Below are 144,179 nucleotides of genomic sequence, written 5' to 3'. Positions count from 1 at the left end.
AAATAAAAAATTAAAAATAAAATTAAAAAAAAGGAAGTGCTGACTCCAATCTTCTTAATCATGACATGTTTTCACTAGATTCCTATTTTTATTCAATACTTTTACTTCCAATGACAAGCTAGAGTCTTCTTCCCCATTCAGAGTATCAGTGACTATGTATCTCTAGCTGATTGGCAATATTGGGATGATGGTTCTACGTTACCAATAATTTTGCTATGATTTTCATAGAAAAACTAAAATAGAGATTTGGGTAGAAAAGGGAGGCTGGAATAGGGATGCTAATATCCTGTTAGCTGTCTATTTAATAGGAAGAGTACCAAATTCTTAATAGTAAGTTAATAGGGTTACTTTCTGCTTCTTCTGAAAGGAGTTGTGGGCAGTAATGATGGAAGAAGTTGGGGACTTTTCTACCTCTGCTCCAAGATGTTCAGAAAACTAAAACAGAGCCTACTGAATTGTTTTGTTTTTGTTTTCGTTTTGTTATTATTTTACAAACACTTTAAGCCTTTCGGTTGAACACAGTGATATTTATTAGCTAGACATGGCCCGTCATATTGGTAATGTCAATTTAAGTTGTGCAGACAGAGCTGATTAATACCTGTCTTCAGAGTGTGCTTGTTGCTCCTCCGTTTATTTTCTCAGTGACTCATGACAGCGAAGAGAGACACATAGCTCAGAGACAGTACCAGAAGTCGGATGAAAGGCACAGACCTAGATCATGTATTTCTATTATGAACATGAAATAGCAGAAATTTGCACTAAGAAACTAAGTATGTCAGAGCAACCCCTCCCTTTACTCTTCCTGCTTCTCTCTGATCTTATAACTTACAAAGTTGGTATTTTAGAATGTCTTCTTCTTCTTTTTTTTTTTTTTTTTAGGATACATTCTTTGGTAACCAGACAAGGTTGTCTTCTGAGACAAAATTAAAGCTTTCTTGGTAAAAGGATGAGTCCTTTTCAGTAAGCAGAGAATCTAAAGGAAGTGTTCTGGTCATTGTTCTGGTCATGGTGAAGATACGCCGTGACCTCAGCAACTCTTATAAAAGAAAGCATTTAATTGAGCCTTGCTTACAGTTTCAGAGGTTTAGCCCATTATCTTCATGGTGGGATGCAGGTGGCATGCTGGCAGACATGGTGCTGAAGAAGTAGTTGAGAGTTCTACACTTGGATCCCCAGGCAGTAGGAAAAGTAAGATATTATGCCTGGCTTGAGTTCACAAACCCTCAAAGGCCATTCCCAATGACACACTTCCTCTAAACAATGCCACACCTACTTTAACAAGGCCATAATAATGCTATTCCTTGAGGAGGAAGCACTCAAATATTTAAGGCTGTAGGGGGCCATTTTTTATTTTATTTTTTTAAATTTATTGATATATTTATTTACAATTCAAATGATTTCCCCTTTTCTGGACCCCCCACTCCCCAAAAGTTCCATCAGCCCCCTTCCCTCCCCCTGTTTTCCCACCCAACCCTTCCCACTTCCCTGTTCTGATTTTGCTCCATACTGCTTCACTGAATCTTTCCAGAACAAGGGTCCACTCCTCCCGTTCTTCATGTACCTCATTTGATGTGTGGATTATGTTTTGGGTATTCCAGGTTTCTAGGTTAATATCCACTTATTAGTGAGTGCATACCATGATTCAAACTATCACAAGAAGGAAATAATTTTACAAAGTAAAAATTATTGATGGAAAAATATCAAGATTAAGAATTTCTGAGTCCCCATTAGGCAAAACCCTAATGTTGCAAAACAACAGCAACAACAACAGAAAATTAACTTAGTGGTTTTGGTACTTGGAATCTGAATGGAAATAAAATGTTTTTCATTTAGTGTGAAATTCTTCTCAAATGCATCAAGTTCTTTTGTTATAGCAGCCCTTTGGAGAAGTCTGATGCATCATTTAGCACTAGGTGCCACAAGGGTAGAATATGAAGGGACTGTAAATTCACCTGATCTGTGAGTATTCTATTCTTACCCGTTACTGCAGCTTTGGCAGACTGAGCAGCATCCCACTAGAGTAATTCTGCCTCTTTGTCTAGCCATCAGTGACAAAGTTATTGGCACAGGAAGGAATAAGAACTGCAGGTAGTCGAAAGCAGGACTCCCGGAGCAACCTACTGCTTTATACAAAACATAAGGCAAGGTGACCTCTGGAAGAAGGAACACCAATGCTTGGAATTCCCTGGGCTATTGATTCTATTGGTTTTAGTTACAGCATGGATTCCAGGTTGGGAAAATCAAATCGACATTGTTTCCAATGTCATGGGAACGGATGGAATGGATGGGTTAATTAGGGAGTATGGATGGCAGATCTTCCTTTTCCCAAACACTCACAACAGAAACCAGCCTCTGTAAGAACACTTCCGAGGAGGCAATAGTGTCACCTAGTGGCAATTTAGGATGATTTCACATTTAAAAAAAATTAGGAAGGCTAGAATTGCCCTAGATAAGACATTTAAATTTTTGTTCAGATGATATCTGAACTATTGTTTTAAGCTACATACTTTGACCAAACAAAGAGTAACCATTTTTTTTACTATTAAGAATTTAATTCTTTTCCCACTAGAGAGACAGAATTATCACATACCATTCCCTATTTCTAGCTCCTTTCTCCACCAAAAAGTATCTGCTAGAAACCACTTTAATATCGACAATAGAAATTTTGAAATAACAATAGGTGATATAAAGACCCAAATCCTCTTTTAATACATTGGTAACTGTTACATGATTCTACTTTATAATCATGGCCATATTTTATTTTGTACCCAGCGTCAAGCTATTTCAAGCTTTTCATCTGTTAGGAATGTTTGTCCTTGAAGGAACCTACATTTCTTGTTGCTGTCAGGACTTGACTGTGAACTATGCCTACACAGATCTGTTTTTTAAAATGTTGCTCTCTGACTGGTGGCTTTGTTTTGGAAGATGGTGATAAGTATGGAAGGTGGGACCTTTCTGGAGGAAGTGTGTCACTGTGGCATGGGTCTTGAGAGTTTAGAATGTAGCCCTGCTTCTGGTCTGATCCTGTGAAATGTGAGTGAGGTGTCACCACATCCCCAGCTTGATTCTTTCACACTGTGAGCCCGAAGAGAACCTTCCTCTTCACATTCCTTTCCCAGAACTTTAAATTGGTTTCTAGTTTCTTTAAACAACAACAACAAAAAAGCTAGCATTGTATTGGAATCAAATAGTTAATCAAACAGAATAGAGATTCCATATATAAACCCTTGCAGCCACATGCAACGGATTTTTAACAGGTTGTAGGCTATTCACCAGAGAAGACTGCTTGAACATGGGTTTAAACCAACAGAAAATCTTGTTAGTATTGCCTCTAGGTTCTGCCTAACAGTTACCTAGCAACCTCCCAGTACTGCCTGGCTCAAGTACAAAATAACTGTTCTGCTCTCTCTCTCTCTCTCTCTCTCTCTCTCTCTCTCTCTCTCTCTCTCTCTCTCTCTCTCTCTCTCTCTCTCTCTCTCCCTCCCTCCCTCCCTCCCTCCCTCTTCTTCCTCTCTCCCCTGTTCCCTGTATTCCTGACTGGACTCTTCCTTTCTTTCTCTCTTCTCCTCCTTTCTGTTCTCTGTCCCCTTTCTTTCTCTGCCTCTACCTCCTTCCCCAGAGCCCCTCTCCAGGTCACAAATAATTTTCCTTTTATACTAGGCCCATGCTGTGGATAATATCCCAGGGATGTTGCTTCAGCGTGGGCCCATGGAGGCACCCACTCCCTCCCCATCAACAAGTCTGCCTGCTACTCTGGCTCAAAACATTGGTGAATTGGTAAGTGTTCCCACCCACCCCACCCCCACCTCTGCTTCAGGCATAAATGGCCCCTAGTCCCAAGGGAACGACTGTAGAGTTTGAAGCATCCCTTCAGGACAGAGGAAACCTAGCCATGTTCTAAAGGTTGCCCTTCTCAATGACATCTCTCCTTTCCTTTAGGAGCTCTTCCCTTGAGTGAGATTTCTCTCTTCTCAAGACAAGGCTCCTTCCCTTTTCTCTTTAAAATCCCAGAATTGAGTATTCCATGTTGCTCAGGCATCTGCCACAATTGGTACCTGGTTACCACATGATGGGCTGGTAAGCCAGCCTGAATCACACGCGTTCTGTTATTCTTTTTCTATTCTCAGGATGCTGCAAGCAATAGAAAGCAATAAACTTTTTCCTCACTTTTGTGTCTTCGTCCATACATTCCTCAGCCTCCCCACTGTAATGCCTCCTGGAAAACCTCAAACATCTAAAACTAGTTTCCAAATCCATACATTATTACAGCCAAACTTGGCCCCAGTATCCACTAGATAATGACTCTAAATGGCTGTCTAATGGCACCTTTGATCCCATTATTTTAAGGGACCTTTACAACTATTACAATCAATTCAGAAAATTAAAAGTAGGTTTCCTACATGCAGACTTCACTCAGAACCTTCTCTTTGTTCCTTCTGTTCCCCAATTCAGCTTCTCCTAGCTATAAAATCTCATCCAGGCGAAACTTCCACTATCCTTGATCCAGCTAATGAACTTCCTCCTTATTGTTCTCAACTGGCCTCTACAAGCTCTTCTGTTCTACTTGCTTCCTCAGTTTTCCTTTCTGCCTCAGCCTCCTCAGCTTCCTCTCCCTCTCCCCCCTGGCATCTCCAGACTCTTCCCCTCCTTTTACAGCTTCAGGTCACTGTAGCCATCCTATGCTAGCACCTCCTTTCAGCCCTGCAGCCTTCCAACTACTCATTCTCACTCCCTACCTCCTGCTCACTTATAATAAAAGGATTGTTCAAGCTTCTTCTTCTTCTTCTTCTTCTTCTTCTTCTTCTTCTTCTTCTTCTTCTTCTTCTTCTTCTTCTTCTTCTTCTTCTTCTTCTTCTTCTTCTTCTTCTTCTCTTCCTCCTCCTTCTTCTCCTCCTTCTCCTTCTCCTCCTCCTTTTCCTTCTCCTTCTCCTCTTCCTCCTCCATTTTGTTCCCTCCTCTCTCCCTCTCTTCCTCCTTCTCTTCCTCTTTCCCTCTTTTCCCACTGACCTCTTCCCTTTTCTCTCTTCTCCCTTTCGGTCCTTCTCTGCCCCCTTTCTTTCTCTGCCTCTCCTCCCTTCCTCAGACCCCCTTCTCAGGTCCCAAATAGACTTCCTTTCATACCTGGCCTCCTTGTGGGTGGAGGTGCTTCTCAGCATGGGCCTGCTAAGGCAACCCCTCCCGCCTCATCATACCTCACTGTAAACATCAACACTGAATGCTTGGGATCCACAGGTCACCCTGAGCTGTTTTCATGGTGAGCTTTTAAGCACAAAAGACATGTTCTGAGTTGGCATACTTCAGGTAGCAAGAAAAGTTAGCCAGAAGTAGAACAAGGTTAGTACATTTAGAGACTATCCCATAACTGTGGACTCTGATGAATTCGGTCTTTGTTTCCATTTTTGTCAGGTGGTACTGTCTACATTCAGAGTGTTACAGCCTGAATGGAGTCGTTACATCATGGAATCAGTTGTGCTAAGGTCTCGGGGTCTACTAAGGTTTGGGGCCCTGTTACATTCCCCACTGGTCTTGGTGAATGAGGCAAATTCACTCAAGTGAATTTGACTTGGTGAATGAGACTGATTCTATTTTAAGATGCAGGACCTGCAGAGTAATTAGCCAGGGAGACCAAGAGAAAGACTAATATCAATTATCTGCTCTCTCTCTCTCTCTCTCTCTCTCTCTCTCTCTCTCTCTCTTGTGTATGCTTGTTTGTTATTTTTAATTACTTTTGATTAATTACCTTGGAAACATTAGGGCTTTCCCCCCCCCAAAAAGCTAGCCACTATTTTCTTTATCTTGTGTGAAGTAAGCCTAAGCCTTTCCAAATTTGTCAGATTATTTGTGCAAGAGAATTTAATTGTTGTTTTGTTACCTTTGGGTCCTGATGAACCTGTTCCTTAGTTTGGAAAGCTTCAGAAGAGGCATATTTAGTCAGAATATTGGTACATGCCCACCAAGAAGTCTCAGGAGCTTGGAATTATTGTTATCCAAATGAATTAACCATAAGGCAGAGTATCTGGCATCAGAATACAGGTAAGTGTCTCAGTTAAAGGCTTTGGATTTTAGATAACCTCAGTTTAGGCTGTCTCCATTTACAGATAGTCTGTCAGTTAATGGCTGACAGTCAGGTGAGTTCTTATCCCTGTGTAGTACTGGGCTAAGCATCTAAGCATAACCAGAAATCCTGGCTGATTTTTGGCTGGGAATGATTAATTCTATCCCCAGGGTCTGTTCCTGGGGCATAGAGTATGGTTCCCGGGTTGAGACCATTTCTCAAAGGCTAAAATCTTTTTAAGAGAATTTTCTTTTAGCAAGTCTCTCTTTCACAACCTCTGTTTTTGTAAAGGAAATTCCCTTGTTTTGGGCAACTAGCAGGCCTAGCCCTAAAGCATCCATAAAATTGTAAACTTTGTATTTTCATTTCAAGAGATAAATTTTCAAACCTTTTTATGTAAATATACAAGCAGACATTTAAGTGGGCATCAGTAAGATATTGATGGGATATGGGTTTGTAGTCATATTAGACAATACTTTTCCTGTATCTGTCTTCCTCAGCTTCCAGTCCAGGTCTGAGGGCAGAGGACGTTAGATTATGATTCTATATACCCACAGTGCAAAACACAAGACTCAAAAGGAAGTAGAGGGGCAGTGTGTGGAAGGGCCCAATGAACCTGTAATTTCAGTGGCTCCAGAGTCCAGAGTCAGCTGTTTGGCAGCAGGTCTATACCTTCTGTTTTCTTAACCTGGGAATGGTGGATCCATGGTATAATACCAGCTATTTTCATAGTGTAGCTGTGGAGAGAATCACATTGCAGGGTCTTTTCCAGGTTAGTCTTACCTCCGTTTGGCTATTCAGTTGACACAAATGGTGTCACTGGATATAACAGGAGGAAACTCATGGTGGACTTAGGTTGGCCTAGTCTCTGATAGTTTAATGAAGAACTGGAAGACCTGTATTCACGTGAGAAACAAGAGAGTTCTGTCAACTGCTTGTTTCTGAGCCCAAAAAGCAGTGGGGGAGGTTTTTTTTTTTTAAAAAAAAAAAAAAACACAGTCTCATGGGAAAGGGTTTAAAAGCCTCTCTAGATGGGGTGCAGCAGGACAAAACAAAGCCAAGGAAGGAGGCCTAGTCATCTTTGCTAGACTCTAAGACAAGTTTTATTAGAGGATTGTTTCTTTGGTTTTTGTCCTGTTGCTTTTGTTTGTTTGTTTTGGTCTATTTGTTTGTTTTTATCTGCCAAGAACTCTGCGTTCTATCTGCAGAATGAATTTTTCAATCTATGTCTAAAGCATTAGCTATTAATTGAGATGTTTTGGCTATGAAAGCCTGGCCATTGTTGGACCCCATTGCTAGGAATAGGCTAAATCTGGGGACCAGTTCCTGGAGGAGCTTTTGAATCTACTATGTGAGCAGTATCAGACTGGTGGGGACACTTTTACCCACCCAGAAAAGCTATGTATAAAAACTAACAAGTGATTTTGTCGTTCCCAGTAGGACAGATCTTGGTAAAATCAATTTTCCCAGAATTCATAAGGTATTTGTCTCTCATATAGACCCCTTCCTGGGTGTCTTAGTTAGGATTTCCCTTGCTATGAACACACACCATGACCAAGGCAACACTTATAAGGGCAACATTTAATTGGGCCTGGCTTTCAGGTTCAAGTTCATTATCATCAGGGCAGGAGCATGACAGCATCCAGGCAGGCATGGTGCAGTAGGATCTGAAAGTTCTACATCTTGTTCCAAAGGTAACTAGAAGAAGATTGGCTTTTAGGCAGCTAGGACAAGAGTATTAAAGTCAATGCCCACAGTGACACACGTACTCCAAAAAGGCCACACCTATTCCAACATGATGCCACCTTTTCCAACAAGTCTACACCTCCAAATAGTACTACTCTCTGGGCCAAACATACCCAAACTACCACAGTCCTCTCCCTCAACCCCACAATATTGTTCCAACATATGGGTCATACCTAGCCATAGCATAATAAAAGGTACATTTTAGTCCGACTTCCAAAGTCCCTGTAGTATATAGCAGTCTCAACAATGTTAAAAGTCCAAAGTTCATTATCTTCTCTGAGATTCATCCAATAACTTGACTGTAATCCCTAAAGTAAGACAGGAAACCAGCTGGGCAATCTCCAAATTCTGCATCTCTATGTCTGATGTCAAAGCAGTCTTCTGATCTCCAACTCCTTTTTCATCTTTGTTGACTACAACAAATTTCTTTCTCTTGGGCTGGTTCCACTCCCAGTTAGCAGCTTTCCTCAGCAGATATCCCATGGCTCTGGCATCTGGAACATCTCGGGGTCCCCAAGGGAACTTCAACATTACAGCTTCTTGTTCTATTGTCTAGGATGAACACATGATCTTCTGTTGTTCTCCAAAGGGCATGGGACACTTCTCCAGCTCTGCCCCCTGTAGTATCCAAAGCTCAGGTTGATTCAGTCCACTGCTGCTGCTGATCTTGGTGATAATCTTATTGTACTGGCATCTACAACACACTGGGGTTTTCAACTGCAACAAGGCTTCACCAATAACTTCTCAAAGGCTCTCTCCATGGTGCCAAGCCTCACATCCTTTGCCTGACCCCTTCAGTCCCAGGCCATCAATTGCAACTGAGGCTGCACTTTCACCTGTGGTCTTCCCTAACCTCTCACAATGCTAAGCTTTAGCTGCTTTTCAGGACCCCTTCATACCTTCAAAACCAGTACCACTTGGGTGACTCTTACCCAATACCAAGTCCAGCTATAGCATGAGGTACAACCTTGGCTATCTCTAGAACACAGCTTCTTTTCGCTTTCATAAAACACTTCCCAGATCTCATCTCAGTGATGCTGGTCTCTTCCTAATCAACACTAATTTCTTATCTCCAGTTAACCAGCATCAATTGTCCTAGTAGTCCCTTCTATTTTTGACCCTAAAGCCACATGGCCTAAGTTGCTGATCTCTGTTTGCTGGAGGTGGAACATGTTCCCTTATTCTATTACATTATCACCAGCTTTGTGTTTTCTAACTCTTTTGCTGCCTATGCTTGGCAGTCCTAGAGCTTGCTCTGTAGATTGACCTTAAACTGCATGACTCTGTTTCCTGAATACTGGGATCAAAGGCATGTGGACCTGGACTTATGCTTTTCTCTACTTGGGATTTGCTTTATTTCAGGCTGGTCTTGAACTCAGGGATCTGCTTGCCTCTATCTCCTGGGATTAAATGTGTGGACTACCATGATTGGATTTGGTACTTGCTTTGTCCCTTATTACTTTAACCATACATTTTAAATTTTTCCTTTCTCAGCTTGACCCTTTTCATTTAAATGATCTTCGTAAAACTAAACCAGGGAACAAAGTTTCTCTTTTGGGCTCTTTTGAGACTTCCTTTGTCAATGCAATTAATATAAATGTCTTTACCTTAGCCTCAGGTAGACTCTTCAGACAAAGGCAAAAAGCAGCCACATTCTTCACCAAAATACCACAAACAAGTCTCTAGGCCACTTTCTGAAATACCTCTCCATTGAAACCTCTTGGACTCGTTCTGCACAGTTCAAATTGCTCTCAGCAACAAAGTCTTCCATATTGCTAGTAGGACGGCTTATTAAGCCCCATTTAAAGCATTCTACTGCTTTCCAAATCCAAAGTCCCTAAATCCACATCCCTCCAAATAAAAAACATGGTCAGGCCTATCACAGCAATACCCCAGTCCTTGGTACCAACTTGTGTCTTAGGGTTTTACTGCTGTGAACAGACACCATGACTAAGGCAATACTTATAAGGACATTTATGGAGCTGGCTTATAGGTTTAGAAGTTCATTCCATTATCATCAAAGCAGTAGCAAAGCAGGAGCAAGGCAGGCATGGTACAGGAAGAACTGAGAGTTCAATATTTTTTTCTGAAGGCAAACAGGAGACTGGTTTCCAAGTCCACCCTCACAGTGACACACTTCCTCCAGCATCGCTACATGTATTCCAACAAGGCCAAACCTTCAAATAGTGCCATTACCTGGGCCAAGCATAGTCAAACCACCATGCTAAGTAAACGCTCTCTGGTTTGCATTCACTTGAGCACAAATCTGGCATTTGGTTGAGACAAGTTTTATGGACCCCAGATGAGCAGCCTGGTGAAGATTTGTTACCAGAGTCCTGCCAGTTTCTAAGAAAAATCTTTCTTTCTGGTATCCTCCATCACCATGTGGATTTGAGCTGTCCATTTCTTCTTTACTATGAAGTATCAGGCAACACCCGTGTGTGGTACGTCATCAGAATAGCAACAGGCCCCACTGATCTTAGGCCCAAACAGCCAGATCAGTATCCCAGAAGTAGAAGAATGCAATTTGGAGGCAAAGTTAAACAGCCTCTAAGAGCAACACGATTGTTTTTAAATGTCCTCTCTCTTTTTTTCAATATTTATATTATTTTTTATTTTTTATTAGCTGTGAGAAGCCCTCTTTCTCTATTGGTCATACTGTGGACATTCCAGGTAATAAAAAGCATACCAACTGATGACCTGTGTAGATGGTGGTGGATTTTCCTTTTCTCCATCTGAGAGATGGGTCAGATCAATCAATTCCGCTGTCTACATGGAGGTATATAGCTTAGGCCCAAATTGTTTTGGTTAAAGGAACTACTGCAGCTCTCATATACCTGGTTTTCTGTCGTCTCATGACAGTCATGGCTGAGTACCTGAGTCACTATGCAAAAGGGTGACTGAGGCTGTGCGTTTCTTTTTTTTTTATTTTTTTTATTCGATATAATTTTTTATTTACATTTCACATGATTTCCCCTTTTCTAGCCCCCACTACCCGAAAGTCCCGTAAGCCCCCTTCTCTTCCCCTGTCCTCCCACCCACCCCTTCCCGCTTCCCCATTCTGGTTTTGCCGAATACTGCTTCACTGAGTCTTTCCAGAACCAGGGTCCTTTCTTCTTGTACCTCATTTGATGTACGGATTATGTTTTGGATATTCCAATTTTCTAGGTTAATATTCACTTATTAGTGAGTGCATATCATGATTCACCTTTTGAGTCTGGGTTACCTCACTTAGTATGATGTTCTCTAGCTCCATCCATTTGCCTAAGAATTTCATGAATTCATTGTTTCTAATGGCTGAATAGTACTCCATTGTGTAGATATACCACATTTTTTGCATCCACTCTACTGTTGAGGGATACCTGGGTTCTTTCCAGCATCTGGCAATTATAAATAGGGCCGCTATGAACATAGTAGAGCATGTGTCCTTATTACATGGTGGGGAATCCTCTGGGTATATGCCCAGGAGTGGTATAGCAGGATCTTCTGGAAGTAAGGTGCCAGTTTTTGGAGGAACCGCCAGACTGATTTCCAGAGTGGTTGTACCAATTTGCAACTCCACCAGCAGTGGAGGAGTGTTCCTCTTTCTCCACACCCTCTCCAACACCTGCTGTCTCCTGAATTTTTAATCTTAGCCATTCTGACTGGTGTAAGATGAAATCTCAGGGTTGTTTTGATTTGCATTTCCCTAATTACTAATGCAGTTGAGCATTTTTTAAGATGCTTCTCCGCCATCCGAAGTTCTTCAAGTGAGAATTCTTGGTTTAACTCTGTACCCCATTTTTTAATAGGGTTGTTTGGTTTTCGGGAGTCTAACTTCTTGAGTTCTTTATATATATTGGATATTAGTCCTCTAAACCACACTTGAGGCTTGCCCAGGAGTAGGGCCAGATACTGGCTCATACAATCATTAGACAGCCAGCTTTCTACTGTTTCTTGGAGGAGGGCCTCAACAATGTCCTGGAATGCTCCGAGTATAAGATCTTGATCCAGAGTTAATTTTTTTGCTTTTTTTTTTTAGATTAAACTATCCTATGACTAGAGGGTCCAGTTGTTTGGACAAGTATGGCTCATATCCCCAAAATTTGGGTTAAAACGCCTTTTGTAATGTCTTTTGTTTAGTCTCAGCCCTGATTAGAGCCTCAGTGCCCCACTTTGTGTTGGTCTCTAGAGACCAGGCTATTACTGTAAACTCTGGTATCCAGAAGCAACAATTACTAGCTGCACCTAGGAAATCCCAAACCTATCTCATAGTCTTTGGAGCTGGAATCTGAAGACTGGCAAGAATATTACCTTGAGTCAGGGTCCTTCTGCATGCCCTCAGCAGAGAGCTGAGATAGTAGCCTCCGATATAAAAATTTGGGCTTTCTTAGCCAACATTTTGTAGCCCAGGGTCCACAACTCTTGCATAAATTCATCAGTGGCCCCTTTATAATCTATGTTCCCAGCAACCCTCTGATTGATGGGCAGAAGTTATTACTTAAGATTTCATCAACAGGTTTGACAAACGGTTAAAGCTTTGGTCCAACACAATCCTTGTAATTTGCCTGCTGTAACCTCCCACTAATGAGTTGACTTACCTTTCTCAATGGGTGTTGTGGGAAATATTTAAAAAATACAATATACCTTGATATAATTATTTGGACCTAGAAACTAAATAGTTGAAAAATAATATGTGAATAAAATACGGAAGCAACTTTTGTAAGAGTTATATAAATCAGTATAACAAAAGAAAAATAGGAGATCGGCGGCGGCGGCAGCAGCAGCAGCAGCAGTGGCTGCTCCAGCTGAAGGGCCATCAGCAGTGGAACCAAGGCGTCACAGGGACCAGTTAGGCCCTGCGCCACGACCTTCGCTGACCAGCCGGGCAGCAAGCAGCTGCAGTTGTGCGGTGCCTTTCCTGCACGGAGGCCACTTCAGAACTCGGCCTCCCACCAGTCAGGAGAGGCGCATCCATCTTGGTTCCGTACTCCACGGATCGGACTGAGGTACACAAACATAATCCGAGGCCAACACCGCGGTGGTCTGAGCCCGACGGGCATTGGCCTGCACCCAGGCCCTGGGCAGGTCGGGGGGCCATCGGAGTGCCAACCCAACCAGGAGGTTTTTTGCCCAGGCCTGCGAGCACGCCGCCGCCATTTTGCCTGCAGGACGACAGAGAGCTCAGGCGGGCAGACCTGTAACAGGCATAGCCTAAGGCTAACAAAGCGGGGGTCCAGGCCCCAAAAGGCACAGGACTGACCCCAAGAACTGGGCGGCTTGGTGGGCCATCTGTGAGTCAACCCGCCCAGGTGATTGTTAGCAAAGCAGACTCTCCCAGCGCTTTCAGGGAGCGCGGGCGCGCACGCCCGCCATCCTAGTCACCTGGCAGACCCAATTAACAGTCATAGCCCTAGGGGAACTTTGCTCGGACCTTGGCCTCCCAGGCTTTTGCCTGGACTCAGGGACTGGGCGGCCAGGCTAACCTTGTGTGCGACAGCCCGGTTGGCAGATCGGCTGCCCAGCTGAGTGAGCGGAACACAGGGGAGGTCACAGTAGCTTACACCGTCGGCACTCCCTGGGAGTGCACACGGGCTCCATCTGCTCCACAGACACAATCTGGGGCAAGGCCTCAGGCAGAAGCCCTTAGCTCTACTCTCTCCGCTTCCGGATCCAGATCAGTCTGGGCGGCAGCATTACATCTCCAAGTCCTGCAAGTGGCTAGCTGGGCTTCCGGGCGGCCAGCTGGGAGAAGTCAGTGTGCTCCAGTGAATCCAGCGGGCCCCAGCGGGAGCCTTCGGGTGCCTGCTTTGGGATCAGAACAGCCTGGGCAGCAGCACACTGTCTACAAGCAGTGCAGGAGGTAAGCTGTGCACCAGAGGCCAACTGGGAAGGGGCAGCTTGCACTGGTGAGTCCAGCACTGACAAGATAAACTAACACCAGTGAGATCTAGATGGCAAAAGGCAAACGCAGGAACGTCACTAACAGAAATCAAGGCAATATGGCAACATCTGAACCCAATTCTCCTCTACCAACATGTCCTGGATACCCCATCACACCAGTAAAACAAGATTTGGATTTAAAATCACTGGTCATGATGCTGGTACAGGAACACATGAAGGTCATACATAAAGAAATTCAGGAGAAAATGGATCAAAAGTTAGAAGCCCTTGCAAGGGAAACACAAAAATCATTGAAAGAAATCCAGGAGAATACAAAAGCCAACAAGGAGGAAATGCAAAAAACACTTAAAGAAATACAGGAGAACTTTGGTCAACAGGCTGAGGTCATGAAAGACGAAACACAAAAATCTCTTAAAGAAATACAGGAGAACGTTGGTCAACAGGCTGAGGTCATGAAAGACGAAACACAAAAATCTCTTAAAGAATTACAGGAAAACACAAACATGCAAGTGAAGGAGCTAAGCAAAACCATCCAGGATCTAAAATCAGAAGTAGAAACAACTAAGAAAACTCAAAGGGAGACAACTTTGGAGATAGAAAGCCTTGGGAAGAAATCAGGGGTCAGAGATGCAAATATCAACAACAGAATACAAGAGATAGAAGAAAGAATCTCAGATGCTGAAGATTCCATAGAAACCATGGACTCAACAGTTAAAGAAAATGCAAAATGCAAAAAGCTTGTAACCCAAAATATCCAGGAAATCCAGGACACAATGAGAAGACCAAACCTAAGGATTATAGGCATAGATGAGAGTGAAGATTTACAACTTAAAGGGCCAGCAAACATCTTCAATAAAATTATGGAAGAAAACTTCCCTAACCTAAAGAGAGAGATGCCCATGAATATACAAGAAGCCTACAGAACTCCAAACAGACTGGACCAGAACAGAAATACTTCCCGTCACATAATAATCAAAACACCAAATGTTCTAAACAAAGAAAGAATTCTAAAGGCAGTAAGAGAAAAAGGCCAAGTAACATATAAAGGAAGACCTATCAGAATCACAGCAGACTTTTCACCTGAGACTATGAAGGCTAGAAGGTCCTGGGCAGATCTCATGCAGACTCTAAGAGAACACAAATGCCAACCAAAACTACTATATCCAGCAAAACTCTCAATCACCATAGATGGAGAAACTAAGATATTTCATGACAAAACCAAGTTTACCCAATATCTATCCACAAACCCGGCCCTAAAAAGGATAATAGGAGGACAACACCAATACAAGGAGGGAAACTTCACCCTGGAAAAAGCAAGATAGTAACCTTTCATCAAACCCAAAAGAAGTTAAGCATTCAAATTTAAAAAATAACGTCAAAAATGATAGGAAGTAACAATCACTATTCCTTAATATCTCTTAACATCAATGGACTTAATGCCCCAATAAAAAGACACAGACTAACTGAATGGATACGTAAACAGGACCCTACATTTTGCTGCTTACAGGAAACACACCTCAGGGTCAAAGACAAACACTACCTTAGAGTAAAAGGCTGGAAGACAATTTTACAAGCAAATGATCTCAGGAAACAAGCTGGGGTAGCCATTTTAATATCAGATAAAATTGACTTTCAACCCAAAGTCATCAAAAGAGACCCTGAGGGACACTTCTTGCTGGTCAAAGGAAAAATACAAAAAGAAGAACTGTCAATCCTGAACATCTATGCCCCAAATGCAAGGGCACCCTCTTTCGTAAAAGAAACTTTATTAAAACTAAAAGCACACATTGCACCTAACACAATAATTGTGGGTGACTTCAACACTGCACTTTCCTCAATGGACCGATCAGGAAAACAGAAACTAAACAGGGACACAATGAAACTAATTGAAGCTTTGGACCAATTAGATTTAACAGATATATATAGAACATTCTATCCTAAAACAAAAGAATATACCTTTTTCTCAGCACCTCATGGTACCTTCTCCAAAATCAACCATATAATTGGTCACAAGACAGACCTCAACAAATATAAGAAGATCGAACTAATCCCATGCCTCCTATCAGATCACTATGGAGTAAAAGTGGTCTTCAATAGCAACTGGAGAATCTGGAGGAAATGGACAACAAGGGTATTCCTTGACAGATACCAAATACCAAAATTAAATCAGGACCAACTAGACCATCTAAACAGTCCCATAATACCTAAAGAAATAGAAGGAGTCATAGAAAGTCTTCCAACCAAAAAAAGCATAGGACCAGATGGCTTCAGTGCAGAATTCTACCAGACCTTCAAAGAAGAGTTAACACCAATACTCTTCAAACTATTCCACAAAATAGAAACAGAAGGAACACTACCCAATTCCTTCTACGAAGCCACAATTACGCTGATACCAAAGCCACACAAAGATCCAACAAAGAAAGAGAACTTCAGACCAATTTCCCTTATGAACATCGATGCAAAAATACTCAATAAAATTCTTGCCAACCGAATCCAAGAACACATCAAAACGATCATCCACCATGATCAAGTAGGCTTTATCCCGGGAATGCAGGGTTGGTTCAATATACGGAAATCCATCAATACAATCCACTACATAAACAAACTCAAAGAACAAAACCACATGGTCATTTCATTGGATGCTGAAAAAGCATTTGACAAAATTCAGCATCCCTTCATGCTTAAAGTCTTGGAGAGAACAGGAATTCAAGGTCCATACCTAAACATAGTAAAAGCAATATACAGCAAACCGGTAGCCAGCATCAAACTAAATGGAGAGAAACTTGAAGCAATCCCACTGAAATCAGGGACCAGACAAGGCTGCCCCCTTTCTCCTTATCTTTTCAATATTGTACTTGAGGTACTAGCTCGGGCAATTCGACAACATAAGGAGGTCAAAGGGATACAAATTGGAAAGGAAGAAGTCAAACTATCATTATTTGCAGACGACATGATCGTCTACCTAAGTGACCCAAAGAACTCCACTAGAGAGCTCCTACAGCTGATAAACAACTTCAGCAAAGTGGCAGGTTATAAAGTCAACTAAAGCAAATCAGTGGCCTTCCTATACTCAAAGGATAAGCAGGCTGAGAAAGAAATTAGGGAAATGACCCCCTTCACAATAGCCACAAACAGTATAAAGTATCTTGGGGTGACTCTTACCAAACATGTGAAAGATCTGTATGACAAGAACTTCAAGACTCTGAAGAAGGAAATGGAAGAAGACCTCAAAAAATGGGAAAACCTCCCATGCTCATGGATCGGTAGAATCAATATAGTTAAAATGGCCATTTTGCCTAAAGCACTATACAGATTCAATGCAATACCCATCAAAATCCCAACTCAATTCTTCACAGAGTTAGAAAGAGCAATTATCAAATTCATCTGGAACAACAAAAAACCCAGAATAGCTAAAACTATTCTCAGCAACAAAAGGAAATCTGGGGGAATCAGTATCCCTGACCTCAAGCAATACTACAGAGCAATAGTGTTAAAAACTGCATGGTATTGGTACAGTGACAGGCAGGAGGATCAATGGAACAGGATTGAAGATCCAGAAATGAACCCACACACCTATGGCCACTTGATCCTCGACAAAGAGGCTGAAAACATCCAATGGAAAAAAGATAGCCTTTTCAACAAATGGTGCTGGTTCAACTGGAGGTCAGCATGCAGAAGAATGCGAATTGATCCATCCCTGTCTCCTTGTACTAAGCTCAAATCCAAATGGATCAAGGACCTCCACATAAAGCCAGACACTCTGAAGCTAATAGAAAAGAAACTGGGGAAGACCCTTGAGGACATCGGTACAGGGAGAAAGTTTCTGAACAGAACACCAGTAGCGTATGCTCTAAGAGCAAGAATTGACAAATGGGACCTCATAAAATTACAAAGTTTCTGTAAGGCAAAGGACACCATCAAGAGGACAAATCGGCAACCAACAAATTGGGAAAAGATCTTCACCAATCCTACATCAGATAGAGGGCTAATATCCAATATATATAAAGAACTCAAGAAGTTAGACTCCAGAAAACCAAACAACCCTATTAAAAAATGGGGTACAGAGTTAAACAAAGAATTCTCACCTGAAGAACTTCGGATGGCGGAGAAGCATCTTAAAAAATGCTCAACTTCATTAGTCATTAGGGAAATGCAAATCAAAACAACCCTGAGATTTCATCTTACACCAGTCAGAATGGCTAAGATTAAAAATTCAGGAGACAGCAGGTGTTGGAGAGGGTGTGGAGAAAGAGGAACACTCCTCCACTGCTGGTGGGGTTGCAAATTGGTACAACCACTCTGGAAATCAGTCTGGCGGTTCCTCCGAAAACTGGGCACCTTACTTCCAGAAGATCCTGCTATACCACCCCTGGGCATATACCCAGAAGACTCCCCACCATGTAATAAGGATACATGTTCTACTATGTTCATAGCAGCCCTATTTGTAATTGCCAGATGCTGGAAAGAACCCAGGTATCCCTCAACAGAAGAGTGGATGCAAAAAATGTGGTATATCTACACAATGGAGTACTATTCAGCCATTAGAAACAATGAATTCATGAAATTCTTAGGCAAATGGATGGAGCTAGAGAATATCATACTAAGTGAGGTAACCCAGACTCAAAAGGTGAATCATGGTATGCACTCACTAATAAGTGGATATTAACCTAGAAAACTGGAATACCCAAAACATAATCCACACATCAAATGAGGTACAAGAAGAAAGGAGGAGTGGCCTCTGGTTCTGGAAAGACTCAGTGAAACAGTATTCAGCAAAACCAGAACGGGGAAGTGGGAAGGGGTGGGTGGGAGGACAGGGGAAGAGAAGGGGGCTTGCGGGACTTTCGGGGAGTGGGGGGGCTAGAAAAGGGGAAATCATTTGAAATGTAAATAAATTATATCGAATAAAAAAAAATATTTTCAAGTCAGTTAAAGAAGTGGGTCTTTACATAGAAAATATAGATCCAGAAACAAAATAAATAACAATAACTTTTAAAAAGCAAAATAAATAATAAATAAATAAATAACTAAATAAATAAATAAATAAATACAATTCCTGGTGTCCCCGTCCAAAAGCCCATCTCTCTCTTCTGTCTCTTCTCTTCCTCCCTCCAACCCAGAAGTCCTACCTGCTACTCCAGAGATTGGTTTCTTTCTTCATTAGAAGGGTCACATGAAATCCTGACTATGTGTTTCTCTCCTTGTGCAGACAGCCCCCCTTAGAGAAGTTGAATTAACATCAAAATACAAGCAGCACTAGGGCTATCCACAACAGATGAGAGATTGAACAACGCATGTTTTAGTTCCAAGAGAGTATACACTATTTCTCTGAAGAATCAGACTCATGAGTATCAGAGATGCCAGTTTTTAAAGTATTGAAGTAAGTGGATTTGCAGTGTTTACCAGAACCAAATAAAAATATTGATCAACTGAAAACCTTTGAAGATGCTCTATGTTCTGCAGTGTCAAATACTTGCAAATGATTTAGTTATTTATGTAAAATTTAAACAAGCACATCTCTCTCATTGGTGTGGATATTTAACTTCATTTTTAATAAACACTAAAATATGTATTCCCAAAGAACTCTTTTAGATTAACATCCTTTATGAATTATTATCAAAATATGTGTCCATATTATATGAATTTATGTGATTTTGAATTTTCCTTTTAGCTGTTTATGATACCATCCTGATCTATAAATTGCTTATAAATGTGGAAAGGCCATATTGATGGGATAAAAAAATCTCTCAAAAAATAATTTTTTGGTATCCACAGGTGTCTTAGAGTCTACTATGTAGTCCATGCTAGACTCTGACATGAACCATCTGCGATGTTCTTCCAAGAATTGGGATCACAGGTGTAAGGTATCACCATGGCTACAAACCTCAAAAAAATTTTTTTATTCGATATATTTTTTATTTACATTTCAAGTGATTTTCCCTTTCCTGGATGCCCCCTCCCCAAAAGTCCCATAAGCCCGCTTCCCTACCGTGTTCCCCAATCCACTCCTTCCCACTTCCCTGTCCTGGTATTCCCCTACATTGCTGCACTGAGCCCTTCCAGGAACAGGGGCCACTCCTTTCTTCTTTTTGGGCATCATTTGATATGTGAATCGAGTCTTGGGTATTCCAAGCTTCTAGGCTGATATCCCTTTATCAGTGAGTGCATACCATGAGTGTTCTTTTGAGACTGGGTTACCTCACTTAGGATGATATTCTCCAGTTCCATCCATTTGTCTAAGAATTTCATGAATTCATTGTTTCTAGTGGCTGAATAGTACTCCATTCTGTATATATTTTCTGTATCCATTTCTCCGTTGAGGGACATCTGGGTTCTTTCCAGCTTCTGGCTATTATAAATAGGGCTGCTATGAACATAGTGGAGCATGTATCTTTATTACATGCTGGGGAATCCTCTGGGTATATGCCCAGGAGTGGTATAGCAGGGTTCTCCGGAAGTATCATTCCCAGTTATCTGAGGAACCGCCAGACTGATTTCCAGAGTAGCAGTATCAGCTTGCAACCACACCAGCAGTGGAGGAGTGTTCCTCTTTCTCCACATCCTCGCTAGCACCTGTTTTCTCTTGAGTTTTTGATCTTAGCCATTCTGACTGGTGTGAGGTAAAATCTTAGGGTTGTTTTGATTTTCATTTCCCTGATGACTAAGGATGTTGAACATTTCTTTAGGTGCTTCTCAGCCATTCAATATTCCTCAGGTGAAAATTCTTTGTTTAGCTCTGTACACCATTTTTAAGGGGGATATTTGGCTCTCTGGAGTCTAACTTTTTGAGTTCTTTGTATATCTTGGATATAAGCCCTCTGTCAGATGTAATGTTGGTAAAGATCTTTTCCCAATTTGTTGGTTGCCATTTTGTCCTTTTGACAATGTCCTTTGCCTTACAGAAACTTTGTAGTTTTATGAGGTCCCAATTGTCAATTCTTGATCTTAGAGCATAAGCTATTGGTGTTCTGTTCAGGAAATTTCCCCCTGTGCCCATGTCCTCAAGAGTGTTCCCCAGTTTCTTTTCTATTAGTTTCAGTGTGTCTGGTTTTATGTGGAGATTCTTGATCCACTTGGACTTGGGCTTAGTACAAAAAGATAAGAATGGATCAATTTGCATTCTTTTGAATGCTGACCTCCAGTTGAACCAGCACCATTTGTTGAAAAAGCTATCTTTTATTTCCACTGGATGTTTGTAGCTGTTTTATCAAAGATCAAGTGACCATAATTCTGTGGGTTCATTTCTGGGTCTTCAATTCTATTCCATTGATCTACTTGCCTGTCACTGTACCAATACCATGCAGTTTTTAACACAATTGCTCTGTAGTCTGCTTGAGGTCAGTGATATTGATTACCCCAGAAATTCTTTTACTGTTGAGAATAGTTTTAGCTATCCTGGGTTTTTTGTTATTCCAGATGAACTTGAGAATTTCTCTTTCTATGTCTATGAAGAGTTGAGCTGTATTTCTTTAAGGGAGTTATTTATGTCCTTCCTGAAGCCCTCCATGATGCCCTCCATCATGACCTGTGATTTTAAATCCAAATCTTGCTTTCCTGGTGTGTTGAGGTATCCAGAACTTGCTGTTGTTGGAGAACTGGGTTCGGATTGTGCCATATTGCCTTGATTTCTGTTAGCAATGTTCCCACATTTGCCTTTTGCCACCTGTTTATCTCTGGTGTTAGTTGGGCCTGCTGTCACTGGCTGGAGCTTGTCCCTCCTGTGTGTGAGTGACTGTGGGCCTATCTCAGCAACCCTGGGTAAGCTGTTTTCTCCTGGCACAAACTGCCATGGTGCTGCAGAGTTCTTGGGTGAAGGTGGAGTCCTGGTGTGGTGTGTCCCAAGTGATCCTCTAGTCTGGTGAAACCTGCCTACCAATTTGTTGCACAGTCACAGAAGCAAAGATGGCAGTGAGACCCCACTCTCTTGTAGTTGTATTTGAGTATGTACCTCTGTGGCCCTGATCAGCTCTGGATGCTGGCTGTATTGGCTGTCTCCTCCTCACTGGCTGCTGGGTATATAGCTGGCTTCCTGCACTGCTTGGAGATGGCATGCTGTGGTTGAAGGTATTCCCGATTCAGAAGTGGAAACCGGAAGGCTCTTGCCAGAGGCCTCTGGACTGGATCCTCAGCTCTGCAGGACTGGACTCACCTGTGCAGGCTGCCTCTTCCTCACTCAAACCTCAAAATTTAAACCATGTTTTCTAAGAACTAGTTGGGAATTTTTTTGCGTAATAATAAAATAATATTAGCAATGATAATAACAACTACAACAAAACTAATACATAATAATAATAATAATACTCTAGCAATTAAAGATTTAGACAATACTTAGAAATGGGTTAATGTTCTGTTTTGCTTTCCTATTCTGATAAAGCAGTGACCAAAGTCAAACAGAGCAATAAAGGTTTTATTTTGTCATATACTCCCAACTGACAGTCTATCATTCAGTGAAACCAAGGCAGGAAATGAATCAGAGACCATGGAGGAACAATCCATATTGGTTTGCTCAGCTTACTTTCTTACATTACAGGGACCACTATTCCAGGAATGCCACTCCCTGCAGTGGACTGGCCTCTCCCACTGCATCGGTCAAACAAATGCTGGATGAAGGTGAAGGTAGAAGCAGTTGAGTCTCTGAGTTGAAGGCCAGCCTGTCCTACAGAGTAGGACTGCACAGAGAAACCCTGCCTCAAGGAGCCACAAAGCAGCAAAACAAAGCAAATCAAAGCAAACAAACAAACAAAAAAACACCACCACCACTACCATCACCACCACCACCAACAGCAACAACAACAAAACAGAAAGAAAATCTACATTATAAAATCCATTACCTTTTTATTTTGCTATCATGAAAAATATAGTGCTACTTTCACATTTTATAACAGATATTTTGAGAGACTTTCTTTCTTGCATGCATTCTCTGAACTGAAAAAACTGTGCTGTGTCACCAGAGGCAACACCCTGGGGTTTACTTTTGTGCAAAGCACACCAAACTCCAAAGGGAGTTAGCCATGCTAAGAACAAATTTTTTATGAAGACCATATTTTTGCTTATTGCTATGATTTTAGAATTAAGAAATTAGATGAAAAATAGCTTCCCTTCAATCTGGTGACATTAACAGACTTAAACCTTGAATTTAAAATAAGTGCGGGCAGTCTGTTTTAGGAAAAAAAATATATATAAGGCCGTATCTAGGGACTCAAAGTCTTCTGAAATATTTTCCGCAAATTGCTCCATCTGGGATTCCCAGACACAGCAACATCTTGCTTTGTTTTCATAGCAAAACGGCTCCAGGTATACTTTCTAGAAGCAGATGTCTGAACTTGGCTTTTACCTCTTGTACCGTGTTAGCATATTTTATGTACTTCTTAGTGATGATGAGCTCCATGTACTTAAAATGGCAAGAACTAATAATGACTCAGAAAATGTCACCCTGAGTGACTGACACATTTTTTCCCCTGCTGAGATGAGAATATCACATCAAGTATCGTCTGAATAAAAGACTGAAACGCAGAGTGAAGCCATTCTTCCTTGAGAGATGAGATCATATTGCTTCTTTGCATCTAACTATGGTTGTAGTTGTTTAAATCTTCTATGGAAAAACTATGGAACCAAACTGCTAGACAGACACCCCAGCTGGTAATGCTGCCTGCTACCAAACCAGGCCACCAGATTCCAGTGCTGGGACCTCACATGGTGAAAGGAGAAACCAGCTCCCAGAACTTGTCCCCTGGCATCCGCACACGTGCTGTGTAAGCGGTGTCTATAGACATGGGAGTGTATATGGACATATATCAATAATCTTTTTATGCATCAATATTTTCTTTGTCTTTAACAGCTGAGTGCACAGCTATGGACTGCTGGGTGTGGATGTCTGATTCAGTTATTTTCTCACACAGAGAGATTTTTTTCTCTTTAGATCCATTATCAAGCATGTGTTTCTCTACTTTGAAGATAATCCAATTCCAAAAACTGCAATATATGTTCACATGAATATTCCCTTGACATTCTTATTTTCTTCATTATAGCCCAGGCAACAGACGTGGTTTATTTTTCTCCTAATGAAGCATTCCCTTTATCTCTTTGCATCCTTATATACAACTTCCTAGATGCCATTCCTTAAGAAAAAGCTCAATTTTTGCTAGTTTCATTGGATTCTCTTGGCCAGGAGAGGTTAATGTTTGACCTAAGTACTGAGTTCTGTATTCCCCACATCTGGTTTTCCTATTTTTTCTAGTTTTATTTTTGCTTTCACAGTCTCTAGATCTTTTGATATCTATGGATAGCCACACTCACCTCCAACACCAACACCAACGAAAGCAAGCAGGTCATGATCAACTCAATTCACCATATGCTTTCCCAGTACTGTTCATGTTGCATAGATTGTCTATCTTCTTTTCTATCTTATGAAGTTCTATTTGTTTCTATTTCCTGAATAATCTGAAAGAAAAAAAATCTCCAAAAATCCCTGTTCTGGAATCAACCCATAGTATCTTTATAAAACTATGTTTAGAGTTCAATACATAAAACTACATGCATGAACTCTTATGGATTTCCAAGATATTACATGCTATTTAATTTTCATTCATTCATTCAAAAATTTATTGGAGACCTGCTATTATTAGTCATTTCATTATGGGGTAGGGCAAACAGTTGTAAGAAATAGTCTTAACTTTTAACAAATTTATTTCCTACAAGGAGAGTTAACTTTTAAGTAAATTTTGATTTACAAATATAGCATGAGTTTCAAGGGAACAGAATCTCTAGAGAATATGTTGGAAGAAAATAGTGTGAAGGTGAGTAGGAAATATTTCCAGAGATGTTTCTCTTGTAAGGGTAGATGATTATTCAGAACTTGGCATATGATTGAAACTCCAAATGTCATAAATGAACTACATTTGTGGGTTGAATTTCTCTGCGAAAAATTCACAGTTATGTAAAAAAGTTGGCCAAAAGTCCATTACCAAAATTATTTGGGACCACTTTACTCTCTTTAATAGTTGTTAATTGTTCCATACTTGATATAACAGGCCTTTCAGTGCTATGTAAAAGCCTTTCAAATGTATTAACTTGGCAGACTGTTCTAATAACCAAAGGTTAAGGATTGTCCTAAGACATCATCTAGTAGATTTCCCAGGTTTGTGTAACTTGCTTACCTGTTGTTCTGTGACTATCGTTTATTAACTACGTGCACGGTGGAACACTGTTTGGGGCAACTTGAATCCATGTTCCTTGGATAATCCCATAGTCTCTCATATTGATTCTGAACATCTTACTCCCTTTGGAGTGCATACTGTGCTTTTAATGGCCAGTTTCAAGTACACGAAGGACAGTTGCCTCTAATGTGCTAACTAAAGGATCAAATTAAGGAAGCTACTTCAGAAATAAAAACCCTAATTACATGAGTAACAGCAGTAAGCTTTTGTTTTCCATCAGCTCACGGTATGGACATTTATATTAATTGCTTGCAGCTGGACTAATCAAAACAATCTCATTCACAGATGTGGTCCATGCTGCTACTTGAATCAATACAATAGTAAGATATGCGGGACAGAGCACTCTACACTCACATCCCAAACAATGCTTCAAGACTAATGTAGAAACCAGGTGATTTGTTTCTTGTTATTCCGGTTCATTTTTATATAAGGTACAGCTTCAATGTGAATATTAGGCAGTGACAACGCTGCCTGTTGGGCTATACTCCTTCTGCCCCACCTTTTAAAGTCTCAATGTATGCGCCCGCCCGGCTTGAAGCTTTGACCCAAAGCTTAGAAATCACATCTGCACAGCAGGAGCGTTGCTAGGTAACCAATTCGCTCCCCGTGGTGTTTCCAGGGGTCACCAGGGCCCCTTGTGCTCCAATCAGACACGGATGTTCTTGTCACGTGCAATTCTGGGGCGGGATCCAGAGTGCAGGCCTCTCCACCCTGCACTGTGGAGGGTGGGCGGAACCCGCCTCTGGCTCTGGGATGTTCTGGGCCGCCCCGCCCCTGAGAGCCGAGTGGGCGGCGAGGAGGGCGTGGCTGATGCGCAGACCTGGGCGGTCCCTTTGGCCGGTCCTGCTTCAGCACCTGCTGTCGTCCCGAGCTGCAACTGCCATCTCCTCCAGGTAAGGCTCAGGTGGGATTGCAATGTAGCAGACTCTGGTGACCAGTCCAAGAGGATGATGTTTGAGTGAGCTGGCTTCACGTCGGTGAGCAGCACTCCGAGGTCGCCGGCTATGGCTCTGAGCCTCCGACAGTGCTGTGCAAGGCGTGATGCCTGAGGAGCTAATCCCAGGAGTTTTGCAGCCACACACCTGAGTATTAACAAGGCATAGTTAGAACTCACCATGTATGAGCATTCCCCCTGCGTGGAAGCTGGAGCTGTTTCTAGACACATTTTCGTGTTTATTTCTAAGGTTATTAAGTATATGAGTGTCTAGAGCCTAGAATGCTATACCATCAGTGTGCAAGACGTATTTGCATAGATTACTTTCTCCCTTTGAAATAGTTGTACCAAGAAAGCTTTAAAAAAGAAATGTTATGAGGGCAATACTAACCCTGAGAAAAGATATTAAGATATTAATAAAAATATTAAGGAAATAATAAAAATACTTTCTTGTTCTCTTACCGATGTATCCACATTTGTATGCAAATATTCTTAGGAGCAAAAGCTATGTTGTTAAAAATGAATTAGAATACACAAAACACACTAAAAAGTTAGCTTATGTACAATTACATGTCATATTTATTTCATATAAATGTCTTTAACATAGATTTGAAGATATGTTATATTTCTAACTTACTCAAAACAAACTATCCTCCAAAGAATACTAAGAAATACCCATCCATTGTTTAAGAGATATGAAGTATTTGATTTAATAATATGATACTGTAATTGCCAATTTTAGCACATATCATTTCATTTCTAGCTTACAGCAATCACAAAACTGGTTAAATGCAAGATTTGTGAGGATTTAAAACCTCGAACTAAAACATGATGGAAATAGTCTATATATTTGTTGGTTCATGTATTCTCTTATCATTACTTAAAATGAGGAGAACTTAATACTCTAACACTAGTGGCTCAAACCTGTAAGTATTCCTTTACCCTACAAGGTGACGCAGCAACCTGAATGTTCAGAGGCATGTTTGTAGTTCTGTGTTGGAAGACAGAAAGGTTTGCTGTCTGACAACCTTAAGTGACTCTGAAAACTTGTCGTCTTAAGAAAATTTGGGAAACTTGCTTTAGTGGATTGTTTATGGATTAATGTAACAAATGGTAGTTTTAGCACATTCAAAGTTCTTGGAAATTTTTCTACATTGGAATCAACTAATGATCTATTTCAAAAGACATCCATAAAAGGAATTTTTTTTTGAATGAGGTCTATAAATGTATATGTAAAGGCTAGGTAGGTTTTTAAAATGTATGTTGATCTAACATCTTGTGTTGATTTTAATAGATTGCTAAAGAAGCATAAACACTTCTGGGAAGTATTTTTAGTTGCCTTTTAAAAACTTCATTCTCTTTAATTTTATAATTAAAAATGTTGTATCAGAATTCTAAAATCACACTTTTATGACAATATATAATAGCATCACATATAGAAATCTACAAACAAATTTAACTTAGAAAAATCATTTTAAAAACTCATCTGCTCTAAGTAAAGACTTCTATAGTTAGGTTATTTTTGTTATTGTTTTCTAGAAATGACTCTAAAGTCATTAGCCGTCCTTAGCCGGAGTAGAGATGGGTCAAGAAAGCTTTTATAATAATTCAGAGAAGAACATGACATTTTTAAGTTGTTTTGCTTTGTTGTTTATTTTAATTTGCTGGGCCATAGAAGGCCAACAGTGGTTACTGTGTCATTATTAATGAAATTGTAAAATTTCTAACTTGGGCTGGAGATATGGCTCAGCTGTTAAGAGCACTGACTGCTCTTCCAAAGGTCATGAGTTCAAATCCCAGCAACCACATGGTGGCTTACAACTATCTGTAATGAGATCTGATGCCCTCTTCTGGGGTGTCTGAAGATAGGTACAGTGTACTCACATAAATAAAATAAATAAATCTTTAAAAAATATGTGTAACACTATACCTTGTGTTTTTTAAAAAAAATCCTAATTTATCTAATTTTATGTTCTGAAACATTGTAATGAAGACCACACTGAAAGCTCCATTAATCTGAAGGGTTAACATTTTCTTCCCATAACCTAGGTTTACTTGAGATTTGATATGTACAAGAAGAATAGCAGTAGTTAATATTATTTGAGTGACCGGCTTAGTTCGCCATTCATGGTGGTGCCAGGTCGGTGCATGGAAGCCTGAAACATCAACCGTGTGGTTTCCAATGTATTTTCAAGGATGAATATCCTATGAAGAATATTTTGTTTGGAAATAAACCTTTTTAGGAGACAGGGAAGAGTATCTTATTAACTTATTAATCATGTGCCTTCATTTGTGTTAGAAGCACGTCCAACTACAAGTAGCACTTCCAGTGCCTGTGACTACACATAGCCCTCTGATAATATCATGCCTGCTATTCTTCCATTATTAATGACACTGTGCCTTTGAGATTTGAGAACAAGCAACTACATGTGAACGCCTAAAGAGAATTTTATAAATTGTCCCTAGAGAATCTGCTATAGAAACAAAACCTAGAGGAAAACTAATTTCTCATCTGACTTTATTTAAAAGTTCCAAGAAAGCTGGACAGTGGTGGCACACGCCTTTAATCCCAGCACTTGGGAGGTAGAGGCAGGTGGATTTCTGAGTCTGAGGTCAGCCTGGTCTACAGAGTGAGTTCCAGTACAGCCCTACGCAGCCCTACACAGTGAGTTCCTATACAGAGAAACCCTGTCTCAGGAAAAATAAATAAATAAATAAATAAATAAATAAATAAATAAATAAATAAATAAAATAAAAATAGAAGTTCCAAGAAGTATTCACCTCTCCTTGGGCACCGTGAAGATGTTAAATCTCTGTTAAAAGCATTGTTAGTGCTGCGTGCCCGGCATGAAGCAGGGACTCTCTGACACTGAATTTGAGATCCCCAGAGACAGGTTACCTAGCACAATGTGTGAGCAGTCACTGCTTTAGTGCTAAAGGAACCTTGGAGTGGAGCCCTCAGGGACCCACCCATGAATCCTGCTGCAGGTGGGGAGGGGAACCCCGTGCCTGACGGAGTCCAATCACACGTGACACTCCAGTTTTTGAACAACCCTCTGGGTTCTCTGTATTTTGAGACAGAGGCAGACAGATATCCTCAGCTCTGGCAATGACAAGTGAAAATTGAAAGGGCAGTGGGAAGTTTTAGAGTGGTCAGGGCGGAGGAAAAAAACCTGCAGAGGCTGAGCTCTAGAAAAGTTTCAGAGTGCTTCATCTTCAGGGTCTAAAGTCTCAGCCAGAGAATGGTAACACTCGCACGGGTAGTAACCTCCATGCCCCAGGCCAGCTTCCACTTACTACAGACTCTTCCCAACTGCCTGCTGTCACAACCCCGGGTACCAGCGCTGACAGAACCAAAAACTCCTAGAGGCCAGTATTTGAGAAGCTTACTCACTGGAGGCTTCCATCCAAGTGGAGCAGAGAACTGCAAACAGCCAGCTGGGAATTTTGCCAATATATGTACAAAGAAAATTTCATGATCAGTTTTAGAAAGACTGAAGGGAAATTCAGTCATTTAAGATTTTTCTAGATTTTTGCCAAAAAGCAAGGGGAAGGCGCATTCTGAATGTGGAATCACAGCTGATTCTTCCCATGCAGTCACACGCATGGCTATGTGAAATAGTTTCCCATGGCAATGATAAAAGATACTGCTTTTATTACCTAACAAATACTTAAGGGACATGGTTAGGCTATCTCCAAATTCCTGGAATTCTGCATTCCAATTTATAAAACCCAACAACACAGAAATGCACTAATATGTCTTCAACAGTAAGACATAGTTCAAGTTCATCAACATCAACATCATTTGCTTTTTTTTTTTTTTTTTTTTTCCGAGACAGGTTTTCCCTGTGTAGCCTTGGCTGTCCTGGAACTCACTGTGTAGACCAGGCTGGCCTCAAACTCAGAAATCCACTTTCCTCTGCCTCCCAAGTACTAGGATTAAAGGCGTGTGCCACCACCGCCCGGTCATTTGCTTTCTTACGATTGCCTGATAAATACCATGTTCAAGTCAACCCTGGCATAAGAGTCATGAAATAAACCTTCATGTCCATGAGGGTGTTAGAACATTTACTGCTTATCCTATATCAAATGCTCAGAGAGGGAGGACTCAGAACAGAGTTCCTTAAGCAGTTCTCCATGTACCTCAGCTTACCATTAACCTCTTTCACATTCTTGACAACTTAAATTATGAACACTGTTAGTTTTACAGGAATGTCATGTATAATAAGGGACATGTCATACGATACATGCATAAAAGTTGTAATTGGAAAGTAAAAAAAAAAACTTGATTACACAGAACACTTAAGTTTAATGTGGTATAAAATAGCTTTTATTTTCTTATACAAATATCTTCACTGAAGCCTTAAAATTTGTGTCGTTCCTTAATAGCAGTTTACATTTAATCCTCTGCATCTCAAATACATATATATATATTTGATCACTATAATTTGATCACTGTAATTTGATCACTGTAATTAATATACAGTGTTTTGTTTTGAGATAGAACCTTACACTGTCAGTGAGCATGGTCTGAAGCTCACTCTAGAGCCCAGGCTTATCTGAAATTCAGAGCACTCTTCTTGCCTCTGGTGTGTTGGTTGGGTTTACAGGCATAAATCACCCACCCTTCTAGCTAGTATTTTTTTCTTAAAGATGGAAATAGAACAAAGGATTTCAAAGAATCATTTCAGAATCTAAGATGCAAGGATCGGTAGAGCCCAGGTGGTCTGTGGATGAGGAGCAAAGACATTCAGATTGGCTCTAAAAATTAGATACGGAAACTTGTCCTAGAATTGACTCCGGAACTCTGGCACCCTTCAGTCCCTCTCAAGACTTGCCGAGTACTCTCAACATTGTTTTCTCCTTCACTGTAATGATTCCAGGACTAATTTGAGTATTTTGAATAGTTAAGCTTTAAATTACTTATTACACTGCTAAAATAATAGTATCTAACAAACAATATTTTATGTATCTGATCTTATCTTTTAAGACTTTTTTTTACCTAAAATACTAGTCAAAAACTTCCTTTCCACAATTATAGTCATTTTTTGAATGAATCAAAGTTTTGCCTCAAAGTCTTCTGTGATTGCAATTTGGTTCTTCAACTCAATCTGTCCTTGGTTAATTTTAAAGTGGGATGTGTTTAAAGTTTAGGCTTGTCTCTTACTTTGGTCCTAAACAGCCTTTATAACCCTCTTACTAAACCAGCAGCATTAGATTTCCTGAGAATGTAATAGACAATATATCAGCATATTTTTAAATCAGAATTTCTTAGCAAGTTTCCCAGACATCTTGTGGTGTTTATTTATTTGTCTGATTGATTTAAAAAAAAATCGTCTCAAGTAACTGGTGAGCTACAGACAGGAGGACCTCTGTGACTCACTACCCTTCTGAACTCTGGCCTAATTGGGGAACTTTTGCCAATGAGAGACTTTATCTCAGAGGAGATGGACCACAGTCCTGAGGATGACCACCAAGGCTGCCATCTGGTATCCACATTCATGCACATATGTGCAGCTCCACACAAATAAACACATTTGTATAGTCACATTAAAAATATTTAGGTGTTTGGTAAAAATAACTTATTCACATCTCTACCTCTTTGAATTGGTTTCTTGCTTTTCTGGTTGAATCCAAGTATTAGACCTCACACAAAACTCCTGGGTTTTGCTGATCCCATAGAGATTTACACAGGTTACTATAAGTGGTTACTTTGTGAGCCCAAACCAAAACCATTTAATAACCTTACTCTTTTCTACTCTCCACCTAATCCAGGATTTCAAAGTAGGCTAATGCTACACTTATTGCAACCTATTTTTATCATCTAAGCTTTTAAGAACATCACGAATTGGCACACACTGAGAATGCTCACACAAAATGTTGCTTCAAAGCATCTAAAACATAAGCTCAAGAGTGACAGGGACGTAAGAGATCATTCCTTGTTCTTAAAAGATACCAGATGAACCTTTTCTGATAAATTGCCTGGACTGTCGGCCTTCGTTAATAAATCTCTAGCTTAGTTACACAAATAAATCATGTGAGGGAATGCTGACATATGCCAGTCACAGAGCTGACTCACTAGAATTAAGCATGTGAGGCAGATAACTTCATTTGTCGCCAGTCTCTAACAACTGTGCTGCCAGCCGCCTGAGAAATGCATCTGGTGATTAACTGATTTAGAGAATTATAAAATCCTCTTTCTGTTTAATACAATATCACCAACATGGAATTATAAATACTACAAACAAGAAGATTTTATATTTGTGAGCCAAAGGATGATTAAAATGAATACCTCCAATTTTCTATAATTTTCAAATGTTTCGCCAAACAGTAGCAAAACATTAATTATTTGCATGGATCTATTTGCATTCATATTTTAAACATAAATTTTTTAAACAATTCATCACTTCATAATTTTTTTAGTTACAAAATAACTTTGTCAAAATTTTCTTAATAGTCTGCACCAATTTTTACCTAAAATAAAAATGTTTCTCTAATGATTATATGTTAAATGATAAATTATTATAAATTATTATCTTATCTTCTTTTCCTGAATCCCACTATCTGAGGAAACAAAACCTAAGATCTGATCTTTTATAGCTAACTGTGTGTGCCATCTGTCTTCTTTTAAACTTTGCTGTCTTTATTTTTATCTTCACAATCATGTTCAGGGTTTTCTGCTTAATGTATTTAAAAATTATAATACCTTCATATTCCAGATTTTCATTTTATTTTTTAATATCCAAAAGTCTAGCATTTTTGTTCAAATACTTTTAGTAAGAAAATACTGGGTATTTTTTCCAAATTGTTGTATTTATAATATTAATTTCTGATCTTTTCCTTTATAGCTGAATAATATTTACTCTATTAAACAGTGACATCACAATAGTTCTTCAGTTACATGTATCGTTACTTAGCACAGATTTTATATCTGATTTCTTTTTTTCCCACTTGTTTTGATTTGTTCCAGCCTTAGTCATTGAACCTGTGGTTTCACACATTACAGACAGACAGACATACTACCCCTGTAATACACTAGCTCTAGCTCTTTTTGACTTTTTTTTTTTTTTTTTTTTTTTTTTTTTTTTTTTTTTTTGTGATAGGATCTCACTAATCACCTAAGCTGGCTTGGAACTTTTTGGTAACCTAAGACAATCCTCAAACTTGAGATTCCTATGCCTAAACTACCCAAGTAGCTGGGATAACAATCCTCCACCACCAGGGCCAGCTATATAGCTAGGGATATTTTTTTATTCGATATATTTTTTATTTCCATTTCAAATGATTTCCCCTTTTCTGACCCCCCCACTCCCCGAAAGTCACATAAGCCCCCTTCCCTCCCCCTGTCCTCCCACCCACCCCTTCCCACTTCTCTGTTCTGGTTTTGCCTTATACTGCTACACTGAGTCTTTCCAGAACCAGGGGCCACTCCTCCATTCTTCTTGTACCTCATTTGATATGTGGATTATGTTTTGGGTATTCCAGTTTTCTAGGTTAATATCCACTTATCATAGAGTGCATACCATGATTGATCTTTTGAGACTGGGTTACCTCACTTAGTATGATGTTCTCCAGCTCCATCCATTTGCCTAAGAATTTCATGAATTCATTGTTTCTAAAGGCTGAATAGTACTCCATTGTGTATATATACCACATTTTTTGCATCCATTCATCTGTTGAAGGATACCTGGGTTCTTTCCAGCTTCTGGCTATTATAAATAGGGCTGCTATGAACAAAGTGGAACATGTATCCTTATTACATGCTGGGGAAGCCTCTGGGTATATGCCCAGGAGTGGTATATAGCTAGGGATTTTAAATTCAGTGTAAGTGAGTAATGATTCCAACATGAATTTCCTCCAATTGTATGCAACACTTGAAATATACTTATAAGCTCAGTAGTAAGCAGTCTATATTTTCATAGTCTTCTGAGCTTATAAGTATATACATTAAAGTTTGAGTCTGTGTGTGTATACCTTTGTATTTGTGTGTGTGTATACTTTTGTATCTGTGTGTGTGTGTATATCTTTGTATCTGTGTGTGGTGTGTGTGTATACCTTTGTATCTGTGTGTGTGTGTGTGTGTGTGTGTGTGTGTGTATACTAATACTCATGTGAGGGAGGACCCATGCCCTGAAGCACATGTGGAGGTCAGGTCAGAAGCAGGACCTCCATTGCTTTTAAGGGCTGCCTACAGCAGACTGCTTGGTGTATAAGCTTCTGGGATTCTCCAGTCTCTTCCTCCCATCTCCTGTAGAAGCACTGAGATTATAGGACATGCTGCTGCACCCAGCTTCACATGGGATCTGGGGATTTGAACTCAAGTCTTCACACTTGTCTGGTGAGTGTTTTACTCACTGAGTCATCCTCCAGCCTCATTGTTGTTGTTGTTATTGTAATAATAATAATAACTATTATTATTGTTGTTGTTATTTTGCCTATTCTTTCATAGTTGAGAACATATGATGAGTTAGTAACAATTAAATTTATACATTCTTTCTGGTATTAAGGCTTTGAATTTTTATCAGCATTCTCTTTCAGTGGTTCATTTCAGATATCTTACCTTTCAAAAAGTAGCCATTCCATCAATTTTATTACTTGTCTTTAGTGAGAATTCTTCTTAGATTATAGTATAGTCCTGAGATATTATTTTGACTGATGTGAGACTATTTTTGTGTGGTTTTACTCATAATAAGTACGTGAAGTTTCTTTTAATTGTTGGCAACAAAAAATTCAATCCATGTTGACATATCATGTAACTAAATTTGCAGTGATAGAGTTTAGCTAGCCTTAAACTCATCATAGAACCTGGAAATGACAGAAGTCCTCATGCTTGAATGTCCCTAGGCCAGGGACTACAGGCCACAGCAGTCATACACACGCTTGCCTCTTAATCTCTGGAATTAGGCAATTGTGTTACATTATACTCTTACTTCATCTCTTGGGAATATGAGGCCTCTCAAAATGTTAACTTGTGAAGCATATTCATTTTTCAGTGTCTTAACTTCTTTCATCAGTTCTTTCATTCAGCTTTCCATTCTTTTTATAGTTTCTTCTACTTATTGTTCAGCCATCAGGGTCATTAAAAATTATACACAAAATGTTTACCTCGAATGGTTCTCCATGCTTTGGGTCTAAGCCTCCATTTCTGAATTAGTTCTAGCCATTGCTGTCTAATATCCTGTCTTCCATCTGCACTCAATGTATCTGCTCTAGGGTGGGGCTTGGCTGCCCACCCAAAGGTCTGTATGGTGGAGACTTGGTCAGCAGTAGGGCACTGCTGAGACACTGGGACATCTTCAGATTGTTAGGGTCATGATTGGAGGGAACAATGGGACCTCATCCCCCTCTTCCTGTCTATCTTATCCCATGTTCACGGGGTACACTGTTCTGCACCCCGCCTTCCTGTGCTGCTCTGAGAGAGTGACAGGGCCAGCCATTCACTGGCAGATAGCACCAAAACGGGAAATGCAACAAACCTCACTTATGAACTGATTCTCTGGGGAACACTCTGTAGAAGCTGACACACCGTCTTTTTTTATTATTATTATTATTCGATATATTTTTTATTTACATTTCAAATGATTTCCCCTTTTCTGGTCCCCCACTCCCTGAAAGTCACATAATCCCCCTTCCCTCCCCCTGTTCTCCCACCCACCCCTTCCCACTTCCCTGTTGTGGTTTTGCCCTATACTGCTACACTGAGTCTTTCCAGAACCAGGGGCCACTCCTCCATTCTTCTTGTACCTCATTTGATGTGTGGATTATGTTTTGGGTATTCCAGTTTTCTAGGTTACTATCCACTTATTGTAGAGTGCATACCATGATTGATCTTTTGAGACTGGGTTACCTCACTTAGTGTGATGTTCTCCAGCTCCATCCATTTGCTAAGAATTTTGTGAATTCATTGTTTCTAATGGCTGAATAGTACTCCATTGTGTATATATACCACATTTTTTGTATCCATTCCTCCATTGAAGGACACCTAGGTTCTTTCCAGCTTCTGGCAATTATAAATAGGGCTGCTATGAACATAGTGGAGCATATATCCTTATTACATGCTGGGGAATCCTCTGAGTATATGCCCAGGAGTGACACGCTGTCTTAATGAAGCTCTGCCTTATATATGATATCCCTACATATTTATAGAATACTCCTTGAGTCTTCCCTACCCCTCATCTTCCCTTAGCTTATTAGTTTTGGACCTTGTCATTTTCTACCTAGCTCATGTTTTGCTGCTCTGTCCCCCATCTGCATAGTATTAGGATGATGTTTATCAACTACCAAATCTGATACCATTGTCACTATGTTTAAAATGCTTCACAGACTCCCATCACATATGGAATACAGTCCAAATTCTATGTCACGAGCTATAGAATTTGACATCATCTTAGCCTCACCTGTTTGTCCATTCTCACAGGGCACTCTTTTCTATTTGTGTCATCACATCACACCTATAGGAAAAGAATGTTTATCTGAAAATGTAAGCCTCTCTTTCACATAGCCTTCTTGACTACCTAAAGAAGATTAAGTTACCTTTCCCCCTTTCTGTTTTGAGTATCTGGTCCATTCTCCTGAGGTAGCTGCTCTCACATACTGTACACACGTGTGGTTTTTGTCATTAGAAATAAATCCAAATGCACATACATAACAGAAATATTGACTAAAACATCACTCATACAGCTAGAAAGAAGAAAATAGTATGTCTCAAGAGTATTAGAATTGCAGCAAGCCTGTAGTTTTCTTGGCCTATCTATCTAGATACAGTAGCTTGTTTCGAGTCATCAGTGTCTAAGGAGAAAGGGGGAGAACAGCCCCACAGGCTTCCACTTACAATTCATCACCAGAAGCAGGATTCGGTGTATATATTTCATCTGCAAATTGCCTATTGAAGATAGAATTACAACTGGTTTCATTCATCAGCATTGTTCTTTGGAAAATGGTTGAAAAGTCTGTCTTCCTAAGATTGATTTTATTCCACTTATAACCAAAGGCATCTGGGACTCTGTTGGAAAGGGAATGCATAACTGTCTATGGTTATTGGTTATTGATTAGGGAAAGCATAGTGTCTGCTGTGTAGTTAGTTTTTGTGCTGTAAATTTCCCAAAGTAGGACTTTGTTTCTTCTCTGCTTAGTTTCTTCAGGAATTCTCTTAGGATCTTAGCCATGCTTTCTGTTTACTGAAGGGAATGAAGTGAGACAAGATGGCAGAGGGGAGACCCAGAGACTCACATATTGTTTTACTATAAACATGCTTTGTTATGACAGAGATAGCACATGGATAAATACAGTATGTGGTGGCAGAAACTTCATTGTGTTGTGAATGAAAGCAATGCCTGGATTTTTGTAATAGTGTATACCTAGAGCAATGAAGACAGACGTTAAAGACAGTGTAGTGTGGCAGGCTGTATCTAACTGACATCACTGATGACTATTTCCACATCATAATCTATTGGTTTAATTATGTTCTATCAGAGCCTAAATGAGGTTTCTTAAATCACTGCTCATGTCCTGGACCCAGTGTTTCCAGGTTCTTAGTTTCTTATACAAATAATGGAATTAAAGATTTACACAGATTTCTCAATGTAACAGGGAAATTATTCAAAGAAAAGCAATAGAAAATTCAAATACACTGCAAGAGAGCTGTGGGCCACATGAATGAAGATACCCAAAGGCTGAAGGAATTGTTTGAGGTTTTCCTTTATGGGGTTCAAGAAGAGGAGTTTGGTTACTAGTAGTCCAATGGTCTAGATGATTAGACTAAATCATGTAATTATTTTTCTACTACACCTGTCCCTTCCCAAAATTCATCTAATCCTAATCACATGCACCATCAATTATGCATGAGCATATTTTAATAAATAAAGGGTTCTCTCAAAAAAATCACTTGAAGTTTACTTTACTGTGAGTGCCCCCCCCCCAAAAAAAACAGTTCAAGCCAGATCAACCGTTCTAGTCTCCTACTCAGACATTAAGAGACTGTTTTGGGATAGAATTTGTCAAAGTTTTATTGTTTTCAAAGGGAAAAGAAACATACCATTGTTCAGGTAGAGGTGCATGTATAACCTGGGACAAGTCTGTTTGCTAGGTGTGTTCTTTACAGCAAGGTGAACAGACAGACACCCAGGAGAAAGAGCTAGCTGTCAAGAAGAGGGAATCTCAAGAAGAGATTCTCCTTGGTTTAACCCCAACCAAGGAGAATCCTAAATTGCTACCCATGTAACAGTGAAAATGCAAAATAATAACAAATTGAACAAAAGGCAAACTAATTTCTCCACCATATTAAAAAAAATTATGGTGGAGATAGGAAGTCTAGGTGTTCATAGGTTCAGAATTCTTCCAGTTGTTGTTCTATCCTGCTTTGGCTATAACCTTCAACTTGATGAGCTGAGAAATATGCTGGCGCCTCCTAAGATAGGGACAGAGAAAGGGTGAGGTGACATGGAATTATCGTGGGAATGATAAACACTGTGGTATTTATTATAGAAATGTATATAGATTTAGTATATAACAATACATTTTTTATCTTTAAAATTATTTACTCTAATATTAGACTCATCTTCAGAGGTGTCCAAACTTTTGACATAGTAGCATGGTGCTGCCATCTACAAATGTGTTAGGCCACATTTGTGGCTATGCTGGGACAAACATGGGCCCCAAGCTACATGTGGGCATTCTTAAAGAATTCTACAAAATGCTTTACTGAGAACATTTTCAGTTTATTCACCCTGAATTTTATAAACAGGGAAGGCAAGGGTGTATTTTAGATTGGGAAGTACACCCTTAATAAAAAGTAAAACAGCTTCTTATACCTTCCTGCCGAATCAAACTGACTTTCATAAAAAGTAAAATGCTTTTCTCTGAATTTTATATAAGGGTATAGAATGTACTCATATTTCTTATAAGTATTGTGTAGTTTGCAGGAATTCAAGATAGATTAACTTGGAAAAATAAAATCATATGTAATAGCTCTTGGAACGTCATAGTATAGTATAATAGCCAAAAATATCAAGTTTATGGCATAACAGAATATATGCTGGATATTTTAGTGTTCTGTTAACATTAGTAAGTTATTACCAAGATGCAAGTACCATGTTATTTTTATTTGTTTTCAATAGTTTTAGATTAGAATAACTTAAATATTCTAACAGAGTTTTGCTGAAATTTTGAGAGATGATCATTCAGTTAAAATTACAATTAAACTTCTGAGAAATAGGTAACTAAACATTCCATAAATATTTTTAAATGAAGACAAAATTCAAGTTATTTGTGCAAATGATGTCACAGCATCAAGGTAACTCATTAACAACACGTCAATTTAATTAGTGTGTTATCTCAATGGGAGATTGCAATACAATGTTCAACTCCAAGTCTGAGCATTTAGGAGAAATTGGTGTGGCTCTTCCCCTGTACCCAGGCCCACACTCCCTTCTATGTCAGCCTGATATTTAGAAGGAGGGGTTTCTTTTATACAGTTTGTCCAGCAGTGACAAATGTATGTTTTATTTTGGTAGAGGATAAGGCTCAATGTTTTCCTGAAGAAAATAAACAAACCAGGAGATGGAGTTTAGGAATGTGGGTATTTGTTTCTCCTCTCTCTAGCAAGCTGAAGGACTGTTTTGTAATCAAATGTGAGAATTTGGGAAAGTGTACAGTGTTACAGGGCTATTAACATTGAAAGCGAGTTGGACACCACACTTCAGTACCGCTGAAGGATTCTCCCAGATTCTCCCCAAGCCTTTCTCCAAGGCTCGCGTAGTTGAAGCTTGTTGGAAAAGTTGTGAACACAAACGCAAACTCAACCTGGTACTTCAAGGTATTCCAATCTAATGCTGTACTTCATACTTTTCATTTAGGAATTATTTATTCTTTTATTACAGCCTGGGAGGAAAGAAGGTTAGTGACATAAAAAGATAGGCAGGAAATAGCAGCATTTCAGAATCATAGTCAATATCTGGGTCTGAGATAACAAGTAAAATGGGACTAATCAATCCAAATGTACATTCAGAGCAGCAATGATGTAGGGCAAACACTGGAGAATGATCAGAATGTTGCTTTCCGCAATCATCCTTCTTAGAGCAGGGGAATAGCCATCAAACAGTGGTTCTCAACCAGTAGGTCATCATGACCCTTTCACAGGGACTGCATATCAAGTATTCTGTACATCAGACATTACGATTCATAACAGTGGCAAAATCGCAGTTATGAAGTAACAACAAAAGTAATTTCGTGGTTTGGGGGGTCACCATAATATGAGGAACCGTATTAAAGGGTTACAACATTAGAAAGATTGAAAACCACTACTATAGAATTCTTATCATGCTGACTTGAGAAACACAAAGATGTAAAGGAAACAGCCCTTCAGTCATGGACTGCTATGGAAACAAGGGTGTGACTTTTTCCTATCCATCACTGGGCAAAGCAAGTGAGGTTGCCTAGCAACATGAAGGCAACAGCAAGGGATGCGGAGTCTGTCCATGATAAAGTTATAAACAGAGTAAGATGCAGATAGGAATATATGAAAATCAGGATTAATGTTAAGACTTTAATTTAGTTTACTATTAAGATTTGAAATTTTTATGCCCACACTAAATATTTAGCCTTAAAAAATATTTTACTTCATTTTATAGATTTTAAGTGCTAATGTTTATTTTAAATGCTAACATTTAGCATTTGATATTTATCATTTTCTTTCATTTGAAATATGCACAATGTTCTTCCATTGTGAATTGATGACATGTGTGGTCAATAAATATATGATATTTGTATAGATGAACATAGATTCTAAGGTGTAAATACATGAAAAATATTTCATTGTGACTTGTTCCTTCCTGGCTCAGTTCCCACTGATTGACCTTGACATGCATTTTCTTGGAGGTCAACCAAGGGTTTCAACTCTGCCCCTCAGAAAAGGTGTAAGAGAGAAATTAAGCTTTAAATCTGACATTAAATGAGGTAAAATGAAAATACATGGAATATGACCAAGAAATACATGTTAAAATGTATTCTGGTAAGACATGACAGTAAATATTTTGCCTTTAATATTGGAAATAAAGTTAAATTAGAGGGCTGTAGTTAAAAGGACTTGTTTCTGCAGACGACCCAGGTTCAGTTCTCAGTACTCATATTGTGAAACTCCCAACCACATCCAACTCTAGTTCTGGGGTACCTGATGCCCTCTTCTGCCTCTGAGGGTACCCTCACTCACGCCCACATAGTCACAGATGTACACACACTCATACGCATAATTAAAACAAAAATAAATCCATATAAAACATTAAATGGTGGTACTAGTGACTTCTGTTGCTGTGATAAAACACCTTAACTAAGGCAACTTACAGAGGGAAGAGTTGCTTTAGGTTCACATTTCCGGAGGGTTAAAGGCCGTATCATAGGCACAGTATGCCAGCAGGTGCAGGTAGAACTACAGTAGAGACAGAAAACCAAGAGATCATATCCTCAATGGCAAACAAAAATCAGAAAGATAACTGGAGATGGCACCAGTTTTTAAAGTCTGAAATGCACCTCCAGTGACACAGTTCCTCCAACAAAGCCACACCCCCTAAACTTCCCCCAAACAGCACCAACTGTAGCGCTAAGTACATGAGGTGAACCTTCACTGAACATTCTCATCCAAAGAACTAACGTAGTGCTTTTGAACATGTATCAGTATCTGCATCTGCACCCTTATAGAGTCAAAGAGGGGGAGGATGGGATGGGGGTTTGTGGAGGGCAAACTGGGAAGGGGGATATCATTTTAAATGTAAATGAACAAAATGATTCACAAAAAGAAAATGTAGCAGTAAATAAGACATAGCTATCATATCCTCATAAACAATGTATAAGAAGTAACTACACTGGGCTTATTTGAACATAATGCACAGTTGGTGTTTGACATGATTACAATCCATATTTACCAAATCTAGGTTTTTGTTTTAATCTCTAAAACTTTTTAGTAAGTGAGTTGGTTGACCACTCCAGTACAAAACAATGGACTGTAACTCCTATATGATTGCAATCTCATTACATTCTGAATGCATTCTTTTGAATCCTTCACATGAATCAGTACCATGTGCCATTTATTCATAGGTACCACCAGTAGATGGCGGAGTTCCCAAACACCAAGTTTGCCAATTCATCTAGCAAACATTTCCCATCTATACAGTGAAGAACAGACATGATTTTCTGTTTGGGAGAATTCACACTTTATAACTACACACGCAATCAACATATTTGTCTTAGTATTAGATATCAATACACCTAGAAGAGGAACTTTGACACTATGAGAAAAAAACTTAAAAACCTTTATAAACTGTGTCTTGAACAGTGAAAGACCCCATTATTCACAGAAAGGGATGAGAGGAAAATACAACCCATACAAGAGCTTTGGGATAAATATCAGTACAAATTTAATGCCCTAGTTAGCGTTTGTGAACTTGACACAACCTAGAGTCACCTGGGAAGTAGGAACCCCAGTTGAGGACTGCCTCCATTAGCTTGGCCTGTGGGAATGTTTATGGGACATTTTCTTAATTTCTAATAGATGTAGGATGGCCCATACTACTGTAGACAGTGCACACCCTAGACATATGGACCAGGGCTATATAAACAAAGTAGTCGAGTGGAGTGGTAGAGTTAATCCACGCTAAACCCCCCCTGTGCGTGCATGCGCCATGCTCACATGTCTAGCTAATGCCCCATATTGTGTATTCTCAAATGAAAGATGTACACATGCAGACTTATTTTTAGTATGCCCTAAGCAGCTCACTGGTTGGGGAACTCCCAGACTTTCATGTTCTGATGCCTCCCCCTCAGATATCCCTGAATCATTACTTACTAAAATCTAAATCCCATCTCTGCTACCCCAGACCCAATTGGTAAAGAGACTGCTTTTCCCTGACTCTTACATGATTCTTACTCTGTCTTCTGTAGGTCTCCTGCCTGGTCCTCCTGCTTCGCCAGCATGGCGGTACTAATCCCCTTCTTCCCATGGTTCCCTTGCCCGGGACATCTAAAGTCCCACCTCTATCTCTCTACCCAGCCATTGGCCACTGACAACTTCATTCACCAATAAAAGCCAACTGGAGCAGGGACCCTCAGCCTTCTACGCAGACATGAGGCTTCCCATGTAATTTTGGGAGCCAAGTTAACACAACTGGCATTAGAACCAATCCATCTCAGCTGAGAAAGCATGGGAGAACGGCCACTAAGCAACAATCCTCTGTGTCCTGCCCCCAGGTCTCTGATTGGAGTTCCTGGCTAGACTTTCCTCAGTGATATACTATAACCTGTAAGCGAAATGAGTCTTTACTTCTGTCTTGCTTTTTGGTCATGGTGATTATTCACAGCAACATAGAAGCACACCAATACATTTGAGAATTGCAACAAAATCAGGGCACTAGTAATTAGCATATCTCGGTGGTATGTGTCAGATATCATGAGAAGTTTTATTGAAAAGCAATGGCATTAAAATGGTGAAAGGGGCTTGGTATATGTTTGATAAAATTTACTGAACAAATATAATGGGAAAGGTAGGTAGATACAGTAATGAAATGACCAAAAAATGCGTAATTTTGCTTCTGGACACTTCCTAGACTATAATGATAGTGGTCCAAATGAGTGATAACAGGAGAAAAAAAAAAGTTTGTTGGCGTTAAAAAAGAAAACATCCATTGAGAGGCACTGGCTAGGTTTGACTGTATTGATATTGAAATAACCAGGTGAAAATCTGAAGTTTCTCCATTAAATAGTGAGCTAAAGTTGGTGAGATTTTCATGGTTTGAATAGGGTTCCAGCATCGGAGAGGAAACATTGACTCTAAGATGTCACTAGAACGGGTGGTGGTAGCTAAGATTCAGTATCAACTATGACATATGGCAGAACTCAGGTCAGAAATCTCAAATCAAAATAGCATAAGGAAGAGAGGAGAATGGGAAGACAAGAAAAGGTCTGAGACGCCAGCTCTGAGGGTATCAAAAGCCAAATTCTCCATGTGAACTAGAGAACCAAGGTCCAGATTCAGGGTCGATGCGTAGCACCTGAGACTACTGTAGAAGTAATCTATGACCATGTTTTTTTTATCTGAATTTACAAGCAGATATTAATGAAAATATTCCTAAAGAATAAAGATCACTAGGGATGAGACTTTTCTCAACTAAGTAGTGATCTTGAACTCGCATGTGTATCTTTCCACAGGAGAAAAACCTGCCTTTATCGTTTTATGTGAAGAAGGCACCCAAATAGAAACACAACACACACACATACATTCTCTACATATACATGTATGTGTATATATGTATGTATGTATATATGTATATGTATAATATTATAGCTACTAATTATTTTCCAGAAGCAAACAAAACTACAGATATCAAATTATGATTTTTGTCACTCGCTAAATCAGAACACTGTATTAAGTGATGCACACACAGTCTTTAAATTATTGATGCAGCCACCTCATTGGTAGTTCACCAACTGCAAATCAATCTGTCTCTCAAGTACTGCAAAATGAACAAACAGAAATACAAGACTGCTGTATTCTGCTCCCTGTTTGCCATGTTTTCTGGAATTTATAAACCTCTTAACCTTTATGAATCACTTACTTCCTTATTAAAACAATCAAATCTAAGGCGTTTCTAGAATGTGAGATTAAGGCCTAATATTCAGTGGTCCTTTCTGGAATTACACAGCATAAATTATTTTTGTTTTCATTTTTTAATATATGCTTGTGTTTTCTGACTCAGCTTTCTCTCAACAGGCATTTGTAAGTTATTAAGACTTTACAGTTGAAATGTTTGTCTAGTATTAGCTTCTTGTGCTGAAAATGATTTCACAGGGACGTCGTGGTGAAACTTGTTTGCTTGAAACACATTATTATTACTTTAGGCGCTGACTGTTCTCCAGCTGACTTGATTAAAGTGCAAACAGTCTATGGCTTGGATGACTTACGTTTCACATTGGTTTGAGCAAGATGATTGGTATGAAGGACTCCAAAGAGTAAGATATTTTTATCTTGCAATTATAATTTTCTGTCAGGTTTGCTTTTTTCTTTGCCTGCTTCTCTTCTTGTAAAGCTCTGTTCCATCCCTTATATTGCTGACATTTCTGTAATACAAAATTCTGAGGATATGAGAGCAATTTTAAAAGTGAGAATATAATTTATAGGCACAGCTATAATTTTACATTGACCAAGGGCTCCCCTCCCATTCCAATTGTAGATAATTTTCTTCTTCAGTTGTGAGTGAAACAGAAGGCCCTACGTGCTAGAAGAGTTCTACCCTTCATCTGTATGATCAGTCCTCTTTACATTTTGTACTTTGAAACAGGATCTCATTAAACTGCCTAAGCTGGTCTCAACCCTGTGGCACTCCTGCCACAGTATTCTGAGTATCTGAGATCATAGGCCTGAGCCACATACCTCTCTAGATCAACTCACAGTAATATTTTAAGACTGTCTTTAAGATTGAACTTTAAATGCTATTTTATATGTGACTCATGTATAAAAATAGCAATGATTACAAACCTTTTCCCATAAATAAAAATATTTAATTAAATAGAAGGCAGTTGTATGTTAATATTTAGTATTATGATACTATTATTAGGCTCTTGAGTATACTATTGAATCTGATAAATTTAAGAAACTTAAAATGCTTATAATTACATTTCAAAGAGAGCCAAACTGTTACCATGGCAACTTGGCCTTTTATTTTGAAAAAGTATAAGTTGGCATTGTAATACTGAAAAATAAAATCTTATTTTTAAAATGGTACCATGTCAAAGTGGACTTATCTTAAAAGGAATTAGTTTTACTTTTACTTTTCAATGGAGAATTTATTGATATTTAGAAGACAACTGTCGATTTTCTTTCTCCTTTTCTTCATTTCTTGATGTTCTGCTCTAATCAAACCAATCACAAATACTTTCTTATTTTACTTCAGTTTTTTATAAATGCTCAGCAGTGCATAGCCTCTGGGGACTTTTCTTTTCCAGGTAGTCTTTTTTTTTTTCTCCTTTGTTGTTGACAAGATGATACACATCTCTGGATGCAGTAGCCATCTGTCCCCGAGGAAAATCACTCCTGAAGTAAATGGCAAAGCATTTTTCAGAAACAAAAAGTTGTTGTGACTTAGTAAAAAGCTCGCCATCACGAATTCTGAACTTCCAAACTCCATCCACTGTGCAAGCACCGCACAACAGTGCCAATGCCCCCTCGCATGAGTGAGTACACCATAGATGCATTAAATAACACGTTCATTTTCATGTTTCAGAAAAGATTCTCTTTGAAGTCCAGCCCAGAAGATGATAGTATGATCTGGGGTCAAGATAGGACTAATTTTGATAAAAATGTTTTTTACTAAAATGTGTTATTTAAAGTGCCTAAGGGGCATCCCATAGAGATTGTGAGGGTTCAAATGCTTCCCCTTTCAGTCACTACTATTACTATAGGCCTTTGTAACTAACCATTAAAGGAAGACATTAAAGGAAGAAGTATTTTGAATCACAAAAATAGCTTTTCCCTTACATTGTCCCTGTCATCTTTGTGAATATGGCTCCTTCTTGCTCAGGTCTCATTCATTTGTGCACAGACACAGATGAGATGAAAACTCACGGCCAATGAGGAAAACCAGCACATGAATATAGGCTTGTATCACTTCTAAGCATCCAGCTTATTTTCCAAGTTGTGTATATGTATCTGTATCCTATATGACCCCCATTTTAAATGTTAATAACAAGTGAATTTTTGATTCAGAAATTACAAACTCAAAATGTAGACTTTGAAAATGGACATACAAGTGTGAATTTAATATTGAGAGCAATAATTTGACACTTGTACTATTTATGGCATAAATAGTTAAATACACATATACAAACTTTACTATTATAATTTATTTTTGATGTTATTGTAATCCCATTACTTTATACTTAAATTTTAACTATACTCATTTCATAATAACTCTACACATTCAAAAGTAAGCATGATGACCTCTAAAATTCTAATATGTAAAATGCTTATATGGCTTGTTTTCTGTTACATGTCATCCACTAACTAAAGAGTAAATTTTCCTTAATCTCTGTGGTTCTGTGTGCGCATGTGCATGCTTTGTATATGGGGTTGAGAACAAACTTAGAACGAAAGTTAACAAAATGAAAACAACATCCCCATTGTCAGCCACCGTAACTGCCAGTTGCATATAGCTTTAACCATACAAAGGCTTCCTTCCCAACCCCACCACAAGTCAGCATTACTTAGCGAGCGCTGGTGCTTAGCATTGGACCAGTGTTATTGCATATGTGTTATTTCTAGACCAAAAGGGTTGTCTCTCTGAAGCAACCCATGCTCTGACTGCACATGCAGCAGGCAGAAGTAAGGTTAATGAGTATTTCTTCTTCCATCTGAAAAAAATGCTACTTGTCTCAGTGAAAAGCTTGTCTTCCAGGGTGATGTTTTACAGTTTACACTTAAAATCATAAAAAATAGCATTAAAGTGTTCCTTAGGTTGGATATTTTTTCTTTTTAGTGATATAGAATCATTATTCATGCCAATAACAAAAGAATAAAGGCTTCTGGGAATTTCATTTTGTCTCCTTAGTAAGATTTGCCCTAATAAAACCTATATAGTCTTACATCCATTTTATGATCCTGTTTAAAAAAAGTCTTAAAGTTCCAAATGCTGAGATTTATTTGAATACCCAATATGAATTTTTAATGCAAAGGTATTGATTTGTTTATTGATACATGACTTTTAAAAAAATCACTCAAAATTATGAATTTTAAAAAGTAAATGTTATTTTTATTTTCTCCTATTCATTATTTTAATAACTGGTGTATATAGATTACTCAGTCCCAATTTTTTTGTTTGTTTTTTTGAGACAGGGTTTCTCTGTATAGTCCTGGTTGTCCTGGAACTCACTCTGTAAACCAGGCTGGCCTCAAACTCAGAAATCTTCCTGCCTCTTCCTCCCAAGTTCTGGGATTAAAGGCATGTGCCACCACCGCCTGACTCAGTCCCAAATTTTAAAGGGAGTTAAGATTAGGAATGATGTACACACTGATCATCTCAGTATTCTTGAGACAGAGGCAGGAGAATTGCTGCAATTTGAGACTAGCCAGTACAGTTTGGGGGCCTGAACCCAAGACCTCATGCATACTAGGCAAGTACTCTACCACTAAGCTACATCTGCCCCCAGCCCTTCTAATGTTTTGTTTTTAGACAAGGTCTTGCTAAGTTGACCAGAGTGGCCCTTAACTGGAACATGTGAGCCATCTGCCACAGCATCCCAAGTCGGTGGGATTACGTGCTTATTACCTGACTTTGTTAGGACTTGATACTTTTGGTTAAAACCTTGACATTTGAATTAGAGGATGTCACAGTTATATAAATTAGGTTCCCTCTTGCCCAGTGTTTTCTATTTTGTTATTACTTTCATTTATTGTTTTATTTGCTTATCTACCAAGGATCAGATTTGGATGTAAACTCATGTACTTCAGAGGTGTTTAAGTGTTTTGTGTATATATATATATATATATATATATATATATATATATATCCACTTCCTAGTTCTCTTTGCATATGTGATTGCCTTTAAATCTTGAGACTTTAAAGAATGACTCCAAACAGTGTTAAAACAAAACTATGGGAAGCCTATAACTCAAGTGAATCAACTCTTCAATTATTCTTCAACTTCCAAACACACGGGGCAGGTGTAACTAGTTGGTTTCCTCCCTGCCTATCCCTCTGACCATAAGCAGCAGTTACTGCTCAAAACCAGTCCATGATGTCAAAGGGACACCCTGTCTCAGCAAATCTGATTTTGGAAGATATGCACAGCTCCCTACCCTGAAATTTGAAGAAGCAGGCAGGAAATTGCTTCTGTGCTACGCATTCAACCTCACTGGAATTAATTTATATTTAACATCCAATCATTCTTCATGGACGTTGAAAGCCTTTAGTTTGCCAAAAGTTCAGTTTTCCAAAGTTCAGTTTTCCAAAATAGTTATACCATAACAGATTATGCTAGTGCAACTGGTGATGTAAAGGGACAGATTCCTAATGCTTTTCATAACTTGCTGTTACCTTTAGATGTGTTTAGCACAAAATCATATTCCTTTATTTGAATGTGGCATAGTTTATTTACCACTCATCTATGGAAGGAACCATTTGTTGTTATATCCTCATTTTTTTATTTTCAAAAATTAAATAATATAAGAATTTCTTATATATAAAATTCAGTATGCCTTCTGTCTTAAATTATTTTTGCAAGTCTAAGAAACAGTATAATACATTCTTTTATCTGTTAATATTTATTTATTTATTTATTTATTTATTTATTTATTTATATTTTGGGTTGCTGAGACAGGGTCTTGTTACATTACTCAGAAGGCCCTATAACTTCACTATATTCCCTCAGCATTAAACAGGCATAGTGTGTCAATCAAAACAAAGCCAAAGAAATGAAGTACTGTGGCTATCAATGTAATTAGGTCAATAGACAGGCATATAGAATAGCTCATTCAGCAACTGCATATACATTCTTCTAATAAAGAAATTTCTCAGGATTGGTATATTATACAACATGGATTGTATACATTCTCACATTCTCTAATCATACTGAGAGGCAATTAGAATTTGTGACAGAAAGGAAACCATGAAATTGTCCAATCAGGATAAATTAGCCAAAACCCCTTGCAATACATGAAAATCAGAAATATCCAAATAATATAAAGACTTAAATATGAAGATAAGGACACAACATCCGGAACCATGGAATTCAATGCATGCAGAACAAAAAACGGAATACTTAGTACTGGATAGTAACCAACAAGGAAGATCTTTAATGCCAAAACGGAATACTTAGTACTAGGAAGTACTTTAGAACCAACAAGGAAGATCTTTAATCACAATCAAATTTTATATCTAATGTAATGAGAAAAATGAATAAATTGTATTCAATCAAATGATAGGATAAATAGCACAGTAATGTTATATAAAACAGAGACTTGAAAGGCATTAGAGATAACTCAATGAAACTAAAAAGTATTCCTTGAAAAGAGGATCACAACTGACCAGTGCAACCAGATGGAACACAAGAGAGTGGGTACTCGTTATTAACATCATAAGATGTTAGCATCAAGATACTGCAATAGAAACTAAAATTACTCTGATAGTACTAAAGATAGGAATACCCAAACAAATTAACTAGATGAACTGAAAATTTCAAAGAAATAGAAAATCAGTCAGCATCACACCATGAAGGAACACAGACTAAATAGCCCCACAATTAGTAAGTAGGTAATCTGAGTAGGTAGTCTATAATCTTCCCACTAACAGGGATACTGATTTGCTCTGACAACTCCGCACCCACCACCTCAGACCCTGAGGCATGAACAATGCTGCAAGTTCCAATCAGGGCAACTTTTCCAATTATCATGGCTTCAAAATTATAAAAATATCAGATATATAGCTTAACCACAGACGTACAATACTTTTTCTAGTAAGATAACAAACCAATGCTTAAAGAAATCAAAGACATAAATAGAAACATCTCGTGTGGTTAAAATGACAGAGTAGAGTTTAAATTCAGTGTATTCACTACCAAAATCTAAACGATGCATCACATCGTAACTTTTTAATTTTTGCAGAAATTAAAAAAAAAATCCCAACATTCATGTAGAATTACAGGGGAGTCCTACATCGAAAAATTAAGTCTTAGAATGAAATCATAGGAGAAAATTCACAATGACGAATAAGGCACTGCCTTGTGAGTTACACAAGAAACAGTCATCCAGAGAAAAAGGTGAACATATAAGAGTTCACTTTTAAAAAAGTAAGTTTTGTGCATCAGAGGAAATTATTAACGTATCAAATGTAGCTGCAAGAAACAGCCGCCCAAGGGTCATGCTGGATTCTACTTCGTAGTCATACCTGGAACGGAGCTGGTCTTTGTTCCACATTCTTGGTTGCTGTCCTGGGTACCCTTTGCTGTACTGCAGTTCTCCATGGCAGAGGGTTGTTGACATGGTTACGGTTAATTGTCCACCTGACAGACTCCAGAATCAACTAGCAGACTGGCCTTGGTGCATGCCTATGGGAGATTTCCTTGATTAATTGATGTGGGAAGATGCAGCTTAATTATGGGTGGGGCTTGGGCTGTGTAACTAGAGAGACTGGAGGTGAACAGTAGAAGCATGGTTATGTTCGCTGCTCTCTGTCCGTCATTATGGATGAGGTGTGGCAAGTTCTGTCAGGCTCCTGCCTCTGCAGCTCCCTAGCCACAGTGGACTCTACACTGTGAACCCGCCTGCGGATTCTCGAACAGGTTCCTGAGGGGTGGAGTGAGGACCTAGGGGGCAAGAGGAGTGAGAAATGGAGACAAGACAGGATTCTGATCAAGTCTCATTTAATGCAGGTTCACATTAGCCGTTATATGGTAAAACATTTGGCAGCAAAAAGTAAAACAGGATGTGGTAAGCAACCAGTAAAGAAAAACAGCCTGACCTTCACAGAGAATCTAAGGTATACGTCAGCACACTGTGTCTCATCAAGAGCTCAGGGTACAGTCAGCAGCAACAGTTCCAGACTGACCAGAACACTTCCCATGACTAATGCCCCCTCCTTGACACCACTCAGGCCTGAGAAAGACATGTCTGACTCCAGTGGTCTCCTGCAACCCAGGAGCTGTAAGCTAAAATAACATCTTCCTGACTTAAGTTGCTTTTCTTGGGTTACTGTATCACAGCAATGGAAAAACAAAAACCAAATAGTTTAAGGTTAACTTAAACACGTATTCTCCTGTTACATTACTAGTGATATCCCAATACAGTTTCTAGGGATTTTTTTTTCTCCTTCACAACTGTGGGCGTTGCTATCCCAGCTTGTTTATGTCTTATCTGACATTCATGCTTCAAATGCACACACAACCCCCACGATAAAGATCAATGTCAAAACAGGCTCAGTGAAATAGCTCACAGTTGTCCCAACATTGGCACACTGTATTTCAAATTTGAATTTGCTACCTCCATTGAATTGTCAATATTTGAAAATTGGTATAGGTCACAGAAAAATCTGGGTGCTTCTGTTTTTCTGGGATGCTCTGCCTGCCTGGCCACATGCATGACCTTCTTCAGTGTTTCTAAAACCACGTGTGGATCGATACGTATTTACTTGACCTCTCCTCCCATCAGCCATGAAAGGTTCCCGTGTAGGTCCATGTCTTATACCGTTCATCACTGTACGAACTTCTCTTCTATCTCAAATCGCCTGCTTTTAGCCGACTTAGTATTTTAAACTACATCCATCTGAAAAATATTAAGTTGAGATTAATATTGCCAGAAATATATTTTCAGTGCATAAAGATGTATATTAAGGAAGATAAAATGATAAAGTTTATCAAATAATGAAAATGATTGACACTTCTTCACATTTGCTTTTAAGGCAACCATGTCCCGGGTCAGGCAAGTGGGACTTCTGGCTGCTGGATGCCAGCCGTGGAACAAAGACGTGTGTGCTGCCAGCGGAGACCGGTTTGCATACTGCGCAACTCTGGCCATCTACATATACCAGGTCTAATAGCACGGATTATTTCAGTTTACGATTACAGTGCATATGTACTACTATTTCGCATTAACTTATTTAATCAATAGTTGCATTTTCCCTTTGAATGTGCACATTAGCTGTGTAAATTAGAAACAATGACAATCTTAAACTTGTAGTTTTAAATTCTATCTAAACTGCTTTTAAAATTATGGTATATGAATAGAAAGTGTTTAAAATTATTACTAGGGAGTGAAGATGTGCATCGGTGGTTAAAACCACTTAACTGCTCTTCCATAGACTCTGAGTCTGTTTTCCAGAGCCCACAACAAAACTGACAATGGGCTGTAATTCCAGCTACAGGGGATCTGATGCACTTCTCTGGCCTCCGTGAGCACTGTATTCATATGAGCACACACAGACTCACATACATGTACATACATGTACAAAAACTGAAAATTCCTTTAAAAAAAATAAAGTTCCTTTCAAATGTTGTTTCTTGAATAGTTCCTTATGCCAGTGCACACTGACCTTGTAGCTAAAGCAAAATAATCTGTCATATTCTAGATATATCAATACTCTATTATATATATAATATATATAATAATATAATATATATATATATATATATATTACAGTGATGCTTTTTTCTACCTGGCATTAGAATTTAATACAGCTGTTCAATGACAGTGAAGAAAAATATTAGGCTAAGTCTTTAAAATAGCAATTTATGATCTCTATTAGTACAATGTCAAAATACTGTTATATTAGGAATGTTTATACTTTGTGTTCTACACTGTTCAGTAGAGTCAGTAAAGATCACTGCTGTATGACATTATTTCTTCATAAGTGTTTGTATGTATAGATGTTTATACTGAATTTTTATCATAGTCAGCACATTTGTTGTTAGATCCATTGGATATATTTACAGTCTGTACTGCAGACCATTTATAATGCTAGTGGGTTTTAAATTTAAAATGTATTAACTACACAAAATAGACAATTATGCAACTTAAAATGATTATCACTTGTAGTGCTAGCCAGATGTAAATGCTCATATTATCAAAAATTATCCAAGAAAAGCTATAATTATACAAAGAGACAAAATACAGATGAGAAATATTAGAAAATGGCTATGTCATTACTCAAAATACGCCAAGATATTCATAATGTGTGGCCTTATTAGTAAAGCAGAAAGGAGAAGATATTGAAATGCTGAACAATAATACAAGGCCTTTTTTTTTTGGCATTTGACGCTTTATTCTTGAGTCATTTTAACAACATTGTAGCCCACTGAGGACATTTATATTTAGAATTTCCTGATTTAGTTCCAAACTCTTTTTAAAAGCATGAAAAATGAGGAACACAGAGACTTTCTGTGTGAGGTCCAAAGTCTTGTTCCTCGTCCCACTTGGCTGTCACATTTTTTTCCTTCTTAATATTTTCCCATGAAGAAGTAAGGAGAGGGCCCTGATCCTGGAAAGGCTTAATCCAGCATTGTAGGGGATTACCAGGACAGAGAAAAAGGAGGGAGGTGATTGGAGAATGGGTGGAGAGAAGAAGGCTTATGGGACATATGGGGAAGGGGGAACTGGGAAAGGGGAAAGCATTTGGAATGTAAACAAAGAATATAGAAAATAAAAGAAAAAAGAAACCAAGGGCTTGTTCTTGAGTGTCTTCTGAATTGTGACAATAGAAATGCAACCAGGAGCAAAAGAGGCTGTTCCCCCTTACAGACTTTGGGCTCTGCAAAAGAGCAAGAGCCCAAAAGGGATTTACATAATAAAATACATAAGAAAACATTCAGGAAGTGTTACACGCTCTATGAGATACACACGAGGGCAGATTGTATGATACAGGCTAAGTTTGGGGGGAACTGTGAATTGGAGAAGCTTGGGCTGAAACATGTTTTGAATGAGTGGCTTTCGGAGTCATATACTGGGACTGTGAATAAACAAAAATGAGAACATCAGTGGGGAGAGCAAGCACTAGGCCAAGCTAGAGCAATGACAGGACAGAAGAGGTCCGATCACGTAGGAAACCATAGGCTAATGTTGTCAAGTAGGATTTTACTTTAAGTGTGTGGTGAAAGAAAGATATAATCTCTAATGATTTTTTTTTTTTACACTCAAAACTTACTGTGAAGGTTCAATGGTATACGTTAAAATAAAAAGATCAGCCTTAATGAAGGTACAAAATATAATGAATTCATGTGACAAATTAACAAAAATCTAAATCGTGAAGTAATTAATGGAGGAATTCATAAATGAAATAGGAAAAGCAGTGTGTTCAGGCCATCCACTTACCCATGCAAATACAATAAAACCACCCAGAGTATGTAATGGGTCTACTATACTGTTAATAGTTTAAAAACTAATAGATGAACTGTTTCAGAGAGTGTGTGTGAGAGAGACAGGGAGAGACTAGAGGCCAATAGAGCTCCTAGTTGAAATGGCTGATTTATATAGGGAAGAGATGCTGAGGAAAGGGAAGGGAGGCTCCTGGGACAGACAGGTTTAGGGTGGAGGGCAAGCCAGGAAGCTGTAATAGATACTTGCTGAGAGAGCTCTAATACCTATCTCAAAGTTAGCCATACTTTGGTATGCTAATAGGTACTACCGGAGTTGAGTTACCCCTTTGTCCTGAGATTCTCTCAGACCTGACAGATACATTTGGAGAAAGGGGCAGTCATCCGATTCCTTTGTGGAGCCATTGGTGACGCCTCCCAGGTTCCAGGAGATTATTCTAATCCAGCACTCACACAGATGGTTCTGGTTAAAATAAATAAATCACACACACACACACACACACACACACGCACACGCACACGCACACACACACACACATACACACGCGCGCGCACGCGCACATGCACATGCACACGCATGCATGTGCATCCACACACACACATGCACACACACAAGCATACACACACACACATGCATGCACACATGCACACACACATGCACACGCACAAGCATACACACACGCACATGCATGCATGCACATGCACACACACATGCACACATACAAGCATACACACACACACATGCACACACACACATGCACGCACTCACACACACATGCATACACACAGTCATACATCTAGAAAAAGACAGGTAGGAAATAAGAGAGTCCAGTGGAAGATGATAATCATATACATTCTATTTATACCTGAGGTAGTAAAAAACAATGAACACTTTTAGTAGTTTTGGAGAATTGTTTTCAAACATCATTTAATCAAAAAACATTTTAAAAGTTGTTACAATCAAGTGTTTTTTTAAATAAACTGATTTAAAAATAAACTTAAAAACCCATTCATATTTTTTCTGTAAAAAATACATTTGTTTACTTAAACTAATTTTTGTTCAAATATGTAAAAGAGAAACCTTTTGTTTTATTGGTGTTTGCTTGTTTTCAATGTGGGGTTTCTCCCTGTACCCCTGGCTGTCCTGGAACGTGCTTTGCAGAACAGACTGGCCTCAAACTCAGAGAGATCTGCCTGTCTTTGCCTCCCAAGTTCAAAAAGGTTTTTATATTTCATAAAATACATTGATAAAATGCAATAAAATATAAAATATGCATGTTTAAAATGTAAATAATTTTCCTACAGGTAATATGAAATCTTTGTTTCCTCAGTTTGTTTTCAGATGGTCTCTCTCAGCCGAATTCGGTTGAATGAAAACCAAGCATGACATAAATTCATGTTTATTACTCTGTAAACCAGCATTTTTGTGCATAGCTGCTGTTTTATAGAATGATTATTAATAGAGGGCATCTTATGTAAAAAGAAGAACTCAGCTGTTTGACCTGCTTTGTTTTAGTTGGATCACCGTTATAATGAATTCAAACTTCATGCAATTATGTCGGAACATAAAAAAACAATCACAGCAATTTCATGGTGTCCACATAACCCTGACTTGTTTGCAAGCAGCAGTACCGATAACTTAGTGATCCTTTGGAACGTGGCAGAGCAAAAGGTCATTGCTAAACTCGACAGCATCAAAGGTACATTTGTCGCTAAAATTTATTTTATCAAGTAAAATTTGTATAGTTCAACAGTCATAATTTGTTTAATTGATTTAATATTTTAAAACAATATTTAAAATTTCTAGTAGTAACATGTGTAACAAATACATTTTACAAGATGACAAGTGCAGAGCTACAGTACTGAAACAAAATCAAAATTCCATAGAAGGTATGATCAACTAAAGATGCAGTCAATTATAAACAATTAAATTAACATTAAAATCTAATATGAAATTTTCCAGAATAAATAAATACATAAATAAAACTAGAAAATAACAGTCTTGCATGTTCATTAGGGTATTCTAATCTTTAACTAATATGGACAATAATATGCAGATAATACCCATCTACAGCAGGTTTTGTGACTTTATGTGTGATTAGGTAGAGATGCAAACTTGTTTCAAGAAACAAGGTATCTAAGAACTTAGTAATATCACTAGCTTTTTGTTTGTTTGTTTGAGGTTTCTTTGTGAAGCCCTGGATGTCCTAGATCTAGCTTTGTAGAGCAGGCTGGCCCTGAACTCAAAGATCCACCTACCTCTGCTTCCCAAGTGCTGGTATTACAGACATGCCATTACTACTGGCCATGATCCTTTCTTTAACTCAACTTTGAGAATTCTTTAATTTTAACTGTAATATACTTAATTAAATATATCATGAATTATAATTAAATAATGATTTTATGCTAAGTATCATAATTATCTTTATTTTTCAGTACTAATGATAGTTTAGTCATTATTTATAATTATGTAAGATATTTCTAGATATAATGTCCATATTCAGTTTCTTTTAAAAGTCATATAAATAATTTTGAGAGAGAAAACTGAGATACACCTATTGCACTAGCTTAAGTTCGTTCAAAATGTCTTTACTATATTCTAACATCTAATTGCAATATTGGTAACTCAAACACATCATCCCTCTTTTATCTGTAACAATAATGACCTTGTTAATGTTTAACCATATGTAGCACATTTAATATACTACCTTTTCAATTTAGATCATTAAAAATGTTTAAGAGGTTATTGAAAGGAACCAATTTTGTTTCTCAATGGTGTTTTGAAGGTTATTCCTAAATTAGAGTAGTTTGCAACTATAAAAAGTACATTTTATTAATTTATGTATCTATTTGGAATTGCTTAGTAAACCAGTTATCAACTGAGTAAAATTTGTACTACCCCTCGAGAAAGATATTTATAAAGTGAGTCATTTAATGAACTTCTATTAATACAGTTGATTGGTTTTCTTTGGGTTTTTAGCATATCACTGAGAAAACAAAATCCACCTTACTTCTGGCAGTGAGCATTGTGATATAAAAATGGCTATTTGTAGCTTTCATTAGGAGATTTTGTATAACTCCATATTTTCTAATAATTTGTTAGTCAAAAGTCCTATAAGTACTGTTTACATAAATTACAGTGCATATACCTTATACTTTACATTTTTGTAGATAACCTTTCATAACATAAAAAAACTCTATTTGAAGTTAGTTTTATATTGTATGATAAAGAAATTGAAGATGTGCAGTTCACTGGTCTCTTAAAGTCATAGCACAGAAACTGTTGCTTATGTTTGAAAATAAAATTTGGGCTGGGCATGGTGGTGCATGACTTTAATCCTAGTGCATGGGAGGCAGGGGCAGGTATGTCCCTGTGAATCTGAGGCCAGCCTGGTCTACATAATGAGTTCAGGACAGCCAAAGCTTCACAGAGAGACCCTATTGGAAAAAAAAAAAGCAAAAAAAAAAAAACAAACCAAACCAAAACAACCTTTAGCCAGAAAACGTGGCATGTGCCTTTTGAGGCCAGCCTGGTCTGCAGAGTGAGTTCCAGGGCAGCCATGACTACACAGAGAAACCCTGCCTCAAAAGACTAAAAATAAATAAATTAAACATATTTCAGAATTACAGATAATTATTTTCAGCCTTGTCAAGTATTACTTATCAAACTTTGTGTCTGATGTATTTCTGGGTAAGACTTTAGTTTATCAACCATAGTTTCCCATGTCCTTGGATGTGCAATTTAAAAGGACTTCTTCACTATAGGCCTTTGTAGAAAAAATTGAATGACTGTGATAACAGTTTGGGTAAATTCTATTTAAATTTTACTTAAAATTTCAAAGGCTGTTGCCAACTCCTCCAGGTTTTCTCAACATCTTCCTAATTTGAAAATTAAAAATGTAATAACTGTATTTATACATTTTTAAATACTGTTAATTTTAGAATAAATATTAATTCTTGAGGTGTCTTAGACTTCATATGCTTGGAAATTGAGCTTCAACAAAGGAAACATTGCTCTCCAGTGAAATTTTTGATCTTCCACCTACAGTATTGGACCTGTGTGGTTTTCATTTCAATTTTCTTGTTTTCCCTAGTAAACAAATCTATGTAGCGGAAAATGAGTATTAGATTTCCTTCATTGTTAAATGTTAAAATTGTCACCAGCTCTACATAGTAGCATAATGAGCAACCTTACATACTTCAAACATCAAAAATAGTAGATAAAAGGAGTTGATATTCTTTACATATATAACCTATAGTTCTTAAAATTATCTTATAAGTATAAGCCCCAATCAAGAAGTTGATTATAATGAGATAAGTCTTATATTTCAGTTTTTGTGAATGTGGAATGCCAACCATGGTTATGCAAATCTTACGTCCATCTTTCTGTTGTGTGTGTTCTTGTTTAATCTTTTCCAGAGACACCTGCCTGTCTCGGCTGGTGCTGGAATATAGATGATGCTGTGGCATTTGTTTCCCAGAAGGGTCCTCTGCACATTTGGACCATCTCGGGACCAGATAGCGGAGTATCTGTACACAAGGAAGCCCATAGTTTTGTGTCTGATATTTGCATATTTAGGTGGCACACTCAAAAGAAAGGAAAAGTTGCATTTGGTCATATTGATGGAAGCATATCGATTTTTCAGCCTGGTAAGTATTGGTCATGATCGTGTCTATTTTCTTAGCAAATATACTTTCTTATTTACGTTCATGTATTAGTCTGAGAATTAACAACTTGAACAGAAGAAGTTGAATCACACTTTGACTAACAAGGTGGGAGGTTTCGGTCTCTGATGTGTTACCCTCACTGCTTTGAACCTATGTAAGCATATTGCACCTTAGACAGAACTTATGTCAGGACAAATCTTATTCCTCATGTGGCTGTGTGTGGAAAAGAGAAGAAGGAAAATTAATCCCAGTCTCCACTTCAAAGACGTGGCAAGCACGTTACTGGATGAGGCTATTTCTCCAACGCTGAACCTTTTTTTAAAAATTTCAATATGTAAATTAGATAAAACGAAATGAATAAAATTTTATATCCAGTTTCTGTGAGTGTATAAGCAAAATTATAAATAAAATACTACTTATTTAAGATAAGCAGTATATTTTTAAAAATAACAGTATTTTGTAAACTTAATCCAAGCTGAAATAATAACATATTAACTTTACTTTATAAATAAATGCCCTGTGTAGCTAAAGAGTACTGCTTTGTTACTAGTCTTATGTTCTGATTTTTTTGAAAAGAACATGTAATTGTGGGACTGAAACAAGAGTGGTTGTATAGTTTTGTTTGATTCGTTTGGGTTTTGATGTGTGTGTTCCTGTGAGGAAGGCATGTGTGTGTTTGTGTGTGTGAATTTGATTGTGTGTGTGTGTGTGTGTGTGTGTGTGTGTGTAGATGCATGTTAGTGTGCAGGGCATATACATAACTGTTTGTGTCCACACCAGAGAAGAGCTTCAGGAATTATTATTCAGTGTGGCCATTGCCTTAACGTCTTTTAAAGATTTATTTGCTATTTATATGATTACATTGTAACTCTCCTCAGACCCCCAGAAGAGGGCATCAGATCCCATTGCAGATGGTTGTGAGCCACCATGTGGTTGCTGGGATTCGAACTCAGGACCTCTGGAAGAGCAGTCAGTGCTCTTAACCGCTGAGCCATCTCTCTAGCCCACCTTAATTTTTGAGACAGGTTGTCACAGGAGGGAGCTTGCCCATAGAGCTAGAATGACTGACCAGCAAGCTCCAGGCCTCTATGTGTCTCAACCTCCCAAATGCTGGCATTATAATAACCATGTGCCACCATGCCCGGGATTATTATTTGGATTCTGGGGATTGATTTCAGATCCTTATACTTTTAAGGCAAGCACTGAGCTGTAACTTTGCTTTTAAACAAGCATGCCCTTTTTAACTTTATAATTCTTCCAACCAATAGACACTTTCTTTGATATTTGTCATGACTTCATTTAATTGCTCCTTTTGCTCTCTTATCTTGTAAGAGTAAGGGGACTGGCTCAGAGAAGTTCCCATGCGGTTCTTCAGCAAAACATCTTTTTTACCACATCACTAGTTATAGACTTAATTTTCAAAAGCAGAGAGGATTTCTGATCATTTCTTTGTATATTTAATTTTGCCTATTTATGCTTGTAATTCTCGCTATAATGCTCTGGTATGAACTATAACAACTAATGATGACTGAGAAAGGAATTTCAGTAAATACTGTTAATATTATTTATGACACACGTTAATGGACCACTCATTAATGAAGCACTAATGTAGTGACTCATGTAGTGACTTCAAAATCACTGAAAAAAATACTGAATCCTCCTCCACTATCCTAGATGAGCTTAGACACCGATGATTGTGTCTTGTCCGGGAAAGCAAAGCTAGTCAGTGCTAAAATCAGAATGTGGACCTAGGCCATAACCTCCAAAGTTAATGCCTTTACTCCTTCCTGATACTCCCTTTCTCATAACTACTTCCTTGTCCCTGTCCTGTCACGAGAAAGTGAAAGTTCTTGCTGGTGAGATCAGCCGGTCTTTTCCTTCCATATTTTCAGTGATAAGTATGAGGAATGCCGAAAGCACAAGACAATATCAAAGCAAGGCTGATAACCCTGACTCGTATCATCGCGACAAACTAATTCCCCTGTTCACATGCCAGCCGTCCACATAAAACGCCAGATCAGAAGTCCCAGAGGCAGGCCACGTATGGTAGAAAACAGGAGGGAAACACGATCCTATGATGTTCTGTGAAAACAATTTTCTTTTGTATGAAATAGGCTGCAAAAATCAGAAACACGTTCTGAGACCTGAATCTCTTGAAGGAACGGATGAGGAGGACCCAGTTACAGCCCTGGAGTGGGACCCGCTGTCCACGGACTATCTTCTGGTGGCTAATTTGCATTATGGAATCCGTCTACTGGATTCTGAATCCCTTTACTGCATCACAACGTTTAATCTTCCCAGCGCCGCAGTGTCTGTGCAATGTTTGGCCTGGGTCCCCAGTGCTCCAGGCATGTTTATAACAGGAGGTAAATGTGCCCATATTCCTGTAAGCTTAAAATATCAGAATGCTCACTAAATGAGCTAGATACATTGTATTCTGTTAGTCGATTTTTATAGAATGTTTTAATTAATATCACAAGTATTATTTAATATAGTGAGGGCCTAATTTATAAAGTGTGTCATTGACATGATTAAAATGGAATTAAGAAACCACATTTCCTGTATATGGAAATACATTGCAATATATTACATTATACATTTATATTTTATATTTATATATAATAGAAACACATGCTCCTGTTTTGACAGATTGTGACAGGTCATCACCAAATGTGCTATGGTAGTTAAATATTTTCAGTCAAACTTAGAAATGAAAGAAGTATAAAATTCCATGGTTGAAAGGATGTTTTTTCCTGTCTGAATTTACCAAGGCAGATGATGAAATCCGAGAAGATGGGAACATTTACGAATAGCGATGAGAAATTAAGTGACAACCAGCTTTTACCATTTACTAAAGCTCAGATAGAGAGAGACAGAGTAGAGATAGAGACAGACAGACACAGAGACAGAGAGGAGAGATAGAGAGACAGAGACACAAACAGAGAGGCAGAGACAGACAGAGATGCAGAGAGGGGAGAGGGGGAAAGGGAATGGAGGTCAGAAGAGAGGGGAGGAGTAGGGAGCAGAGGAGAGGGGAGGGGAGGGGAGGGGAGGGGAGGAGAAAGGAGGGGAGAGGAAAGCCTTATAGAGAAAGAAGAAAATCAACCGTTCCATTAGAGTAATATTTACTTAACATAAAATTGTATTATTTGTCCTTGTAACATTTAGTAGGATTCTGTACTAGCTTGTTTTTCTTTTACCTTGTTTTAATTTAAGGAAGAAAGAACTGGATTCCTAACTTATATATCTTAGTAACCTTTAAGTTTCATGAGTGATAACAATGTAAATGTATTTATTAACTAAGATAAACTTTATCTGTTTCACACCACAGTTTAGTGGTTCCTAGCCTATTCTCAAGGTTATACAGTCATTATCTCAATCCAGAGTATTTTATTTCCCCCCCCCCAACAAACCCTGTACCCACTCTAACCCAGTCCCACCATTCCTCTCCACACCTTGAAGGCCACACGTGCACACACCTAAACCGATAGTGTGCTTTCTGTCCCTGAGCCTGCCTGTGTGGGCCATCTCAGGCAGTCATTCCAAATGTGGTCTTCAGTGTTTGCTCCTGTAACTTAACACAGAATTCTCAAGATATAGCTGTGCTGCGGCATAGATCAGTTTATCGCTCCTTTCTGTCATAAACAAGAGTCCATCATGGCATCTGACAGATGTCACTGGTAGTTATTTATACAATTCGCACTTTAGGCGATTAGGAATATTGTTATTATGAGCATTGATGTAGAACTGCTACGGTAGACTTACAGTTCTGTTAACTTATAAACTCTAGTAAAATGTGTGGGTGCTGAGGTAACACTGATTGTTTGAGGCACCGACTGACCATTCTCCAAAGCACCTATTGAAGGATTTGGAGGGAGAGGGGAATTTTGTTTCCCCCCCACCCCGCTTTTTTTTTTAAAGATTTATTTATTATATATGTAAGTACACCGTAGCTGTCTTCAGACACCCCAGAAGACGGCATCGTATCTCATTACAGATGGTTGTGAGCCACCATGTGGTTGCTGGGATTTGAACTCAGGACCTTCGGAAGAGCAGTCAGGGCTCTTAATGGTTGTGTCATCTCTCCAGCCCCGAGAGGAGAATTTTCTGATTGGTTTTCAAGCATGCCTGATTCATTTGGCTGGAAGCAGATAGTGAGCTGGTGGTATAGAAGGATGGCTTACTGTTAGAAGTTAGTACTGTTAGTACAGTTAGGACAACTTTCTTTACCTGACCACTTCCTAGAATGAATGCTGCCAAAGGAGATCGTTTGTAATCATCCGGTTATTATGACCTTCACAGTGGAAGGCTTCTAGGGAAGACAGTTTCTAACCCATGATAGACTGCAATGGAATAAAAAATAAACGTGCCCCAAATTTAAAACTGGAGCAAGATAGCAGCCATTCCTTTGACTGTGTCATTAACACTTAGGTGATATCACTGCCTGCCTCTGGAAGACTTGCTGTTACTTTTATGACTGGGTATTATTTTGTGTCAAACAAAATGTGTTGACATTTTCATTTCTGATGATTTGACTAGATTCTCAAGTGGGTATTTTACGCATTTGGAATGTTTCAAGAACAACACCTCTCGAAAATTTTAAATTAAAGAAAACGGGATTTCACTGCTTACATGTAGTTAATTCTCCCCCAAAGAAAAAATGTAAGTAAAAAGATAAAAATTTTAATACTTCCCAGTATCATGTTTTCTGTAAATAAAGTGATACTACAATATAAATATATTTAATGTTTTATACCACTGATAGTCTTAAAAATATATATATATATACTGAAAGAACCATAAAACCACAGAGTAACTAGTATTCCTAATATAAAACTATTTAGACCAAAATGGCATTGAATAATAGACAGGTAATCTTAAATTATTGATGTGAAGAAGATGAAACAATGATATTAATGAGAATTTGTAAGAGTAATGGGATTAAATAAAATTGGCTTGACAGGTATAATTTATGTCTTAAGAATGCTTCATTTACAACATACATAGTATATAGCAAAGAAAGTTCAAATAATCTGAATGTTCAAATAATAAGACTTATAACTCCAGATTTTCTTTTTGACTATTGATTGCTATTGAATTTATAGAATTTTGAGGCATCTCTACTGCCTTCATTTTATTCACATTGTTTTCTGATTTTTTTTTCATTGATTTTCTGATGTAGGATAAATAGTAAAACACATGTTCTAAATAAAAATCTGAAATTTTGGGGAAAGTTTTTAATTAGATTTTTTATTAAAAATAAGAAAGAATAAATTGACTTTCTGTTAGATCTTTCATGAACACTTTGCATAGCTGGTAGTGTGCTCATATTGTGACTGCAAAAACCGTAAGCCGAGGAACATTTTTCTCCAATTAAAATAGAATTATTTTCTTCTATTCCTGGGATGAAAATTATTTTCTTCTATTCCTACCCCTGCAAATTCATAGACCCCCTCCTTTTAAAAATTGTTATTATAGATATACATAGAAGAACAAACATAAATACAATCTGCTAAGCTCATTAAGTGTTGGATGCATGTATATGTTTCTAGGGATCAATAATCTAGGATCAGGGCTTAGTGGATAGGAGTTTACTGTTCTTCCAGAGGACTTTTCAGTTCTGAAAAGTCCCATATCATTGAGCACACACTAGATTTAATGCCAGCTTCAGGACATCTGACACCTTCTGGCCTTCACGGGCTCCTGCACTGGTATATATACAGACACACATGTGCACATACACACCAACATACATGTATACACATGCAGGTATACTTGCACATACATGTTGATCTAGGATAATCATTTCCTTCTTACTCAACCCTATGTTTCCTCATACAAAGATTAAAAAATTAACAATGACTCTTCAAATTAATGTTTTATTCCTAATCCAGAGGGTTAGGTTGATAAATGTTAGAAGTAACTATATTAGAACCCCAAGTATTTTTGTAAATGTAAGCCTTTCTATAGAGACACATTTCAGGGATTTAAAAATGGTTTAGAAAAATAAGCAGTGGTGGATGATAAATGAGAAGTCAGAATATTGCTCATTGCTTCTAAGTGTTTTTCTATTTGTATTAATTTCTTTTTTATTGTTATAGATTTTCATATTTTGGAAAGATTTAGACATCATAAGTCCTGTTCTTTCATATTTTTCAGAAAGTGTCCATGTATATTAGCAAAAACCTGAAGATATAATGAAGCACCAACTAATATTGTCACTTTTAAACAGTATCTTTCAGATACTCTGTTGTTGATAGACTTTCAGACTTATTTTTCTAGTTTGCATTAAATATAATACCATAAACTAAGAATCATTATGAAGTGAAGTTAAAAAATAAAGACATTGTATTATAAACAAGAATTCCAAGCAGACTGATGCGTAAAGTTTTTCAGGACCACTTATGATGTCAAGTATTAAAAGTACCAGGAAACATTGTGGATCATATTAACTTTTACCCAGAGTACATGCCATTGAACTAAATCGATTACTCCCAAATGCCTACTTTATTACTATTCATCCTGGCTTGGGCTTCCTGTCACTCTCAGGTTCAAAGAAAGGAGCAGCATCTACAATAATGCATCAGGGACTTTCTTATATTTTTACCGGAAAATAAAATACCATTAAATTCCATGGTATGGAAAATAAATACCATGCATATGGTATTTGTGCATATTTCAGCATATAAGTAATAATAGGTTATAAAATAATTTACAATGGCATCAAGTAATAGAAGCAGTTTTTCTCACTCACCTGAAATTAATTCATAAAGTTATTTGCATTGACAGAAAACCATTACATATATGTGTAGTTGGGCATGGCACTTTGTACTGCTAATCTTATTTTGTGTGTGTGCCTCTTTGTACCTCTCTCTGTGTTTGTGGAGTATATGTGCACATGCATATGCACACACCCTTGTGTATAGAGGCAGATGAGAGCATGGGCTTCACTGAAGATGGAGCCTCAGATATTAGTGGGAATCCAGATTGTCGCATAGGTACAATCATGATTGTTCGGCAGATTCTCTTAACTGCACAGCCATCTCTTCAAGCTCCTATGACAGCATTTTAAAAGGAGATTGTTTTTTAAAAATAATCACATAGCATTTTAACGTATGTAGCAATAACAAACTACATATTCATAAAAGGCTATAATGTAGACTAAATTATTATTTAAATTTTTATATATTAATGACTGCTGAAAATTAATATGGTGGCCATTATTCTTCAAGAGCTTTTTCCCAAATAACCACAGACACCTTTCAATATTTCAAAGCCTTTGTCCTTAGATGGGCGGACACTCGACTAGCTCATCTAAGTTAACCCAGCCATCTAGCCCCATCTAGCCACGTGTTCTAGGCCTGTGATCACATCCATCTCCTACCACATCTCCTGGTGACAACCTCTTCTCCTCCTACTATACCTCCTCCCCCTCTTCTTCATCCTCCTCTTCATCATCATCCTTATCCTCTTCCTTCCCATTATTTTCTCTCTCTCAGGTAGTCCCACCGTCTACTTCCTGCCCAGCTAATTGCCCATCAGATTTTTTTTTTTATTAAAGCCAATCAAAGAATACCTTAGGTAGGTGAGGAAGGACAGAGACACAATTTCACAGAGCACACCCCAATACTATATTTCCTGCCTAATTTTCAGCCACTTGAGTTTATACTAGTATATACTTCTTTAACTCTGAGTTTTATGCTCATTTTTCCACATTTTTTGGTGATTCTGTCAAAGTAGAAATTGTGCTCATTAATGCAGATTATGAATGTAGAACAAACCAGAAAGTTGAAGTATATATTAAATCCTGTGATTTTATTCTAAAGAAAAGTGATTGCTACTTTTCCATCATATTTTAGTTTCAGTCCAGTCTCCAAACAAAAATCATTATACATCTTCAACAAGTGAAGCAGTTCCACCCCCAAATTTGACAAAGAATCAAGCCTTTTCTCTTCCTCCTGGTCATGTCGTGTGCTGTTTCCTGGATGGTGGAGTTGGACTTTATGACATGGGAGCCAAGAAGTGGGATTTTCTTAGAGAACTGGTAGGTCCTCTTGTTATTCCTCTGTAATGCATGATGCTTATTTTATGTAAACTTGTGATATTGACTTACACCTATAAAATAATATTACTAAACATTAATTTTAGATAATAATATACTGACCTTTTATATATGTGTGTATATATGTATGTATGTATATATATATATATATACATATATATATATAATTTATTTTATGTATATGAATACACTGTAGCATTCTTCAGTCACACCAGAAGAGGGCATTGGATCCCATTACAGATGGTTGTGAGCCACAATATGGTTGCTGGGATTTGAACTCAGGACCTCTGTAAGAGCAGTCAGTACTCTTAACCCCTGAGCCATCTCTCCAGCCCTATACTGACCTTTTTATTGTTGAAACATTTTAGAAAAATAACAGAGTAATAACCACAATAACAGAGGCTGCAAATATGCCTCATTGGTAGGGTCGGTCTTATATTTGAGTCCCAGTTTAATCCATAGGTCAATCCCACAGAAGAGAAAGAAGAAGAAAAAAGTCAGCAGTGTGTTATTGGAAGAAAAAATAATCAGAGTGTTTTTGGATTTTTCCAGAAGGCTTAACAAAACCTCTTTCAGTCATTTCATATCTAGGGTTTCATTTCATTGGCAGTTTAAGACAAGTTAAGCTAAGATTTTTTTATAGTTGTTTATGTTGCAACACTGTTCTGGTTCTACAATTCTAGGGATTGACTCTGATAATTATTTAACTCCCACTTATTATATAAGTGTTGGGATTCATTAGTGGTCAACAAACCATACAAACACCAATCTCAGTCAGACAGGGATGGCTTATTGAACGCAGGCCCTAATACTAATTGATCAGGAGCATAGTTCAGAATTCTCTGAGGCTATGACCTGAACATCTTTCTCTCTCTGTCAGCTTATAAAGGATTAAAAAAAAAAAAAAAAAACAAAAACAAAAAACAGAAAACCCACAGTGAGCTCATACACAGGTACTGGAAGTGCTGCTCGGTGGTCTACTCTGACTCAACATTTTAGACAAAGGAGTTCATATTGACCTTTAATTTGATGGGTCCTACATAAAGCTTTGTGGAATTTCTTAAGATTAACAAACCTAATACAGAACATGCAGAACATAACAGGATATGTGATCAGCATGGCCCTGTTCCCAGCCAAGTTATTTTTCTGTATCAGTAACTGGCAGGCATATTACAGCAACAATAGCTGACCGGTATGGGACAAAATGGCTACCGCTGGGTTGGGGGCAGACCTCAACATAAGCAACCCCTTTATGCTCCCACATCTTGGCCTCATTCAGTTCTGTACTGTGTCCTGACTGTGAAATACAGTCCTTGATCAAGGCTTGCCCCCTTGAATAAATGAAGGCATGCTTCCATTGTAATTATTACTTGTTGAGTTCACCTCTTTATTCTTCCTTAGAGCTTATGAACGTCCTAAATTTCCCACAACTTGAATTATGTTAAGGCATACATTTAACAAACGTAAGTGGCCATTGCTTCCCTGTGATCTCACCTAAAACAAACAAACAAACAAAACAACAACAACAACAACAAAAACAACACCAAAACTCTGTTTTCTGTTTCTGTGACAAAGCACCTGAGAGGACTCAACTGAGAAAGATTTGTTTGGGATCAAGGTATTAGAGATTTCAGCTCAGGGTAACCTGCTCCATTGTCTCTGGGTCTGTGGTGTGGTAGAAGGTCACAGCAGGAACTTGTGGTAGTTTCAAGTTGTTGACCTTAGGGATGCTCACAGCAGGGCCTGAGGGGAGGAGAGGGAAGAAAGGAAAGGGAGAGGCAATCAGGGAAGAGAAAGGAGGCAGGCTTGGGTGTGGTTAAGATATAGCCCAAAAGATCAAACCTTAAAAGATCCATTTCTTCCCCTCCATTAGTCCCCGCCCACTTTAGTGTCCACCAAGTCCCTATAGCTGTGTGAATACCTGTGAATGCATAATTGGATTACTTCACTGCTAAGGATTGAGCTCGTGTGGTTTAGTGACCTTCCTAAAGCACCTCCTCTCAATACTGCTTTATTGGGAACAGGAGTCCTTCAGGGGATGTTTTATTTACAATGCTCATATCCATCATTTTGCATTTGATAATGCAAAAAAATACGTTTAGTTCTTCTCTAGGGACCTCCAGTGTCTCAAAATTTCAGATCTAAGGTCGTTCTGAGACTCAAGGCAGCCCTTCTTTTCATTTCCTATAACATCAGTAAATAAGTTGCACACTTCCAACATATAATGGTGAGGAGCAGTGGAACCAAAGCAAGACTGAAACAGTGTGTTAGCCAGTTGCAGCTTTGGGTGATGGAATATAAACCCTGAAGGCCTTAGCTGCTTCTTTTCCATTGCACTGCTGGCGGAGCCCGAGAACACTCTCTTGGGCTGGCGTTTTCCTGCCTGCAGCTTATCTAGCAGTAAAGTCATTTTCCTGTCATCTCCCCTTTGCCAGGATCAGCACTGCAGCTTAGGATTGATTCATTCTCCTAGTCTCAAGAGTCATCCTCTCAGGGGCTACCCAGAGGAACCACAGCCTTGCCGCATACTGTAACTCTCAGCCCTTCCTTTGAAAGGAGTCAATGGCTCCATGATGTGGCCTTTTAGAACAGTGTCCCCAAGACCTTCTTCTGTTCATGGTCACATTCACAAGACTTTTACCTCCTAAAATTTCTACCACTTCTACCCAGGGGTTGATCTACAGATGAGGCATCGCTCAGGCAGCACTTAGCATTTGGAAGGCTGGCTTCTGAAGACTGGCTCACTGGGCATCAAAATTTTTGAAACAAGGCTTTACAATTAAGGAAAATTCTACAATTTTTTTTCTCTCATGAATCCTTTCCTTTGTGCACAAAGAAAACACAAGGAATATTTGATTTTGCTATGGGAGTTTTCAGATGTCCAAAGCTGAAATTTGAAAACACATAGCAGAAACAAAAATTTAAAGTATAAATTACAGAAATTGTCACCTTATTATAGTCTCCTCACTGTAAATGACTACCTTGAATGATTACAGCCAGGTGACCCAGAAATTGTTAATCTCTTCTTCCCACACCTCAAAGTCTTGAGACTTTTCCACCTTAACCTAAAGAAGAGATTTTATTGTTTTTAAAGGGTTGTGAAAAATTAAAAAAAAAAACCACAAACAAATTAAATGTTATTACATATTTCACAATCAAATACAGTTAAGTGACAATTAGCAAGTACATGTTACATTTCTCTGTAATCCTTTACAGTCTTATGGGTAGATTACAAATGGCCCTATATTGCAGGATATTTGATCACATTGAGATTATATTATTTTCCAAATAATAATAATAATCTGTTTCTAGTTGTGATGTGGCTCAGCGTTAGCATACACCTGTAATCCCTCTGGCTGAAAAACAGATATATCCTTAGTAGACATCTTTAATCCCAAACAAATAAGGTAAAGTTAATTTGAAGAAGGGGGCACTAATGTTTGAAAGTGATGTCTGATGAATGGCAGACAAAGTGATGAATCAGAGAAAGATTTAACACAATACAGTATGCCCAACTCTCAGGACGAGAGGGAGGCGGAGTAGGCAACTTAAGAGAGAGCAACACAGAGAGAGAACAAAAAGAAGCAGTTTTACTGGGGCAGTTGTACAGAGACTGGTTGCAGAGAGCAAAAAAGCTAGACACTGTTGAAAACAGAGGAACTGGAAGACCAGAACAGATTGCCAGAGTTAGTCTGAGGCCAAGCAGAGCAGTTCAGCAGAATCCGAAGGAAGCCAAACTGAATCAGTCAGTCAGCCTGGAGAGAAGTTTTGAGCCAGAGCAGCGAAATTCAATCAACCAGCAGGACATCAGAAAGAACTAGAAAGGGTGAGTTTATTCAGGAGTAAGACTCAGAGGCTGAAAGCATTCTAGTCTAGATTAATAGTAAGGAAGTTAGAAGCTTCCAGAACTAGGCCTAGGTTACCAGACAGAGGCAGTAAACCCTCAGAGAAGACAATTAGAAGTGGAGAGTAAAAGTTACATTTACAGCCCTGTGTTAGAACAGGTATTTCATGGTTTACAGCACAGGCTGTTAGGAAGACATTCATGAACGGGTGGGACTACACCTGACTTGGCCTATTTCTGCTGTCATATTATACCTCTATATAAAATGAAATATTGGATTCATTGACTTTTAGTTTCAATTAAATTTTACCCCAATCTTCACTTATACTGCTAGAATAAAATATAGTAATTATTTAGAGTTAATTTTTTTATAAATTTTACCCCAATCTTCACTTATACTGCTAGAATAAAATATAGTACTTATTTAGAGTTAATTTTTTATAAATTTATATCCTACTGTCCTGTACTTAAAACAAACAAGCAAACAGAACAAAACAAATAGCAGACAAGAGCTAGGTAGATCGCTTAGCGGATAAGTGTGGGTCTCAGCACCAGTATCAGGCAACTCCCAACCATGATTCATATAGAAACATTTTAATGTCTAAAAGAAATATGAAATTCGAAACACTTAGCCCTAAGAACTTTTAATGCAGGATCCATGAGCAATGCTACAATAACAATCCAACGCTCATTCAGAGCACTGTGTACAAATTTCTGTAGCTTTTCAACTGTGTATTTCTGCACTAATAGTTGGGAAACGAGTACACATATACATTTTATTATGTATTATGCTTTATTAATAAGCGTTTCTTCCATAATGTGATTTTTTAAAAAAAATCATGAATCCTAGGGACACGTGGAAACTATATTTGACTGCAAATTCAAACCTGATGACCCAAATCTTTTAGCAACAGCTTCATTTGATGGCACCATAAAGGTGTGGGATATAAACACATTAACAGCAGTGTATACTTCTCCGGGTAACGAAGGGGTCATTTTTGCTCTTTCGTGGGCTCCAGGTAAGATTTTCTTTTATTAAAGCCAACAAAGAAATCAATGACTTTCCTAAATTTTACTTAAGTTTATCTTCTTTCCCCAGAGTTAATCTTCTTCCAAATGATAGTAGATACAAATGAATGGCAATATTTGGTCAGCTCAACTGCTGTGAGGTGTAAGGTTTTAGCATAGCTCATCAGCAGAAGAACTATGATTCCTGGGCAAGTGACAGCCACAAAGAAAACCTACAGTAAATCTAGATGGTTTGAATGTAATTGAATTTTGGCTATATTTGTATAATTATGCTGCCAAAGCTTAGTAGATTTTGCATGATAAAAATCTTTCATGACATTTTTTATGTGATTCAGATTTGGGAAAATATAAACAACCTAGCAATAGCTTCTTCCTTCAGTTTTTTTTTAATTTCCAAAACAGACATGTTTTCAACTGATTTTCTTTTATTTAACTAGCTTACAAAACTATTTTTCTAGCCATTAAATATCACTAGATGGTAACGAAATATGAATAGTAACATGCTAGATATTCATGTTATACTCCGGAGTTAGTGATAATTTGGGGGATTTTAACTATAGTAGTTGACTTGATAATATAGATGTATCTGCCTTTTTAACTTCTATATTAAATTATTTATTGATCTGAAAATGTTATTAAAGATTTGCTCCAAAAAGTTCAGTAGGAGTTATAGACTAGATAAACTGACCACAAAACATTAAAGCCATATAGAAAATCTGTTCATTGCATTGTTCTCCCTTACACTGACACAATCATAATTATGCTTTTAAAAATTTCATTTATAAATATTATCAGTATGGGGTGATAATGGAGTGAAATGCTTTGTGGGTAACAGTGCATATTGCCACGCCCAGTGACCCGAGTGTAATCGCCTGATACCTGCATGGCAGACTGGAAGAACCAATTCCTGCAGGTCTCCTCTAAGTTCCAAAGGCATGCACATACCCTTACCCACACAAGTAAAAAGAAAATATTAAAGGATCAGCTACTATTACTAAATAAATTTCAAGTCTTAACTTTACAAAAATTATATTCTTTAAAAAGAATCATATTTATAGAAAATATTACATATGTAGCATGTATATGTAAATGAAAATATGTATAATCTTCAACAAATTGTGTTTTAAGGTGATTTAAATTGCATTGCTGGTGCAACTTCCCGAAATGGTGCATTTATTTGGGATATTCAAAAGGGCAAAATAATACAGCGATTTAATGAGGTAAGATTAATTTACTGATGTTGAGTATCATTATATCTTACTGCAAGTCATGTAAATGTTTCATCTCAACAATACACATTGTTGAGATACACGGCATGTATATTTTCTCATTTAGAAGGAACTGCAAGGAACAATTGGCAATCTAAAATGAATCTGAGAATTACAACTGAATTTAGAAAAAATATCTTCTGAAATTACATCATAAATTCAAAAGAATCTTAAGTTATATTTTTCACAAAATCTAAGCAATATTAATTAATAGATAGACGACTACAGTCAGAAATTTACAAAGTATTACCTGGTGGTAGGGCTGCTCCTATGGAACCACAAAGAAATTTCTGCTCATAAATCAAAAACCAAATTCAATCCAAGTCCGGCTTTGAGAAACTAGAGGTTTATTGTGGTTACATAAAGAGCAACTATTACTCAAAAAACTGTTACACTACAAGGAAACTCTGTATTCTAATATGTCTCACCTGCCAGCAATGTCACCAGTGACCCCTTCCCTAGTTCACCTTCCCCTTCTGCATAGTCTAGGAACCTCCAAGACACTGGCATCTAAGGCAGGGGTGACTAGTGACTTAGCCCTTTCCTTTGGGAGGGAGGATTTACAGCCTCGTTAACTAGCCATCACTGAATGGTACTTATTTTGTTGCAGACATATGAGCCAAGGTATGTCAATATAGCAATGGCTCATGAAGAGCGAGCTCCACTACAAGACTTTGTTAACAATATGTCTTGGTATAGACTCATATTATTGTCTTGAACCCAGTTTTTCCACTTATGAAAAGATGAAGTTGGATTCCACAATCACTTTCATGTTCTTTTAAGTTCTATTATTGCATGATAAGACCCTACAGCTAGCCTGTTAGCAGGATCAAGAGAGAGAGAGAGAGAGAGAGAGAGAGAGAGAGAGAGAGAGAGAGAGAGAGAGAGAGAGAGAGAGAGGGGGGGGGAGAGAGAGAGAGGAGAGAGAGTATATGTGTTCAATATAGATCTAAGTGTAGTCATTAAGAGAAAAGTTATATTTAGGCAAAGTATAGTATGCTGAGGGTTTTTCAAGGAAGGATGTCACATCTATGTGTCTTAGTAATAACCATATGGATGATTTCGGTGGTTTTTGAAGTGCCATTGTTTAAGTGATTCTCAGGGTATGTTTAATGAAACTGTAGAAAGTTTCCTGAGGTTCATTGGAAAGGCATATAGACCAATAAGACAAACCTATAGGTCACAATGTAAGTAAGAACCTCACCATGGCTGTCCCTAAGCTTCCTTGAGATCTTTGTAACTGCTGTTGAAATAGTTCAGAGAAACCATAAAGAGCATGTTGACACATGTAGGGTCGTTACAGAGTTGTATAAGCAAGAACCCTGATGAGGCAGTCACCCAGGTCACCATTGTAGAGAAAAATGCTCTTGTGGCCTGACAGTTGACCATGACCAGAGAGACTTCTGGGTTAAGTTACCTATTTAAGTAGACTTTCTTACAGTCACTAGAACAGATAGCATTGCTGAAGAGCATTTTCCTGTATAGATGATCAACAGGTCCACTGACAATTGACCATGACCAGAGAGACTTCTGGGTTTAGTTACCTATTTAAGTAGACTTTCTTACAGTCACTAGAACAGATAGCATTGCTGAAGAGCGTTTTCCTGTATAGATGATCAATAGGTCCATTTACATTACTTCCAAAGGAAGAAAGTAATGGTATGTCTTTGTTTTTCCCCAGAAAGCCTCTGAGCAGTTAATAATCTTAGGATCTGTTATTCCTAAGATTAACAGCTTAAATAGAATGTCACATATCCACCCAGGGTCAGACATATTCACATCCCACTATTCTGATCAGAAATCAAAGCCTGACAGCCTTGGAGATTTGAGTATTACATAGTGGGATACAGTTGGAAAAATAAAATCAAATCTTGTTTTTTAAAAAAATGTAGAGGCCAAGAACTGGTCATTAAGGTTGTCCTGTGACCTCCACATGTATGCCAGGGCAGGTATAATCTGTACTCACATGCACATACAGGACCATACATACATCCCATCACACACGCAAATAAAAATTAGGGATGCTGGTGTATCACCATTTCATATATGAATGTAACATGTTCCCTGTGGGCTGAGAATGATGACAATCACTCAAGTCAAATAGCTTTGATCATAGTAGGAAATGTGTATCCAAATAATTGTGCCTACAATTTATTCCTTGGCACAGCAGAACTGTCAACTCTTAGCTTAGCTACTATAGAAGTAAAATTCTTTGGTGATGTGAGGGACATTGAAGTACAGTCTAATTACAATGAACTCCAATGTCTAAAAATTGTTTGTACCACAGTAAGAGCCAAGATTTTTAAGCTCTACTAAAAAGAAAATGAACAAGCAAAAAGAATTTATCTTTTGATGTTCATTTAATAGCATGTCCATTATTTTATAATTGGTATAAAAATATATATAGTGTTAAATTTAATAAAAAATTAAAATTAAAAAAGAGGAAGTAATCTATGCTGTCCTCTCTGAGAGCTTTCGAGAAAAAAGGGAACATGATTAAGTATCACTCTGCTGTGCATATTCAAACTGAATAAAATTTAAGAGTGAAAATTTCTTTGATGACTTCTAAAAAAGATGTTTATGAATGTGCATGTACATTTATTCAGATTTTTGCCATTGACATAGCTATGCTAATATCATCTAGAATAAGTGACTAATAAAATAATTCTTAGAAATAAGTAACATTTAAAAAGTGGATAATTAATTTTTATTGATAACTGTTTTATATCTTTTAAGCATGGAAAAAATGGAATATTCCATATTGCCTGGAGTCATAAAGACTCTAAACGAATAGCAACTTGCAGTGGCGATGGTTTTTGGTAAGTTCTGTATCTGATAGTACAAAGTTAACCTTTCCAGAAAGGACGTACTTGATCTTCCCAGTTGTATGTTTTGTTTGTACTACGGTACCATTAAAAGTATTATTTAAATCCCCCCGTAGGCACATGCTATATTAGTGTGACTTATCATTGTTACAGAACAATGTAATGTGAAAGCATTTCAAAATACAAAATGAACCAAATATAGTTGGCGGTTTTTTTTTTTGTTTTTTTTTTTTTTTAGTTTTGTTTGGGACAGAGTCTCTTAAAGCTTAGGCTGCCCTTCACTTCCGTAAGTGGTTGAGGATGACCTTGAACCCCTGATCTTCCTGCTTTCACCTGTGAAGTTCGGGATTACAAGTGTATGCTGCCATGCCTCACATGGACATTGCCTTCAAAGTGAAGACACTAATGTGAAAGAAAGAACTGCTTTATGGGAAATTCAATTTCTCAGAAAATTTAAAGAGACTAAGCAATATAAAAAGATACCCTCAGATTTTCATATTCCTATTTTCAACAGCTTTTACCACTATGTATAAAAGGATAAAAGCTGTTAAAAATAGGAATATGACAACGGGGCCAAAGGTCCTCCTAGGGAGTTAATTTCACTGTGCTCCAAATATGAGTGCTTTCTTAATTCTGACAAGTCCCAGGCAAAAGTGAATTTCCAAGTAAGACCCCATACAGAAATAATTACTTTATTTTAAGCCACTGCAAGCCTATATTAGGAATGAAGTTGTTGAGAATTTCTCATTAAGAATGAGGAAACTTGTCTATTTCATTAGATCTCGCTGTCCAAAGTTCAATTTTTCTCATCTCCACTCTAAAAATGACAGGAAGAAACAGATCAAAGGTAAACAGAAACACCTTTCACAAGTTAACACCACTAGAGACTTTCCTCCTTAAAGAGTCATTTGGTACTTGGTATATGCTAGACTCTATGCTTAAGACTTTTTTAAATCAAGTAATCCATAATTAACTTCACCACACACTTGGAGCTTTTGTTCAGCTTCGCGCAGCAGCATCTGTCATCACCACTGTGTAAGCACCTAGCAAGCTGTGGCAAGCTTCGTGTGGTTTAAAAGCATCTCTTCCAAAGGTTCCTGGGACATGCACTGTGCTGGTTCATACACAGCTTCTTGTATTCCTAAGGAACCAGTAGCTCTTGCATTGTGGCAATAATAAGATAGGTCGTCAGAGATTGCATCATTTCTTATGATCTGGTTATAAGGGATACCTTCCTGTGTCAAGGATCTCCAAATTTAAGTTGCATTACTGATTATACACTAGGAAAGTAAGTTTTGATCCTGGTGTATTAACATTGAATGAAGTTTGTGAATGAGGAAGAAAAATAAATTTTAAGCACTTAAATGTCAAGCAGAAAATCTAAAAAAAAAAAATGTGTGTGTGTTAAATCACATCTTAAAGTACATGAAACTATACTTTCCTATAATTAAAAGTTCTTTCCAACAAAATAGCTTATGAATCAGTTATCACATTTAATTAGATCTTAATGCATTGGGTTATCTAATTCATATTATGTGAAGACTTGTAATTGATAGAATTGTTTATGTATAGCTCTCTCTGTCTCTGTCTCTTTCTGTGTGTATGACTGTCTGTCTATCTCTCTCTCTCTCTCTCTCTCTCTCTCTCTCTCTGTGTGTGTGTGTGTATGTGTGTGTGTGTGTGTGTTTAACAGGGTTTCTCTGTGCAACCTTGGCTGTCCTAGAACTTTTTCTGTAGACCAGGCTGCCTTGAACTTGGAGATACGTATATTCCTATGTCCTGAGTGGTAGGATTAAAGCACCTTTTCTTTCTTTAAGTGTTCTGTACAATTTTCAGAGATGGCTTGTTCGCTTAGAATACTGACCTTTGAATCCTACAGTGACAACACTGTTTATGTAATTTTAGCATTATTCGAACAGTCGATGGGAAACTGCTACACAAATACAAACACCCGGCTGCGGTGTTTGGCTGTGACTGGAGCCAAAACAACAAGTGAGTTCTTGTTTTCTAAATAATAATTATGTTTCAGAGGGTGAGTAAAACAAAACAAAACAACAAAATTACATCTACTCCCGTAGATAGAACCTATTTTCCTTGAATGCTTACCTGCAGAAGGGAGCCTTGTTGCTTTGGCTATTTATAATCCATGTATGACAAAAGAATACTGATTTACTGCCCTCAAAGAAATGACAGTATTGAATGTGAGTAGAAATTTCTGGAGTAGAAATGTCCTCCGTTTTTTCTTCTAGGCGTCTAAGCAGTGCTACATAGGCTTTCTCCCGCCTCCAGCTTGTGCTGCAGCCTCTGCACTGCATAATTTCCCAAGATGTAGAAGTTCAGTGCGTGGGTTTGAAAGACAGGCTTGTATGAGAACTACTTATCCTGTAATAATCAGCTTTCATTTCAAATTAAATCCAAGTAAAATTCCACTAAAATTGGACTTCCAACTGACTGAATTTCAAAGAATTTTTGTAGTTTGTATTTAAAAGCTCCTTTTGATAAGGTAGAGTGGGTTTTAAAATGAAGCTTTCTTTAGGTGTTGCCAAAAACCACATGAAATCCTTTATGCTTCCCTGTACTAAATGCAGAAAACATAAATAAATGTTAAAAACATACTTTCTGAGTCAAATAACATACAACACAAAATAATAGCTCTGTGTTTCTCCCAGTATGTAGGCTGCAGTAGATAACAGAGATTTTTAGCACATACCCAGGCGATACACAAAATTAGATGATGACCCAGCCACCTCCCTCCATCATTTCTTACCTTGAAGACTACCAATCACTGATAACAAAAGCCACTATGCAGGGGGCCTCAGAGTTTTGGGTTGGCTTTCACACTCTGCCATTTCACAGTTACCATTTCTAGTCAGCCACCAAGACCAGCTATGCTTGTAAGAAGAGAGGCAAAGAAGCAGACGCAAGCTCAGCAGACTGAGACTGCTATATTGGAATGGCAAGGAGCCCCAACTTTTCCATGGCATAAGGAGGATCACATTTTGAGGGCCTTGGGTCATCCATTCACATCCCAACAGTCCCCTCATACTCTCATAAACACTCATACTCACACACACAAACACAGAGAGAGGGAGAGAGAGACAGTCAGAAACAAATAGAGAGTGGTTCTGGCGGTTCCTCCGAAAACTGGGCACCTCACTTCCAGAAGATCCTGCTATACCACTCCTGGGCATATACCCAGAGGATTCCCCACCATGTAATAAGGATACATGCTCTACTATGTTCATAGCAGCCCTATTTATAATTGCCAGATGCTGGAAAGAACCCAGGTATCCCTCAACAGAAGAGTGGATGCAAAAAATGTGGTATATCTACACAATGGAGTACTATTCAGCCATTAGAAACAATGAATTCATGAAATTCTTAGGCAAATGGATGGAGCTAGAGAACATCATACTAAGTGAGGTAACCCAGACTCAAAAGGTGAATCATGGTATGCACTCACTAATAAGTGGTTATTAACCTAGAAAACTGGAATACCCAAAACATAATCCACACATCAAATGAGATACAAGAAGAAAGGAGGAGTGGTCCCTGATTCTGGAAAGACTCAGTGAAACAGTATTCGGCAAAACCAGAACGAGGAACTGGGAAGGGGTGGGAGGGAGGACAGGGGAAGAGAAGGGGGCTTACGGGACTTTCGGGGAGGGGGGGGCTAGAAAAGGGGAAATCATTCGAAATGTAAATAAATTATATCGAATAAAAAAAAAAGAAACAAATAGAGAGACAGAGGGACAGAGAGACACAGAGAGAGAACAGACAGAGGCATCTGGAACAGTTCTCAGCAGAGAGAACATAATCAGACTATCAGACCGTACAAGACCAAGGATAAGGAAGTGAGGCTATGGTAAAACCATGTGAGTTTTAGATAGAGAAGGAGGTGAGATAGGCTACTATGGCTTTGAGATGTACAACACTACACTGGAGTGGATGGAGCTGATGGATCCCAGGGGCCAGCATGAACTCTTATTACTGACAGGAGATGCAGACATCTGCCAGATGCAAGGGGGAAGATGGAGGAAAACGTTTGACAAGTTCCTGAGGAGTGCTGGATTTGATCAAATAGCCAGAAATTCATCTGTAGTGTAGCTTAAAATGAGCCTAGACTCAATTTACCTGCCCTTCTAGGGAAGAAGTGTGGTGTCTTTTGGGCAGTACATGAACTTTGGCCTTCTTTTCCCAAGTCATCCAAGTACATCAACTCTCAGTTTCCTGAACTAGCTAGCTGATTTTTATTTTTATCTCAGAATTTCACTCATGTTGTTCCCCTTTACATAAAATGTTGTTACCTGTCATAGTTCACCTGAGGTTGGACATAGATAATATCTACCTGGCTATCAGTACAAAGACTACATTTTAATTTTTTATTATTTATTCTTTGGAATCTTTATAAAGATTCCATATGTATACATGTGTACAGTGTATTTTATTACGTTTCCCATTCACTCAGTCTTGCTCCTATTTCTACAGACCACCCTTCCCAACTCCACATCCTGTTAACAAATGCTGCATAGAAAACATTTCCATGGCTGGGTGGTGGTGGCGCACGCCTTTAATCCCAGCACTTGCGAGGCAGAGGCAGGTGGATTTCTGAGTTCGAGGCCAGCCTGGTCTACAGAGTGAGTTCCAGGACAGCTACACAGAGAAACCCTATCTCAAAAAAAAAAAAAAAAACAAAAAACAAAAAAACAAAACAAAACAAAAGCAAAAACAAACAAACAAAAATTTCCATGACTTCAAAATTCTATTAGTTTCCCTATAAAATGTGCTGCAATATAAATTATATATTATAAATTATATATTTTTCTCCCTCGTAGCTATTGTTCTAACTTGCTTTATTTTGTGGCGATAAACACCATGCCCTAAAGCACCTTGAGGAGGAAGGAGTTTATTTCATCAGACAAGTTATAGTTCATGATTAAGGAAAGTTAGGGCAGAGAACTGGAGGAAGGAACCGAGTCAGACGCTGGACAGAAGCCGCTTACTGGATTGCTGCCTGGTGCACAATCAGCTACATTTCGTAGGCTGCCCTATCGCCTACCCAGGATTAGTACCTCACACAGCAGGCTAGGCTCTCCTACACCACTTAGAGATCAAGAGGCTCTGGCACATATACAGGGAAGGACTGCCTGGTCTGGCCTCAGTGGAAGAAGATGCACCTAACCCTTGAGAGACTTGAAGCCCCAGGAAGTAGGGAGGTCTGCTAGGGTGAGGATGGGGGTGGGGAACATTCTCTTGAAGATGGGGGGTATGGGGGAGGAAGAACAGGCTGAGGAACTAACTGTCAGTGGACAGACCAGGAGAGGGATAATGACTGGACTGTTAGGAAAAGAGAGTGAATTAATAATAATAATAAATAAATTAATAATAATAATAATAATAATAAAATAATAAGTCTGAAAAAAATAGAGATCAAGAAAATGCCCTGTAGACATGCTCATGGAGCAGTTTGATACCGGAAGTCCTTGCTCTGAGGTTCCCTCTTCCTAAGTGTGCCAAGCTGACAACCAAGGTCAACTGTCACAATGGGGTCCAATCTTTATATATTAAAAACCACTTTGTCATGTCATCTACAAAGTTTATACAAGAACTGCTCAATCGAGTTACAAAAAGGGGGAGGGAAAGTTGCTAAAAGAAATCTCATAACGTTTTGAGAAGCTCTATGATTTTGTGTCAGGCTACACAGTCATAGCTATCGTAAGCTATTTGGGGTATGTATTCGTCAGGGTTGGGTGTGGCTACCAGGGTAATCTCCATGCGATTACTGTGTGTTTCCTGTTGTGTTCAGCAGAATATTCTTAGGAAAATACAGTCCCAATGAGCCTGCTTCTGGTCACAGTAGCTGCTCCATGAGCAGACATGTGTCTGGCAGGTTCATAATTTCCACAGCTTTGCTGAGTACCCATAGTTTCTTCCCTAGCTCAGTGTTGGTCATCAGGTACAAGCAGAATCGCTATCTTATTATTGGGATAACGAATATATTAAAACATTGTTGTAGAGTTCTGTGGGATTCTTGTTTGCGTCTAGTAGAGTTTAAACTGGATGGAAAAGGGCACCAAAGAGGAACGGAAAGGTGAAGGCGACTTACTGAAATAGTCCTGTACCCATCACACACACACACACACACACACACACACACACAAACACGCACACGCACACACGCGCGCACACACACGCACACACGCACACGTGCACACATGCGCGCGCGCGCACACACACACACACACAAGAAAAAAAAAGATTTCATCTTTAGTAATTAGAACTGTGCCCTATTATAAACAATGTTAGTAGTAATTGATCTTTCATGGCCATATTTTAACATTCCGTTGGTGGTGTTTCAGAGACATGATCGCCACTGGCTGTGAAGACAAAAACGTCCGTGTCTTTTACGTAGCCACGAGCTCTAATCAGCCTTTGAAAGTGTTTAGCGGGCACACAGCAAGAGTCTTCCATGTCAAGTGGTCTCCTCTGAGGGAAGGGATTCTCTGCAGTGGTTCTGATGATGGGTATGTATGTTTGAATTCTAATTTTCTCATCCTTTAAATCATACATTTACAGTTTCCCAGAACTGCATATGTAACATTAACAAATTATTTATAAAGAAATATAAATTAGTGTTTATAGCCCAAACAAATAAGTGGACAAAATAAGTTTTAAAAACTAAATTAAATCCTATCCTGCCACTGTATTCCTCCTTTCAGTTTTTTGTTTGTTTATTTTGCCCAATGTGGATGATTGTTTCTTCCTTATTATCAAGAATGTTCATAGAAAATTATTTTAAAATAAAAGAATATCTGACACAAATCTTTATTAAAACAGAATAATTTATAACCTTTTTGTCTTTAATATAGAAAACATGTGTACTCTCATGAAAACGGACATGAAAAACTATAAATCTTGGCATAAAGTGAAACATACTAGAAACAAGAGTAATTTTATACATTTTACTCTTGGTAAGAGTTTCTGAAATCTCACGTTCATATTTTCTTTTTAGATAAAGATTTTGAAAATATTATGCTATTTGAAAATAATATAAACTCATGTTAAAAATAATCTTACTTTGTACAAATACAAGTCATAGTGCATAATATCTCCAGATTAATGTTTGAATAGCTTCCCTCCTTTGGGTTAAATTCCAATTAACTAGGAAAAATTATTTGAAATGTAACTTTCAGTATGATTCTCCTATGAAGTTGAATATACTTTTATTGATGAGATTATTCCAATTTTTCCACATTTGGAACTTTATTATTAATTTTTATTCTGCATAAAAATAGTGTCATCATATAATTGTTGAAATATATTCTTTAAAAGCATCATTTTACTGATTTATGATGCAATTATGTCTTTACTAAATTCAGCTTAGTATTCCCACTGAAGTCATCATTAGCATAGGTGACATTTATACATCTCGAATGACTGTCACACTTAAAGCAACATGTCTTCAATGTTCTAGTTAGTCTTTATAAATGTAGCAGTTCATATTAAAATCTTTCTCACTTATTTATTTATATATATTCAAAAACATTTTATTTTCTTACTTTGACTTAAAATTTTTCATATATTTTGACCAATTTTCTTCTCCAGCTCCAAGATCTTCCCTACCTTCCTACCTTTCCATCTTCAGGTTCTCTCTCTCTCTCTCTCTCTCTCTCTCTCTCTATATATATATATATATATATATATATATATATATATATATATATATATATATATACATATATATATATATATCATCTATTGCTATCTCTCTCCCCTAACTCTCAAGACAAAAGTAAACACAAAACAAAAACAAAATAAACACATAAAAATAATACAAAAAAATACCAAAAACAAATTTAAAATTTCTGAAACACTTTTTTTCTATCAGTAATAAAATATCAGTAAAAGTTAAGGAAAGGCATTTGGGAATAGATAGCCCTAACATACTCCTTTATGTCTGCTATAAAGAGAAAATTCACCTGTATGAAACAGAAAACTCTTTTTTAAAATCATATTGTTTTACATGTAAGGGTGCTTTGCTTCTATCTGTGCTCCGAGTGCATGTTTGGTGCCCAAGGAGGCCAGAAGAGGGCGTCAGATCACATAGAGCAGGAGTTACAGGTGGCTATGAGCCATCATGTGGTTGCTAGGAATTGAATCAATATCTTCTGGAAGAGTAGCCCTTACTCTTAACAACTCTGAGCCATCTCTCCAGCTCCATAAAAATGCTTTTTAAATTCACTAAAAAAACAAAACAAAATACGTTGAGTTCCATTGAGACAATGTTAACATTTTGGACAAGTTATAATTTAGACATGAAATTGTCTTTCAGCTCTGTTCGAATCTGGGATTATACTCAAGATGCTTGCATCCGCATTCTCAATGGGCACACTGCGCCTGTGAGGGGACTGATGTGGAACACCGAGATTCCATACCTACTCATCTCTGGAAGCTGGGATTATACTATCAAAGTCTGGGACACTCGAGGAGGGGTTTGCCTAGATACTGTGTATGACCACGGTGCAGACGTTTATGGTAAACTCTTTTCCATATCTATGTTATTTTGATGTAATTATGAGGCTTATTTTTTGAGCAATGCAATATTTTTAAGTAAGCCACAGTATTTCATTTTGAAATGACATTTTTTTCCACAATGGAGTAAATACAAGTTTATCTTTTATAAACCTATTAGAATCACCACAACCTAGCCAAAGAAGACATTTGGGATTATTCAGAAGATGAGATTCATTAGCATATGAAGCTCATTCAGCAGAAATTGAATTTCTGTGCACATGTATGTGTGGCAGGCACATGTGCAGGTTGGATCCTGTCAGTTCCCTTACTCCAGATCATGAAAATAACGGTAGTACTGATATAACTTATCTAACCATTCTCTTATTTGGGGGTATCACGGACAACGTTTGCTTCTTGAATATAACAATTGTTAAAAAAAAAAACAATTGTTAGCTCAATTAAGCTTGTGATAGAAAGCAAATTACCCATTCATATTTATATTTTCTGCTATTCTTAAGCCTTGCTGGGTGTAAGTAGGCATGTCGTAGAGAAAAATGACGAAGTCCATGCCTTCACAACTGTATGCTTTCCTCCAGTGGTCTCTACGAGGTTGTGTAGCCCTGCCTAGGTGAAGGAATGCAGGCAGTTCGACTGCTGAGGGGAAGAGAGTCAGGGTTGTGTTCCAAAGATGAATATCCAACCCCAACTGGTCATCCAATCTCTAACAGCCAGCCCTAAACATGTGTATATACGGGCAATGCAAAATAGGATCAGTCGGTTACCTGTGTATCCAAATAAACACATATGTACATATAAAGTAATAATTACATAAGAATGCGTCTGAATCTGAGCAGTAAGGAGTGTTAGGGAGTGAGAAGCTATATATATAAATATACATATATATATTTATACATATATATTTATATTATATATATATATAAAATTACAGTATACTTACTGCCTAATCAAATGAAATTTTGTTTTCTCATAATTGTACGTTTCTAACTATATTTACAGAATATGCTAAGCAATATGTTATGTTCTTGTATTAATTAGATACAGGTAGAAACCTGGCTCATTGAGCCGTTGAGTTACTCATGTTCCTTCATATCTTCAATTTTGTCACAGTTTAATAAAAGTGCATAATTTAAAAAAAAAAAAAAGCATTTCCTAGGCTTACTTTTGTTAAAGCCAGCTTTTTTTTTCCCATCAGGTTTAACTTGCCATCCAGATCGTCCCTTCACGATGGCTTCCTGTTCCCGAGATTCTACAGTGAGGCTCTGGTCATTAATACCTTTAATCACCCCTTTACAAATAAATATTCTGGCAGACAGATCTTGGGACGAAATTATCGGGAACACTGGTATTGAATATGTGCATGCACTTGATCTTATCTTTCAATAGTATTTTCTAAGTAAAAGTCCTCAGTGAACCATCTCTTCTCGTCAGATAACGCAATACGACAAGACTCTCCACCTCGACTCTGCGGCAAAGTGTCAAGAGACATTAAACAAGAAATAGAAAAACCAACGTGCAACCCTCGGGTGAAAAAACTAAGATTGTTTTCAGAATGTTTATCAGTAAGTATTATAGGAATTTTAAGTGGACACTGCCTCCTTGGCCATTATGCCTCACCACAACTGTTATCTTTAAACTGTATCCTGTTTAAGCTCACCATCCCAGCTCGGTACAAGAATTTTAACATTATCTGTACAATATTAGAGAGCAGATCTAAAACCTGGAAAAAATAAATGAGAATATGCATTTAGTTTGCTGGGGTTTTTTGTTGTTGTTGTTGTTTTTGTTGTTGTTGCTTTGTTGTTGGTTTTTTGTTTTTGTTTTGTTTTTTTGTTTTTTGTTTTTGTTTTTTGTTTTTTGTTTTTGTTTTTGTTTTTGTTTTTGTTTTTTGAGAACTGTATAGATACCTCTGGAGGGGATAAAATACTAGGAGAAATTCTTTTCTGTCCTATTGTCATTGGTTATTCTGTACCTACTTCCAGCCTCCAGGTGGCAGTGACAATTTGTGGAATTTGGTGGCCGTGATTAAAGGACAAGATGACAGCTTGCTTCCTCAGAACTACTGCAAAGGAATAGTGCATTTGAAACACCTGATCAAATTTAGAACCGTAAGTGAAGCACACAAGCGCAGTATACCCAAACAAAAATTTTCATTTTTTAACCATTAAAGTAAAATTGCTGCTAGGCTGAAATAAACACAGAAAAGATAAAAGAGTAAAACGAGTACTGAAAATAAGAATTATTTAAGAAGAAGTTAAGGTGACCACAGGTTGTATAGATTGAATTCCATGAGTCTGCAAGTTGAATCTGGTCTCTATGAAGAAGATCAAGTTTTATCTTCAACCTGTGATCTCAGGTGATTATAGCCTATAGACTCTTCTGACTTTTAGTTACCTTATATCTGAGAGAATATACTTCATCAACAACAAAATCTGCCATGGGAGCTAAAAATATAAAAGCAGCAGTTTATAGATATAATATAATATGATATAATATGCATAATTAATATATTAATATTAATATAGTTCAGACAGCAAGAAAACCATACTAGGAATAAGATTTTATGGTTACCTTCATAAAAAGACTTCTTAAGTCACAATGAAATGCTCACTAATTATTTTAGAAGCACATTTACAGTATTGGAGATTGGAGAGTATTATTGTATATCCAACCAGTTGTGTCCCGGCTCCTTTGGCCTCTGAAATTCTAATAACCTACATTGAGAAAGGGTAAGGACAGTAAGAATGGGACTTCTAGTCTTTTTCTCAAATGTATGTTAGATGTTCTAGGACAATGAGACAGACCTCTTCCAAAGGGCTTACTCCATAAACTGATCATATCCTATAGGTAAAAGCATCACCTTCAGAGGATGGATAGATGATGGCTCAGAGGTTAAGACCACTGGCTGCTCTTCCAGAGGTCCAGAGTTCACCCAGCAACCACATGGTGGCTCATGACCATCTAAAATGAAATCTAGTGCCCTCTTCTGGTGTGCAGACATACATGCATGCAGAATACTGTATACTAAATAGATAAATCCTTTTAAAAAATATATCCCATTCAAACATTTAACTTCCAATAGTACATGCTTTAAGAGTATCTTTTCTTCTACTCATTTATACACTTATATTTTTTTTTCAGTCGGAAGCCCAAGAACTAACGACAATCAAGATGTCTAAATTTGGTGGTGGTATCGGCGCACCTACTAAGGAGAAAAAACTGAAGGAAGCTGCTGAAATCCACCTGAGATTAGGACAAATTCAGAGATACTGTGAACTCATGGTCGAACTTGGAGAGGTAGTGTGCTACTCAAGGAAAAGTAGTGTGTCTAACACAACAGCCCACACAGTAGGGGAATGGCTAATTCCATATAGAGGTTAACTTTGCTGCATAAAAATCCCATCTTTGCCAAGCTCATGTCAGGTGTACACCACACCGAAAGAATAAAGCAGGGTGCCCAGGCTAACAGCATCGGTCCCATGTAGGAACACCTATATCCCATGGCAGACCTACAAATCATAAATTTTGGTGTGCAGTTCAGCCATCCATGCCTGCTCTTCTTGTCCATCCCGGATAGTCTCATCTATGCTGAATTCAGAAAAATTGCTGCCAAGATCTTTAATGTGCGTGTGTTGGCTCATATGCTCAGAACAGGATCTCCTCCGCTTCTCACAACTAGATTTATTTAACCACAGGACTTTCAGAATTTCTAAAAAAAGACTAAAGCAACAAGCACAGATCTCACAAAACCTTAGAGTGCTGTGTATAAATACAATTTAGAAAATAGCCTTCCTTTGACAGGTGGGTACTGACTGAAATGAAATATGGAGACAGCGGGGGCTTCTGTTATTGTACTTGGGAACTGGTTATACAGTTGTGAAAGTTCATCGGTCTTTTATCTTCTTAAAAAATGCATTTTAGATCAGGACAAATTACCTCTTTATCACAACAAAATGAAGGGTAAGGTGGCATGAATACATTATTACTTCTTAAGAACCTCTAAGTTACTAACATTTTTATTACAAAGTCTGGTATTAAGAACACATATGTAGGACCTAGAGAAGGCTCCATAGTTCAGAGTGCTTGTTTCTCTGCCAGAGCGCTAGAGTTTGGTTGCATCATATCATGCTCACGACCACCCATACCTCCAGCTCCAGTGGGTCTGATACCTTCTGCCTTCTGCAGTCACCCACAGCCTCCACTCATATAGAGAGTCATAAATGATAATCTGTCAGAAACAAAGGAGCGTATCAATAACATTAGTAAAAATTAAACATGCAGGTGCTTAAAATATATCAAAATGCAATTTAACCCACCTTTTTGTAACTCTTGATTTACTTATTGTTAAACAGTGCATTACAGATTGACCCAAAATAATAAAATGTCCTGGATTACTACAAAGGTACTTAAAAGTATTCAAAACTACTAGAAATCTTTACTCATCACCTAATGATAATTTGACTAAATGTTAAATTTTCAACAGGGCCTTAAAAGTCAGGGTGACAGGTAGGTATGTAAATGTGGGGAGAAGAGTGCAATTCTTTGCAGAGGTCTGCTTCTGTTTGAGTATATGTAATCTTAATCTCAACACCTTCTCAGTTGGAAATCTGGTTGTTCTGATGAGCACATTCTGATGAGCTTGACAATTCCTGAAGTTCTTGGATTCTTCAACAGTCAGAGTGCTTATAAGTCCTTGTCATCACCAATTCCATGTTCTACTACAGAAACTTAATACTAAAGAATTAGGGAAGCATTTGACCTTTGAATTTACAAGCTTTATTTACCTTTTTTATTGAAACATCTTAGTGAATTCAAAGTTCATCTACATTTCAATTTCTACTCTTCCGTTCCCCCTACCATACATTTTTTTAAGGAAAAACATATTTAAGGTACCTTTTAAGTACCATGATTTAATTATTCAGTTTTAAAAAATTATTCATTTAAACTTTAGCATATCATACATACCAGCTTACATGAAAATGTGTACACATGAATAAAAATAAATATATTATTTATTTAAAATTTACTTTATACTTGTTAAGTAAATTAGCAGTCTTGTAGCCAAAATGGCACTATAAGTCCCAGTGTTTTGGAAAGGCTTATGTAAAATGAAGTTTTTATTCATGCAGTGATATTTTAAAATGTTTTCTCTTCCAGTACTTTATTAGACCTCAAACCCATATTTGACGTAACAATAATAATCAGTTTGACTTAATAATGAGCTTCTTCATATGCTGTCCAAGTTACAAAATATGACAGGTTTTCATTTTAACAGAAGCGATGATGGTAAAAAAAAAATATACAACAAAAAATATGAGAATTGTGGCATTTATTCAACAAAAAACTGATTCCTCTTTCTAAATTTATAATAAGATTTTCCCTGAAATAATACAGTTTAATTTATTTTGCAATAAGTTGGTATTTATTCCCTGTCCTGAATAGTTTCCAAGTATACTCTTGATAATTTTAAAAATTATTTATTACTAATACAAATCCTAAGAGGTCTCCTTATAATTATGTAATACTATCTAAAATATGTATATTTCTGTTCTTTGTTCAATTTTGTAGTGGGACAAAGCCCTGTCAGTTGCACCTGGGGTCTCTGTGAAATACTGGAAAAAGTTAATGCAGAGGTAAAGCCAATAGTCCATTTCCAAAGTTATATATTTTGATAGAATATATAAGTATAGCAGAAGTTCTTATATCTATATCTTATATCTTATATCTATGTTATATTAAATAATAAGATGATTTTGTATCTGCAACCATAACAGATGAATTGGTTACGAAGTGTTTGGGTAGTCTGTTTATCCTGATTGTTTATGAATATAATAGGAGGAAGTTTCTCCTTATTTATGGAAAAAAAAACAAAGTACAGCAAATTGCCCAATGTACAATTGCCACAAGCTCCCTTATTATCTCACAATTCTTGAGGTCAAATATCTGATTGGTTTTTTGCCAGAGTTGCTTTAACACTGGAGGTTCTAAGTGAGATCTTCCAGTGGTTTCTACAATCTGCTAGCTAACAACATGCAACTGCTCTCACTGGCTTTAGCCCCTGTGTCTTGTTGACCGAATACATATTTTGCTTAAAAAAATGTATTCATACTAGAATTTAGCTTAACCTTATTATAGGGTATAATCCCCTATTAATTTAGTAAGGTACATAAGGAAAGATGGTATTTCATTATAAGATTGCATTCAAAGGTCCCACATGTTAGGAGTTATGTGTATCCTTTTCAGAGCACATTTATTATACTCAGAGTACAGTCTATCTAATCTGCCACTCAGCAACTGATTATTTTATACTTGGTACATGCTAAGCCCATAGCATGCTATTAGTTATCCTTCTTTTGTTATTATAAAGAGGAATGTGAGAGTATTTTTTCTTTTAAGACAGGTTTAGGAAAAACTCTATCGCTAATCATGCATGTAAGTTAAGATTAGTGAAGGCTGAGCATGAAAGCTAGAAGGATATGCACAATCTGTCGCGGGATGGTAGACTGCTGCCTAACATCCTATCTTCCAGAGAATGGAGAACTCTGAGCCTTCCAAGCTCCCAGAATACCATATCCTTTCTATATGAAGGATCACACTTAGGAATGATACCATTCCCCTGAATGCTTGATAAACTCACATTAGCAGTAACTTACTATATAAAACACTGCTTTGCCTCAATGTAAACTCATTCATTGATAATAGCAGATAAAACTAAACAGTATTTGGTCCTTCCTGCTTATCAATGTTGGGTTTGAATACAGCATTTTTAATGGTCGATCTTTATAAGATAAATGCTAACACCCTTCAAATGCATTATAAAAGAAGACAGCTAGCATAGACTTACATTTGTCCAATTACAAATCAACAGAAGATAAAGGAAGGCACTAGAAAATGTGTTGGAAGACTAGTTACTAGAGAAAAGGTAGTTGGGTGCAGAGTCTCAGGGGTCACTGCCTACTGGGAGGGGAAAGGAAGCAAGCCTTAACTGTTCTGGGCCTTTTCAACATTTAAGGTTGTTGTCTTCATCCTTAGACAGAAGACATTAAAGGATTTTAAACAGCGTAAAAAGTAACAAGAACAGCCAGGTGGCGGTGGCGCATGGCTGTAATCCCAGCACTCTGGGAGGCAGAGGCAGGTGGATTTCTGAGTTCGAGGCCAGCCTGGTCTACAGAGTGAGTTCCAGGACAGCCAGGGCTACACAGAGAAACCCTGTCTCAGGAAAAAAAAAAAGAAAAGAAAAAAAAAAAAGAAAGTAACAAGATCAAATTTCCTTATTGAAAATTCACATAAGGGCTGGTGAGATGGCTCAGTGGTTCAGTACACTGATTGTACTTCATAAGGTGCTGAGTTCAAATCCCAGCAACCATGTGGTGGCTTACAATTATCCGTAATGAGATCTGATGCCCCCTTCTGTTGTATCTAAAGACAGCTACAATGTTCTTACATATAATAATAAATAAATCTTTAGGCCAGTGCAAGCGGGAGCAACCAGAGTTTAATTCCCAGCAACCACATGATGGCTCAGAACCATGTATACACATATACATATATGAGACTCATATACATAAAATAAATACATCTTTTAAAAACAGATGAAGAATATGGCAGACTGAAGTAGGTCAGCAGCAGATAGGAGAGCAGCGGAGTGGCATCTGCTCCTTCTCCTCAGAACAAGTGGCAGCAGAGTGACATTGGAGCCTTACACAGCAATGAAGAAGACAGGCCAACAGCTCTGACCTACTTAAAATGAACTGGCGTTAGTAATAGATGCAAGGGATTGCTTAAATATTTCTTGAGATGTTAGGCTTGAATAAATGGACAGATGTTTTTGGCTATTGACTGAGATTTCAAAACAAATAAAAGTACCAACAAAAACGTAGGAGTATTTGAATTAAGTAACACAAAATATCATGAGCTTTCTTTGCTCTGCTTGAGCTGAATATTCCCTTGCTATTTTCATAGCAATATAAAATAGGTAATACTACTTCTTTAGCACGTACAAGAAATTTGGACCACACAAGGATATTATTTTTCTCAGTAAAAGTTGGGAAAAGTCAAAAGCTTTGGGCATTTAATAGATGAAGCAAGGTTAGAATAATTGAATAGAACAGGGGGAGAAATGAATAGGCAGATTGCAAAGCAGAAAATATTTCCAACTGTATTTATCTCCAAAGCCAATAAGCTGACTAGAGTGCACAGAGCCTGGGGCTGATCTCTAAAGCACTATAAACTGAACATGTTTGCAATCCCAGCAGTCTGGACATGGAACTAGAAGGAACATAAGTCCAGGATTATGCTCGGCTATATAGTGAGTCCAAGACTAGACTGGGTTACATATAAACTCTTCTCTAAATAGGTAGGTAAGTAAACTAAATAGGTGGGTAATAGATGCATAGATAGGTAGATAGATAGATAGATAGATAGATAGATAGATAGATAGATAGATGCATAGATCAATAGATAGATAGATAGATAGATAGACTGACTTAAAGTGTTTCAAAAGAAAATCAAGTATTTTATAGAGCCTTTATTTGCATTTTATATATGATCTACTTTTACAATATACTTGATCTTGATAAAACCTAAAAGTTTACACATATTTTCTTAAAATATCAGTTCAGTTGACAAACATTAAAACTAATATTTTAATTGAATTTGGTATAATAAAGGTTGTCTTCATTTCTTTAGGAGAGCTGACCAGTTAATTCAGGAAGATAAGGATGATGTCATTCCGTACTGCATAGCCACTGGTGATGTGAAAAAGCTCGTCAATTTTTTTGTGTCCAGGGGTCAGCTCAAAGAAGCACTGCTCATTGCACAGGTACAATCACCTAAGCATGCCGGGTAAATGCACTGGAGGGTGGTTATGAGGAACGGAGACAGTCATGCCGGTCAGTCTCATGGGATCACAGGTGGCTTCCTGTACTCAGCTCACTTTTCCTGGCTTCTAACTCCGTATCCCTAGTGTGTTCACATTGAATTTATTCTAGATTTTTTACTCAAACAAAGGTGTCTCAACTGACAGCCATCTCTGAGCTCTGAACCTCTCACTTAAAGTGTGAACCACTATTTCTTGTTACAGTCACTTGACAATTTATGTTAATACAGTGGAGTTAATGTCTCTTTATAAAAAAAAAAATTCTAAGGTTGTTTACAAGACATGCTATAAACTTCAAACGTGGTTTAGGTATAATTCGTTTAAAACAATAGCCTGGCATGGGCAGAGGGCTCTGGGGTCACTTCAGGGCCTGGGGAGGGGGTGGCGCTGAGCAGCCCACCTGTCTTCGCCCCAATAACCAAGCTGAAGAGAGTTTCCTCCTCTCAATTAACCGGAACTGGAAACAAAGCAGCGTGCTCACTTTTCGGAAAAGAGACTAAAAAAAAGAATGCCTTAACTATGTGAGACGGAAGAGTCAGACCGTACCCTGCCTGGCAAGGCGTGGCCTGGGACTGGCGTCTAGTACAGAGCCACCAGCACATTGTGCCTAGGCATTTTTATTTTAAAAAGGAGAATAAAGGAACATAAGTTTCACATTATTTTTTAATGTAGACAAAAGTTAGCAAGAGTGAGGCCTTCTGTGTCTTTTTGTTCCCTTAGCTTTCATTTCCATGTTTTGCAAGCAACAAATTTTTATATAAAAGTCTCATGTCTCTTCCTGTTTCTAGGGGGAAAAAAGCCTTGGCCCAGAAAGAGAGCTCAGTGTCTAAAAATGCTTTTTACACAAGCCCACAACCTGCAACTGACAATGCTCTGTGGTTGCTGTGGTCCATATCCAATCACTCTTACTTCAAGTAAGAGTGGAGGCTGAGACAAAATAATCAGCAAGAAGCCAGAGTACAGTACAGTGCAGTACAGTGCAGGGTTGGAAACTAGAGAGAGTTAGCATCAAATCAAGGTGGAAGCAAAGAACAGACACCTGCATCTACATGCCCATACACCCATACACACAGATTCACCACACACGCACATGAGCACACGGGTGGGTAGTATGTCATCTTTCAAAAATAACCTGATGTGGGGTATCAGTGTTAGCTAACGATTAATTAAATCTCCAATTGTATTCTAGGCTGCCTGTGAGGGAAATATACAAAACCTACAAGTTTCTACACCGCCGAAAGGCGCTTCAAATTCTGATGAAATCTACGAAGACTTTAATGAGTGAGTGATGTTTCACACCATTGTTTTATGGTTGTTTTCCCTTTAGAAGTATTGAAGGTGAGGTAATTCAGCTTTCTTTTCTGAAACTTGATGTCTAGTCTGAAATGCATTCACCGCCATCCTCTAGTTCCATGACAAAAATCCATCCCTGTGAACGAAAACTGTTGGGCAAGTAGAATGTGTCGGGCACAGCCTCCACACACTCATAGAGTTTCCAGGGGGAGAACAACAGGGAAACCTGACTGCTTTGAAAACAAATCAGATGTGTTGTGGAAGATAGTGAAGAGGGTGTGGCTTTGCTGTAAGAAGCAGAATACACACTGTCATAGACCTCTTGGTCCTGTTTTGCAAATGTCAGTGCTTAGAAGACCATTTATTATTTTTTAAAGAAGAAATCAAATACTTGTTTGCCAAAAGTTACAACTTGAAATGTAGACTTTCAACCTTTTCTGTAAATTTTTTTGCTTATCTGTCTTCCCTATAATTCTTCTATCGGTTCCTACTACTTTCTGGGACAGTATAATACCTATTTTTTTAGGCCATGTACCAAACAATTGTGAAATGTTAAACAAGTTCTTCCTTATGTGTCTCAGGCAGTGCTCTTTGGTTTTTTTTTTTTCTTCTAAACTTGGAATGTTAAATATGTGTGCATGCCACATTGTAGATATTAACTAAAATTTGAAAAAAAAAATGTCGTTTCAGCCTTGATTTTTGAAAAGCCAACCTATACCTCTTCCAAATTATCCAGACATAATAGACAACATGCCAAGGACCAGCCTCAGCTTAGAGAGCGGTTCTGAGGCAGGGGTGTCTAGGATCTGTGAAACTAAAGTCAAATAGTGGCTCCAAGCTGTTGTCCTATGTTCTGCTGGAGACAACCTTCCAGCTTGCTTTTTCTCTGTTGTGCTTCCTTTCTCTCTGATCTGCCTTCTCTCTGGAGATCTCCAGACAGATCTCTCTTTTTATTCTGCTCAAGACAGACAGCTTTCAAAGCAGCTCTCTCACTTGACATCCCCAACAATTCTCTGAATAGCTGATCAAAAGCCCAGCCCTTTATTTTACATATCAATCCAGTCATTTACTCCTGGCTTCCTTGGATTATCTTAAGAATCTGCATTCTGCTTTCCCAGCCTCCTTAATTCTTAGGAGACACCAAGCACACATTTTCCTTTAGCATTGCAAAAGAATTTAGAGATCTGCCTGCCACTGTCCAGCACAGACAATAAGATAGCTGGGAGGGACCCTATCCAGAAACTACCTGATCTACCACACCTGGGGCTAAATCAGCTCTGAAAGAAGCTGGCCTTGAACTCAGGAATCAGTCTGGCCTAGTAAGCACAAACAAAAAACAGTTGGTTGGGATCTCCTGGGATCTCCACTCCCTAAATATTTTCATCCCCTTCCTTACTATCTTTCTGACAAGTTGGCTCTTAGTGTAGTTGCCTCTGTTCCTGTAGATTCATGAAGGTGCTCATATAATGAATATCGCACCCATAATTTTTGGTTAATTGAGAAATTTAGAGTTCTAAAAACTCATGTTTTTAAGAGTTCGTTTCCACATTCTTAAGGGCTGTCCTGAAGGTCCCAGCATTTACTATTTTGCTAAGACATCAGCCACATACCCCCACCTCCTGGACTCATGCTGTCTCTGATTATCATGGAGTTATTAATGTTAACAGAGAAGGACATGCCTTGGAGAAATGTGAAAATATGTACATTATTATGTAAACAAGCCCTAGGCCTATGGCTCCTGGAGGCCCATGTCCACTGACCCTGTCCCAGAGGCAGGGACTACTACTTCATTCCATCCACATCAAGGCCATGCTGGTCCCAACAACAACACAAGCCTTTCTGTTGATACAGACAAGGACAGGGAAGAGCTTTATAGTATACTTTCTGAAAGACTGATCTACTGACTAAAACCTTTAATTGGGTTTTAATTTAAAACAAGGGTGTAAAATGAACTATTTGCTCTCTTTAAAATGGCATTAATTCACATTTATGATAGGATTAGTAAGTTAATATTCAATTCTCTTTTTTTTCCTTTCTAGACTCTTACACCAAGTCATACATGAGCTGGCCGAATGGTATTTCCAGGATGGCCGAGCAGTGCTGGCTGCGTGCTGCCATCTCGCTGTAGACGATATCGAGGTACAACACTTCAAAGTGATGCATATAGCTGCATAGACCTCAGATGAGTTGTGGTGTTTGATGGGGGAGAACAGACGGCATCTGGTGTTGCATGTCTCCAAGTCTCTTGGTGAATTATCACACACACATACTATGTGCTTTCATGTTTTATCTATTTTTAACCAGATAAATATTTGTAACAACATAGGCAATAATTTACTACTGTTGCATAACCTATAAGAAGATTTTAAGATTTCATGTTTTTCTATGATAGTGACTAAATGACATGCTTTGGATACTGGAGTATATGAGCAAAAGGATTTGGGAGTACAGCTCATTGACAAAACACTTGCTTAGCATGTATGAAGTCTTGGGTTCTATTAACTAGCATTATAGAAAATGAATTGTAAGATTTAATATTCTACGTTGAATAATCGGTTTTATGGCCCATAGTCAGTATCAATTTTTCCATCTGAAAATTGAAACTGTTTTTGCATAGGTTCTCTATTGTAGTATTGTATTCAATATATTTAAGAAAAATGAGTATCCAGGGTAACGTTAGTTTATCTGCTTATGAGCTTGGATGAGAATGAGCACCAAGCATCTGTGCAACTGAAGGAACTGTTTTCCTACGAACAAGCTTGCTATGGCTTACCTGATCCGCGGGAATGAACTAGAGCTGGCTGTCTCAGTGGGCACCATCCTCGGAGAACCTGCAGCCCCAGCAATGCATTATGCCCTGCAGTTACTGGCGAGAAAATGCATGATGATTCCAATGTGGTAAGAAACTTTTAATGGAAAGAGTAATTTCACAGTTGGGGCATGCATTTTAGAATATTATGAATTACTTTTGAAAAGATGTAAAGAATATAGCACGTATCATTATATCTCTCTATATCTATAATATTCATGTTATCTATCTATGTATATATATTTGAGATTTCATTATGAGAAAACTGTCGCAGGGTAGTGAAATCTATCCTGCCCCTTTCTAAGGTAGCCTGGTTGTAATTGTGTAATGCTTCAAGTGATAAAATATCACAAGACAATACATGGATATTTTTCAAAATTATTAGGACCAAATTCTCACGTAAATGTTTTTCACACCCCCTCCTATTATTGTCATATCTTTTGTCTTACTTCAAGGCCAAGAAACAAAATTCTCTTGTCTGAAATGTTAGAGAAGTCCCTTTTCAAACTCTGTACATTCAAGAGAAAGATCTTCCAAGGGCTTAAATGGAAATCTAAGCCTAACTTATTCTTACTCAGTTCTTCATCACCTCTTCACCTTTTCTTTTTAAGGTTTACTTATTGATTTTATGTATGGCATGAGTACATTGTGCTGTCTTCAGACACACCAGAAGAGGGCGTCAGATTCAGGTTCAGTTGGTGGTGACCCACCATGTAGTTGCTGGGAATTGAACTCAGGACCTCCAGAAGAGCAGCCAGTGCTCTTAACCACTGAGCCATCTCTCCAGCCCAAGGGCAGACAGCCTATGATTATGTAGGCACTTTTAGCTGTCACTCGGTAGCTACTTATTGACAAATGTTGACTACAGAGTGTTTTGTTTTGAAGTTAGAAAGATGGCCCAGCAGTTCTGAGTACTTGTTCCTCTTACAGAGGACAGGGGTTCAGTTGTCACCTCACATGTCAGGGAGCTTACAACTACCTCTAACTCCAGCTCCAATGCCCCCTTCTGGTGTGTGTGAGCACCTGTACATACATGGTGTACATACTCACATTTAAACACAAACCTTAGTGAGTTCCAGGTCAGCCAGGGCTACACAAGAAGCCCTGTCTCAAAAAACCAAAAATAAATAAATAAATAAACAAACAAACAAACAAACACAAACCTTCACATAAAATTGAAAACTAAATATGTCTTCAGAATTTTACTTATCTTTCTCGGAAATACACACATCCTGGGAAGTATCTAAACTTTTTAGTGAGGACCTTACCCTCTTCCTAGTCCACACTTGATGTTAACAAACGGAAGATGGAGCTCTGTCGGCCACCATAGCATGCAATGTAATGCAATGCAATGCTGCTGATAATGACGATGATGGCAATGGTGGTGGTGGTGATGTTTATGCTGCTGCTGATGGTGCTGACGATTTGGATGCAGCTACCAAGTTTGAACCTTTCCCTGAGTGCCGACCAATAGCTTAAATAGTTTACATGTCATGAACTACTGGGTCCTGTGAAGCAGACACTGCTTTGCCAGAGGACTCAGTGAATGGTGAACCAAAGCAGCAAGGTAGCTATAAAGTTTGTGCTCATAACTAGTAACATGTATCATTGAAAACATTCTATTCTTTTCCAGATCTTGGAATTTGATAGTAAACTATTATCATCATTATTCCAAGGTTACTCATGTCTTATAGTGATTTAGGAGCACTTTCCACTAACAAAATATAGTAGTATCCCGTGATAGACTCAGATGTTTCTAATATCAACTGTCCTCTAAGAGTTTCAAAGGACTCCCATCCTTGTCAAAAGCCTACAGTAGTCAACTGTGTAGTCTATTGTGGTTGTTCTCAGGCCAGGCAAAGAGTTAGAAATATAACCAAACCACTTCCTTACAAATGTGGCTGACTCCATGCTCATGGCTATCATCTAAGCTGAATGATATATATATATATATATATATATATATATATATATATATATATATATATATATATACACACATATGTGTATGTATTTATGTATATACATACATATATGTGCATATATGTGTATGTATATATATGTATATATGTAATCTTATATGACTGAGAAGGTTGTAGTCATGAATTTAGAATTATAGATGTATATATGTAACAAGAAACAAAAAGAGGGCATGAGTTTACGAGGGAAGGGATACATGGGAGGATTGTATTGAGGAAATGGCAGAAATAATGCAATGCTAATTTCAAAAAGTAAAAACTACTTTATATATTTGAAAAAAGAAAAAAGTAAAGACAAAACGGTTGCTAATTGCTAATCATTATTGTTTTATCCATGTATTTAAATTATTTCAATCAGCTGATATCTGCCATCCTTTCTTCTAACAAAATCACACTTCCCTCACCTGGCGACTCCTCCAGGTGTACTTCCTCTGCAAATGCTGGAAAATGTTCTGCTAAGTATGATATTTTTCAGAAAAAAAATCATATATAGCTATTGGAATCCTATCAATTAAAAATTAATAATAATTTAGTTTAAGGAAGCTAGTCATCATTTCATAAATGAAAACAGTTAAACGATTTGTGCATTTCACATTTATGATGTGGTTTTGTTTGCTTCCTGGTATTTATGATGTTTGTCTGATATTCACATTCAATGTCTTCTCTCCAGCTTCCCATCCGTCGTATACAGGTACGGGTACTGGCTAGTTTTGTTCTTATTAATATGTTACTGTAAAACTTCACGTAATTTAAACTATTTAAGACCACCCCCACACTATTTGGTTTTGCAATATTCCAATTTGTACATACAAGTTATATAATTTGTAAAAATAAGCATAAAACAATAAAAGTAGTTTTTATAGCTTAACTATGTGGTTTTATACTTAAAAGTTGTACAGAAAAAAGTTGTACTAACTATGGCTTTATACAATGCTAAAAGTTAACTAACTCTGCTAAGCAAACTAAACCACATTATAATAATGAAATTTAAGTTTAAATTATTTAGGTGGCTATGTTGTGTTATTGAGTGCAGAATAATGTACTCAATTTTAAAGAAACAAGTAAACAATGAATATAATCAGCAACCCATAATTTTCTTTCTATATCAGGATGTAGTTTGTGGGGAAAAGTCAGGTTTTATTGCAGTTGTTGGAAGTTTTAATATGGTTTTAGTATGGTTGTTTTCAAAAACTAAAATCAGAATGCAATTCTGAATCTTCATGGACATTAATTTAAAAAATATTATTAGGAGTGGGACTATGACTCAGCATATAAAAATACTAGTATAAATTAATGACCTGATTTGCAATTCCATGATAGCAAGACTATGCATGCACACACACACATATATACACACATATATACACACATACACATGCAAACACACCCACATACACACACACATACACACATACATACACAAACATACACACATGTACACACATACATACACACATATACACACACATACACATATATACATACACACATGTACATACATACATACATACACAAACATACACACATACACACGTGTATACACACAAATATATAAAATAATTAAAATATACTACTAAATTTAGTTATTAGAAAACACATTAATTCATACCTCTTAAGAAGAGGTATAAACTACTTTAACTTGGAGTTTTTAAAACTTACTTGATTAATGGTAATAATAATATAGGGAATTGAAGATGATATGATGATATTTTACTGGATTATTGATTGGCTAGGGAGACACAAAAGAAAAATTACTGTAGTTGAAATATTTTATATAAAATTTTGTAAAACACTTCTAAAACTATTTTTAATTCTAAAAACTTGATTATAAGCCTAACTTAAATTGCTACTGTCTTCTGGGGAGTGGAGGCAGTTGGCATGTGTCTTTACTAAAAGTTTGGATTTGACAGCAATGGTTGCAAATGATCTCTATATCTATTCTGTATTCTTTATCATTTTGAAAGCATGTCTTACATTTCAAAAATTCATTGATCATATCAATGATTGATCACTACTGTATAAAGCTAATTTATGAGGCCTTGGTTAACAGTGTTATATAGTATCCTTTAATATATTGTCTGTTTTAAAGACACACACACACACAAAATATACATATATAATCTTGAGCCACTTGAAATTGAGTGTTTTCTGAGTTAGAACACATGAGACAAAGTAATCGCCTACTGCTTTGAGAAAAGCTTCTCATATCTTTTTACACAGTGTTATTAAGTCTGTGTCATTTTATTCTTGTAAGCCATTTATTACACCAGTTCCGATCTTTTAAAATATTCAAAAACTATTTCTTTCTTCAATTTCTTCCTAAACCTTAAAGGAAAACCAAGCAGAACAACTGTAGTCCAAAGAGTTGATGTGGCTAAGTATTTTGCTGCTGTCAGTGTGTAGTCTCACAGAACGCCCTTGTGTTGAGAAGAATGACAAAGAGGCGAAACCTGTTAGCCTTTCACTTTACCTCAGGATTTTCTCCAAAAGCTGATCTGCGATCTGCAAGTGCTTTGTCTGGTAGAAGATTCTTCTCTAATGATAACATTGAGTGCTGTAGTTTAGGAATTGAAGTTACACAGATTTGGCATTTTGAAAACTTTTGTGCTTTCTGCAACCCATACTTGAAATGGTGTGACATAAATAACTAAATAAGCATTGTAATGGAGGAGCCTGGGTGGTAGACTGTGTCTTCTTTATTTTTGTTTGTTTGTTTGTTTGTTTTTTTGTTTTTTTGGGGTTTTTTTTGTTTTTGTTTTTAACACTTGTGGATCTATTTTTGGATCATTTACTCAATGGAGTTTTCCCCTTTGTTATACAAACAGGAACTTGGCAGCTGATCTTCTCCTAATGACTCCTGATAGCGAAGCACATTTAGTAAAACTCTGTGCCTTCTACCCCGGGTGTGTGGAAGAAATAAATGACCTTCACAAGAAGGTAGGTGATGATATATTAATGAGTTTAGCCTGGAATGAAATGCTATGGTTTTAGTAATTTTTGGTTTATTTAAATAGAAACTCATGCCCAAAATTAAATAATGGCCTTCTGGGGGTTCCTGTTATTTCAACAAAAGTGATAACCAAAAGAAAGAAATGTTTATTGACTTCTAGATCCAAGCTCAAATTTTACCAAGAAAGGAAGGAAACACACAGAAGTAAAAAAAAAAATCTACACAAATTAAAGGTGGAATAAAAATTTCATCTCCAAAGTGTCTAATCAACCATAGTCCTTTATACGGTTCTACTTTGTGTCTGAGGTTTGTGTATGAGTTACAACTGTATATTAACTGCTTTATTTGTGTGTTTGTGAGTGTGGGCACTCACATCTGTACACACATGCACTCACATGCACACAGGAGGTCACAGGCCATTATCTGAAGCTTTCCTATATTGCTCCCACCTTTGGTTTTAAGATAGTCATTCAAGGGATGTAGATCTCACTGACTGTCTAAGCTGGCTGACCACCGAGTTCCAGGAATCTTCCTATATCCAGCTCTGCTGTGCTGGGCTTGCATGCACGTCCTGGAGACCCAAACTCAGGACCTCATGACCACAAGGCATGTGCTTTATTCACTGAGATATTAATAACTTTAAAAAAAAGATATCAATGAATTTCACGTGCATTATTTAAATGTAATTAAATTATATAATTTAAAATATATAGGTTCAAAGACTTCAGGAATCTTTACCAATATAAATAGAATCTAAATGTTTAACAGAAGATTACTGCTACACAAATTAAGGATATTTCTTCTTAAAAAAAATCATGAAACTATTTTTAATGTGAGTAGATGTCTATAATGCATACATAAGTTTTCATTTTGAAAATAGTATACACATTGTTATAACACATATAAGAATATATTATAGTTATTTTTATTTTATTTTATTTTGTTTGTTTGTTTGTTTGTAACAAGGTCTCACTATGTACCTCTGGCTGTCTTTGAAACTCGCTATGCAGACAAGTTTGGCCTTAAACTCACAGAGATCCATCTTCCTCTGCCTCTGCCTCTACATCTTTATGCTGGGACTAAAAACATATGACTATACCCAGCCAAAAGTACTACATATCTTTTAAGAAAAAGAAAAATAGAAGAATCATATTTCCTTATTGTTAACTTTCAAAATAACAAAATGTTGTTTCATTTTTTTTAAAAAAATTGAAGATTTTTTCCCAGTTGTTAAGAAACACTCATCATTTAGCATGTACGTACTATTATGCTAAACTAGATATGCCAAAAGTGTGAATAAATGGGTCAGTATATGCTATTGACTGGCTTTGGCATCCATGTGGTGGTGAACGGAGACAAGCAGCCGTTGGGGGTCATTGCTTAGAGCTGCTGACCAGGGTGGATCCAGATACCAACAAGGGCTGTTGCCAAAGGCAGCTAGAAATTAGAGAAGTTATCGGCAGACTTTTTTCTGAGGGAACAAAGCTTAATTTACTGGGGTGGGCACTCTCCCGTGGCCATTAGAAAAATTATGAACTCTTTCAATGCCTTGGGGCTGACGAGAAAGAGAAGGAAAGAGAAAGTTTAGAGTACACACACACACACACACACACACACTGAATGGAAGAAACAAGAGGCAGAGTCCAATAACTTCATACACACAAATCTACATGCATGCATACACGCATAAACACATACATACATGCATACAGTCATATAGACAGACATACACATATTTGTACATAGAATGGATAGAACAAAATTCCAGCAAGCAGGCTCCATGTATTCCACACATACACACACATATATACACACAACTGGTGGATGGAAGGAACAGGTCTTCAACCCCATAGACTTTGCACATACACACAGAGTTGATGAATGAGAGAAACAATGTTCCAGCCACACCACATTTCTTTCTTTCTTCCATCGTTTATATATCCCAGCAAAATCTTTCAAGCAATGTATGATTAGAATGTAATTACATTTAAATTTTCTTCTAGTGAATGATTATGAAAAAAAAGTCTGTTTTCCAATACCTTTATAAGAAATAACGTTAGGTAGTACAGATAAAGAAAACAAATTATTCTAAAAACCTCACATACATCCATGACTAAGCAACTTGTCACAGATTAAGAAAGGAGAAGCAAGCAAGGTAGTTTTCTCAGCCACTTTCTCTTACTGACCGGTGGCAATTTGCGTTTAGAAAGAAGTAATTATTTTACTATTTATCTTTAAAGGTAATAGTAAGAATCTTAAAAGAATCACAAATCTAAACTTTTATATAAAAATCAGTCAAGTGTTTATATACTCATCAGCAGTTCTTAAAAAAAATCATATCAAGAAGCTGAGGACAAAAATGGGCATAAGAAATCCATTACCATCAGTCTAGCCTCAGTGAGGCACGTTAGCTAGTGCTGCTATTTTTCTTGTTCCTTGACTATAAAAGGTTCCTCGATTAGCTAGTAAGAGTGTGCCTTTCTCAACTTCATACTGTTCCCTAAGATTTTCTACATCAGAGCCAGTTGTAAAAACATTCTAACCTAGCTTCACTAACAATACTATTTTTCTAAATGTTTTCTTAGGGTGTTGGTTAGTGCTGACAATCTACATCTCTAAGTTCTTCTCTAGGGTGGTGATAGATCACTAATCTGCTCCAGCAGCAAGGCCTCAAAGAGATCAAGCGTTAGTACTGTGGGTGCCAGACATACTGCCCAGGGAGGGCCTGGAAGTCCCTTAGAGTTTTCATATAACTCTTAGATTAAGAGGGATGTGAGGGCAGCAAGTAGAGCAGACCTCCATGACAGCAGGAAGTCCCCAGGACACATGGTCCTTGGGGCCATGTCACACAAGCCATGTGGCTGTGGTAACCTGGGGGCTGCATCCCATGATTTCTAAAGACGTTTGTCCTTCCTCCTGCGTGGCCCTCAGCAAGTATAGCTGTGTGATGGCGTAAATTGTATTTGTTATTGCAGAAATATTTAGGAAAGATTAATATTCAGTTCTAACAGTAATCTGTGACATTACCGGAAATATCAACTGTTCCTTATACATTTTCTATTATCTGAATTCCTGTCTAAAATTTCCTATGGGCACCATAGCAATGGATCAGGGGGTAAGAGTGCCTATCCTCATTTCTCATTATGTGAATTCAATCCTTATTGATTGATTCCTCCTGTATGGAGGAAAGAGTAAAAATGTTACATTCAAGTTGCCCTCTGACCTCACATGTATGCTATGCCTCATAAAGTACACATACAAAACAAATACATTAAAATATAATAAAAATCTAAAGAAAAGCAAAATGTTTGAAATAAAAATAAATAAAAGTTATCTGTGTTTTATTTTTGTAAGTACCAGTAGAAACACTTAAAAATGCATGCGGAAAGAGGCAATAGGACTTTTGGTTCTACCTGTCTTGATATGCATTGCATAGTGTTTAAATATGTGTTAACAGTCTCAGAGGCAGGAAGCTCTGGTGTTATCAATCATGCAGGAATAGTGAGGATAAATGACCCACCTAAGTTTATACATCCTGGCTCATTTAAATCAACAAAACAAAATCATGTATTTACAGGTCACAGTGTAACATTTTTATATACACATGCATTAATTCAAATCAGAGGAAATTCCACAACGACCACCTCAAATGTTTATTGATTTTGAGTTAAAATCACATAAAAATCCTTTCTTTAAGGTGTTTTGAAAGATACACTGTTATTAACTGCAATCATCTTGCTATGCAGCAGAACAAAACTTACTTTCTCCTCCTCTTACTCTAACTTTGAGCTGTAGAGAGCAGGTTCATCCTCTCTCTGTCTCGTAGAAATAATGGGGCCATGAACCATGCAGCCAATATTCATTATACATTCTAAAAGATATGATTAGAATATTTGATAGGAATTTATTAGTTCTTCTTTAAAATCCAGTAATTGTGAAGTTGTTAACAACTCTGAAAACTTTCTAAGGTTTTCATAAATACCAAAGTCAAAGCACAAACAAACACAGTATTAACCTATTTGAGAAATTCCATGATAGGACAGGAAATAATCTTGCGATTCTTAGGAAAGCTTTTCAGAGGGAGAGACCTAAACTAATCAGTCTATTTAATTTTTAAACAATAAGAAATGTGGAACTATTTAATAACTATATTAATAAATACATTTTAAAGCATTAATCCATTATGTTGCTTAGGAGTACTAGCTTCAATATTCTTAAACTTTATTTACAATATTATCACATCCTTTGCCCAATCTTGCCCCTACTATAATATCTCCTTTCTAAATTCACAGCTTTCTGTTCTTTAACCATTATTAGTCCATATATATATAGAGGAATAAACATATAAACACCACCTACATAGTCTGTTCAGTATTGCCTATATGTGGATACATTTCTAGGGTAGTCAGTATTGACTATCCAGTCTGTGTCTCATCACTGGAGAAGACTGAGTCTTCTCATCCTAGCAGCTATTAATTGCTTGTACCTCTTTATCCAGGGATAGGGCCTGTATGATTTTCCCCATCTACACTGAACTGCCAACTGTCATTGGAATTGTTCAGCTCTCATTTAGGTAGCAATATTGTTGAAATTTTATGGCTGCCAGGAAGTCTTCCCACTGCCATTTGCACCAGAGAGCCAGGAAACTCCACACCCTTCTATGCGCAGCCCGCCAGGAGTGAGTGATCTCCCAGCAACACTTCCCCTTCTGAGCTCAGAGGTGAGATCTCCACCTTCTCTCTGGAGGGGAAGAACCAAGAGCACACAGGGCCTAAGATCAGTGGAGCAGCTGTGACAGAAGTCTTCCCACCACCATTTGTACCTGGGAGCCAGGAAATTCCACAGACTTCTGTGCATAGCCTGTCAGGGGAGAGAGAGATCTCCCAGCAGTGCTTTCACTTTTGAGCTCAGAGGAGTAAGGACACAGGCTTACAGGCCCACGGGAGGAACAAACTCCAGTCAGAGGCAACAATACCAACTAGCACCAGAGATAACCAGATGGCAAAAGGCAAGCACAAGAACCCTACCAACAGAAACCAAGGCCACATGGCAACATCAGAACCCAGTTCTCCCACCACAGCAAGTCCCAGGTACCCCCAACACACCGAAAAAGCAAGAGTTGGATTTAAAATCACATCTCATGATGCTGATAGAGGGCATCAAGAAGGTCTTAAATAATTCCCTTAAAGAAATACAGGAGAAAATCGATCAACAGGTAAAAGTCCTTAAAGAGGAAACACAAAAATCCCTTAAAGAAATACAGGAGAACATGGATCAACAGGCAGAAGCCCTTAAAGAAGAAACACAAAAATCCTTTAAAGAATTACAGGAAAACACAAACAATCAAGTGAAGGAACTGAACAAAACCATCCAGGATCTAAAAGTGGAAGTAGAAACAATAAAGAAACCACAAAGTGAGACATCTCTGGAGATAGAAAACCTTGGAAGGAATTCAGGAATCATAGATGCAAGCATCAACAACAGAATACAAGAGATAGAAGAAAGAACCTCAGGTGCTCAAGATACCATAGAAAACATTGTCTCAACAGTCAAAGAAAATGTAAAATGCATAAAACTGGTAACCCAAAACATCCAGGAACTCCAGGACACAATGAGAAGACCAAACCTAAGGATTATAGGTATAAACAAGAGCGAGGATTTACATCTTAAAGGCCCAGTAATTATCTTCAACAAAATTGTAGAAGAAAACTTCCCCAACCTAGAGAAAGAGATGCCCATGAACATACAAGAAGCCTTCAGAACTCCAAACAGACTGGACCAGAACAGAAAATCCTCCCAGCACATAATAATCAAAACACCAAATTCACTAAACAAAGAAAGAATATTAAAAGCAGCAAGGAAAAACAGACAAGTAACTTATAAAGGCAGACCTATCAGAATCACACCAGACTTCTTGCCAGAGACGATAGTGAAAGCTAGAAGATCCTGGGCAGACCTCATACAGACGCTAAGAGAACACAAATGCCAGCCCAGGCTACTATACCCAGCAATTTTATCAGAAATATTTTCCAAGTAAATCTTCAATTCTATCATAAAATGTTTCTATCCCATATTTCAATTAATTTAACCATGTTTTACATGTTTAAAGAGTACCATTTACTCTTTAATTTTCCATGAAAATTGTCAATTTTAATGTGTCTTTCTGAAATATTTTCCATGTAAATATTTAATTTTATCATAAAGTGTTTTTACTTCCCTTTTCAATAAATAAAAAAAAGAAAAAATAAGAGATTTTATGGGTGCCACTTTCATTTTTTAATCTTTAATAATCACATATATTTTATATACATTTTAAGTTATATACGTGGTAATTCATTCAACCTATATAATGGAAAGAAAGCATCTTCACTAAGAGGACATAATTTCCACTTCCACAGAAAGGTCTATTTTTCACATTAATGAGCATTGTTTTTCATTTTGTAATAATGAAATTTTGGAGACCTGGACGGACTTTCCACACTGTGCATTTTAAACTGTCAAACTTTAGAACCTACATAGGTTTAGTCTTTTTGGAGTAGGGTCCTTTTGCCTCAAAGGATAATTTCAATTGTAAAGAAGAAAATGTGGGATGATACAGTTTTAATACACTGTTGACAATGTCTGTATTATATATTTACTCTAGAACAGCTGACTTCATTGTGGGCTTGTTTTGTTTTATTTTGGCTTTTGCTGAGCTGCATTAGTGAGTACTGATCACAGCATTATTATCAGAAAACTTAAGTTCTACATATTTATTAAGTATTTTTGTGGTGAAAATCAACTAATTTATTAGCTAATAACCTCACCTTCATTATTTGATTTTACATTATTTCCATAAAGAATTTCATTTATAAAGAATTTTGTTTATATATATATTTGGGGCAACTTTAATAAGCGAAACAGACAGAAAATGTAGCAATAATTGGCATTTATACTATGGACTTGATCCATGTGAATCTTAGTAACATTGTCTTTCAACAAATTATTTCTTAGTGCAGTCTACCCCCAGCAGAAGAATGCATTCAGTTGGCTGAAACAGCCCGGGCAGATGGCAATGTATTTGAAACCATAAAGTATTATTTACTAAGTCAGGAACCCGAAAAGGCTCTTCCTATTGGTATTGACTTTGTAAAAGGTAAGTTTCTAGTTGGTAGTTTGGATTTGAGATCTATGTGTTCATTTGGTATTTTCATTCATCTTGTTAATCTGCTTGAAGATCAAACACAAGTCATTCCAAATTTCACAGAAAGATTTCTGATGTGGAATATGCTCTGTCTCCTGATTTTATGTTATGGGAAGACCTAGAGACAGTGAATGGACCAATAGATTGTCATACAAAATACAGAATTATGACTAACTGATGAAAAGTTGATTAAATGATTTTTAAAAATTGGATGATCAAAACCTGCCACTGTAATTTAAAATACATTTCATTTTGTTTTATTTTGCCAGGATGTATCAGTAACTCGAACTGGACTCTAGATACTGTTTATCCTGTGCTTGACCTAATGAGTTACATGCCTACTGAGAAATTACTCTCACATACGTGCACTGAGTAAGTACTTTTTTTCTTCAAGACATGAAAATATTCAGTATAATATTTCAAATGGCAGTATTAGCTTTGTTGTTCAAATCAAGAGATAGGTAGCTGTACTTATAAACAAATTGTACTTTCCATTGTTGCTTTTGTTGCGACAATGTTCATGAGAGGATAATAAAGTGAACTTGAAATGAACAGTAACTATTAACAATAGCTAGCATGCGTTTGTTTATGTGGGTGCACATGTCTGTAGTTTCGCTGAAACACACCTGTTGCAAGAAGGCTGAGTTCAAAACATTTAGATTATAGGCATGGAGTCCATAAGAAACTAAGAACCATATTTATTCAATATATATTGTAAATGAAAACCATACTAAGCCTAAATGAGAAAGATTTGCAGGTGCTAGAAAACAGAAAATGACACCATCCTTAAACTCAAGAACCATTAGGATTTTTTTTTTTAATACAACTAAAGTCTTCAGAGAGTTGAGGCTAATTTGTAAGAGAGATTTTCAGTGAAATGGCCTGGAAAACTGCCAAGTTCACCCTGCAGGAAACAAAACTGGGTCCTTTCCTAGAGTTGACATAATGTGTCATAAGTTCCTAAATCTGATAAAAGCAATTACTTAGAAATAAATGACAAGAAGAGAAAGCCAGGGGTGGCCTCAGGGTGCAAATTAACTATGAACAGTAGGGTGAGGGCTCAGGCTCAGGGTCGAGTATTAAAACACAAAAGAATTAGATATGTATAAGCGGACAAGAACTAAATGCTATTTAAAGACAGTTGTTTTAAATGGTAATTTATGTTATATGATTAATTTTAGAATAAGAATTATGAATTAATTTTTATCTAATACACAAATCATTTCCTCTAATTTTGTAAACCATTCGAAATGTACTTTGTAAGTATCATCTGTAAGAATATAAATAGGCATGTTTGAATTATGTAAGAGAATAACGTCCTGTGCTTCAAACTCTAAAGTTTAAAAATAAATATATTCTTTTTTCAGGGCTCGAAATGAATTACTTATATTGTGTGGTTACATTGGTGCCTTACTGGCTATCAGAAGACAGTATCGAAGTATTGTTCCAGCGCTTTATGAGTACACGAGGTAAAAATAAAAAGACTTTACTGAGAAATTCCTTTTACTAAGATAATCTCTAAGAGGATCACAGGCACTAAATGTATTGTTCTGTGAGTTCACTTGCTCACTCTACATGAGCTCTCCAGGAAAGCAGGTATATGGCTTGTGAATGCATTAGTCTACGAATGATAGAGCTGCTAACAGAAAGCGAAATACGTAGGATATGTTGATGTTTGCCTATTAGGACACATCAGAGAGGCATCCCAGAACTCATAAAGTGGTCCAGCAATTTCACCAAAGACCTGGATTTCCCCCCCCCCTCTTTTTTCTCTTTTTTACTTTGGAACTCTTACTTCCTTCCTTCTGTATGAATTTCCCATGGTTACAAGATAGATGCTAACCCTCTGCATAGCATGTCTGCCGTCTAGGGAGGGCACAAAAGGGTAGGAAAGGGGGATCTTAAAGGTCTTCACTCCACACATTCTCATCGTGTTCTGAAAAGTCTCCCATCTGCTTTCATGCCTACCCTTCCCTTGCAACATTGCATAACACCCCTGTTAAAATACAGGAAGCCATAAAGATTAGTTCTCAATCTCTGTGGTAGAAATATTCAAGTGAAAGTCATTGATAAGTAGTAAAGAAGCTAGTATTTTATAGTCATGACAAATCGTGTTTTATATAATCTGTTAACTAAACATCTACATTCTCTAACAGCTTGCTAAACGTAACTCATTATCCATTATCCTTAAAACTTACTTCATTAAAAAACAAGACCCAAAGCAGATTCAACAGATCTTCACTTCTAACCCATCTCTCTGCTTAACAAGAGAGATTAACACATCATTGCATGAGTATGATTTAGTGAATAAACAAATTCACAAAGTATTTCCTGAAAATTAATTTATAAGCCCATTAACTCGCTAAATGGTAGTGTGTACAACCCTTTGATTCTTGACGCTTATTCTCTAGGGAAGACCATTTTTTCTGAGTACCAGTTACAGAAGCTAGGAGACTCTGAGAGGGATGGAAAGCTTTCTTATTTCTAACTCACGGGTAAAGAAGTCGCTGATGCCACATAGTACAGCCTAAGCAGCATTATCACCAGATGTTCAAGGAAGTTTGTTTCGGTACAGACAACAGACCGAACTTCAAAGCCTACTTTCAACCTGAAAATACAGGAACAGCAAGCTGTATCACAGCCATTAAAGTAATGTCGAATCTGTCCAGTTTGTGTGACTTCACTGATGACAGATGAGAGAAAACTGCTCTCTTAAATTAGTATTAATAAGCTGGGTGGTGGTGGCACATACCTTTGATTGCAGTACGTCAGAGGCAGGAGCAGGTGGATCTCTGAGTTCCAGATAGGACTGGTCATAGAGTGAGTTTGAGGACATCCAAGGCTACAGAGAGAAACCCAATCTCAATAAGCAGAAATGTTAGCATTAATAATAAGTAGCTAAAAGACTGGAGTGGCAGCTCATGTGTGCAATCTCAGCATGGGATGCTGAGGTAAAGGGATTCTCGCTGGTTCAAGGCCAGCGCGGACTACATGGAGAATTCCACATCAGCTCACATTCAAATTGAGACAACCTCAGAACTGGGAAGCAAAAAAGGCATACAAAGAATAAAAAAACAAAAGTTACTGTGTATGAGGCAGAGGAAAGTTCACAGACTATGTCTGCATTAAGAAGAACTCGGTAAATAAGAAGGAGAACTTTAAAAGGTCTCAGTGTTTACGGGATTCCCTTTACTTACCTTACTCTATGTACATTGGAGTTTTGCCTGCATGTATGTCTATATGAGAGTGTCAGAACTCAGAGCTGCAGACGATTGTGAGCTGCCAAGTGGGCGCTGGGATATGAACCTGGGTCCTTTGGAAGAGCAGTCAGTGCCCTCTAGGGCGGAGCCATCTCTCCAGCCCTAGAGGCTTTCTTTGTAATAATGACTCCCTGTTATGTCCTACAGCTTATTTTCATTTTCGTAATGTAATAACTGTCCAACTCCCCATTGCTGTGTTCTATTTAACTGATACTTCCTCTCACCCCTTATCTCCTGTCCTCTGGCCTCATTTCTTATCTTCCCTCTTCCCTCTGTGTTCTAGTAATTTTTTCCCTACAGAAGGCTCATTTGTAAATTGTGTGTGCTGGTGAGCATGAACCAGGTCACTGGCACAGGAAACTCTCTTCCGAGCTTTGCCTGTCATCCTTTTGGAGATATCTCATTTTCATGTTCAGATACAATTTAATCTCAAAGCCCCTTATGTGTGAGTCTAGTCTAGCAACCTGCACCATGCTCCAGCCTTAAATTCAGTGTTCTCAGATTAAAACGAGCCTCTCAGATCTAGTGCTTTCCTTATTCTTCTAATCGTACAATTATATTCTGTTTCTGAGACTTAAGTCAAGGTCTGGATGAACCGTGCTAGCTCACTCCGGATGTTCAGCATTGCTTGTCTTATCTTGTCATGCTCCATACACTATGTGGGGCACTTAACTAGAGTCGCTATTCCAACCCCAGGTCTCGAGCAATTTAGAATTACCAGGGACTTAAATCATAATCATGTAAGTAAACACATATATGCCTATATATATATATAAACGTTTGTACACACACACTACTGAACAAGCATCATAGATAAAATTTTAGTTATTAAAGTTTGTGCTGTCTGATCTTTTACTGTTACACCAGATGCCAATTCTTTCTCATGTTTCAGTCAGCTCTTAAAACGCCGAGTGGTGTCAGTACCTTTAAAAATTGAGCATCTCGCTGAGGAACTGGATGCGTGGAGAGCTTGCACACAGTCTGCTAAACAGTGAGTGAACACAATCTAACATTCAAATGCAGAAAGAATTTAGGGTTACCGACAAAGTGTCAGGAATATGATGTTGTTTTTAAAATCAAGTTTAGTAAAATAGTTTGTCAATTGGTTGACCATACACTCAGTACTAATTTGTTGTAAAGTTAATTCCTGCCTTTTTGAGTCCTTTGGGTTTTTTTTTTCTAATTTATTTATTCACTTTACATCCCAGTATCAGCCCCAATCTGCTCCCTGTACCCCTTTACACAAGATCTCCCCCAATTTCAACTTGCCCTTCACTATTGAGAAGGGCAAGCCCCCTCTGTGTATCACCCAGGGGGTATCCCCTTCCCCTGATGCACATGAGGTCCCTGCAGAACTAGGTTCATCCTCTACCACTGAAGTCAAGCAAGGCTGTCCATTTAGGGGAGCAGGACCCACAGGAAAGCATGCATGCATGCATGCAGGCAGGCAGGCAGGCAGCAAGCTCAGGGACAGCTCCCACTCCAGTTTTAGGGGAAACTGCATAAAGGCCAAGCTGCTCCTCTGCTACAGGTGTGCAGGGGGCCTAGGTCCAGCCTGGGCTCAATCTTTGGTTGGTGGTTCAGTCTCTGGGAGCCCCCAACAGTCCAAGTTAGTTGACTCTTTTGGTCCTCCTGTGGGGTTCCTGTCCTCTCCAGATCCCTCAATCCTTCTTCCAACTCTTCCATAAGGCCCCCCAAATTCCATCTAATGTTTAGCTGTAAGTCTTCTTACCTCTTTTCATTGTCCACTGAGTGGAGCCTTTCAGAGGGCAATTATGCTAGGTTCCTGTCTGCAAGCAAAACAGAGTATCATAAATAGTGTCAGAGATTGTTTCTTGCCCATGGGTTCGGTCTCATTTTGAGGCAGATATCAGATTTGAGGCCATTCCCTCAGTCTCTGCTCTATCTTTGTCCCTGCACATCTTGTTGGCAGGGCATATTTTGAGTCAAACATTTTGTGTCTTTATCCCTGCACTGGGAGTCCTGCCTAGCTATGAAGTGGCCACTTCGGGATCCATAGCTGTCACTGCTAGGAATCTTAGCTAGATTTGCCCTACCTCCATAGACTCTCTTGGAACTAACCCACATCTGGTTCTCTGGTACATCCTAAGAATTGCTCCACCTTCAATTTCTGTTCTCTCTTCCCTGCTCTCCCGAAATAGGATGTTTCCCCCTACACCTTGCTCTACTCGCAGTCCCCTCTTCCAATCACTTCCCTCCATTCATCAATCTCTGATATCTATTTTGTTTCCCTTTCCGAGAAAAATTCAACCATCTTCCCTTGGACACTCCTGGTTATTTGACTTCTTTGTGCCTGTTTATTATAGTATGGTTATCCTGTACTTTATAGCTAATATCCATTTATCAGTGAGTACATATCATCATATCATGCATATCCTTTTGGGTGTAGTTTTCCTCACTCAGGGTAATATTTTCTAGCCCATCAATTTATCTGCAAAATTCATGATGTCCTTGTTTTTAATAGCTGTATAGTATTCCATTGTATAAGTGAATCACTGTATAAATAAAACCGCTGTGAACAGAGTTGAGCACATGTTCTTGTGGGATGGTGGAGCATCTTGTGTGTATATGCCCAGGAGTGGTATACTCAAGTGGGTCTTGAGGTAGAGCTATTCCCAATTTTCTGACAAACCAACAAATTGATTTCCAGAGTGGTTGAACAAATTTGCATTCCTAACAGTAGTGGAGGAGTGTTCCCCTTGCTCTGCAACCTTGCCAACCTTGCCAACCTTGCTGTCCTTTGAGTTTTTGATCTTAGCCATTCAGATAGGTGTAAAGTGGAATCTCAGAGTCATTTTGATTTGTATTTCCTCAATGACTAAGGAAACTAACATTTTTTTAGGTGCTTCTTGGCCATTCAAGTTTCCTTTGTTGAGAATGCTCTGTTTAGCTCTGTACCCATATTTTAATTGAGTTATTTGAATTGCTAGTATCTAATATATATATATATATATATACACATATATATAATATATTATATATAGTGTTTAATATATATATGTGTATATACATATACATATACGTATACATATACATATACATATACATATACATATACATATACATATACATATACATATACATATACATATATATATATATATCCATTGGCACATGAGTTTTGGGCAGGGTGAAAAATAGTTGCATTCTTCTACATGCAGACATCCAATTAGACTAGCACCATTTGTTGAAGATACTCTCCCTTTTCCATTTCTTTCCATGATTTTGACCTTTTTTTGTCAAAAATCAAGTGACCACAGGTGTGTGGGTTTATTTCTGGGTCTTTTATTCAATCCCATTGATCTACCTGTTTGTTTCTATACCAATATCATGCAGTTTTTATTTCTATTTCTCTGTAGTATATCTTGAAGTCAAAGATAGTGATACCCACAGGAGTTCTTTTATCCTTTCACACTCCTGTTCAGAGTTCCGATTCAGAGAAAAAGTTCAGAATCCTTTTACACTCCTGGGTTTTTTGCTTTTCCATATGAAATTGAGAATTGTTCTTTCAAGATCTGTGAAGAATTGTGGTGGATTTTTGATGGTGATTACATGTAATCTTTAGGTTACTTTTTGTAGGGTGGCCATTTTCACTGCATTTGTCCTACCAATCCATGAGCATGGATTCCATCTTCTGATACCTTCCTCAATTTCTTTCTTCAAATACTTGAAGTTCTTGATATATAGGTCTTTCACTTGCTTGGTTAGAGTTACACCTAGGTATTTTATATTATTTGTGGCTATTGTGAAAGGTATTGTCTCCCTATATTTTTCTCAGCCCATTTATCTCTTATATAAAGGAGGGTTACTGGTTTCTTTGAGTTAATTTTGTATCCAACCACCTGTCAGAAGCTGGTTATTAACTGTAGTAGTTCTCTGATAGAATTTTTGGGATCGCTTATATATACTTTAATATCATCTACAAATAGTGATACTTTGACTTCTTTCTTTCCAATATGTATACCCTTGATCTCTAGTTGTCTTATTGCTCTAGCTAGAATTTCAGATACTATATTGAAGAGATAAGGAGAGAGTAGACAGCCATTTCTTGTCTCTGATTTTATTGGAATTCCTCTAAGTTTCTCTCCATTTAAGTTGCTGTTGGTTATTGACTAACTGTACATTGCCTTTATTGTGTTTAAGTATTCACCTTGTATCCCTGATCTTTTTAGGACTTTTAACATGAAGGAGTATTGGATTTTGTCAAAGGCTTTTGCAGCATCTAATGAGATGATCATGTGTTTTTTTTCTTTCAGTTTGTCTGTACAGTAGATTACATTAATGGATTTTCATGTATTAAACCAACCCTCAGCATCTCTGGCATAAGGCTTACTTGATCATGGTGAATAATGTCTTTGATGTGTTCTAAGATTTGGCTTGCGAGTATTTTATTGAATATTTTTGTATCAATGTTCATAAGGGAAATTGATCTGAAATTATTTTTCTTTGTTGAATCCTTTTGTAGATTAGGAATCAGGATGACTGTGCCCTCATAGAATGAATTTAGCAATGTTCCTTATGTTTCTATTTTGTGAAGTAGTATAAAGAGTATTGGCATTAGCTCTTCTTTGCCATCCTGGGAGAAAACCATCTGACCCAGGAGGTTTTTTGGTTGGTATATTTTAATGACTGCTTCTGTTTCCTTGGGGGTTATAGAACCATTCAGTTTACCTGATCTTGATTTAGCTTTGGCTATTGGTGTCTGTCTAGACAATCATTTATTACATCTAGATATTCCAAATTTGTGGTGTATAGGCTTTTGAAATAAGACCAAATGATTCTTCAAATTTCCCCCATGCCCATTGTTTTTTGTCTCTTTTCCTTTTTGATTCTGCTCATTTAGGTACCATCTCTCTGCCTTTTAGTTAGTTTGCCTAAGGGATTATCTATCTTATTGATTTTTCTCAACTGACAAGCTCTTAGTTTTGTTGATTCTTTGTTATTATTCTCTTTGTTTCTAATTGATTGATTTTATCCCTGAGTTGGATTATCTCCTGCCATCTTCTCCTGTGTTTGTTTGCTTGCTTTTTTCTAGATCCCTCAGATGTATTTTGGATATTAGTATAAGAACTCTCCGCTTTCTTCATGAGGGCGTATAGTGCTATGAGTTTCCCTCTTCGCACTGCTTTTATAGCACCCCATGTGTTTGGGTATGCTGTGTTCTTGTTTTCATTGACGTCTAGAAAGTCTTAAATGTCTTTGTTTTTTACTTAATACAATGATCATTGAGTGGAGAACTGTTCAGGTTCCATGAATATGTAGGCTTCTGTTGTGTCTGTTGTTGGTGAAGTCCAGCTTTAATCTCTGGTGATCTGGTAGGAAGCAGAGGGTTATTTCAATATACGTGCGTGTGTTGAGGCTTATTTTGTAACTGATTATATGGTCACTTTGGGAGAAGGTACCATGAGGTACTGAGAAGAAAGTATATTTGTTTTAAAGTATACATATTTGTTATATCTGTTGGCTTCATCAATTCCATTAGTTTCACTATGTCTTTGTTGAGTTAGGTTTCAATGACCCATCCATTGGTGTGAATGGGATGTTGACATCTCCCACTATTAATGTGTGAGGTTTAGTGTGCGATTTATGCTTCAGTAATGTTTCCTTTACTAATATGAGTGTCTTTGCCTTTGGAGCATAGATGTTCAGAATTGAGATTGGTGGATATTTCCTTTGATAAGTGTCCTTTGTTGTCTCTTTTGATTACTTTAGTTGAGTCTATTTCATTAGATATTAGAATGGCTACTCCAGCTTCTTTCTTTGGTCCATTTGCTTGGAAAACCTTTTTCCAGCCCTTTATGCAGAGAGAACTATCTTTGTTACTTAGATGTGTTTATTGTATACAGCAGAATGATGGGTTCTGTTTACACATATATTCTCTGACCTTTTGCATTTTTCTGAGAAATTGAATCTTTTGATTTTGGGAGATATTAATAACAATCATTGTTGCTTCCTATTGTTTTGAGGTTGTTGTTGGTGGTAGTAGTAGTAGCGTTTGTGTGTGTGTGTGTGTGTGTGTGTGTGTGTTTCTTCAATTGTTTTTAAAGATGTGAAATTATTTATTTCTTGTGGATTTTTTGAGGGTAGATAGGTTCATTGGATTGGAGTTTTCCTTCTAATATCCTCTGTAAGGCTGCATTAGTGGAGAGAGGTATTGTATACATTTGATTTTGTGATAGCCTGTTTTGTTTTTTGCTTCTATGGTGATTGAAAGTTTTGCTCAGTTTAGTAGATTGGGCTACTAAAGTGTTGTCTCTTGATGTTTGCAAGACCTCTGCCCAGGCCCTTCTAACTTTCAGGGTCTTAGTTGAGAAATTGTTTATAATTCTGATAGATCTGCCTTTGTATGTTACTTGGCCTTTTCCCCTAGTGGCTTTTAGAATTCTTTTTTGTTCTGCATATTTAATGTTTTGATCACTATGTGGCAGAAGGATTTTCTTTTCTGGTCTAATTTGTTTGGTGTTCTGTAAGCTTCTTGTACATTTGTAGGCATCTTTGTTTTTAGGTTAGAAAAAATTTCTTTTATGATTTTATTGAAGATGTTTTCTGGGCCTTTGAGCTGGGACTTTTTTTCTTCTATTCCCATTATTCTTGGGTTTTGTCTTTTCATAATGTTACAAATTTCCTGGATGTTTTATGTCATGAACTTTTTAGATTTTACATTTCTTTGATGGATTTATTGACATCTTCAATCGCATCTTCTACACCTGAGATTTTATCTTAGGTCTCCTGTATTCTCTTGATGATGTTAATATGTGTAGATCCTGTTCTCTTTTCTAGGTTTTTCCATTTCCAGGATTATCTCAGTTTGTGTTTTCTTTATTGCTTCTGTTTCTCTTTTCAGTTCTTGTACAGTTTTATTTATCCTTCACCCATTTGATTAAATTTTCCTCTATTTTTTATATTTATTTGCTTCCTCTTTTAATGCCTCTACCTGTTTGAATGCATTTTCCTGTACTTCCTTAAGGGTTTTACTCATGTCCTCTTTAAAGGCCTCACTCATCTTTATAGGATTGGATTTAAAATCTTCTTCTTGTGCTTCAGTTTCATTAGGATATCCAGGGTTTGTTGTAACAGGGTAGCTGGGCTCTGGTGGTACATTATTGTCCTGGGTCTTGTTGACTGTGTTCTCATGCTGTCCTTTAGGCATCTGCTTTCCCTGGTGCTAGCTGAATGATTCTAATGGCAGCAGGACTTCCAGGGAAGGTTGGGGCAGCCATAGACAAGACAACAGACATCAGGGTATCTGAGTCTGCTGGTTGAGCTTCAGGCAGACCCCAATGGCAAAGATTGGTGGGAAATGTTCCAAGATGGTAGTTCGTGATGCCTCTGCAGGACTCCATGGTGAAGTGGAAGGCTCTTAGGGTCCTGCCAGAGTCCTCAGGACCAAAAAGCAAGCCCAGACATAGACAATGGAGCTCAAGGGACTGGGCAGCTTATCTTTGCAAACTGTGTTCCAAGCATACCCAACTGGGACGGCCTATAGATCAGACTGGGATGAAATTGGTGGGGTACGGTTCCAAACTGGTTAGTTGTGGGGCTCCCAAAAGTTTACATGGAAAAGCAGGATTCTCTTAGTGTCCCACAAGGCTCCTCTGAACCAAAGAATGAGACTTAAGCTAGACAGTGGGGTTCAGGGGACCATGAGCAACTCACTTCTGCAGGCTGTGTCCCAGGTGGATCTGACTGCGATGGTGGGTGGATCCGACTTGGATAGTGCTTTGTTTTTTTTATAATTTAAATTTAAATTGATTTGCCTCCATCTATAAAGGATAATGAGCTCATCAGAGACAATTTCAAAACTAAATGTCAATAATTCTATAATTCTATAAAAAACATGAATGTTTATTTAAAATGTAGATCATCAGAAGATTCTCCATATACACCCCCTTCTGATTCACAAAGAACAGTTTATGAAACTTTATTAAAGAGACTGAAAGAAGAGCCACTCAAAGGAATTACTGGACCAGATTATGTGACTGGATCAAACCTTCCAAGCCATTCAGACATTCACATCTCTTGTCTTACTGGACTAAAAATCCAGGTACAGTCTACTATCAGACATTAACTTTATCTTTCTATTATGAGCTTGTTAATGGTACCTTAAAACAAATATAAACTCTGTAAACTTGGTGAATGTAAAGAAAGATTTCAGTAAGAAAATATTGCCCTTAGTGCTTCCTTGATAATGCAAGTGATCTTTTTCCCCTTAAAATAAATCCAGAGATGATCATTGAGCTATTATCACTGAAGCAATTTTGTAATACATACATTTAGTAGCAACTTATTTACATATATGTATAGCAACAAAGATGTTTTCAAATGTCATAACTTAATGAAAAGTAAGTGAAATAATCAACAATTAAACTGATTTTATCAGAGATTATATTTACTTTCTAGTCTCCATTTATATTACATAAGCCCAATGAAATAAAACTAATTGATGCATGCTACTGATATTTCAAGTGCTCTTGCATTGTTTACTGAACTTTCACCAATTAAAATTCACTGTGATTCATCACAGAGGATAACTAATTCCCAAAGAGTATTCAAATGTGCAGTCAAAATAATGAGGAACGATTATGTTTAGAGCCTCTGAGTATAACCCTAGGGGATTGTAATCTCGCAGGATCAGAGAAGTCTTTATTATCTAAGAGTAGTTGTCACTGCGAGATAACAAGGTCAAATTTCACAAAGTGAGTTAACACAATCTGTCAAGAAGTGTTCCAGCTGCCAGTGTTTTGCACTTGTAATGTCCAAATCCACACAGTTCTAATGTAATATTTAAACCACATTTATTATGCTGACATGTTAGGCCCTTGAGTGGTCCAGTCACTCAAAATACATGGAGCTGCCAGTTATTAATACAAACCCTGCTTGTAGCTTAAGCAATTGTAAGCCGGATTCTCAAGAACACAATAATCTTCAAAGTATAAGACATATAAATGTGTACATCACAGTGAATGTATATCATTCACTGGTGTTTAGAGATAAAAAACAAACAAACAAATGAAAACAAAATCAGTGAACTCAGTAGGTTTGTAGTGAATCATTAAACTTGGAAGTCTAAAAGTCAGTTTCTGCTCTCCTGGGTCATCTAATCCCTTTTCCTCATGGTCCCTTTTGCTCCGGGCAGGATAGCCAAAACACCAGTAGACACCAGCTGAAGTATTTGTTTTTCTTTCACACAGGCGCACATCCACAAAAGGATCTACTAATTATCCCATGTACACATAACTAATGTAGATTAAGTGCTAACCTCCTAGAGTATTTTTACTTTAAAATTAATGTTTTAGTGAATCTCAAGGACTTATGAATATGAAGTTGACTAATGATTACCTCTGCCAACTCCAAAAATAAATGGCAAAAAATAAAGCATAGCATTAAAAATTATAACCAGAACTTGATAAATTTCGAGCCTAATAAAAAACTAAAATTGTAATGCTATTATGACTTATTAATTTTTTTACATCATGCTTTTTCTTCCAAGAGCTAAGACATATTGACTTCTCAAAACTACTTAGGGTATGCTAATAACGGATGGGACTAAATTATAGTCTCTCAAATCACATGATAGTATAATTTTACATCGCACACATGTAGAGCAATATCTACTTCTTATTCTATAGAGAAGGATCCAAGTTACTGGCTTTAGTAACTTCCTAGCTGCACTGACATCAACTACAAAACTAATGGAATGAAGAATATCCCAGTCTGTTACTTCACAGTGTGCTTTCATAAAAGAAGTTAGCTTTGTGGAAATTGATAAATTAATAATATCCATTGTAATTGATAATACTGCTGTATACAAAGAATTGAAATTATAGCATAAAGCTATAATTTTATATATAATTTTATATATAATTTTATATATAATTTTAACAGCCATCACAGAATATTGGAACATTAATGAGGTATTCAAAGATGTTTTTACAGTTGGTAGCATTTAAAAGAAAAATCTTTTATTCTTATATTACTGAACTTCCTACTAGCATTGCCTAACTGCACAGTAGTTTCTCAGTGTGGTGATTGCTTCTGAAACTTTAAGTCAATGCTGCAAATTTCTAGTCTGATCTTCTTTTCCTCAACTCTGCACACAGGGTCCTGTGTATTTCTTGGAAGACGGAAAGTCGGCTATTTCTTTGAATGACGCTCTGATGTGGGCAAAGGTGAATCCATTCTCACCTTTAGGAACTGGAATACGACTCAATCCATTTTGACTGAAGATTTTTCTCCACACTTAATAGTTTTGTAAAAAGGAAATATGGGGTATTTATATAATTTTGGTTGTCTAAGAGTAATAGATTGGGAGGTGGTTTGATAGTTGGAAGACATGAGGAAATAATATTAAATTTTGTTAACTTCAAAAATAAAGTATTTATATAATTCTAATATATGTATCATTGATAAATGGTATTATTTATATTTATAAGGAAGTTTTAATTGAATTACAAAGAGTAAATAATCTACAAAGCAGATAGGCTTCAACAGACATGGATATAAACAAAACACCATATTGTTAAAACTTGGAAACACACAAAATAGGACATCATGTAGAAGAGTTTTTGACATATATACCCATATAAAAGGTACTTAATGAGTATTTGAATGAATATATTGAAATAATAAAATGTGTAGAATAGACAGATGATTTGCAATTCAATAATCTTTGTTTCAAATAAATTTGTTTGCAAATAGGATGCTACTTGAAATATTGAGTACATTTTATAAAATAATTTTTATTCATTTATGTTATTTATATTTATTCAGAGCACAAAGCCAGGAGGAACTAAACACATGAATCTATTTTAATTAAAATAGAATTATGACTTCAAAATAAATGAGATTAAGTCACAATAACTAAGGTACTTCAATACTCAAATTGTGTCACTTAAAAAATTATAATATCATGGGTATTCTGAGATTTTTTTCTTAATTTCCACTTATCAATGAGTACATGCCATATGTATTCTCAATGTGTAGTACTCCATTGTGTAAATGTCACACAAAGTATATAGTCATATAAATATATACATATGCATATTCTGTGAAATTGCCCACATGTGTTCAGGACCCCGATTTCATCAGAACACTGACAGTGTTTTGTTTTCCTTACAATAAGAAAATGTATACTTTGGCTATAAAGCAAATGGATTACAGAGTAAAAGTCTCACAAATAATTTGTAAAATTTAGCATTTCATTTTTAGTGAACCAGTAGTAAATTATTATTAAATACTCATTGTACTATACCTTCAAGACATATGTGCTTACATAGTTGAAACATGTACTTCAGAATGAATATAGCATATATGACTGAGACAGACTGCAATATTTCCTTATCATCCAGCTCTCTACACACACATATATTACAGGCCCCCTTAGCTTAATACAATTGCCATCATCACAGACAAATGTGACATAGCTCCCTACTAAGATGAGCAGAGGTCTCACAAACACAAACGCAATATAGAGAATAGTTTAACCCATTGTCAGAAAATATAAAGGCCTAAACATTTAACTTCCTAACCCATTTTAAAAAAAAAAAAAAAACTTGGAAAATCACTTCATTGGAGTGTCCCAGAAGAGTACTGACTGCTCAGTACTCTGAAATTACTATTAAAGGGGAGAGTACTTAATAATCAATGCACATAACACATCATGATATCCTCTATTCCCATGAAAAAGCATTCTGAAATTGAGAAGCTCTGTTGCAATAGGGACTGCCTGAGGCCCCAGAAAAGGCCACTGCTTCTTTTTCAAATGTCCTTAATGAAGGAGTTTTATTTTTTCAGACATGCCTTAATTAATCATTGTCATGCATTAATACAAACTCTATATCTTGAGACTACCCACTGTGCCCACACTTGCTATTCTGATTCTCTTATTCAGTATATGATGTGTGGGGTTTGTGGAAGTCAACCTTGTCAAAGAATAAAGTAGGAAAGAGAGCCACAGGCTCCTGCTACCCCTTGAAGAGTCCCGACGTGCAGCACATGGCATTAGATCAAAGATGGTTTCTGGCATACTGGCAAGACACCAAAAATAATCGAGATCAGGGCAGTGGCATCTTCCCCTGTCTTCACCGAAGTCCTCACAGCTGGTGATATTTCCCCTGACTCCTTCTGAGTTACCTCATTAGGCTGCTTTTCATTGAGGCATGGTAACCCTATGGCAAGATCAGATTGGCCAAGGATTTAGGGGCTTTGCCTTGGCTCAAACACTGTTTATAATGTTATGGACTGGGCAGTAAACTCAGATCTGCATTCTGATACTAGTCTCCAGAAAAGGATTTCCTGGGATTCGTCACATGACTCCACTGTCTCTCACCCTCTATCCCTGGCCCCTTTCCCTCAATGATGAAATCTATAAGCTATTTCAAGTTTTCCAAACTCTTTATGGATTCCACAGCATTCCTGGGAATTTACCACCCTCAGATGATAAGTGTGTTAAGTTCATTTAAGAGAGCTAAGAAGCTCTGTATCACTGTTGATCCAAACCAAATTCATTCCTATGAAATATTTTCACAGGTATCTGAGGTGATTTAAAAGCTTTACTTTAATAACTATATTTGACAGCTAAAATGTTATTTTTACAATGTTACAATTCAGATTTTTTCAATTAAAATGCCCGGCAATAGGTAAGTACTGCTCATGACATTTGCTTCTATTGGATTTCTTAATTCACATAAAACTAGATTCTAAACACATTTCTAAGAATTCATCAATGTCATCAGGACTCTCTTTAATTTCTAAACATTATTTATGCAAACTTAACATTTAGCAGGAAAATCTCCAGAGGTGGGAAATCTAATTAAAATGACCAAGTCTTCAAAAAGAAAAAAAATCAGGAAAAAAAGTAGGTAAACGTGGTTGGAAACTGATATTCATGTTGTGAGACTCAGTAATATGCATCTAGGATGCCAAATAAAACTTTTAATAGCATAGCATGAAAACATAAAAAATTGGAATTGAAGGAAAACTCTGTGCTTACAAACATAAAATTATTAAGTACACGTGAAAGTATTAGTCTTTGTTTTCTTGGCGTGCTTTTATGGTACTGTGTATGGGATCTGAAAGAATAGCTCAGTCTGTAAAGCACTTGAGTTCAGTTCCCCTGAAGCCATGTATGAAAGCTAGGGATGGTGGCATATGCTTGAAGTCCTAGCACTGCCAAGGTAGAGATGGCCCCATTCCTGAAGCTTGCTAGTCAGTCAGGCCAGGCTACTTGCCAAGTTCTAGGCCAGTGAAGACTGCATCAAGGGAAGAAAAACACAAGACAAGAAAACAAAATAAAGATGGTGGATATCATCTTAGGAACATTGTGTGAGGTTGACCTTTCAACTTCCACATATATTTATACAGTGTATACTGTCTGCGCACACAGAAAGAGGAAGAGAAGCCAGTCTTAAGAGTTTGTGCTGTATTATATAGAAATCTTGATACCAGATCCAAATTAAAAGGAAAGCATGCTTTTCCTTACCCTCAACTCATTGCCAAAAAGAGGGTCATGTTGCTTAATAGATTCAAATTGAGGACATTCTTGAAGATGAGCAATACTTTTATAATCCAATATATACTAAAAATCACCCTGAATAAAATTTTATTAATGAATGCAGTGTGTAAATGTATGAACTCAGAACAAATAGAAGCTCAGCTTCTAATGAGGAGTATACAGACTCACCACTCATACAGTTATGCAAAAACTCCTATTACATCAAACTGTGCTTCATCATACTTTTAAAACTATAAACGTTCTGTAATTTTTCTGCTTTTGTATTTTCAACAGTAGTAGCATAGTTATTAGTAATGTTAGGTCTTCAAGATAGGGTTCTTAAAATGTTAGAGCTGAGAGCAGTATTTTAGGGTGATGGTCTTAGTACTACCAGGTCATGTCTTTCCTTGGAGACTTGGTTTTCTGTTTGTTTGTCTGACTCTGCTAAAACTTAAGCTTCTCAGTTCCCGGTTGTGTTGTGAGGGTTGGTGGCTGTCCCCACTAGCCTCTGTCTACTGTCCCACTTCTCTGCTCTCTGTGGGCACCTAATTATGCATTCCCTCCTCACTGTGATTGGCTGCCTCAACTATGCTTGTGCAGCAACATAGCTAAGCTACCTTTCTCCTCTTTTCACTCAACTAACCCCTCTTAGAGCTTCTTCTCCTTCTGGGCAACTTCTCCTCCCACCAACAAAGCCTAATTCCTCAGCTCATGCCCTTTCAGAATCCCTTGTCAATCACAAGTGGTGGGATCCCTCCTCTCCTTCAGTTGTCTCCCATTTACCCCTCCCCATAGGATGTCACTCCAAAACTCTGCCTCCTTCCCTGTCACCCCTTAATACCTTATCTCCTTCAAATATAGACAAGGTCTTACACCTATCTTGCAATACCTTTTCAGTAAAGGTATTCTTAAGCCTATCCACTGGTCCTATAACACCTGTTCTAAAACCCTGCTCAGGGCCACAGGATCATTAACATGGTGGCTCTTCCTGCCTACCAGTTGTGTCTAACTCCCCCCCCCCCCCACTCTACTTTCACAGAGTCCCTTCTCTGCTTCTTACTTCATTGTCTTGGATCTTGAGGAGACCTTTGGTTCCCCTCCCCCAGCATTTGAGCTAGGCTTTGAATCTCTGCTTTAATCATCAGTTCTCAGCCCCTGAAATTCCTGGCCTGTGTTCTTATAGAACAATACAGCTTCCTGCTTTCACCTGAGAGCCACTGGGAGCTTCCAGGGATCTACCAGGCCTGCAGTTTCCTGACCCTAGCAAGCCACCTGCTGACAGTGGAGCCAATGAAACTCCAGATCGCTTCTCCAGAGTCTCAGGAGAGGGGCTTGCCCAAGCTGCTACATGGCCTAACTTCCTTTTAAAACACATGTCACCCTGGCCCTTGTTCTTTTCGCTGCTTCCCCATCCATCCCTCAGCTTCTGTTCCAGGAACCCAGATAGCAGTAGCTGCTGGCAGCAACAACCTTTCCCACTATTCCTCTGTACCCAAGCTCTTATGTCTTTACCTTAATCAGAGAGGATCCAGATTGGGAACACTGTCCAGCTGACATGGACTGTCCTACCCCAGGGTTTCTGATGATAGCAGGCCCCAGCCCCTCTTTTCCCTCAGTTCCCTTGAGTTAATGTACTGCTGTCCTATTCTAGCAAATTTACCTCCTCTAGACCCAAGTCCACTTTCTGACTAGTTACCTTTTCTTAAGATACTCTCTTAAGATACTTTCTCAGCGAACATGCCAATTGTGTCTTCACTCAGCTGACCCTATCACCGAGACCACCCTACGAGGAACTGAGTTGATCTGAAAGTCTCTCACTCACGTGCTGTCTACCCAGGATGGACGGCTCTGTATCTTGTTACCCTCACTACACCAACAGTGCTAAGCTTCATGGAGTTAAAGGCATAGATCTCTCTGTTGCTGTTCAAACAGGCCCTGGCCCCTTCTCCAATCAAGTACTCCTGTCATTCAATGGGATGACTAAAGGCTAAGAATCTCTTGCTTGCCTCTGTAATGGCTATTCTTGGATGGCCACTTGGACTACATCCAGAACTAGCTAAAACACTAGTGGCTGGGCACACTTAGGATTTTCTTAATTAAATCACTTGAAATGGGTAGGCCCATTTGTAATTTCCAGAATTTAAGACGGTTAAGATATACCTCCATTCTAGATCTTTTTGAGATTAGCTTCCAACCTCGTTAATCTGAGCTACATTTTCTGTAGGCCGCCTAAATAAAGGACATGGAAGAAGGCAGCTTTCTTTCTGCCTGCTTGCTGTCACTTTCAGTGGCAAGTCCTTTCTGATTGGCATTAAAACCTACTTTTGCTTACTAATGCTTCTGGCATGCACTAAAGGTCAGCCAGATCCCGCCAGGGACCGGCTTTCCCAGGAGCCTTTGTTTTGCTGAGAAACAACAATCTGAAACATTCTCAGAAAATCCCTAACAGCTGCCTGAACGTTTTTATATTTTTGGTTGTGAGCCTAGCCTTTAATGCCTGAGCCACCATCTCTCCAGGCCTGCCTGAACATTCTTGACCAGAGCAGTCACGCTTGAAAATCCCGGCCCTAGCAGGAGCTGGTGCCTCAATGCTTCTGATGGGTCCCCAAAGTTCCCATGGTTACCCACCTTGCTATTCCTCCCACCGAATTTGTCCCTGTGGAATCTAACAACCTATCCCCAGCTTGCTGCCTTTTGACTATGTTCAGTGGTTTCTCTTCCTTCCTTCCTTCCTTCTTCCTTCCTTCCTTCCTTCCTTCCTTCCTTCCTTCCTTCCTTTCTTTTCTTCCTTCCTTCCTTCCTTCCTTTCTTTTCTTCCTTCCTTCCTTCCTTCCTTTCTTTCTTTTCTTTCTTTCTTTCTTTCTTTTCTTCTTTTTTTAGATTTATTTATTATTATATGGAAGTGCACTGTAGCTGTCTTCAGACACACCAGAAGAGGGCATCAGATCTCTTTATGGATGGTTGTGAGCCATGATGTGGTTGCTGGGATCTGAGCTCAGGACCTTCAGAAGAGCACTCAGTGGTCTTAACCACTGAACCATCTCTCCAGCCCCAGTTCAGTGGCTTCTTGATGCACCTAACTTACAAGTTAACTATTTCATGAGTCACACACACACACACACACACACACACAAAGCAATGCTTTCTAGTTGAATTTTGGTTAAGACACCAATTTAAGTTCTTTATTATTTAAACACATCCAAGACTAGGTGGGTCATTATATACCCAGATTGTGGTAGACATTAGTGATATCACTTCTTCAAAGCTACTTCCTCCATGTCCTTCATTTCATTGTTTATTCCACATTTGCCATAGATTTTGCTGTGGACTCACAAGGTTTTCCACTTTGCTTCACATGGATTTCTTTGTGCAGATTGCCATCATTGCCTGATTTTGCTGGTATATTTAAAGTAACAAAGAATTAGTTCATGGTTATGAAATGTCTATGCCACTATCACTATCTAATACCCATGACAATAGTCTGTGCATTGGTTATAATTAATGAATTAATAAACAGAATGTTTAAATCTTACATTGTGTGTGTGTGTGTGTGTGTGTGTGTGTGTGTGTGTTGCCTCCTCCAAAATTCATCAGCAGTGCCTAAAAATATCCAGGGTTTATTTTGGTGCATTTGATATGACCCATGTATTTTTAGATATTGCTTCAGAAGGCAGCTGAGCAAACAGAGACATGATGACATGATTTTGTACTCAGCTTTGGCAAATATGCGTGGCTCATAACACAGTTTATAGAGCTCTGATTACTCTGTCATCCACATTCTGGGTGCCCAGATTCCGGGTCACTCCAATCTAATATGATGGGCCCGTGGCAACTAAGTAATCTGCCTATGTTATCCTTTCAGTCAAGATTTAGGCAAATAGATACAGAAAATTAAGAGTATAACTTTTTAAAATAGTAGCTTGGTTTTAGTGTTACTTGGGATTTTGTATTCCAGAGAACAGCCTGTAATGTCAGTGAGATTATGACCAGACTTAAACAGCAAAGTTCCTGGAGTGCCATACTTGTTTCTCCTCCTTTTATTAACATTCAACTTATGAGTTCTGACTTGAAGAGACCATTTGTATCCTTTTTATTAAAAACACCTGAGCCAGGTGGTGGTGGTGCATGCCTGTAATCCCAGAACTCTGGGAGGCAGAGGCAGGCAGATTTCTGAGTTCGAGGCCAGCCTGCTCTACAGAGTGAGTTCCAGTACAGCCAGGGCTACACAGAGAAACCCTGTCTCAAAAAAAAAAAAAAAAAAAAGAAAAGAAAAGAAAAGAAAAGAAAAAAGAAAAAGAAAAAGGAAAAAAAAAGAAAACAACTGAACTGGAATTACTTGGATAAAAGCAATAAAATGTTTAAAATAGTTTACCTATATTAAATGACCCAAGTCAAAGGAATAGCATCCCTTGGGTGGCTAAAGTAAGAATCTAAGAATGGAATGACCCAGAGTCTGGGCACCCAGAATGGAGGACAAAGAAATCAGAGCTCTATAATACCATGAGCGTATTCTTCCTCAAACCTATATGCCAATTTGAAAAGGCCACCTTGAGAGTCACTAATGGGAAGACCAGAGGAAGAAACGAAGATGGGTATGCAGCAGTTCATTTTTCAAATGGGAAAGGCAAACACTCATTCTCCAGGAAGTGCTTTCTGCAGGAATGAGAACAGACCGCTTTCATTCCCTTGTTTCTTTCATGTTTTACTTTCCGACTAACTTGGTTAGACATAGGTTCTCGCTCTGTAGTTCAAGCTGGCCTAAAGCTCTGACTCCTCCTGCCTCAGCCTGACAAGTGATGGATTTAAACACAGACAGACACCACCTTGCCTAGCATCCGGTTTTTCTAAATTCCCCGGGCAACACGACACTCCTTTAGAGTGACACAGAGTAAATAACCATAATCAGACATATCCTTTGCCAATTCAGTTAGAATTAAGCCTTTGGGGTTGTGTTTTGATTTGCTGCAGTTAGCTCGGTGTTGGGCTGTCTTAGTTAGGGTTCCTCTTGCTGTGATGAAATGACACGAGCAGAGCAACTTGGGGAGAAAAGGGCTGAGTTTGTTAACAGTACCATACATCACCTCAGTAATAGGAAGAGCAGGAACTCAAGCAGGCCAGGAACCTGGAGGCAGAAGCTGATACAGAGGCCATGGATGGGTGTGGCTTGCTCAGCATGCTTTTATTATAGAACCCAGAATCACCAGCCCAGGAATGGCACCTCCCACCTTGGACTGGGCCCTCCCCCATCAGTCCCTTGCCTCCCACCATCTTAGCTAGTTATTTTCTCAAACGGAGGCTCCCTCCTCTCTGATGACTATAGCCTTTGACAAGCTGGCATAAAACTAGCTAGCACAACACAGTTGTGAATTTTTTAATTATTAATTAATTAACTCATGTGTGTACCACTGTGAGAATGTGGAGATCCAGGAGCTTGTATGCTGCCTCTCTCTTACACAGGAAAGAAACCATGCTGAGAATCACCTTTTCCCATCCTGAGTCAAACCCAAAGTCAGTAAAGAAGCAAGGGGCTGGGGATCGATGGAGTCAAACCCCCCTGTGGCCTTTATCCCGTTCTATAATTCCTTCCAGTTCTTCTTCCTAGTTCTATACTGTTCCTTCTGACAGCCCTACCAAGCTGTAGCCTTTATTACAATTCTCAATCACATGTGGAAGGCTTACGAAAGCTGAAAGACAGACACATTTCTGGAATCCAAAGAGCAAATCTAGATTTTTTTTTCAAAGAAGTATTGTGAGTCTGCTGTATTTTAACATACTAAGTTTAGTATGTTTGAGGTAGATGATCCATTAGGGGGACTGGTGGGCAACTCATGTGTGGCTATTACAATCTGGGCTCTGAAGAATACTTGTTCTACAAGGTCATTAAACAAACCAAATCTGAATAATAATTTATGAATTTTAAAAATAATTACTATGCATATTAGTATATTAAAGGCTTCCAGAAGTCATAATTCTTTTTTAACAAACCTATTGAGATTGCTCTATCATATCTGATGGAAACAAGGAATATCCCCTACCCATTAAAATTTAGCACTTAAAAAAACTTGTCCCAACACGAATAAGTATGTTCTATAATGAACTTGCTAATGTTTTAGAATTGTCAGATAGATAAAATACTCTGTAAATGAATATTCAAGATAAGCATTATCTTTTAAGCGAAAATTATAATAAGCAAATTATTATTCATTGTAGCCAGGTATGGTGCTAAATGTCTATATAACCCAGACAATCAGAAAGTTAAGGCAGGATCACTGGTATAAATTAAAGACCAGCCTGGGCTATAAAACAAGATGGTGTCTCAAAACAAAAACAAAACAAAAATTAAATTAAAAAATAAAATAAAATAAGAAGAACCTTGGTTTGGAGGCAATTATCCTCTCCTGCAAAACAAAAGTCACAACCAGAAAGCGAGGTGGGCAGAAATGTCCATCCTGTGTAGTTTATCAAAACAAAAACTTGAATTCCATTACACATTCTTGTGTCTAGAAAAACTGTTTCAATGTTTTCAGCCATAAAAAATAATGTAAAAAATAAAGCCTTTCTTAACTAATTAGCTACACAAGAGCTAGGAACGGGCTGACCTCATTCTCACAGACTGTGGTTGTAATTCAGAGGTTTCTATGGTGACAAGGTTTAAATAAGTGTCCCGTTGTTATTCCGCCTCTGGGAAGTCCAGATCTCCCAGTGTCTGCCAGTCACCTCTGGAGGACTGGCTCATTCCCCAGGTAGTGAGCTTGGTGAAGCCTCCCTTGTTTCAGGCAGATGCACTTGAGGATGTTATGAGAACTCGGGTGGTGTATGTAATGTGAGTTGGGAAGAAACCCTTTGACTATGTCACTACACTTGTCAAGAAGCACTAAAGTTAATATCTGGTTGTATTCAAACCAAGTGAAGTTTAAACCAACACTTGAACTTATTCTAAAAGGGTAAAGTAACAGTTTTAAAAGCTGAGCAGATAAAAAAAAAAAAAAAAAAAAAAAAAAAAAAAAAACAAAAAAAACCCTTAAACTCAAACTTACATGAAGAAGGCACAGCTTTTTCCTTTAAAACTCTTGATTTGTATCTGCGCTTATAGCTATAGGCTGGAAGACGGTCGATTGTGATTTCTCCCACTGTTGGTTTGACATCAAACCACCCTATAAAAGACAAACACCAAAGGCATTAAAAGATTTTTGTAACAATTAGTAGTTTCATGCTGGGAGTTTAACTCAGATCCTCTGGAGGATTAGCCAGTGCCCTTAACACTGAGCCACACCTCTCTATTCCTGCCCTACTGGTAATTTTTGATGAGCAAAGTAGTCACTGTATTTTAATATATTACCTTGAAGGTAGTATTTCCGTACTTTGAAAGTGTTTCCATAATTTTTTATTTTGTTGCTTGTATTTGTTTATTTGAATGTGTGTGTGGGGGGGGTGGGGGTTGTGCGTATCATGGAAATCGGAGACAGGCTTTCAGGAGTCCACTTTCTCCTTGGGGATCAAGCCCAGGTCATTGTGCTGTGTGGCACACTTCCTTTCCCACTGAGACTTTTGGGGGGCCCCTTCTGTTGTAATATGCTTTTATTCAAGATCTTACATAAAAAGATAGGGCATGAGGATCACTCATTCCAACAATATTTTGGGAGAATGAATACACTTGAAACATCATTACACAGCTCAAAATAAATCACATAGTGCCAGTGCCCTCCCCTGCTGTCCAGAGTTCCTATGAGGACATTGACAACAGTAGGGTACTTTTACCTATTTCTGTCGTTCATGTAAATAAATCAAACAGTATCTATTTTGTTTTGCAGGCGTGTATTTGCTTTTGTGGCAACATTATTTTCACATTTTTCAAATGTATTCTAAACTTATCCTATCAGGTGTACACTTGAGCATTTTCTCTTAACCCCTAGAGGTCGTTGCCATCCTTGTAGTTTATCTTACAAGAAGTTTCCCACTTATGACTCATGCTTTCGGAGGCAAAACAAGCCCACCCAGCAGCAGCATTCCTATAACTATAATAATTGCTACCAATTACTTTGGGAATAGATTTTAAAATTGGCTCAGCAGGTTAAAAGGTTCAGGTGGAAAGAGAGAGCTGATTTCATAGAGTTTTCCTCTGACCATGTGTGGTGTGGTCTACATACAACCATAAACACACACACACACACACACACATACAAACATACACTCAAACACACTCACACACTCGCAAAATAAATGAATATGAATCACCATAGGAGACTTAAGTACTGATTATTTAAAGAGGGAGGAAAGTGATCCTGGCTGTGTGAAGGTATGTTCAAAAGAAAACAATGTACAGGAATACAGATGGGCTTTTAAATGAAATGAAACGTTCAGCAGGGTCTGGTTGCTTGATTTAGAAGTAACCTCGCTGGGATGTGGAGACTCAGGTCCCATGCTCAGCCTTTGTTTTTATTTGATTGTTTTGTTTGTATTTTTAATTTGCCTGTTCTTGAGAGAGCAAGTAGGACGGTATGGAGTGGAGTTGAGAGTTAGAGGAGTAGGGGGATCTGGGCAAGGATGGGGAAAACTGCAATTAGGATATGTATATTGTGGGCAAATAACTATTTTCAAAAAATTGGAGGGAAGACAAGGAGGAATCAGGGGCTGTTGAGAGGGGAACTGTATCAGGATATGTTGTAAGAAAAAAATATTTTGAGGCTGGAGAGATGGCTCATCGGGTAAGAGCACTGACTGTTCTGCCAAAGGTCATGAGTTCGAATCCCAGCACCCACATGGTGGCTCATAACCATCCGTAAAGAGATCTGACACCCTCTTCTGGTGTCTGAAGACAGCTACAGTGTGCTTACATATAATAAATAAATAAATCTTAAAAAAAAAAGACTATAAAAAAAAAGAAAAAAATATTTTTCAATAAAAGGAAAAAGGCAAGGAGTTTCTCTGAAAAACAAAAAAAAATTAAAGAAACCCACTTAGAAAAAAAGAAGTATTATATGAGGCATGGTGATATAACTAAATGGTAGGGAATTGGCCTACATATAAGGCCCTGGACTTCATAGTTCATACAACACACATGGAATATGCAAACACAAGTGCGTGTATGTGTGGATAAAATTGAGAATGACATGATAGTACACATAGTTTAACTCTGTTTTAATTGAGGAATCTTTCAACAAAAGCAGGAAGGCTTTGGTTTCCGTGGGTGGAGGATGTGGTGAGCTCAGTCACAAAGGGGGAAGGTGTTGGTAATACTCCATTTCTTAAACTCTATCAAGATGCACAAGTGCCTAACACCATCTCCAGTTTTTAAAACTATTCATTGTGTAAGATGGATATGAGACACATTTTTCAGCAAACTTGTAATGTTTGAAACATTCACATTTTGAATATAAAATTAAAAGGATGAATGCCTCATATTCTTTGAGCACAAATTCATGAATAAGACAAGATGTACAGAGCCATATTGGGGCAGTCATGCACAGGGTTTGAGTTTGACGTTGGTCAAGGACAATCCCTGGCTCGGGCAGGAATATGCCTATAGGACTTAATAGGGAAGTAGGTTAAAGCAGGAATTTTTATCCTTGGGTGGAGTGCTAAGAGTGTACTTGACTACGGTCAAGGTTAACTTCTCCCAGATAGCCAGGATCCTGCTCCACCCAGGGTGGAGTGCTCAAAGTAAAGGTTAAGTTCAGTGTTCCTCCAGGTCTAGGAATTCCTGAATTAAGCAGGTGACCCACCCAGCTGCTGGAGCAGTCAAGACGAGGACCTCCAAGAGAAGCTAGACAACTTCCACCGGAACTCAGCCCTGAGTCTCGGGTGAAGGGTTTGCCCAAACTGTTAAAAGGTCTGGCGCCATTAAAGTTTCCGGCTTTGATCAGTGAATATTGTCTTGGCCCTTCTTTTCGCCCCTTCCCTATCCATCCCTCAGCTTCTGTTCCAGTGACCCACTTCATAATAGCTGCAGGCAGCTATAGACTCCAACAGCAAGAGACCATAACAAGTCAAAGAAGAGAAACAATATAATATAGGATTCTGGGAAATGAACACAGTGAGGGTGGACAAAGTCCCGCACTGCATTCATGTGCAGGTTAATGTGGAGAATTCAAGGTGGAGCCTTCCTTCCACCTTCCATATACCAGGACCAAAATGGCTCTTTCCTTCAGAAAATGCAGTTCAAAGGAAGAAACATTCTATTGACATGCATGTTTCTTGGACAGTTGGTATGCTACAGAAAGGCTCAGTTTTCTGTATTCCGTTTTCTGTGTGAAATTTAGGCAGTGGATAAGATATATGATAAACATTAAAATAAAATAGGCAAAAGGGAGCACCTTTCCCAACTGCCTGGGACAACTAATGAGCAGTATGACAAGAGTTTGAGATAACTTTGGGAGAGCAAAGGGTCCGGTTGCTTGATTTAGAAGTAACCTTGCTGGGATGTGGAGACTCCCATCCCTGGGAGCCTCCCTTTGGAAACCTGCCCTTCCATCCACATACCAACAAATATACTCTGGATAAAAAGATCTCTGACCATTTCCTTCCCAATAGCATCCAGAGTGAATTGTAATAATCTAAGCTTTTCCCAACGACTTAAGGATCACTTTAGTCAAATGTTCCTGCTCTTTTGAGTTATAGTTGAAATGTGTTTTCCACAGAAGTTTAATAGACTGACAAATTGTTTTTCTGAAAATGAGCGTGTATCTCTATGTAACTTGTGCTTCCACAAAAAGCAAGAGACTGAAACGTAACCCACTCCAGTGATAAAAAAAAAATCATTTTACTGCATGATTCTCTCTCATTTCAGGTTAGGAACAGCCTTGGTGATTTCAAAAGTACTCACCTGTCTCCAGGGAAGGCTTACCTGGATTCAATTTTCTGCTTAATTTTCTCTGCAGCATTTGCAGAAGGATGAGGAATTCTATCTTGAGTTCATTGCTGAGTATATTAGGATTGCTTAGGAGTTCCGATAGCCTAATGTTATTTTTGATAGACTTTGATACTGTACTTCTTGGAACCAGGGGCAAACGCATTTGGTAACTATAGTCTGTGAAATTAGCGAAATCATCCTGGATACTTCTAATTCTGGAAATAAGAAACAAAATACCATTGGCAAACTCTGCCTTAGTAGCATGCCTTATATCATCAATAGTTCACCTTAAATTATGCTGTTAGAAAATTTCAAGCTACTTACTCTTGATGCGTTAGTAAAGTGTAAATCTCCTGAATCAGGATTTCAGGCACCCCAGCCTTACAGTGAATTGTTCCATGGATTAGTTCTTTAGGTAGTTTAAATTTTTTTTTCGCTAGAAACTTTAGTAACAGAAAGAAAATATTTCGTCATCAGAAGTTCTAGAAAAATAACCAAATGCTATAAATTTGCTTTACCCAACTCTTTTCTCTTTTGAACTAATTTTTATGTTAAGTATCAACATTCACTATTATTTCTTCAAGAAAGCCACTATTTATACCACACTAATTGTCATATACTAAAAAATTCATTGTTTCTTTATAGTTTTGTAATATAAACAACTGGAATTTGACTCATCATTTATATCCTAGACTTGACATAGCCTTGCTCTCTCTGTTTCTCTCTCGGTCTGGCTGTCTCTCTCTCTCTCTCTCTCTCTCTCTCTCTCTCCCCTGTCTTTCTGTTTCTCTCTCACATAGAGATATAGTGTACTTTCTAAAACAAACTTCACAGTAAACTCTCGTTAATTTGGTGATTTACCTTCTCTATTTGTGCCCAGTTATCCAACTTGACTTTTAAGGAAGTACCATTTTCAAAGGATGATAATCGAAGGTCCCAGGGGTAATAGATACAGAATATCTCTGCAACTAGGTAGCCATTCGAAAAATCCCTGATACATAATAAGGAAATGGGGGAAATGCGTAATTAAGATAATTATATAATGGTTATAATTAATGGTTAATACAATATATTGATAAAATATCTGGGAAAACTTGTGTTGGTTCATTTCTCTGAGGATGATTCTCAGTGGGAAAGCAGTTTGCTAAAATTACCGTTTAGAGCTTAGGTGTTCATTTAATGAATCCTTCCTTCTACTTATTAGATTTAACAATGTTGCCAAGTGATTAAAATGCTTGTTGAAAGTTTCACAGATGTTTGAAAACACCCAATACTGGCATTATCCGTTTTCCTGCAAAAGATCTATGGTTTTCATTTTTATGGAATTTTGTTCACATTCTACAGTAACAGCCAGTTACACTCGCTGTAGTTTCCGTTAAACAGCCGCTTTTAAAAATCTCAGGTAACTAGATACATCTTGTAAAGGACAGTAAACTGATCCTTACTATGATTAATACAAACAAAACAAAAACCTTGTCTTAGGTAATTATCAAGCATTCCAGATTAGCTTAACTCTACAATTTAATGATCAGTTGAGTGAAATCAATGAACCAAAGGTTACATGTTTTTCAGGCGCTTCCTATCTTGATTTGTAGGCCTTGTGGCTCGAATGAGGAGGGGAATTGGATGGGGAGGGTGTCTCCAGGAGGACCAAAAGCAAGGCCAGGGCGGCTAATTCCAGGCTTAGGAGAGCCTGCAGGTGCCTTAGGGGAGGGTGACACCTCGGGTAGAGAGGGTGAGTCACTTGGTCCTGTCTGGCTTCAGCACCTGGTGACATTCCTAGGGAAGAAGCTGAGATCCAGGCCCTGGAGCCAGCGCAGGACAGAACGACTCAGGCGGGAGCTCCTCGGGGGATGAGGATACACCAGACATTTCTTAGGCTTCTTTCCGGCGGGAACTGCTGGTGGTGTAGGCAAGGTTGTCTTGGATGATTCTGCCGCCGGCAGTGGTAAACACTCCTCTGCCTGGCCGGCGGCAGCCATGGTGCTTTATGGGTTTCTATGGCAACAGACCAGCTGTGCGCTGATAGGGGCGGGGATCGAGGCTCTTGCGTCGAGGGGCGGGGCTTCGGCCTCCATGAAGGCTCAGTGTTAGTGAAGTTTAGGATGTGACTCAATGGTTTGGAGTTGGTAATCTCTGGATCCACTGAACCTTAACAGTCTGAGGAACTTAACCTCAGGACTGAGCTTCAAGTGTAAGTTGTTGGCTTCGCTTGCACTGTTTAAAAAACTTTCTTTTTATATCTCAGTTCACACATTTTATATTGTGTGTATTATGGTCTGCCAGCCAAAGGCCATTGCATTTTGAAGAGAAAGGTGAGAAAGCTCTAGAAGACAGTGAAAGTTATTTTGGGGAAGATGAGCATGGGAAATAGAACTGGAAACCACAGAAATTTTATTTTAGGAAGAAAACAAGTCTTCAAACTTTATTATACCTATTTCCTTAATGATATAAAATGTGCATTAAAGTCACATATTTTAAAACAATTTATAGATTACATTCGTATACTTCAAGATACCCTGGGATGTATAGTTTCATTCAACAAATATTTACTGAGTTTTTCTTCTGTGCCGTAACTGATTGCAGACATTTGTATTTCATTAGTGAGTGATGTGAAAAATGAAAAAATCATTGCAAAGTGGTCATAGCTAATTACAAATTAAATAGCTATGCAGGAAGATAATAGTAATCCCTTGAAATCTCTATAGAAAGAATATATTTAATATTGAATATGAATATACTTCCCACATGTAAATCATGGGCTAGATCTTGGTGGTGTTATATAATATTTTATTGACTGTTTATTTGTATAAACTTATCACTTATGAGGTAGATTAATGTGATTTTGTATATGGTTAAAATGAGGTCTCAGGAGGCAGCTCAGATGCTTAAGGGACTTGCAAATAATACATTGCACATACAGACTGTCTGTCTCCCTCTCTCTCTGCTGAGTTTGTTTTTCTTAGTGGTACATACATTTTAAGTGTTGAAGCTCTGAAGGGAAAAGTATCCTGACAGTTGGGAATACCAATATAAATTTACTCCACACCACAAACTTCACACAAGAGATTTATTGGGAGGGAAAATCCCAAGAGGATGGCTGCCTCTGCTCTGGAGAGAAGACAGCAAGAGACTGAATAATAGACGGGAATTTATATAGATTTTTTTATGGGGCGGAGTTTTCCAGGACAGAGACTTTCAGGGTGAGGACTGATGGGATTTCAAGTCCTGAGCTTGAGGTACTTAGTGATTTGGTTTTGTATTCCATCCCCTTTTCCTACATCAGGCCCATGGGTCAGCAATGGGTGACAGTCCCTGCTGTAGGCAGCCTTAGCTGAGGTGCCATCAGCACAGAGCCACTTGGGGAGGCTGGTGAGGAGGTGCCACCATAGCTGTGGCAGCTCCTGCAGTGTTACCTCACTGGATGGAGGCGATGACAGTCCCTGCAGCTCACCACTCATGAACTGTGTATGATTTCAGAACTGGCCACTTTGCATGGGATAACCAATAAGGGGGTCCCCCTAGGTAAGCTCATTCTCCTCTCAGCACCCAGAAGTTCCCTGTGGTTCTTTCTCTAGGTTGGGGGTGGGGACGCCGTGAAACTTTCAACCTTCCACGTTAACACTGCCCTGGATATGTCCACTGTTTTACGAATATCGGGAAATAAGTAGCCCGTTAGGCTTACAGAAAGTATTTATGCATGAAGACGAACACAAGACCTATGGATGCAAATTAGCCAACCACTGAGGTTTAATTCTGGAGTCTTAACTCTGAAGTTAGAATTTTTATCTCTGGAATGTGTCAGTTGTTAAGTGCATGCCTCTCTGGTATAACATACTTTATATGCTACTAAGCTGGGATTCTGACATCTCTTTTGCTAAACATGTGTAAACTCTGCCAGTAATGGAGACTGAAAAACCCAGGATGCTAGAGGAAGAGAGGCTGTATTTGCTGGTCCCCATTTGCTTGTATGTTGCCATGACAACAAAGCCTTCCCTGGCACTGGCAACTGCTTCCTGTATCCAGACCAAGCTTCCTTTTTCCTTTATTCTTTCCCCGATCTTTCCTGCTTTTATCATACTCTCACGGGGATTTTAGAAACAACCCTCAAGTTGTCCTGAGAAGTTTGAGACCCATATTTTGTTCTCAGATAGTCCCCTTAGAATTATTAAAATGCAACACTGGGTGCAGGCAATCTCTGCTCAGAATTCTGAGTCTAAAGAGCTTGGCCTCCAAGCCCCAGGCTGTTAGAACATCAGCATCCACAATGGTGTCTGTAATGCTGCCAAAGCATCAATAGTGATAGTAATTAGATGTTCCTGTCCTAGTTGCTCAGTTTTTAAGCATCTGCTTAACACATTTCTTACATTACGTTCTTGGGCATTGGTATACAGAACAACTCTTTTTTTCTGAAAGGATGCTGACTGATACCAGAAGAAAAGATTTCCCCTATTACTAGCTTACCTACCTTTTACTCAGGCATCTAAGGAGCTAGGTACTTCCTGTTCATTGGGTTGTTAGAATTGTAGGTGTTAAAGACAATTTCCTGAGTCCAGCTATCTCAGGAACAAGTTCCATCCTGCTGTCAGGGCCCAAACTGAGTTTATGTTCAGGCCCCAGATCCATCTCCTATCCTGCTTCCTCAGGTTTTCATATTTGTCTGTTAATCAGCAAAGGTTATAAAGAGGGAAGTTGCCATTAGCTCAAGATCTAAATTAAGGCACACAAATAGTAAATGTATCATTGCTTGTCTTGACTTAGTTGACTGCATGTAGCCTGCCCACTCATTTGTTCTCTGATCATTCTAAATTCCAGACCAGAGTCCAGCAGGGGACCTGACTGCAAAAGCAGAATCAATACCCTGAAACCAGGTGATCCGGGTAAGACCCAGTCACCAATGTGAACTTCCTTGCTTAAACTCTTGTGTCAAAATATGATTGGTCAATGTAACCACCCACCCTGCATCCCCCCTCTATTTACATTCCCGTACCATAGAAATGTACAATCTCCTTTCACAGATGCAGTGCAGATCCCATACTGGCTGCCTCCCTGTCTGTACAGAAAATGAAGCGTTCCTTTTAAAGCTTTTGTCTCTGAAGTGAGTTTTCTCAGCTTCCACTCCAAACCTAACAGTAAGCCCCTTGAGAAGCAATTTCTAGCAGCTCTAATGGCTATTTCTTGCTCTTTGATGTGGGTGAGTAACCACGCCCTACCCTATAGAAAAAAAAAAAAAAAAAAAAAAGACCCTAGGCCAGGCCAAAAAGTCCTGCCAATCCCTGAACTTACTCTATGGTTAGGCCACAAAATCCCTTGAAATCCAGGCCATCCTGGAAAGCCCTCCCCTCTGAACACCTGCCTCCTACCTACTTCTTTGCTGCTTTTCTCCCAAGCAGAGACAGCCACCTCCCTCTTGCTTTTCCCAAAAATCCCTTGTGGGAGATTTGTTGTGTGGTGTGACTATGTGGTACTCTTCGGCTCCCTGATTGCCAGGATACCTTTCCCTTCAGAGCTGTAACACTTTAAGTATCATAAATGCAGGGAGTAGTGTGACTGCCCATGAGGTGTTATGAACTCACAAATCTCTGCTGGCCTTAGGAGCAGAGGGCAAATATCTTTGTGTCCTCCCTTGAATTTGATCAAAAAAAAAAAAAAATGGGGCATGATTACTAGATCCCTCTAAGATCTGAGATGGAAAAGAGTTTTATTCTGAATCACAATTTACTTGCATTACACTAAAGATAACAATAAGAGGCAATGCTGTCAGGCATTGGGAAAGATGTGACGGTTTTTTTTCTTTCTATGGAGTTTTTATTTTCTGTTTTCTGTAGAGATCATCTGAAGAAAGTTACCCTGCAGAAGACTCCAGAATCTGGGACCAGTTAGAATACACTTAAGAGTGATCATAAGATTTAATTGTTTACCAAAATATTTCAGTGCCTCAAATGATATTATTAAGTTGAGTAATTTTGAACCTAGTATGTCTAAAAACTCTTTTTCTTTCATCTACTCATAGAATGAGTTACTCTACCATGTCCAGGTTAGATGTATAATCGAAACATTATCCACAATGATATTTGAAAATATATCCCTCCCTTTGTCTACACAGAGGAAACCGGAGAATGTTGACTAATGGCTGTATACTTCTCAGCCAACATGTGCAGATCTTGTCTGCTGGACCTGGGATCTGCGGACCTGAAAGAATGGGGCAGACTATAGTATGATGCTGCAGACAGTCTTACTTTTGTTTTGGTGTACTTTTAGATATGCTAAATATTACCAGAGTAGTTTTTTTTTTCCAAGAACTTTCTGAGGACAGACCAATTTAAACATAATTGCTCGGCATGTACTAATAGATTATATCTGGAAAAGCATGAAAACAAGGCAGAAAGCCATATGACGGTTCAGGGTTCGCTGACTAGTTTGGGTTCTACAGCTATATTCTGAGATCCAACAAGAATAAGTATGTCTTATCAATTGAATGTAAAAGTTTGTTACAGGAGCCATGAAATCAAGTCCAAGAACAATCCAGGAAACAAAATTCACCTGAGGTAAAAGGTCCTCTGCCCT

General features: G+C 38.0%; 2 protein-coding genes and 1 long non-coding RNA gene across 11 annotated transcripts; 1 reads left to right on the top strand and 2 right to left on the bottom strand.

Annotated features, from left to right (window-relative positions):
• Positions 1 to 44,761: 44,761 nt before the first annotated feature.
• On the top strand, positions 44,762 to 123,491 carry Wdr17 (WD repeat domain 17). 9 transcript variants are annotated; one of them, XM_052162221.1, is made up of 30 exons: positions 44,762 to 44,827; positions 52,264 to 52,392; positions 56,187 to 56,370; positions 59,090 to 59,320; positions 61,498 to 61,704; positions 63,878 to 64,000; positions 67,198 to 67,382; positions 72,095 to 72,263; positions 73,402 to 73,493; positions 76,278 to 76,360; positions 78,272 to 78,358; positions 82,726 to 82,890; positions 84,699 to 84,901; positions 86,094 to 86,243; positions 86,330 to 86,460; positions 86,881 to 87,006; positions 88,040 to 88,195; positions 90,467 to 90,531; positions 93,587 to 93,719; positions 94,966 to 95,057; positions 97,109 to 97,208; positions 97,828 to 97,967; positions 100,528 to 100,548; positions 102,683 to 102,794; positions 109,801 to 109,942; positions 110,260 to 110,362; positions 111,358 to 111,459; positions 114,143 to 114,241; positions 121,132 to 121,315; positions 123,372 to 123,491. In XM_052162221.1, exons 1-30 carry the CDS (start codon positions 44,762 to 44,764, stop codon positions 123,489 to 123,491), a joined length of 3,900 nt encoding a protein of 1,299 aa, XP_052018181.1. The 9 variants fall into 9 exon arrangements, with proteins under 9 accessions (XP_052018181.1, XP_052018178.1, XP_052018180.1 ...); XM_052162218.1 differs by having other exon boundaries at positions 61,453 to 61,704; positions 102,659 to 102,794; XM_052162220.1 differs by lacking the exon at positions 100,528 to 100,548 and having other exon boundaries at positions 61,453 to 61,704.
• On the bottom strand, positions 97,849 to 112,803 carry LOC127668577 (uncharacterized). The gene is made up of 3 exons (XR_007974118.1): positions 112,743 to 112,803; positions 112,484 to 112,598; positions 97,849 to 97,935 (listed from the first exon to the last, which is right to left on the bottom strand). It is a non-coding gene; the product is annotated as an uncharacterized LOC127668577 (long non-coding RNA).
• Positions 123,492 to 130,058: 6,567 nt separating the features above from the next.
• Spata4 (spermatogenesis associated 4) lies at positions 130,059 to 139,594 on the bottom strand. The gene is made up of 6 exons (XM_052162716.1): positions 139,380 to 139,594; positions 138,474 to 138,603; positions 137,937 to 138,055; positions 137,586 to 137,827; positions 133,801 to 133,917; positions 130,059 to 130,159 (listed from the first exon to the last, which is right to left on the bottom strand). Exons 1-6 carry the CDS (start codon positions 139,592 to 139,594, stop codon positions 130,059 to 130,061), a joined length of 924 nt encoding a protein of 307 aa, XP_052018676.1.
• Between the last annotated feature and the right edge of the window lie 4,585 nt (positions 139,595 to 144,179).

This window comes from Apodemus sylvaticus, chromosome 18, assembly GCF_947179515.1.
Source record: "Apodemus sylvaticus chromosome 18, mApoSyl1.1, whole genome shotgun sequence".
Lineage (NCBI taxonomy): Eukaryota > Metazoa > Chordata > Mammalia > Rodentia > Muridae > Apodemus > Apodemus sylvaticus.
This window is presented reverse-complemented; position numbering and strand designations above follow the sequence as displayed.

Coding starts and splice junctions, on each gene's coding strand:
- Wdr17 (XM_052162218.1), top strand. CDS start 44,762: ATGGCTTGGATGACTTACGTTTCACATTGGTTTGAGCAAGATGATTGG. Junction 52,393..56,186: donor TGGCCATCTACATATACCAG/GTCTAATAGCAC, acceptor GCTTTGTTTTAG/TTGGATCACCGTTATAATGA. Junction 76,361..78,271: donor TGCAGTGGCGATGGTTTTTG/GTAAGTTCTGTA, acceptor ATGTAATTTTAG/CATTATTCGAACAGTCGATG.
- Spata4 (XM_052162716.1), bottom strand. CDS start 139,594: ATGGCTGCCGCCGGCCAGGCAGAGGAGTGTTTACCACTGCCGGCGGCA. Junction 133,918..137,585: donor TAAGCCTTCCCTGGAGACAG/GTGAGTACTTTT, acceptor TGTCTTTTATAG/GGTGGTTTGATGTCAAACCA. Junction 130,160..133,800: donor AAAAGCTGTGCCTTCTTCAT/GTAAGTTTGAGT, acceptor TAAATATACCAG/CAAAATCAGGCAATGATGGC.